The sequence below is a fragment of the Dama dama genome, chromosome 9 (genome assembly GCF_033118175.1).
Source record: "Dama dama isolate Ldn47 chromosome 9, ASM3311817v1, whole genome shotgun sequence".
In the NCBI taxonomy this organism is placed as follows: Eukaryota; Metazoa; Chordata; class Mammalia; order Artiodactyla; family Cervidae; genus Dama; species Dama dama.
In genome coordinates this window covers 29,510,863-29,655,041 of record NC_083689.1, presented here as the reverse complement: position 1 = coordinate 29,655,041, position 144,179 = coordinate 29,510,863, and the positions used below count along the sequence as shown (strand labels likewise).

General features: G+C 40.3%; 1 protein-coding gene across 2 annotated transcripts; it reads left to right on the top strand.

Annotated features, from left to right (window-relative positions):
- The first annotated feature begins 32,524 nt into the window (after positions 1-32,524).
- Positions 32,525-92,293, top strand: PRRC1 (proline rich coiled-coil 1). Of its 2 annotated transcripts, none has more exons than XM_061150861.1 (9): positions 32,525-32,674; positions 41,414-41,537; positions 42,626-43,015; positions 45,468-45,628; positions 48,451-48,553; positions 50,741-50,904; positions 58,630-58,733; positions 63,742-63,844; positions 92,146-92,293. In XM_061150861.1, exons 2-9 carry the CDS (start codon positions 41,432-41,434, stop codon positions 92,170-92,172), a joined length of 1,158 nt encoding a protein of 385 aa, XP_061006844.1. In that variant the 5' UTR covers positions 32,525-32,674; positions 41,414-41,431; the 3' UTR covers positions 92,173-92,293. The 2 variants fall into 2 exon arrangements, with proteins under 2 accessions (XP_061006844.1, XP_061006843.1); XM_061150860.1 differs by lacking the exon at positions 92,146-92,293 and adding an exon at positions 69,546-72,958.
- The last annotated feature ends 51,886 nt before the right edge of the window (positions 92,294-144,179 follow it).

The window sequence follows — 144,179 nt, the reverse complement described above, 5'->3', positions numbered from 1 at the left end:
CGACGCCATAGATGGCAGGCCACCAGGCTCCCCCGTCCCTGGGATTTTCCAGGCAAGAACACTGGAGTGGGTTGGATTTGTGGCCCTAGATGTGCTCTATCCTGGAGAATGTTCCATGTGCACTTGAGAAGAAAGTGTATTCTGCTGCTTTTGAATGGAATGTTCTATGAATATCAATTAAGTTCATTAGGTCCAATGTGTCATTTAAGGCCTGTGTTTCCTTAATGATTTTCTGTCTTGATGATCTGTCCGTTGATGTAACTGATGTTAAAGTAGTTGTGTTACTGTTGATTTCTCCTTTTATGGCTGTTAGCATTTGCCTTATAGGTTGAGGTGCTCCTATGCTGAATGCATATATATTTATAATTGTTATATATTTTTCTTGGATTGATCCTTTTGGTTATTATGTGGTGTCCTTCTTTGTCTCTTATAACAGTCTTTATTTTAAAGTATTTTATCTGATGTGAGTATTGATACCCTAGCTTTGATTTTCATTTGCTTGGAATACCTTTTTCCATCCCCTCACTTTCAATCTATATGCATCCCGAGATCTAAAATGTGTCTCTCATAGACAGCATTTATATGGGTCTTGTTTTTGTATCCATTGAGCCAATCGGTCTCTTTTAGTTTGAGCATTTAATCCACTTACATTTAAGGTAATTATTGATAAGTATATTCTTATTGCCATTGTGTTAGTTGTTTCAGATTTGTTTTTGATGGTCTTTTTCTTCCCTTCCTCTTTTTTTCTCTTTTGTGATTTGAAAACTAACTTTACTATTGTGTTTGGATTGCTTATTCCTTTTTGTGTGTATATCTGTTGTAGAATTTTGGTTTGTGGTTCCCATAAGTTTTTGATATAGCAGTCTGTATATGTACAAAATTGTTTTAAGTTGCTGGTCTCTTAATTTCAAATGCATTTCCAATATCCTGCATATGTATGCTCCTCTTCTCACAATTGCTGAGGGAGAGGTATTTATTTTTAAATGGAGGATAATTGCTTTATAATATTGTGTCCACAATATTATAATTTTATAATTATAATATCATAATTTGTGTCCACAAATACACACATGTCCCCTCCCTCTTGACCCTCCCCTGCCACTCTCCACCCTATCCTACCCCTCTAGGTTGTCACAGAGCAGTAGGTTGGGCTCCAGTATGAAGATTCCTTAAAAAAAACTAGGAATAAAACTACCATATGACCAAGCAATCCCACTACTGGGCATATACCCTGAGAGAACCATAATTGAAAAGACACATGTATCCCCAGTTTTAATAGCACTGTTTATAACAGCTAGGACATGTAAGCAATCTAGATGTCCTTTGGCAGATGAATAACTAAAGAAGTTGTGGTACAAATATACACTGGAATATTACTCAGCCATAAAAAGGATTGCTGGTTTTGACATCATATCTGTATGAGGATGATTTCATACCTTTACTTCATGTTTACCTTTGCTGGCGAGCTTTCCCATTCATAATTTTCTTGAGTCTAGCTGTGGCTGGATTTGAGTGTTTTCTTTCCCATGTTATGGAAGTTTTTATCTATAATATCTTCAAATATGTTCTCAGACCCTTTCTCTCTTCTCCTTCTGGGACCCCTGTAATGCAAATGTTGGTGTAAATATAACTAGTATTTCTGATCAGATTGTGAAGTAGAGTGCTCATGTGATCATGTTAGTTCACAAAATCTTTACTGGTAGCTGGAATCAGGACAGAAAAATAAGAACTGCATATACTCAAGGCAGATAACAGCATGTGTTAAAAAGAGATGGTGTGAAATATTTAAAGCATTGAAAGAAAAAACTACCAATTAGAATTCTGTACCCTGCAAAATTATTCTTCAGAAGTGAAAGAGAAATAAAAACTTTCTCGGCAAATAGAAATTGAAGGAATTTCCTATCAGTAGGCTGCCTAGCAAGAAACGTTAAAAGATGTTCTGTTTCCGAAAGAAAAAACAGTATATATTAGAAACACAGATCTACATAAAGAGAGGAAGAGCGTTAGACAAAGTAAACTGATATAATGTTATCTAAAAGTGGGCTTGGATTAGTTGTAAATGATTATTGCAAACTCTAGGGTTGTTCAGTCACTAAGTTGTGTCCAATTCTTTGCGACCTCATGCCAGGCTTCCTTGACCTTCACTATCTCCCTAAGTTTGCTCAAACTCACGTCCACTGAGTCAGTGATGTCATCCTCTGTCATCCCCTTCTCTTCTTGCCCTCAGTCTTTCCCAGCATCAGGGTCTTTTCCAGTGAGTTGGCTCTTCACATTAGGTGGCCGAAGTATTGGCGCTTCAGTTTCAGCATCAGCCTTTCCAATGAATATTCAGGGTTGATGTCCTTTAGAATTGACTGGTTTGATCTTCTTGCTGTCCAAGGGATTCTCAAAAGTCTTCTCCAGCACCACAGTTTGAAAGCACCAATTCTTCAGTGCTCAGTCTTTTTTATGGTCCAGCTCTCACATCTGTACATGACTACTGGTAAAAACCATAGCTTTGACAGCATAGGCCGTTGTCAGCAAAATGATGTTTCTGCTTTTTAATATGCAGTCTAGGTTTGTCATAGCTTTCCTTCCAAGAAGCTAGCATCTTTTAATTTCATGGCTGCAGTCACCGTCTGCAGTGATTTTGGAGCCCAAGAAAATGTAATCTGTCAGTTTCCACTTTATTCTCATCTATTTTCCATGAAGTGATGGGACCACATGCCATGATCTTCAATTTTGAATGTTGAATTTTAAGCCAGCTTTTTCACTCTCCTCTTTCACATTCATCAAGAGGCTCTTTAGTTCCTCTTCACTTTCTGCCATTAAATTGGTATCATCTGCATATCTGAGGTTGTTGATTTTCTCCTTGAAATCTTAATTCCAGCCTGTTCTTCATCCATTTCGGCATTTCGAATGATGTACTCTGCATATAAGTTAAGTAAGCAAGGTGACAATATATAGCCTTGATGTACTCTTTCCCCAATTTTGACCAGTCCATTGTTCAATGTTCAATCCTAACTGTTGCCTCTTGTCTTGCATACAGGTTTCTCAGGAGACAGGTAAGATGGTCTGGATTCCCATGTCTTTAAGAATTTTCCACAGTTTGTTGTGATCCACACAGTCAAAGGCTTTACCATAGTCAATGAAGCAGAAGTTGATGTTTTCTGGAATTCCCTTGCTTTTTCTATGATCCCGTGGATGTTGGCAATTTGATCTCTGGTTCCTCTGCCTTTGCTAAGTCCAGCTTATACATCTGGAAGTTCTCGGTTTATGTACGGCTGAAGTGGTTGGATTGAAGGATTTTGAGCATAATCTTGCTAGATTGTGAAATGAGTGCAATTGTATGGTAATTTGAACATTCTTTGGCACTGATTGCCTCTCTTTGGGATAGAATGAAAATTGACTTTTTCCAGTCCTGTGGCCACTGCTGAGTTTTCCAAATTTGCTGGCATATTGAGTGTAGCACTTTAATAGCATCAGCTTTTAGAATTTGAAATATTTCAGCTGGAATTCCATCACCTCCACTGGCTTTATTCATAATAATGCTTCCTAAGGCCCACTTGATTCACACTCCAGGATGTCTGGCTCTAGATGAGTGAACACACCATCATGGTTATCTGGGTCATTGAGGTTTATTTGTGCAATTCTTCTCTGTATTCTTGTCACCTCTTCTTAATCTCTTGTGCTTCTGTTAGGCCCTTGCCATTTTTGTCCTTTATTGTGCCCATCTTTGCATGAAATGTTCCCTTGGTATCTCTAATATTCTTGAAAATATCTCTAGTCTTTCCCATTCTATTGTTTCTCTCTATTCCTTTGCATTGTTCACTTGAGAAGGCTTTCTTACCTCTGCTTGTTATTCTCTGGATCTCTGCATTCAGTTGGGTACATCTTTCCCTTTCTCCTTTGCCTTTCACTTCTCTTTCTTCAGCTATTTGTAAGGCCTCCTCAGACAGCCACTTTGCTTTCTTACATTTCTTTTTCTTGGGATGGTTTTGGTCACTGCCTCCTGTACCATGTTATGAACATTTGTCCATTGTTTTTCAGGTACTCTGTTTAGACCAGGCACTCTAATCTAGTCCCTTGAATCTATTTGTCACCTCCACTGTATAAGACATTTGATTTATACCTGAATGGCCTAATGGTTTTAGATCTAATGACCGAATGCCCTTCTTTCTACACTTTGAGCCTGAATTTTACAATAAAGAACTGACGATCTGAGCCACAGTCATCTCCAGGTTTTTTTCTCTTTGCTCACTGAATAGAGCTTCTCCATCTTTGACTGTAAAGAATATAATCAGTTGATGTTGGTATTGACCATCTGGTGATGTCCATGTGTAGAGTCATTTCTTGTGTTGTTGGTAGCCATTACCAAATAATTAAGTCGTTGTTTATATATTGAGAAAAGAGAAAAAATAGAATCATATAAAATGGTTGATTGAAATCACAGAAGCCAGAAAAAAGGGTGGCAGACAAAAAAAATATAAAAAAAGCCAATTAATAGAAAATTATATCAGAGTGGGTAAAAAGCAAGACCCAACTATGTGTTGATTATGGACACTTTAAGTACAGGAGATTTTAATTCCAATATCTCAGTTCATAACATAGCAAATTAATAAATAATTTTCAATGGAATATATAGATAATATTAGCAATAGGTAGGTAAAAGTGTTTTCCTTGGAATTAAGTTCCATTACTTCATATTCTCTTTACATATTCATTAAAAATTGGAGCTAACTGGATATGTTTTAGGACACAGAATCTTAGTCAACTAAAAAAATTATGATATGAATTGATATGAATAAAAATGAAAAAAATGATATGAATAAGAAGTATAAATATTATTAGTAATTGATTAACAAAAGCAAATGAATTCATTAGCTATTGGATCCAAGTCAATTCAGTAAGACAACTGGTGAAAAAATTAAAATGATGAAATACATAGCCTTCCTATGTAAAAGCAATAATCCATTAGAAAATGCAATAGAAGAAAAGACCCTATTGACAATGGCAGGAAAAATATAAAATATTTAAGAAAAACTTATGAAGAAATATTTAAGTTCTAATTTTTTAAAAAAAATTAAATACTCTATCAGGGCACATAAAAAAGTGATTTTGACAAGAAGATAGCATTATAAAGATGTCAGTTGTCTTTAATGCAATCTACTTGATAGGATCTCAATTAAAATATCATCTGAGTTTTGTTGTAGTATAGAATAACTGATCATAAAGATCTAGTAATTTGATACTAGAAAGACAAAAAAAGATAAAAGATAAATTTCTGCATGGCTAAACACACATACACAAAGTCAAAACCCAAATTACAAAGAAGACAAAATATTTGCAATATGTATTATATATAAATGCCTAATTTCTTTACCATATGAAGTCTGCCTATCAACTAATTATAAAGTCAGTAATATAATGTAAACCAGAGATCACATCAAAAGAAATACAGAAATGCTTAATTCCACTCTTCATAAGATAAATGCAAAGGAATATTTTTTCCACCTGTAAATCAGCAAAGATTCAAATATTTGATAACAAACCTTAGTTGGAGAAGAAGTAGAGAAGCAGGCCTCATACCTTACTGATGAGGGTATAAATCAAAACATCCCCAATGAAAAGCAATTTGACAATATTTATCAAAATTCCAAAGACATATCCTTTGATTAAGGAACTGTACTTTCGGGAATTTATTCTACGGATATGCTTGTGATGTGTAAAATGGCATGTATCCAAGTAGAATCAATATAGCATTGCTGGTATTAGCAGAAGATTGAAATGAACTAAATGTTTAGGGAATTGGCACAAATTAAAGAAATTATTGGCAATCTAATCCATTCAATGGAAGTATCAATATATGTAGCTCTTTATCAATTAAGTAGCAGAAATGAATGATGTGGAAATAGCTCCACGGTGTATATGCATGTGTGTGTGTGTGTGCATGCATGCATGTGTTACTGACCAGGGTTCTTGGCCTTCTTAATTTATAGAAATTGATCAGAGGCCAGAGGAGACTTTCTGGCAAGGTTTTATTGGAGTACCTACAGCAGTTGGGAGGCAGGGGTTAAAAATAAGTAACAGGTTCCCTTGCTCTCTCACTCACTGAGGGGGTGGTAAGCTGGTTCCTTATATGGAATGAAGGTTGGAGTGTTTTCAGGTGTTGGGTCAGAGGGGTGCGTTAGGTGACTTGCCCACCCCTTTGTGGTGGTGTGTGCAGGGGCATGCCTAGTACCCTGCTTTGCTCCTGGCCTGACTTTTCTTCCTGGCTCTTCAGAAGTAGCAGTTAGCAAACACATGAAAAGATGCTCAACATCACTCATTATCAGAGAAATGCAAATCAAAACCACAACGAGGTACCATTACACGCCAGTCAGGATGGCTGCTATCCAAAAGTCTACAAGCAATAAATGCTGGAGAAGGTGTGGAGAAAAGGAACCCTGTTACACTCTTGGTGGGAATGCAAACTAGTACAGCCACTATGGAAAACAGTGTGGAGATTTCTTAAAAAACTGGAAATAGAACTGCCATATGACCCAGCAATCCCACTTCTGGGCATACACACCGAGGAAACCAGATCTGAAAGAGACACATGCACCCCAATGATCATCGCAGCACTGTTTATAATAGCCAGGACATGGAAACAACCTAGATGCCCATCAGCAGACGAATGGATAAGAAGCTATGGTACATATACACCATGGAATATTACTCAGCCATTAAAAAGAATTCATTTGAATCAGTTCTAATGAGATGGATGAAACTGGAGCCCATTATACAGAATGAAGTAAGCCAGAAAGATAAAGAACATTACAGCATACTAACACATATATATGGAATTTAGAAAGATGGTAATGATAACCCTATATGCAAAACAGAAAAAGAGGCACAGAAATACAGAACAGACTTTGGGACTCTGTGGGAGAAGGCGAGGGTGGGATGTTCTGAGAGAATAGCATTGAAACAGGTATACTATCTATGGTGAAACAGATCACCAGCCCAGGTTGGGATGCATGAGACAAGTGCTCAGGGCTGGTGCACTGGGAAGACCCAGAGGGATCAGATGTGGAGGGAGGCAGGAGGGGGGATCGGGAAGGGGAACTGATGTAAATCCATGGCTAATTCATGTCAATGTACAGCAAAAACCACTACAATATTGTAAAGTAATTAGCCTCCAACTAATAAAAATAAATGGAAAAAAAAAAAGAAGTAGCAGTTAGGTTTTTTGGTCTTTTTTTTAAATCTTGTCCATAATTTCCCCCGACTTTTCAGGCACACAGTTATTTTAGTCCCTTATAGTTTCTTTGTATTTTGTTGTTCATGGAGATGTTTGTCCAGGTGCAAGCATTGCAGCACTGCAGCAGAGGGCCCCAGGTTTCAGCCTGTCTCATTCCCCACTGAGAGATGCTACACCATTATTCTTAAAGGGTAAGGGGCTGAAGGTCTCTTCTTCTGAAACTTCTTTCTGTTGGACGGAGGCTGCAGATCCTAACCTACCCTAGAGGTATAGAAGTTCCCTGCTGATTGTTCCAAAGAACTGTAGGGACCTGGGCCACTTCTGAAATGGGTCGAATTCCTTGAGCCATCGTGAGTGAGCCTTACTTCAAACTGTTAGAGCCTAGAAGACACAAACCTAACCAGAAGTTGAAACAATCAAGGGAAGAACAATAGTACCCATTAAAGAGCCTAGAAAGGGAAGGAACCAGATTAACTTTGGGAAGGCTTCTTTAAGTCTTGGTCCACCAGTGGAGGCAATATCGCCTCTGCCAAAATTGTGAAGCCACTCTGTGCAGGCATTTATTTCCTTAATATTAACTCCTGCCTGTCCTGTCGCATTGATCCAGGGGCAGCAGGTAGTATTAGGTATCACACAAACTGCCTTTTGATGGGGCCTGTCTTTTGGATAGGTATCTCAGGTTTTCCACTGGCTCACAGATGTATTTTTTTCCTCTGTTGTGACCTGCGGGGTTTCTGGAGGTAAAAGCTTTAGTCTGGACAAATGTACCCAGCTAGATATCCTTGCAGTTTGACAGCAGTGAGTGTGGCCAAAGTTACTTTATAAGGGCTCTTCCATCCTGGCAGTAGTTGGTCTTCAGGGGAGCCTCTCTCCAGGTTTTAAGAAGAACTTGGTCCCCGGGGTTTATTTGTGAACTCTTCCTTCCTTTATATTTTTAATGGGAGCTGGCAGTGATTTGTGGGCATAGTCCTAGATTGCCTTCTGAACTTGTCCTAGATTAATAATAAACTTCAGGGTCTGGTTCACTTCCTTCTCTAGTACAATGTCAGTAGTAACAAAGGCCTCTCAGTGGTCATTTTAAATGCGCTGAGCCTCAGACCATTCCTTGGGGCTACATGCACCCTTAGGAGCGCAATAGAAAACAAGTTGGTCCCGGGATCAACAGTTTCTTGGCAGAGCTTTGCTAAGGTTTTTTTTTAAAGTATGGTGTATTTTTTCTACCTGTCATGGTGCAGGGAGGGGGAGGATGGCAAGAGGTATTTAGCTTGTAGTCTATCCCTAGGGTCACTGTGAGCCCCTGTGTGATTTTTGGCTATAAAAAAGGACCTGTTATCACTCTGGAGGGACTTTGGAAGTCCAAACTGAGCAGTTATTTTCTTTAAAAGGGACTTAACCGACTTCCATGGCCTTTTCAGATTGGATGTAGAAGGCTACAACCCATTCTGTGAAAGTATCAATAAACACCAGAAGGTATTTATACCCTGATCATGAGGGCATTTGGGTGAAATCTAACTGCCAGTTTTCCTCAAGATATGTCCCTCGGTACTGAATGGGCTTGTGAATTATTATGGGCTCATAAATCACAGGCAAGTGTCACTTATTTTATTGTTCTTTTAAGACCCTTCCCTGAAAAAAGCCTTTTGCACTGAGTCCCATAGTGCATCCCTCCCATAATGGGTGGTATCATGTAAGCTCTTAGTTTCCATTGTTGGGGCTCAGGAATTAGAAACTTCCCTTCCTTTTTATATCAGCCTGTGCATCCCTTCTCATAGCCCCATTTCTCAGCACGTTCTTGTTCCTGTGGGGAGTACTGGGGAGGCTGGGGGAACCAACCACTAGAACCATAACTTGTTCAGGTTCCTGCCGAGGAGCTGCCTGTTTTGTAATCTAATCCGTTTTGCTATTTCCTTGGCTCACAGAACCTCCATCCCTCTGATGGCCCCTCCAGTGGATAGCTGCTGCCTAGGAGCTGCTCTCCTTCTAAAAGAGCAAGAATCACATCTTTGTGTTTTATGGGGGAATTTCTTGCAGCCAACATGCCTCCTTCTTTGCAAATGGCAGTATGAGCATGTAGCATATGGAACACACACTTAGAGTCAGTAAAAATATTTAATTTCTTATCCCTCCCTACTTGCAAAGCTCTCATTAATGCAATTAGTTTGGTCTTTGATGTCTGGGGTGGCACGGCCCAGGCTTCTGTGACTTCATCTAGACTAACTAAGGCACACATACCCCGCCCTTTGGGTTACCATTTCTATAAAACTGGTCCCATAAATAAATCACTCAACCTCAGGACTGTCAAGAAGTTCATCTAGAAGATCAGATCAGCTGGAATAAGTTTGTTCTGTGGTGTCTATATACTGTTGTGCTGTGTCCACTCTCAACCGCTGGAAGCAGAGTTGAGTTGGTACAGCTTCAAGGTCATTTGGGGGTGTCCATTAAGAGGACCCGATATCTTGTGAACATTTCTTCAGCCAGCCAATGATGTCCTTTGACTTCAGCACAGATTGTACCACTGAAGAGTTAACCCATCTAAGTGTTGTCCCAGAGTGAGCTTGGAAGCCTCATTAACCAATGGGGCTATGGTTGCTCCTATACAAAGTTATGAACCTCCACCCATAGTTCATCAGGCACTCTGTCTATCAGATCTAATCCCTTGATTCTATTTGTCACTTTCACTGTATAATCATAAGGGATTTGATTTAGGTCATACCTAAATGGTCTAGTGGTTTTCCCTACTTTCTTCAATTTAAGTCTGAATTTGGCAATAAGGAGTTCATGATCTCAGCCATAGTCAGCTCCTGGTGTTGTTTTTGCTGACTGTATAGAGCTTCTCCATCTTTGGCTGCAAAGAATATCATCAATCTGATTTTGGTATTGACCATCTGGTGATGTCCATGTGTAGAGTCTTCTCTTGTGTTGTTGGAAGAGGGTGTTTGCTATGACCATTTTGTTCTCTTGGCAAAACTCTACTAGTCTTTGCCCTGCTTTATTTTGTATTCCAAGGCCAAATTTGCTTGTTACTCCAGGTATCTCTTGATTTCCTACTTTTGCATTCTAGTCCCGTATAATGAAAAGGACATCTTTTTTGGGTGTTACTTCTACAAGGTCTTGTAGGTCTTCATCAGTTCAGTTCAGTCGCTCAGTCATGACCGATTCTTTGCAACCCCATGGACTGCAGCACGCTAGGCCTCTCTGTCCATCACTAACTCCCGGAGTTTACTCAAACTCATATTCATTGAGTCAGTGATGCCATCCAACCATCTCATCCTCTGTCGTCCCCTTCTCCCACCTTCAATCTTTCCCAGCATGAGGGTCTTTTCCAGTGAGTCAGTTCTTCACATCAGGAGGCCAAAGTATTAGAGTTCCAGCTTCAGCGTCAGTCCTTCCAACAAATATTCAGGACTGACTTCCTTTAGGATGGAATGGTTGGATCTTGCAGTCCAAGGGACTCTCAAGAGTCTTCTCCAACACCACAGTTCAAAAGCATCAATTCTTCAGCACTCAGCTTTCTTTTTAGTCCAACTCTCACATCTATACATGACTACTAGAAAAACCATAGCTTTGACTTGATAGGCCTTTGTTGGCAAAGTAATGTCTCTGCTTTTTAATGTGCTGTCTAGGTTGGTCATAACTTTTCTTCTGAGGAGCAAGCGTCTTTTAATTTCATGGCTGCAGTCACCATCTGTAGTGATTTTGGAGCCCCCAAAAATAGTCTGTTACTATTTCCATTGTTTCCCCATCTATTTTCAATGAAGGGATGGGACCAAATGCGATCATCTTAGTTTTCTGAATGTTGAGTTTTAAGCCAAATTTTTCACTCTCTTTCACTTTCATCAAGAGGCTCTTTAGTTCTTTTTCACTTTCTCCCATAAGGGTGGTGTTATCTGCATTTCTGAAGTTATTGATATTTCTCCCGGCAATCTTGATTCCATCTTGTGCTTCATCTAGTACATCTCACGATGTACTCTGCATAATAAGTTAAATAAACAAGGTGACAATATACAGCCTTGACATACTCCTTTCCCAATTAGAAACCAGTCTGTTGTTCCATGTCCAGTTCTAACTGTTGCTTCCTGACCTGCATACAGATTTCTCAAGAAGCAGGTCAGGTGGTCGGGTAGGGCTTCATATAACCGTTCAATTTCAGCTTCTTTATCATTACTGGTTGGGGCATAGACTTGGATTATTGTGATATTGAATGGTTTGCCTTAGAAATGAACAGAGATCATTCTGTCGTTTTTGAGATTGCACCTAAGTGGTGGGGAAGTGTGTAATTTCCTTGGTTCTGTCTCGCCACAGCAAAAATTTGAAGCATCAGATGGACCAGGGTTCTAGCTCAGTTTTATTGGTAAGCAAAGGAAAATACAACCTTGAGGCATGAGGATGGGCTGACCCAAAAGGCACAAAGAGAAGAGACGTCCTCAGGCCCAATTTTGGCTCCTCTTTTTATATATCTTTTCTCCTCCACCTGAGCCTGTCCTAAATTGGGCTAGCCAGGAGGGCTGTTTGTTTTACCTGAGGTTCTCACTCCAGTCCTTGGACCTTCCTTTGTTCTATTTTCTTGGGCTTTTCCCTTTGTCTTTTAGCCACAGCCATTTTGGACTCCTTTTTCCTAATCTAACTACTTAACACAAGTACTGCATTTCGGACTCTTGTTGACTATGAAGGCTACTCCATTTCTTCTAAGGAATTCTTGCCCACAGTAGTAGATATAATGGTCATTTAAATTAAATTCACCCATTCCAATCCATTTTAGTTCACTGACTCCTAAAATGTCTATATTCACTCTTGCCATCTCCTGTTTGACCACTTCCAATTTACCTTGATTCATAGACCTAACATTCCAGGTTCCTATGCAATATTGTTCCTTACAGCATCAGACTTTACTTCTGAGAGGGTAACAGGCAGGAAGGACAGGGGTCTCCAAATGGAGGAAATAGACTGCAAATATCAGACATTTTTTCTCTGTCTCTTAAGCAGCAGGAGGAAAGAAACTACAAGTGTTAGATTTTTTTCCCTTCTCTATACAAATTTTAAAAGAGGTTTCTTTTAAAACTCTGTGTTGCCATGATGGCACCTAGTTCCTCCTGAACTTAACTTTTCTCAAACCTTGAGCTAACCAATGTATTTTTCTTATGGAAATGTTTGTCTTAAGTGTTAATGAACTATGTATTTACCTTAGGTCTGTCTTCAAGTGGGTTCCACCTAAGACTCAGAATCCACTTAACAAACCAGTATGTTTTACTTATGCAAATGTTCTCTTAAGCTATGTTAATGAGCCTGTATTTGCTTGGAAACCTGCCTTTCTTCAAGATTTATGTCAATCATTTTATGGCCAGGGACAACTCACCTTGTGCCAATGTTGTCTCAAAATGCATGTTGTGGGTGAGGAGCCTGATGCCAGTCTCTGAGTTTTGAGACATTTCCTTTTTCTAATTAGCAGACTGCTAGTAGCTATATAACATCTGGCTAAAGACTAGCAGGGAGGCACTCTTTCTGCCCCCTTCTGATGTCTATGTCAGAAGCTTTCTCTATCTCTCTTATACTTTAATAAAACTTTATTACACAAAAGCTCTGAGCAATCAAGCCTCGTCACTGGTCCCAGATTGAATTCCTCTCCTCCGGAGGACAAGAATCCCGGTGTCTTTCTCAGCTCAGCAACAGCCTTTTACTTCAATCACCAGTCACATCCACAATTGAGTGTTGTTTTTGCTTTGGCTCCTTCTCTTCATTCTTTCTGGAGTTATTTCACCACTGTTTTCCAGTAGCATACTGGGCACCTACCAACCTGGGGAGTTCATCTTTCAGTGTCCTATCTTTTTGTGTTTTCATACTGCTCATGGGGTTCTTAAGGCAAGAATACTGAAGTGGTTTGCCATTCCCTTCTCCAGTGGACCACATTTTGTCAGAAATCTCCACGAGGACCCGTTCATCTTGGGTGGCCCTACGTGGCATGGCTCATAGTTTCATTGAGTTAGACAAGGCTGTGATCCATGTGATCAGTTTGATTAGTTTTCTGTGATTGTGGTTTTCATTCTGTCTGCCCTCTGATGGGTAAGGATAAAATGCTTATAGAGGTTTCCTGATGGGAGAGACTGATTGTGGGGGAAACTGGGTCTTGTTCTGATGGGCGGGGCTATGCTCAGTAAATCTTTAACCCAGTTTTCTGTTGAGGGGCAGGGTTATGTTTCCGCCCTGTTGTTTAACCTGAGGCCAAACTATGGTGGAGGTAATGAAGATAATGGCGACCTCCTTCAAAAGGTCCATACACACACTGCCACACACAGTGCCCCCAATCCTGCAGCAGGCCACTGCCGACCCATGCCTTTGCCAGTCACGTCACCAGTCACATCCACAACTGGGTCTTGTTTTTCCTTTGGCTCCGTCTCTTCATTCTTTCTGGAGTTATGTCTCCACTGTTCTCCAGTAGCATATTGGGCAGCTACCAATCTGGGGTGCCTCCACTGGAAACTCCTCGACACAACTGAGGGACTAACCTGAACTGAACTGATGATTGCTCCTGCCTACAGGCAGCTTGGCCATCTCAGGGCCCCTAAATCCAGTTGTTTTGGAAAGCAAGTTACTGATCTCTAATTTATCCCATTTGGGGGGACTCCTAGTGTTATTCCTGACCTCTTGTGAACATATAGAGTGAAAGGCTGTCCAAATTTGAAAGCCCCAATGCCAGTGCTCTACTCAGCTCAGTATTTAGAGTCTCAAAGGCCTGCTGGTGTTCCATATTCCATTGAAGGGGTTCCCTTTCTTCTCACTTTAGAGCCTCATATAAGGGTTTGGGACTTCCCAGGTTGTTCAGTGGTAAAGAATCCATCTGCCAATGCAGGGGATACAGGAGACACAGGTTTGATTCCTGGGTTGGGAAGATCCCCTGTAGGAGGAAATGGCAACCTAATCCAGTAGTCTTGCCTGGACAGTCCCATGGATAGAGGAGCCTGGCAGGCTATAGTCCATAGGGTCACAAAGAGTCAAACGCAACTGAGCATAAATGCACAGGGGTTTTGCTTATAAGGCCATAATCTGGGATCCAGATATGAGAGAGCCCAGCCAACCCAAGAAAAACTCGGATTTGCCTCTTTATGGTTGGAGATGGTTGCACTAATTGCTATATTTCCATCTGTGGTCATGGCTCATGCCCCTGAGGTCAGAACAAATCCTAAATATTGAATCCATTGCTGTGAGATCTGAGCCTTGGTTGGAGAGAATTTATATCCCCTTTCTGCCAGAAAACTTAGGACCCTAACAGGACTTTTATTTGAATCTTGTTTGGCCTCACTACTTATCAGTAAATCATCAACATATTGTAGCAGAGTTCTCTTCTCAAGACTCCGTTCCCTCAGTTCCAAGTAGCTGGGGGCTGTCCCCAAAACCCAGTGGGAACACTGTCCAGGTATACTGGGTAGCCTTCTGGGTGTCGGAGCCCCTCCATTCAAAGGCAAAAAGATATATTGAAAGTCTGGATATAGGGGAATACAGAAAAAAAAACACATCTTTGAGGTTCAAAACAGAGAAATGCTGAAAATTCACCAGCACTTGGATGTGGGTTGGGTGAATAGTGATGCCTGCCTCATTCACTGTTCATAAACCAACATTCTCTTTTAGGCTTCTGAATGGGAAGGATCTGGGTGTTGCAAGGGTATTGGCAAGGCCTAATGAGTCCATGTTTTAGAATTCAGTGAGCAGTGGTTGGATTTCCCTCAGGAAATTTAAAGGATATTGTCTTTTCCAGGGCTATTTCCCTGAGGTTTTAACCTTATTTTTATTGGGGGAACACATTTTGCCCTTCCTGGCACTGAGGTATCCCAAACTGCAGGATCTACTCATTCCCCAGTTTCTTGGGGGATGTCTTGTGGAATATTTTGATGACCAGCAGGTGGGTATTTGGGGCTACTAATTGATGCATTCTCTGAATTCTCTATCTCCTTGGACTTCACCCTGTTCTAAGACTATGTAAAGTGAAAGTGTTAGTCATTCAGTCATGTCCAACTCTTTGCAACTCCATGTTCTGTAACCTGCCAGGCTCCTCTGTCTGTGTGATTCTCCAGGCAAGAATACTGGAGTGGGTTGTCATTTCGTTTTCCAGGGGATCTTCCAGACCCAGGGATCAAATTCGGGTCTCTTGCATTGCAGGCAGATTCTTTGCTGTCTGAGTCACCTGGCAATCCCTAGCTCCTCATTATTTAGCAAATCTCTTCCAAGGAGGGATACAGGGCATTCTGGCATATACAAAGAGGCGTGAGTAATAATAGTGGACTCGACACCACAGGCAGAGAAACATAAATCACCCTGCCTTTGACTGTCCACTGGCTCCTGTCACAGTACAATCATGGTTGGAGAAGGGGCCGGCTGGCCAAGTCAGAACAGAGCAGGCGGCTCCAGTGTCTACAAGAAACTCAGGTCTCTTGCTGCCATATGGAGTGTGACCTGAGGCTCTGCAGGACTAACGAGGATGAATCGAGTTGGATCTGGAACCAGGCAGGTGCTTGGGCCCCGTCAGTGAACGTGCGGGAATCTCTCATCCAAGAGACTTGCAAGGAACTGGGGCGGTCAGTGTTGCCCCTCAGGTATCTTACAGGAGGGTGCTCAGGACAGACCCCCTTCTGATGCTCTTCTTTCTGGCAAAAGGCACATTGGTTCAGGCCCAGGTGGCTTCTAGGGATCTGTCCCTCGAGGTGGTGGGTGGATTAAAGCAGCCAAAAGCTGTGTTTTCTTTCTTAGCCTTTTATCCTAATTGGCCTCCTCCATGAAGTCTCAGTTTTTATAGATCCTGAAGGCCTCCTCTACCAAGGTTGACAATGTGGCTTGTGGCCCAGCCTCAAACTTCTGCAATTTTCTTGGGATATTAGGAGTAGCTTGGGTAATAAAATGCATGAGCTGTAGAGTCCTCCCCTCTGTGGACTCAGGGTCTGTGTTGGTGTGCTTGCTGAAGGCCTCTGTCTGCTGGCTCAGCAAGACTGTGGGTTTTCATCTTTACGCTGTGTTATCTCTCGGACCTTGTCATAATTTACAGGATTCACCATACACCTTTTAGTCCATCTGACAGACGAGTATTATAACACCTCATCCTAGCCTGGCCTACATGACCTTCATAGTCCTCATGTGGGTCAGGTTCTGGGATTGCATCCCCATCTGCCTAACAGATTTGGTGTGGATTGGGGCCACTAGTCCATCTGCATGTCTCCTGACCTTTCTAGGTATTCACTCCTTTTCATCTGGGGTACAGCAGTGGGCCAGAACAACTGTGATGTCCTGCCACATGAGACGGAATGTCAACCCCAGCCTGATAAATCCATCCCTAAACTTGTCAGGGTTTTCTGAGAACCTGCCAAACCTCTCCTTACAGATTCCTAAGTCCTCCATTAAGAAGGGGACATGCACTCCAGTAATTGCTCTGTTCCCATCAGCTACTTCACCAAGGGCGTAAAGGCCTTGTGGGACAGAGGTGGGGTGAACTTTGAACCTGATCCTAGATGACAAGAAGTTCCTCTACATGCTACCCCAGAGGGACTAGTCTCTCCTTCCTGGTGTGATGGAGGAGATAAAGGAACATAAAGAAGCGAAGTTGGGATTGGTCAGAGGGACCCGGAGAAGAGGTGGCTCTAGGGATGCAGGTGGGGCTTGGTTTCATCCCTGAGAGCTGGGGAAGGTTGAAAGGGAATCATCTAAGATGTTGCAAGTGTTTTCTGATTTCCCAGGCTTTTGATTATAGGAGTCACATAGAGTGAGTGAGGTTTTGGTAAAGCACCATGAATGCTTGAATGTAGAGAACTTCAGTTCATTTTTCCCATCTTGTGACAGCAAAGATCCAACTGCAAAATGGTAAGTATCAGATACCTCGCATGTTTCAGGTGACGGGGTCATTTCTTATATACCAGGATTGCTCTTACCACAGATTTTCTCTTAGATAAGCTAGAGGGAAGGCAGCCTAATTAACAAAACATTGTCAAAGGACCACAGTACTGATTATATAATAAAATCAGATCAACATCACCAAATAGGGAATTATAAATTGTGAATCAAGTGGTTGTAAATGGGCACTTTCAAATTGTCTTTTGAGTGGGTTACATGTTTCTCAGATATTTTTGTTTTCAGTTTTACCTGGGGCATTCAAAATGAATGGGTTTCAATGAGGTTTGTCATATGGTTTAATGGTTTCTTTTAAGTCTCAATAGGAGGTCACATCAAGCAAATCATTTTTTTCGTATCTGCTAACAGGTTTTCTGTGGTCTTTGTCCTGGAAGTCTGATAGAAAGTAAGCAAGGCAGATAGTTATAAGGGCCTTGTAGAAATGATCCAGATAAAATTCAATAAAGGTTCAGAGAAAAGAATTTTTTTGAGGGTTCAAGGAGGACTTCATGGACTATAAATCTGATGGACCTAAAATCTCCACAGGCTGTAGACCTAATAATGGAAAGGATTTGTTATTGCCATTTTTATATTAAACAAGGTGAAGTGGTCATTTGTTTGAATGTTGGTGTTTTGGATCATAAAAAGTAGGTTTCTATCAATTCTCCTTCCTAATCAGAAAAAGGGCTTCCCTGATGGCTCAGTGGTACAGAATCCACCTGCCAACGCAGGAGATAAGGGCTCGATCTCTGGGTCTGGAAGATCCCTGGAGAAGGAAATGGCAGCCCACTCCAGTATTCTTGCCTGGAGAATCCCGTGGACAGAGGAGCCTGGGTGGACTATAGTCCATGGGCTCCCAAAGAGTCGGACACAAGTGAGGACTAAACAATAACATTATAGTTTACAGACTCATTTTCAGGCCATTTTTCTCCATTCCCTAACTTATGCAAGAGCCAGGCAATGCTATAGTAGTTTTTCTCTTCTCAGCCTATTTTCAAAATTTTCCAGTTTTTAAGGATACACTGCAGAGATGTTTCTTCTGGCTTAGAAAAGGATCCTCACATGTTGAGTAACCTGCAATCAATAAAGAGCCCTTCTAGAAGTGAAGTCTGGAAGCATTTACCCGGAGGCTTTTGTCCTATGATAAGTTTCCCTATGCTGAAGATGTTTCTTGAGATTTAGCGTCTATGAAGTCTAGGATGTTGGCTGTTTGGAAGTGGCCAGTCTAATATGAAATTTGTCACAATGTCTGGGCTGCCAAAGTCTGAAGCAAAGAGGGTCCTAGAGGTATAGAAAGGAACTCCTGGAAGAATTGGAGGTGGGCACAGTGGGAAAATGACACAGGGAATATTCCCACAGGGGATTTTTTTTTTTTTCACATAGTTTAAGCTGTGAGACTAGGAAGTAGAAGAACCCCAAACCCTCTCCCCTATCTGTTTGGCAGCCACGATAAAACTGGGGAAAGCCTGATGATTCCATCTGACACAGGCAACAGTGAGTTTGGACAATGTTTCCCATGTAATTTAGCATACCAAATGAACCCAGTTAGTTTAGGATCTCTCTTTGGGATGCTCCAGGGGCCCCATGTGGCAACCATGAAGTGTCTTTGACATTAGCATTCCCTGATTGGAATATCCCATAATCTCCAGAAACATGTGTCTTCCCAAAGCACAGTTGCTTTCCTTAATATTGTGCAAGATGTATCTAATAAACCCAAACATCTTTAGTTTGCCTCTTACGAGAAAACAAAAGTAGGTAAATGTAGACCTGTTTAGCAATTAATGTACCAGTACTTCATTTTACTTAAAATGACCTAAAAACTCAGTGAATGTCTATCATTTAACTTAATTTAGTTTTAAGTTACCAAAATCTGGAGGGACTTCTAAGTAACTATAATAGTACAAGAGCTTTTCAGTAAATTTTATAGAAGTACTGAAAAGCTCTTATCCTAGTTATATTTACTTAAAAGTGTAATCATATTGGGTCGTTTTCCTTCCTGACAAAGTTGATAACAGAAACAATATGTACTTTCAGTAACCTAAGGTAGAAGAAAAATATTATACTTAATGTTGATAACTCTAAAGACAGATCTGTATTAAATCCACAACCTTAAGCTAGACAAGTTAATTTTTTACAAAGCCAGATATCTCATGGTTTTCCCACTTGACTTTAAAAGGCCTCCTTTTTTCTCCCTCAGTCTGGGGGACTCCAGGTGGATGAGGTGGTTTCCCAGAGTCCAGGCAGAATAGTTGCATTGCAAAGGCAGAGGAGAAAAATGCAAGCTCCTCTCTTATTGTTTTGCTTTTTAAAATCCTACTAAGTAACCCAAGGCTGGAGTATCAGGCAATGTGGGTTGTGTTTGCATTTCAAGATGTAAATGCTCCACTATGCCCACACTGTAGACAGAGACTTGCAGGAGCAGCTGGACAGACAGAAGTACAGGAAACAAAGATCCTTTTAAAAGCATGTACCAGTAAGAGAAGGTGGACAGACACCCGTGGTGGCTCAGATGGTAAAGAACCCGCCTGCCAGTGCAGTAGATGTGGGTTCGATCCCTGCATCTGGAAGTTCCCCTAGAGTAGGAAATGGCAACCAACTCCGGTATTCTTGCCTGGAGAATCCCAGGGACAGAGGCGCCTGGCAAGCTACGGTCCATGGGGTCGCAGAGAGTCAGACACAACTTAGCTTCTAAACAACAACCACCGCCAATGACAGAAACTTAAAGACACAAAAAAGGAGTCTTCATGATGAAGCGGATGGGAGGGTAGAGGTGAGCAACAAGGAGAGAGAAAGGGAGGAAGGAAAGAAAAGATTGAAAAAGAGAAAGAGACAGAAAGAGAGAGCCTGCCTGCCATTTCAATCTGCACCCCTGTGGGTATCTACTCAGGCACCAACATGTGCACTTCTAGAAAGGGCAAGTGAAGGAGGGAGCACCCTGTCCACTGTCCACCAGGGTGATCAAGCTCAGGAACCAGCCAGTTGTACGTCATCTGTGGGACTCTCACCTATGCATACACCAGTCGATAGAAAACTGCTGCCTCCGCCCGTTCCCAAGGGGGCTTCTCTTGGCAGCAGGAAAGTACAGATGAGAGTACTGGGGTGATAGGACTTCCAGCCACTGCAGGACACGAGGTGTGAACTGCTATCCTCCTTGTAAATCTCCCATTTGGGAGAGACCCAGGTCTCCCGGGTGTGAGGGGAATCTCTCCCCCTCCACTTGTCACCCATCAGGGGGAGCCAGTCCCGGCCAGAGTGAGCAGGTCTCACAAGCCGAGAGGAGAGATTCTGCGGCTGTCTGACGTCCACTGTCTCGGGTGGGTAGGACACAAATAGGAGAGGACAGAGGGGGGAGAAGGAGAGACATTTCAGGAGAGGGGAGGGGGAAATGGTGAGGGAGAAAAGACAAAGAGAAGGGGGAAAACCTTGCCCAAATGAGGGTAAGGGGCCAGGAGGGCGGACTTACCAAATGTAGTAACACTGAGGCAAGAGTCAGATGATAGCTTGTCACCCGTGGGAAGCTGCTTTCAAGTAGGCCCGAAGGTGCCCGGATCTTCTGGGAAGGGGACAATTGTCCCCTCATGGTTACCACAAAGTATGTTACCGACCAGGGTTCTTGACCTCCTTAATCAATAGAAATCGATAAGAGGACAGACATGAAATTCAGGCAAGGCTTTATTGGGGCTCCTGCTGCAGCAAGGGGGAGCTAGAGCAAACAACAGTTTCCCTGGCTCACTTGCTCCCTGAGGGGGCGCAAGCTGGTTCCTTAAATAGGGTGAGGGTTAGGGTGTTCAGGGCTTGGGCCAGAGGACTGTCTTAGGTGGTCTGCCCACCCTTGTGTGGTGGTGTGTGCGGGGGGTGGGGGCGATGCATACGAAGTACCCTGCTTTTGTTCTTGGTTCTTCAGACATGGCAAATGGGCTGTTGGGTCTTATATCTTGTCCATAATCTTCCCCAGCTGTGTGTGTTCAAGGTTATTTTTAGCTCCTTATAGTTTCTTTGTATTTTGTGAGACACGGAGCAGTGGTTGTCTCTAAGGAGAGGAACGCTGAGGCCAGAGAGAAACTTGGCATTACACACCTTTCTATAACTTTGAATTTTGTGCTGTGTCTATACATGACTGATGAAAAAACATATCAACTCAAACTTTTAAAAACTGTTAACATAAAAATCTGAATTTATACTTGCTAAGCAAGACTTAGCTATGCTTGTAGGACCCAGTCTCTGAAAAGAGAACTGCTGACTTTTATAGGGACCATATTTGATCCAGTCATTAGAAATGCAATTTGACAGCTCTCTCTCCTCCACTAACCATATTCTTCAGGCCCCTCAAACCTGTTAAAGCCTTCTGTTTCTTTGTAGACCACAGTAAAGCTCTGTGGAAAAGCATCGTAGAGATCGGAGTGGAAGCAGGTGGGCCCTTAGGATACTAGCGAAGATTTCCAATGGAAGGGCGATGGAGTTGGCTAAGGTGACAGGCTTCTCAGGTGGCGCTACTGGTAAAGAACCTACCTGCTAATACAGGAGACAGAAGAGACTGGGGTTCGATCCCTGGGTTGGAAAGATCCCCTGGAGGAAGGCATGGCAACTGGCCCCACTATTCTTTCCTGGGAAATCCTGTGGACACAGGAGCCTGACAGGCTACTGTCCATGGGGGCACGAAGAATCGGACATGACCGGAGCGACCTAGCAAGGCGACATCAATGCAGCAGAGGGGGTGTGGTCAATCCTAAGAATTTGCTAAAGGGTTGAATATGGAGGATGAGAGAAAGGAGGCATAAAGGGTATCTCTAATGTGGTGGTGTTGTTTTTAAATAAACTTTACTTTTCAGAACAGTTTTAGAGTCCCAGAAAAATTAAGACAGTACGGAGTGTGTTCCCTTATACTCCACACCCAGTTTCCTCCATCTACTAGCATCTTACATTAGCACGGTGCCTTTGTTACAATTAATGAACCAGTATTGTTATATTATTAACTGAGGTCCAGGCTTTTATTTGGATTTCATTACTTTTTACCTAATATCCTTTTTCAGTTCCAAGATCTCATCCAGGATACTTCTGAATATAAAAATGGACAATGGCCAGACCACATATAAAAATAGAACTGTGACCCACAACCTGTAACAACCTGCCCAGTAAGCCAAATGGTAACCCCTGCAGCAATCAGCCCCAAATGGCCAGGACCTGATTAATAACTGACAGCTTCCAATTTAGGACCAACCACAGAAAGGCAAATATGCACTCCTAACCAGTCACAGGGAACACTGGGCTTCCAGTTAGCTCACCTACGGCTTCCTCATGCCACAACCTTTAATCAGGGTGTACTGGAAGCTTTCCCTTCCTTCCACTAAAAGCTTTCTCACTGCACTGCCTGCCTTTGAGTCTCTGCCAAAGTGGTGGTGGCTGACTACCCTGCAAGATCTGAATTAAGAGTCTTTTCTTGTTCTCATTTGGGTGGCCTTTGTTTCTATACCACATCATATTTAGCTGACATTGCCTCCATAGATTCCTCTTGGCTGTAATAGTTTCTCAGACTTTCCTTACTTTTTTTTCAAGTGATGAATGGATTTTATTTTTATTTTTTAAAAATTATTTTTAATCAGAAGATAATTGCTTCACAATATTGTTGGTTTCTGCCATACATCAACATGAATTAGCCATAAATATATATGTATGTCCCCTCCATCTTGAACCTCCCTCCCATCTCCCACCCCATCCTACCTCTCAAGGTTGTCACAGATCACCAGTTTTGAGCTCCCTGCATCATACAGCAAATGTCCACTGACTAAGTTTACACATGGTAAGGTGTATGTTTCAATGCTACTCTCTCAATTCATCCCACCATCTCCTTCCCTCACTGTGTCCACAAGTCCGTTCTCTGTCTGCATCTGCATTGCTGCCCTGCAAAAAGGTTCATCAGTACCATCTTTCTAAATTCCATATATATGCGTTGGTATACAATATTTTCCTTTCTGACTTATTTTACTCTCTAAAATAGGCTCTAGGTTCATCCACCTTACTAGAACTGAGTCAAATGTGCTCCTTTTTATGGACCTTGACAGTTTGAAGGCATATTGGTCGCATATGTTGTAGAATATATATTCTCATGGTTCCTCAGGATTATGGGTCTTTGGGAGGAAGACTACAGAAGAAAGTGTCATTTTCATCACATCATATAGAGGGCAGACTCTATCAACATGGCTTACCCCTGTTGATGCTGAGTTTGAGCTAAGGTGTTTTTTGTTTTTTTTTTTTTTTTTACCAAAGCAAATGGAGAAGCAGAATTGCCATTCATTGACCAGGAAGAGTATAAGTGGAGTGATTTTGGAAACATCAAGAATTTTAATTAGCCTTCTGATTAAACACCAAAAAACTAAAGCTACTGAATAGGTTAGAATTTAGGAGAGAAGGTAATGGTTGAAGATATAAATGGTGGAATCTCTGGAATATAGATGTTATTTAAAGCCATGGACTAGATCACTAAGAACTTGAAAAAGGGGGTGCAGGTTTGTTTTTTTCTATTAAATTTCAACAGGAAATTTTACTGCAAATAAGAACAGTTTTGATTTTTACTTTTCCTGTTAAAACTTTTAATCTCTTTCCATTATTTCTGACTTTAAGTGAAATCTTCTAACAGCTCTGCATTAAGTATGCTATCTTCTATGCTATTTTGCATATGCTCTTTATCAGGTGAAAGATGCCTTCTAATTCTAGTTAACCAAGAGTTCTTGTGAATAAGAGTTGAACTTTCTCAAATGTTTTTTTTCTGTATCTGTTGATATTATAGACTTCCTGGTGGCTCAAATGGTAAAGAATCCACCTGCAATGCGGCAGATCTGGGTTTGATCCCTGGGTTGGGAAGATTCCCTAGAGGAGGGAATGGCAACCCACTCCAGTATTCTTGTCTGGAGAATCCCCATGGACAGAGGGGCTATAGTCCATGGGGTAACAAAGAGTCGGACACGACTGAGCGACTAAGCATATGGCACATTGGTATTATTAGGTTGATTTTCTCACATTTAAAATTTATTAAATTATCAGTATATTCTTCTGAAATGGAACCGTTCTTGCATTCCCGGGGAGAAAACCTAGTTAATCACGATGTATATCATCGTCCTTGCCATCATCATTCTTGTATCCTCTGCAATTCCATTTTGTAACATTTTATCTAGCACTTTTCATCTATATTCATGAATACAATGCCTTATTTTCTCATCTTATGTTGTTAGGAAAGTAAAAGTGAAAGTGTTAGTCACTCAGTCATGTCTGACTCTTTGTGACTGCATAGACTATAGCCTTCCATGCTCCTCTGTCCATGGGATTCTCCAGGCAAGAATACTGGAGTGAATAGCCACTTCCTTCTCCAGGTGTCTCTGATGATAAAGAATCTGCCTATGATGCGGGAGACCCGCGTTCAATACCTGGGTTCAGAAGATCCCCTAGGGAAGGGAATAGCTACCAACTGCAATATTCTTGCCTGGAGAATCCTATGGAAAGAAGAGCCTGGCAGGCTACAGTCGATGGGATTGCAAAGAGTCTGACATGACTGTGTGACTAATGTTGTTCGGAAATCAACCATAATTAACATCTGTCTCAGAAATCACTTAGCAATCCTTCACTTGTCAGGGAAGGAAATTGAAGCTCAGAGAAGGTAACTTCAGAGTTGCATTGTTAATTAGTGGCAGTACTAGATTTCTGGTCTAATGTGCTTTCCACCTCACTCTAATGACCTGCTCAGCAACAGTTCTAAAAGAATGCCAGTGGGAAGACACCAAATGGCTATGTACATGCTGTTGGGTTGGTGTGTGATATGTGAACTAGGGGGCTTTCCCAGTGGTTCAGCAGTAAAGAATCTGCCTGCAATGCAGGAGACATGGGTTCAGTCCCTGGGTTGAGAAGATCCCCTGGAGGAGGGCTTAGCAACCTGCTCCCAGTATTCTTCCCTGGCAAATCCTATAGACAGAGAAGCCTGGCAGGCTATGATCCATTGGGTCGCAAAGAGTCAGACATGACTGTAACAACTGAGAATGCACGCATGTGACCTAGAGTCATTTATCTCCTAGGCTGTCTTTCCAAAATTTCATTTCTAAGCCTTTAAGAAAATGCTGAATTGCCAAAAGAATAAATACAAGTTTTGAGCTGTAATTATTGCTTGAAAATGAATATGTTTATTAAAAACAACTGTGTTGTTTTTCCTTTTTCTGTTTTCTAAACTATGATGTAAAACCTAGAGGGGAGAAGTGGAGTGCTCTTAAATTCAAAGCTTTGAGAAGCACTACTACAGATATAAATATTTAGGAGTTATTATGCATTGGAAACAACTAGTTAAAATTATGCAAACTTAACTTTGTAAAAATACAAAAGTCTAAAAAGATTTAGAGTCTTTTGTAGTATTATCACATATTATCAGTGCGGTTTTTGTTTTACCAGAAAACTCATTTTAGTTGCTTGGTTTCTTGTTTAAAGTAACATTTCAGATTTTCCAAAGGAAGCATATTTGTTCTGCCTCCTACATGATTATTTTCAGCAAAATCTCATGTAGGGGAGAAAAGGAGATGATTATAAGTGTTTTAGGCAGTGTATGTTCTATGCATAGATCTTCATAGAAAATTCAAATCCATTCAAAAGAAAGTTTATAGAGTACTCACTCTGTGTAAGCATTTGAATATACTGGGACTCTAAAGACAAAGTTATTGCCATCAAGGAACTCATAAATGAACAGTGAATATAGACACAACCAACAAAAATGCAATGCACAAAGATTTATAATGGAAGAAAACTTTGAGCTGGTTCTTGAAAAATGAGGGGTGGCTCAGACAGTAAAAAAGAGTCCACCTGCAATGTGGGAGACCTAGTTTCAATCCCTGGGTCAGGAGGATCCCCTGGAGGGAGGGCATGGCAACCCACTCCAGTATTCCTGCCTGCAGAATCCCATGGATAGCGGAGCCTGGCAGTCCTCTGGGGTGGCAAAGAGTTGGACACAACTGAGTGACTAAGCATATCACAATACAGAAAGGGAAAAAGGCATGTCAGGAAGAGGGAGTGAACAGAGCAAAGGCTTATGAGGTAGCAGATCCTTGAGGCTGGTGCCTGGGGATGGAGGAAGATGCAGGAAGAGAAGAGTCTAGAAAATAAAGATGAGTTTCCCTGTTGATGTTTCAATGCTACTTAATTCATCCCACCATCCCCTTCCCCCACTGTGTCCACAAGTCTGTTCTCTATGTCTGCATCTCCCTTGCCGCCCTGCAAAAAAGGTTCATCAGTACCATCTTTCTAGATTCCATTTATACATTAATATATGATATTTGTTTTTCTCTTTCTGATTTCACTCTGTATAATAGGTTCTAGGTTCATCCTCCTCATTAGAACTGACTCAAATATTACGGCTGAGTAATACTCCATTGTACATATGTACCACAGCTTCTTTATCCATTTGAAAGGTTGCTGCTGCGAGCTGTGTTTTACATCGGGATTTGTGACCTTCGGAGGAGAGGATTTCGATCCGGGGTCAGAAACGAGGCTTGACTATTTGCAGCTTTTTGTGTAGCAAAGTTTTATTAAAGTGTAATAGAGATAAGGAAGGCTTCTGACATAGACTTCAGAAGGGGAAAGAAAGAGTGCCCCCTTGCTAGTTTTTAGTAAGGCATTTTATGTCTGTTGGAGAGCTTCTGATCAGATAAAAGAAACACCTCAAGGTTGAGGGGGTTTCACCAGGCCCCTCTCCCCCAACGTGCATTTTTGAGATAGGATGGCACGATGTGTGTCATCCCCAGCCATAAAGCAACTGACATGAAAACTGGTGTGTTGAGCCATTATCAGTCCAAGGTTTGAGAAAAGAAAAAAAGAGGTTAGTCTTAGGCAGAAACAGTTTCATCAACAGAGAAGGGAAAAAAATATGCATGCCACTTGCAGTTTATTTCCTCCTGCTGCTTTGGGATCTCTGGCCTTTTTACCTGTTAGCCTCTCACATTCATATTGTGATGGACATCTAGGTTACTTCCATGTCCTAGCGATTGTAAATAGTGCTGCAGTGAACATTAGGGTACATGTGTCTCCTTCAATTTTGGTTTCCTCCGGATATATGCCTAGTAATGGGATTGCTGAGTCATATGGTAGTTTTATTGCTAGTTTTTTTTTTTTTTTTTTTTAAGGAATCTCCATACTGTCTTCAGTAATGGCAGTATCAATTTACATTTCCACCAACAGAGCAAGAAGTTTCCCTTTTTCCACACCCTCTCCAGCGTGTATTGTTTGTGGATTTTTTGATGATGGCCATGCTGACTGGTTTGAGGTGCTATCTCATTGTGGTTTTGATTTGCATTTCTCTAATAATGAGTAATGTTGAGCATCTTTTCATGTGTTTATTAGCCATTGTATGTCTTCTTTGGAGAAATGTCTGTTTAGGTCTTTTAGCAGGTGGATTCTTAACCACTGGACCATCAGGAAAGGCCCGAGAAGTTGACTTTTTAATACTTTACCATGCAAGCAATAAGGAGCTAGAGTGTTTTTATAAATGCATATTTTTTAAAAGATTCGTTTATTTTCTTTTTTGGCTGTGGTAGATCTTCGTAGCCACACGTAAGCCTTCTCTAGTTGTGGCGAGTATGGATTACTTTTTGATGCAGCAGGCAGGTTATAATTGCAGTGGCTTCTCTTGTGATGGAGCACAGGCTCAGCAGTTGTGACTTGCACACTCCAGATCACTGATTCAGTAATTGTGGCTCATGGCCTTAGTTGCTCTGCGGCATGTGGGATCTTCCCAGACCAGGGATTGAATCAGTGTCCCTTGCATTGCAAGGTGGATTCTTAACCACTGGACCACCGGGGAAGTTCCTATAAATGCTTATTTTAGGAAGATAAGTTAGTTCGTTGAAGCAAACCACAGTGGAGTCTGGTGATGATTATGTTTGTGCAGGCAAGGGGCAGTTACTGACATTTCCACCCTGTAACTCACATGTGCAGAGAGGAACTCCTTAATAGCTCTGTAACTAGCACAAACACAAAATTTATTGTACAAAGCAGAACACTTTTGAGAATAGAAAGTGGTTGCTTTTACTAGTTACCCTGGCAATATAGTAAATTGGAGTGTCCTTGGCAAATTGAGAGGTTGAGTTACTTTGTAACTAGATGAAGTTTTCTTCCGTTGAAAACAAACAAGCACACCAAACTTTTATTTGGAAATTACAACTCAGACTCACCCAAATAAAAATCTTTTTGGTTTAAAATAATCATTGTCGGGTGAATATTTAGACAATTTAAAAGTCAAAGAGTAACTCTTAACACAGAGATTATTGTGAGTCTGGCACTGTTCTAAGCACTTGCCACATATTTAGTTATTCAGTCCACTAGTAAAAGACTGAGGAAAGTATTAATATAAGTTCTCAGTTTATAGGTGAAAAAAATCCAGACACAGTGATTTTAAGTGAATGTGCTCAAAGCCAGCTGTTGACCTAGCAGGTATTGGAGGCAGGATTCAAGCCCAGGGCATCTGGTACCAACATCTGTGTCCCAATCTTCCTCACGCTGCCTCTCAGACTCTTGGTCATGGCTTGCTTGCCTCCAAAATTTGAATTCTGGATAAACAAAGAATACTTTTTTGGTATAGGGTATGGCGCCCCTGGTGGCTGAGATGGTAAAGAATTCTGCCTGCAACGTAGGAGACCCAAGTTCAATTCCTGGGTTGGGAAATTCCCCTGGAGAAGGGAATGGCAACTCACTCCAGTATTCTTGCCTGGAGAGTTCCATGGACAGAGGACCCCAGTGGGCTACAGTCCATGGGGTCACAAAGAGTCGGACATGACTGAGTGACTAACACATATGTTCCACGCAGTGTTTAGGACAACCCTCCTCATTCCTAGTTGCCAAAAGAGCTTCATATCCTCTTTTGTAGGAATTGGGTGTGGGCATGAGACCTTGAGCTCCATGCCTGGGCCAGTACCCTCAACACATCCACTGACATGTCCTTCATGGCTATACAACTCACAGACTGTTCTCTCAGTAGAGCCCATGGTCTCTCAAACAGATTCAACTCTGTCTCCAGTCCTGATTGTGCTGTAGATGCTCAAAACCTCAGCCTGGTCTCCTCTCCACCTGGAGAAATACACATCAATATTCACATGAACAGTACAAAATTTATGGACTGTTTTAAGACTATATATAGATCTGTTAGCTCTGAACTGACCTAGGAAAAAGCCTCAACTCAAATGGGAAATAGTTTGGTTTGCCTTTGTTTTCGAGCCATAAAAACAAAATTCTGCTATAGCACTGTATATCTCATGGTAGCTCAGAAATGAACTCTATTATGTATTAGAGACTTCCTCTAAGAAGAAATTTGATGAGATATGCTAGTAACCCAGGTGGTGCTTTTGGTAAAGAATCCACCTCCCCATGCAGAAGACGCAAGAGACATGCGTTGGATCCCTGGGTCGGGAAGAGCCCCTGGAGGAGGAAATGGCAACCAATCCAGTATTCTTGCCTGGAAAATTCCAGAAACAGAGGAGCCTGGCAGACTACAGTCCATGGGGCCACAATGAGTTGGACGTGACTGAGCACAAGACAAGACTACTAGATAAAGCCAAAAGACCTAAGTAGTTTGTTTGTTGTCATTAAGCTATATTTTCCCCTTGACTCCCCTCACTGCCCTTTATCTAAGAACATACCTTCTAACGCATCACCTCAAAATTAGGCAAGAATTTGGGGGTAGAGACAAAGAATTCTGGGTTCTAATTCCAGGTCTACACACAATTCTCAGAGCCTTAGTTTTCTTATTTCTAATATTGGAATAGTAATAATAATACCTGACATACAAGTTCTTTTGAAATTCAAGTGAAAAGTGATGAGTAAAACATATTATAAATGCAATTCAAGGTTAATGTCAAAATTCATTTTATAATCCTGTTTATTTGGTTGACCCCTATCTCTCATGATCCATATAGTGGGTAGAACAGTACCCTTCACAAAAAAGATATGTCCACTGGGAACTTGTAAATAGGAGGTTATTTAGAAATAGGGTCTAGACCCTCAAGGACCTTTAGATGAGATTATTGTGGATTTAGGGTAGGTCCTACATGCTCAGCTAGCAAAGAATCCACCTGCAATGCAGGAGACTTGGGTTTGATCCCTGGATTGGGAAGATCCCCTGGAGAAGGAAACAGCTATCCACTCCAGTATTCAGGGCTGGAGAACTGCATGGACTGTATAGTCCACGGGGTCATAGAGAGTCAGACATGACTGAGCGCCTTTCACTTTCACTACATGCAATAACTGGCATGCTTATAAGAGAAAGGCAAGACAGACACAGGAGAGAAGGCCATGTGGACACAAAGGGAGAGACTGGAGTCAGGCTGGCATGATCCAAAGAACAGCTGGTGCCCCTCAAGCTGGATGAGACAGGGAAGAGTCCTCAGAGAGGCCCTGCTGACCCTTGAGTTTGGACTTCTGGTCTCTAGAACCGTGAGAGAATACATTTCTGTTGCTTTTAGCCAACCAGTCATGGTAATTTGTTTTGGAGGTCTTAGAAAACTAATACAGTCACACCCAATCCATCAGGAAATCATGACAGCTTAACCTTCAAAAGATGTCCACACCAAGTACTCTCTCCCCTGCCTGCCTCATTAGTTACACTAATGCATGTGTGTGTGCTCAGTCATGTCTGACTCTTTGAGACCCCAAAGACTGCAGGCTGCCAGGCTACTCTGTACTCTAAGGCAGCATCACCTCATTGTGATCATTCCACTTTTGTCTTTGCACCACCACCCCCTTCACAGTTCTCAAACAGCAAACAGAATATGACTTAAAATGGAAGGCAAATCTTATCTGTCCTCTGCTCAAAACCTTCCACCTGCTTCTCATTTCTCTCCAAATATAACCCAAAGGCCTTAAGATGGCCTACAAGGCTGGCTACCATCTGGCCCTGCTATCTCTCTGACCTCATTTCTAACCACCGTCTTGGTCCCAATTTCCTTCTTGTTCTGCAGACATGCCAGGTACCCTCCCTCAGAGCCTTTGGGTGTTTTTCCCTCTGTTCAAAGAATCACAGGGCTGCTTCCCTGTGCTCTCAAGTAAAATCCTACCTACTCAGAGATAACTTATGCTTCTGGCCCATCCAAGGTGGCCTCCCCCAGTTGTTGTGAAGATCACATCACCCCATTGACTTTTCCTCAAAGTGCCCATCACAAACAGTACTCACTTTATTTTTCTGCTCATAGCCTGCCTCTCCCTTGAGAAGATCTGCCTCTCCCTCAGTGTAAGGATCTTGTCTGTCTTGTTCATTGCTACATTTCCAGTACTGATGCTCAGAACATTGCAGACACTAATATATATTTGTTGATTGAATGGAGAAACCAACAGTTCTTACAGTTATTAAGGGTGTTGACCAAAAGGGATGGGCAATGGTAACTCTTTTCAGCACCACCCCAAACAGCATTCTATGTAGCCACCTACACACATCTCAGGGGACATGATAAGAGTCACCACCTCGGGGACCAATCCATTGAAGCTGCAAATCATTTTGTCTGAAGTTAGGGCACAGTTAAACAGTATTAACTCTTTAGTGAGGTATTTTAAAATGCTTTTAGCTGTCAAGTCTGAGAAATATATTAATGCTAATTCTACAGATGAGTTCCTGAATGAATTGGAAAATAAGGTAAACAACAGTTATTCGTGTATTTAACACTCAGCACTTTAAAAAGAGCTTTTGTGTGTCTTATTTTGATTCTCTTACCTGCTTGATTAGAGATGGCAAGTATTCTTATCTTACAGATAGAAACATGGAGCCTCAAGGAGAATAAGCGATCTGTATAAGCTAACATGACTGCATAAGCAACATTAGGGCATTCAGGACTCAAACCAGGGCTTCTGATCGCAAATTCTTTATATTCCTCCATTGTACTGTATTGATTGATTTATTTAGGGTACATTATTGAGCACCGACTTTCAGGACCCGTTTTAAGTGCAGCACATAAGGTTAAGAAAGTGGATAATTTTCGGTTTCCCATTAAAAATATGTGTAATACATGAACTTGGGGAAAATCAGTATAGTATCTGCCACCCTGCTCTCTCTCTTTCCTGAGGCAACCGCTCTTATCTGGAAATCTTTGAAAATACATAGGATAAGTCTGTTTTGGGAGCGAAGTTACGCCTGGAGGAGGCATGCCCTTGGGTTGGCGGGAGGTAATCGCCTTCCCTGGGGGCGGCCATGGCGCCGAGTAAGTGAGCGACACCCAATAACAAGGGTTCCATTCTCGCATGCTGAGGTTGCGTAGTGGAAAGGACGGCAGTCGTGTTTCTGGAGCGGGCAGCGCCCGGCCTGGCGGCACGAAGATCTTTGGACCCAGGTGCCCGGCAGGTTTCGCTGGCGGCCTCTGGGCGGGGCTCTGGGGGCGTGGGGCGGGGCTCAGCGCGGGGCGGGGCGGCGCGCCGGGGACGTGGCAGCCTCAGGAACCGGCGCCTCCGGCGGCCATCTTGGAGGCGGGCGTGCGCGCTGCAGGGTCCTACCTGCGTGTTGCTCGTGTTCTCGCAGCCGTAGTCTTACACCTAGCCTGTCTAGCCTCCACTTTTCACTGCCACGCAGACACTATCTCGAGCCTGCAGGTAAGCGTTAGTCTGGCAGCAGTGCGGGTGCATGTGGGCGGCGGGATGGGGCTCAGGCGCCCAAACCAGCAGCCAGGGGCGCCTTGGCTGCGAGGGGGCCGGGTCGGCCGAGCCGGGAGGCTAGGGTCGCTCGAGAGCTCCTTAGTGGTACAGTCCGGGCTCCCGCTGTTGGAGCGTCCAGGGTTCAGCCCAGGCACCGGTAGGCTTCATGAGGCAAGCATTCCTGCTGTGGATTTTGCGGAGAGTGCGGCCCGGGGGTCTTGGCCGGTTCTAGGGTCCAGTCCCCGGACCCACCCCGGCGCCCCGGTCTGTTTGGCTCCACCTTCCACCGCGCTGGCCAGAGGGGAGAGACCGGAGGTAGGCGACCTTGGCCCGGCCCAGCCCGCCTGGAGACGTGGCAGAGCCGGGGGGAGGCCGCTCCCGGGTCAACAAATGGGGATGGGCACTAAGCAGGAGCTTCTTTAACAGTGGGTTCCCCCTTAGATGCCTAGCGCCGCTCTGGAGGGCTTTTGCACTCTGCTGTCTCTTTGTTCATTTTTAGGACCTGCTTCGAGCAAATTTGCGTGATAGCCTGTGTCCTAGATTGGCAGAATTTGTCCAGTTTAAGAGAGTGTCGTTGGAAGTAGTTCCTGAGAGACAGCGTGTATGTTTCCGCGAACATGACACATTTTGACATTCCAGTCTTTTTCCTTTACAGCCGCTATTTGGTCAATGAACATTTATAGAAGTTATTTTTGGGATCAGAACTGGGAATGCAGAGACAAAACTCATTAGACTTTCCTGCAGCAGTGCTCGCTAAAGTGTAGTAGAGAGCATCTTTTGAACCGGTAATATATTAACAGTAGTAATGATTTTTAATAAGATTTTATGTTTATCAGAGGTTCATTATTCCACCTCTTGCATCTTTATAAGTAGCCACCTACTTTTAAGAGAAAATCCAAGGCACAAGCAGATTGGAAGAGCAGAGTGCATCCAGGAACGGACCCAGTTTTCCAACCCATTTCCATCACTTTTTCTTTAATGCTGATACATTAATATAATTTCTGTGTTGAGACTAAGCTTTAGAACCTCTACAACTCTGACATTTCCCTGTTACTTTTATCACAAACTTTTCTTTAGCAGATGGTATTATATTCCCTGGTGGCTCAGCGGTTAAGAATCCTCATACAGTGCAGAAGACTTGGGTTCGGTCCCTGGGTGGGCAAGATCCCCTGGAGGAGGAAATGGCTACCCCCTCCAGTATTCTGGCCTGCAGAATTCCATGGACAGAGGAGCCTGGTAGGCTACAGTCCAAGGGTCACAAAGAGTCAGACATGATTGAGCACGTTGTTTATGAATCTTTACCCAGTATTGTCGTTAAGCTAGTTCTCAAACAGTCTGGCTTTTAAAGACAGAAAGAAATTGACCAATATTCCATTTTATGGGTTCTATTCATTGTACAAAGTCTTTTGCAAGTGTAAACATTGCACTTCATTCAGTTATGTTTATCTTTAAATTTGACTCCCACTAATCACTTTGAGGATTGGTAGCATTTGTAGTAGGAAGATGAATAACCAGTGAAAAAATGAGATGAAAAGAGAGAGCTTTGTCAGGGAGTGATAAAGTCCCCAGAAGGTGGTTCTGTCCCATATTATCTACCTTTGATCTGTTGTTTAGTCACTGAGTCGTGTCTAATTCTTTTCAACCTCATGGACTGCAGCATGCCAGGCTTCCCTGTCCTTCACTGTCTCCCGGAGCTTGCTTAAACTCATGTCCGTTGAATCAGTAATGCCATCCAACCATCTCATCCTCTGTGCTCACCCCTTTCTCCTCCTGCCTTCAATCTTTCCCAGCCTCAGGGTCTCTTCCAATGAGCCATCTGTTTGCATCAGATGGCCAAAGTATTGTAGCCTTAGCTTCAGCATCAGTCCTTCCAATGGATATTCAGGGTTGACTTCCTTTAGGATTGACTGTTTGGATCTCCTTGCTGTCCAAGGGACTCTGAAGAGTCTTCTCTGGTACCATGATTCAAAAGCATCAATTCCTCAGCATTCAGCCTTCTTTATGGTCCATCTCTCACATCCGTACATGACTACTGGAAAAATCGTGGCTTTGACTATCGGACTTTTGTTGGCAAAGTGATGTCTCTGCTTTTTAATACACTGTCTGTGTTTGTCATAGCTTTTCTTCCAAGGAGCAAATGTCTTAATTTCATGGCTGCAGTCACTATTCCACAGTGATTTTGGAGTTGAAGAAAATAAAATTTGCCACTGTTTTCACCTTTCCCCCATCTATTTGCCGTGAAGTGATGGGACCAGTTGCCTTGATGTTAGTTTTTTGAATGTTGAGTTTTAAGCAAGCGTTTTCACTCTCCTCTTTCACCGTCATCAAGAGTCTTTTTAGTTCCTTTCCACTTTCTGCCTTTAGGGTGGTCTCATGTATACATCTGAGGTTGTTGATATTTCTCTCAGCAGTCTCAGTTCCAAATTCTGCTTCATCCAGCTCGGCCTTTCACATTATGTACTGTGCTTATAAGTTTAATAAGCAGGGTGACGATATACAGCCTTGACGTACTCCTTTCCCAATTTTGAACCAGTCCATTGTTCTATATCCTCTTCTAACTGTTGCTTCTTGACCTACATACAGATTTTTAAGGAGGCAGGTAAGGTGATCTGGTATTTCTATCTCTTTAAGAATTTTCCACAGTTTATTGTGATCCACACAGTCAAAGGCTTTAACATAGTCAACAAAGCAGAAGTAGATGTTGTTGAATGAAAGGATTTTGCCTGTCTGGATATCTGCTTTCTATTTCCTGCCCATAGATCTTTCATCTACACTCATAGTAAAACTTTTAAAAGTGTTGTACATAATTGCTTTACCTCCTACCTCAGTCCAGTTGAAACTGGCTTCTATCCTCACTCCCTTTTGGAAACAGCTCTCACTAAGTTTTAACTCCAGTTTGGCAAATCTGTTGACTTTTTCATATATCATCCTATTTGGTTTCTCTGCAGCATCTGATACCATTGCCTTGAAACACTCGTCTCTGGTTTTTGGACACCGCTGCCTGCTGTTTTTTTTCCTGTTTTTGTGGTCTCTCATTCTTCTCTGCAGGTGTTTTTTTCCCCTCGTTGGGCCATCTTCTTTTTTCACTTAGTCTTCTCAGATTATCTCTTTTCAGCACATGACTTTAGAGACTATCAGTGAACTGACGAAGCCCACATTTATGTGGTTTCTGAGCTGCAAATCAAGTCAGCTGTACTTGGTTGCTTCAAGGAGTTTGCACTTAGCATGTCCAATATGAAATACTGTGTAATCCCTTCTTTCCCAAAACATCAGACACACACTTTGACCTCCTCCAGTGTTCCTTATCTTATTGAATGGCACCACCATCTGTCCAGGTGTGCAGGTCATGCTTCTCCCCTTCCTGGACCCCATATCCAGCCTATTGCTGGGTCTTACCACTTAAACATCTCCTGAGTCTATCCACTCTTCTCCATCTCCACTGTCATCACTTTAGGCTAAACCAAAGTTTTTCAACCTTGCCATTATTGGTGTTCGGGGCCAGATAATTCTTGTGACTGTCCTGTGCATTGTAGAATTTTTAGCTGTATCTCCAGCTTTTACCTACTAGATGCCCCTAATACTTTGTAGTTGTTGGTTTTTTTTTTTAATATTTATTTCTTTGTCTACCTGGGTCTTAGCTGTGGCATGCGAGATCCATCTTCTCAGTGCATGGGTTTCTCTAGTTGTCATGTGTGGGCTCAGCAGTTGGAGCGTGCACGCTTAGTTGTCCTGCAGCATGTGGGGATCTTAGTTCTTCAACCAGGGTTTGAACCCATGACCCCTGCACTGGAAGGCAAATTCTTAACCACTGGACCACAAAAATGTCTTCAGACACTGCCAAATGACCCCTGAGGGGCAGGTCACCCTTCTTCACTCCCTGTTTGAGAATCACTAGTCTAGAATGTTATTTGAAATACTTCTGTATCCTTCTTAAGGGTCTCCCTGCTGTTCTATGTAGATACCCTATGGCACGGTCTGCATTCTTTGGTCAGAGGAATGTTTTCAAAACACAAATATGAATTGCCTAAAGCAGCCTAAATATCCTTCAGCAAATAAATGGATAATCAAACATCTGTAAAATGGGATAGTATTCAGCAGTGATAAAGAACCAACCAACGATCCATCCAACAGCTTGAATGGATCTTGAGAGCACCCTTTTGCATGAAAAAAGCCAATTTCAGAAGGCTATATGCAGTATGGTTTTATTTTTGTAACATTCAAGAAATGAGAAAACAGAGAACAGTTGTTTGTCAGGGTGTATGGCAGATGAGAGGGTGTACCAAGGAACAGCACGCGGGAGTTTGGGGAGAGGGAACAATTCTGTGTCCTGATGGTGGTGGCCGCTCCGAGAGTCAGTGCATATGATGAAATGTCACAGAACTGCATACAGACACATGTGAATAAAAACAGGTGAAATCCAAAGGAGGTTTATACTTCAGTTACTCATATTGTGCCAGAATTAATTTCCTAGATTTTATGGTTGAACCCTAGTTATGTAGGATGCTGTCATTGGAAGGAGCTGGGTTTAGGGTACTGATGAACTCTGCCCTGTGTTGGCATCTTCTTGTAAGTCTAAAATTCCTTCAAAGAAATTAAAAGACAAGTAACATCATCCCTAGTTTGAATGCCCCCACGGTGACTTTCTGTTCTTAGAAGATTCTACTCTTTAACTTGGCTTGTAAATCTCAGTACAGTCTGGGCGCCCATCCAGGTCTCCAATCCTCATTCCTGTTCCTTTCTGAATTTCTGTATATTCACTTTTTTTGGCATGTACCCTCCTTGTCTTCTTTCCCTTTCCTAATTAAATCCTGATCGTCCCTTTCTGACCCCAAGTCAAAATCATTTTCTAGCAAACAGAATTGTTCTTATCTTCAGAGCACATCATTCAGGCTATAGTTCACTGTATGTTGGTGTTATTGGTTGTCTCCTGGGCTGTACTGTAAGTATCCTGTTTGTTTTTGCTTATAGTCTTATTTCCAGAGGCACCAGTGTAGTGCTTGGCAAGTGATTGACCTTCCCTGAATATTTGTGAAATGAGTAAAAACTTCAAAAATGTATTTGATGTATTTAGAAGTTCTCATTTTATCCTTGAAGCAGGCTTGAAAGTTTGTAATTTTTAAGGAAAATTTTCTAACATTTTTGTAATCCATTTTTGTCTGTTAGGAAAAATGCTTGTGGCATTTTTGCTAAAAACTGACTTTTCTAAAAGCTGAGACCTAATCATTTAGCCATTATGTTGTTGTTTAGTTGCTAAGTCACATCTGACTCTTGCAGTCCCGTGGACTAGCCTCCCAGGCTCTCCTGTCCATGGGATTTTGTAGGCAAGAGTATTGGAGTGGGTTGCCATTTCCTTCTCTAGGAGATCTTCCTGATCCAGAGATCAAACCCGTTTCTCTTGCCTTGGCAGGTGGGTTAACCATTATGGGGGGTACCTTTTAGAATGTAAACAAAGAAAAACTGGGAATAAGGAAGAATACTGGAGTGGGTTGCCTTTTCCTTCTCTAGGGGATCTTCCCAACCCAGGGATCGAACCCACATCTTCTGCTTCGGCACGTAAATTCTTTTCTCTGAGCCACCTGGGAAGTGGAGTGGCCTGTTAACAGGAGTAGCCCATGTACACTGCTTAGTGAGGAGGGAGGAAGTGTTTCAAAAATACTTTACGTACTTTATTTTTGAAGTAATAGTGACTGGAATCTAGATATAAATCTAACATGCATTCCTGTGCCAGAAATTAAATTAGTAATTTACTATTTGAAATATATTGGGTAATTACATAGCTAACATAAAATTATTGCTCAATTATGAAGTAGGTGTATGAAAATGTCTCAGATTGTTTGCTCATTAAATAGTCTCGCTACTTAAAATTTTGGCAAATCCTTCACCTGGAGATAAGTGGCATTGTATACAGTAAAAACAGACATCTGTCTGTTGGTTGTGTATTTACATTTGAGCTATGTAATTTTTATTTTGTTTTATTGGCGTGTAGTCGCTTTACAGTGTTATGTGTGTTTCTGCTGTACAGTGAAGTGGATCAGCTACATGAAGACACATACCACGCCCCTAAGCCGCCTTCCCACCCCGCCAGCCCCAGTCCCTCCCCTGCAGGTCCTCAGGGAGCCCTGCGCTGAGCTCCCTGTTACAGCGTTACACAACTTCCCACTCCTATCTGCCCTACATTTGGTGGTGTGTGTATGTCAGGCCTGCTCTCCCCACCGCCCACCATGTCACATGCCTGTTCTCTGTCTGCATCTCTCTTCCTGCCCCGCAAACAGACTCGTCTGTGCCATCTTTCTAGATTTCATACATATGTGTTAATACATAATATTTTCTCTTTCTAACTTACTTTACTCTGTATGACAGACTTGGGTCTGTCCCTGACCCAGTTTTGTTCCTTTTTATGACTGAGTAATATTCCATTGTGTGTATGTACCCCTACATCTTCTTTATCCATTCATCTGTTGATGGACATCTAGGTTGCCTCCGTGTCCTGGCTGTTGTAAATGGTGCTGCAGTGAGCATTGGGGTGCGTGTGTATTTTGAATTACGGTGTTCTCAGAGTATGTGCCCAAATGGTGGGATTGCTGGATCGTATGTTAGTTCTGTTTTTAGTTTTCTACAGCACCTCTGTACTGTTCTCCTTAGTAGCTGTGTCAATTTATAGTCTCACAGTGTAGGAAGGTTCCCTTTTCTCCACACCCTCTCCAGCATTTATTGTTTGTAGATTTTTTGATGATGGCCGTTCTAACCAGTGTGAGGTAATATCTCATTGTAGTTTTGATTTGCATTTCTCTAGTAATAAATGATATTGAGCACTTTTTCGTGTTTTTATTAGCCATTTGTATGTCTTTGAAGAAGTGACTATTTAGGTCTTCCATCCATTTTTTGATTGGGCTGTTTATTTTTTTGATACTGATCTACATGAGTTGCTTGTATATTTTGGAGATTAATCCCTTGTCAGTTGTTTCATTTGCAAACACTTTCTCCCATTCTAAGGAATGTCTTCTCATCTTGTTTATGGTTTCCTTTGCTTTGTAAAAGCTTTTTAAGTTTTATTAGGATCCATTTGTTTATTTTTGTTTTTATTTTTGTTACTTTAGGAGGTGGGTCAGAAAGGATCTAGCTGCATTTTATGTCAGAGTGTTTTATGTTTTTCACTTAAGAGTTTTATAGTGTCTAGACTTGCATTTAGATTTTTAATCTTTTGTGAGTTTATTTTTGTGATGGTGTTAGGAAATGTTCTAATTTCATTCTTTTACATGTAGCTGTCCAGTTTTCCCAGCACCTCTCGTTGAAGAGGCTGTTTTTCTCCATTGTATCGTCTTGCCTCCTTTGTCAAAGATTAGGTGCTCATTGGTGCCTCAGGTTATCTCTAGACATTGAACTGTGTTTCTGTTTTTGTGCCAATACTGTATTGTCTTGATTAGTGCAGCTTTGTAGTATAGTCTGAAGTCAGGGAGCCTGATTACTCTAGCTCTTTCTTCCTCAAGATTGCTTTGGCTGTTCGGGGTCTTTTGTGTTTTCATACAAATTGTAAAAATGTTTTGTTCTAGTTCTGTGAAAAATGGCATTGGTAATTTAAGAGGGGTTGCAGTGAATCTGTAGATTGCTCTGGATAATGTAGTCATTTTCACAATATTGATTATTCAGAGGAAGAACATTGTATAGTTCTGTCTATTTGTGTTGTCTTTGATTTCTTTCATCAGTGTCATTTTAATAAGTTTTCTGCATACAGGTCTTCTGTCTCTTCAGGTAGTTTTATTCCTAGGTATTTTATTCTTTTTGTTACAATGGTAAATAGAATTGTTTTCTTAATTTCTCTTTCTGATCTTTCATTGTTAGTGAATGGATATGCAGGAGATTTCCATGTATTGATTTTGTATCCTGCAGCTTTACTAACTAAGTTCATTGGTTTGCTCTAGTAGTTTCCTGGTGGCATCTTTAGGATTTTCTATGTATACCACCATGTCATCCACAGTGAGTTTTATTTCTTCTTTTCCAATTTGTATTTCTTTTATTTCTTTTTCTTCTCTGATTTCTGTGGCTAGGACATCTAGAACTATGTTGAATAATATTGGCCAGAGTGGGCACCCTTGTCTTGTTCCTGATTTTAGAGGAAATGCTTTCAGTTTTTCACTATTGAGAATAATGTTTGCTGTGGATTTGTCATATATGGCATTTACTGTGTTAAGGTAGGTTTGCTCTGTGCCTGTTTTCTGAAGCGTTTTTGTAATAAATGGGTATTGAAATTTGTTGGAAGCTTTTTCTGCATCTATTGCCATTTTCCTATGATTTACCCCTTCCATTTGTTAATACTGTGTATCACATTGAGTGATTTGCATATATTGAAGAATTCTTCCATCCCTGGGATAAACCCCATTTGATCGTGGTGTGTGATCCTTTTAATGTGTTGTTGGATTCTGTTTGCTAGTATTCTGTTGAGATTTTTGTGTCCATGTTCATCAGTGATGTTGGCCCGTAATTTTCTTTTTTTTGTGTGATGTCTTTGGTTTTGGTATTGGTCATGGTGGCCTCATTGAATGAGTTTGGGAGTGTTCCTCCCTCTACAATTTATTTTGAAGAGTTTGAGAAGGATAGGTGTTAGCTCTTTTCTAAGTGCTTTATTTTCTAACTATTCAAGGTTTAAAAGTATACTTTTTATTACTGTGTAATCTTTATTACATTTTAATATTTTTACAGTTGTACTGAAATTGAAAAATGATGGAAGAGAGTGGAATAGAGACAACACCACCTGGGACCCCCCCACCGAATTCTGGGGGCCTGGCTTCTGCTGCTGCACTGTCTTCCGCCCCGGCTCCTTTAGGTACGTGCAGTTGTCTAGCATCAGGGTTTTGAGTAGAGTCAGGATACTGTCATCTTTTCTCAGAGCCATTTAACAAAAGCCGAGAGACATAGCTCAGAGATGCTGTGAGTTCAGTTTCAGACCACTGCAATAAAGCAAGTCACATGAGTTTTTTTATTTCCTAGTGCATATAGAAATTATGATTACACTATACTGTAGTCTCTTAAATGTGCAATAGATTATGTCTGTGTCTAAAAAAGAAAACAGTGTACCTACTTCAATTAAATACTTTGCTAAAGCATTGCTTTAAAATGCTGGCTGTCATCTGGGCTTCAGTGAGTTGTAATCTTTTTGCAGTGCCAAAGGTCAGTGATCATGCATCACCATAACAAATACAATAATAATGTAAAGTTTGAAATATTTTGAGAGGTACCAGAATGTCACACAGAGGCACGAAGAACAAATGCTGCCGGGTAGAATGGCACTGATAGATTTGCTTGACGTAAGGGTTGCCACAAACCTTCAGTTTGTAAAATGAAGCTAAATAAATTGAGGCATGCCTCTATATTAAAACTTTTGTAATCTTTGCCAGGATGAAGGTAAGTAGCCTTTTTTATTTAAGCCCAAAGGCAGAAAACATCTTCGTATTGCTTTAATTTTTATTTTTTGTTTTCATATTAACTAGAAATCATCTTTGTTATGACAGAAATATCCTAAAAAGCACGTGTTAGCTTTGTCTAACGTTCTGTGACTTTGTGGAGATTAACCTTCTGACCAAAGTTTTTCAGCCCTAAATTGTGAGGTTTTATGCTTGTATTAGCGGAGATGAAAAGCAGGTCTGTTTTATTAAAAGCACAGCAAAACAAACAGAAACAGCAAAGATCTGCAATACCATAACTTAATTTTATAGACCTGCTGCTTTAACTGATGGGAATTGAAAATCATTTGCACTCAGTCATACTCATGTATTTTAAATTATGTACTTAAAGATAACTCTTGGGAATAGGGTCTGTTAAATTTAAAAATTTTCCAAGATGGTAATGAGATACTTTGAAAACTAAATGAAAAGCATGTCACTGAAGTGTGACTTTCCCTCCCCTCTTTCCTAGCCGCAGCCAGCACCTTCCCTTCTCCCAGCGGGCCCTCGGTGCAGACCTTGCCGCCTCAGGCGTACTCCACCCCCCAGCCGCCCCTGCCTCCTGTGCAGCCTGCGGCGCCCTTGCCCTTTCTGCCGTCTGCACCCGTTCCTTCTGTCCCTCCACTCGTCACCTCTCTGCCACCTCCTGCTTCTCCGCCGACTGCTGCTGCCTTCAGTAATCCTCCTCTATCCCACTTCCCGCCTTCCACCTCTGCCCCAAACACTGTCTTACCTGCACCCCCGTCGGGTCCTCCCACTTCGGGATTCTCCGTTGGCTCAGCGTACGACATTACGAGGGGACATGCAGGAAGAGCTCCACAGACACCCCTGATGCCATCGTTTTCTGCACCTCCGGTGACAGGTATTCTCTCATTGACACTTTGAAACAGGTGGCTATAGGGAATGTTTTCTGTTTGTTTTTTTTGGTAACAGCTTTATCGAGGTGTAATTCCCATACAATACCCTTTCATGTGTACAGTTTAATAGTTGTTACTATATTTACCAAGTTGTGCAGCCATCACCACAGTCGACTTTAGAACCTTTTAATCACCCCCAAAGAAACTGCATACCTGTTAGCAGTCACTCCATACTTCTCCCAATCCTCATGGTTCTCAGAACCACTAATGTACCTTCTTTCTCTGTAGACTTGCTTGTTTGGGACATTTCCTATAAATGGACTTGTATTAGTATGCAGTCTTTCGTGACAGGCCACTTTCACTTAGTGTGATGTTTTCAAGATTCATCCATGTTGTAACAGGTGTCAGAGCGTTCTTCCTTTTTAGGATTGAACGATATTCCGTTGTATGGCTATCCCATGTTTTGTTTATTCATTTCATCAGTTGATAAACTGTTGGTTGTTTCCACTTTTTGGCTATGGTGAATACTGATTTTATGAACCTTGGTGTGCAAGTTTTATATAGAAATGTTTTCATTTCTCTTGAGTATGTACCTAGGTTCAGACTTGCTGAGTTTTTTTTTTTTTCCCCTGAAGGGCTTCATTTTTTTTAAAATAAATTGAAGTAAAGTTGCTTTATAACATTGTGTTAGTTTCAGGTGTATAGCATAGTTACTCAGTTACACATATATCTATTCTTTTTCAGATTCTTTTCCATTATAGGTTATTACAAGATATTGAGTAGAGTTCCCTGTGCTATACAGTAGGTCCTTGTTATTTATCTGTTATATATATATAGTAATGTTTTTCTGTTAATCCCAAACTCCTAATTTATCCCCACTCTTCGCCTTTGATAACCGTCTTTTTTTTTTTTGGTATGTCTGTGAGTTTGTGATGTGAATAAGTTCGTTTGCATCATGTTTTAAAATTCCACATATAAGTAGTAACGTGGTACTTGTCTAATTTACTTCACTTAGGACGATCATTTCTAGGTCCATCCATGTTGCTGCAAATGGCATCATTTCATTCTTTATGGCTGAGTAGTATCCCATTGTGTATACATATACCACATCTATTGATTCATCTGTTGATGGACATTTAGGTTGCTTCCATGTCTTGGCTCTTGTAAATAGTGCTGCTCTTGGGGTGCATGTCAGAATTGCTGACTTTAGTGCAACCATCAGACTATTGTCTAAAGCAGCTGCACCATTCATTTTACTTTCTTAGCAGCATTAAGGAGGGTTCTTGTTACTCTGCATGAATATTTTATTCACTTTTCCTTGATTTCCAGAGCTTCCTATTTTCCTTTAAAGTATTAAAACTGATGTTACTTAATATATGATTTTTATATGATATAAAACTTAGAACATGGTTAGTATGTGAAAGCCAAAGTCACTCAGTTGTGTCTGACTCTTTGTGACCCCATGAACTGTACAGTCCATGGAATTCTCCAGGCCAGAATACTGGAGTGGGTGGTAGCCTTTCCCTTCTCCAGGAGAATCTTCCCAATGCAGGGATCCAACCCAGGTCTCCTGTATTGCAGGCAGATTCTTAACCAGCTGAGCCACAAAGGAAGGGAAATGTCGGACAAAATTCCAAAATTTTGTCCTAACATTTTGTGTGGTTATAGAGAAACAACCAAGGTGAAGTCTGAGTTTAGCTTTACTTAAAAATTATCAGGACCGAATGATCCAGGGAGTAGTTTATTTAGCCATGTAAAAGTTCAAAATCAAATAAGTGTATGTACTGTAAGTTGGTGGTATTGGACTATTTTATTTTCTAGGTCAAGAACACCTACTTTTTTTGGCTTCCCTGGAATGGTTATTGGAAATCAGTATTAAAACTTCATCCTGTCATATTCTTCCTATTGTTTCTCTAATTTTAGGAAAAGAAACAACTTTGTTGTGATTTTTTTTTTTTTAATCCAGTTTGGATTATCTAGTTTAACAAAAATTTTTGCAGAGTGCAGGTATGACACCCATGTGTATGTATATGTGGATTTTCTTTTTGAGTTAAAATATCGTATATGGATATGTTTACTAATTTTTATATGAATTTTGTATGATGAGCTTGAGTGCTCATAACAGTTATTTTTATGGTTTAAGGAGAATTAGGCTGTAGCTGTTTGCGTCCATGTGCTACATTGGGCAAACATGAAGTACTTTTGGGTGTATTTTTTTGTCCATTTTCAGGGGACTAGTAGTAAGCCTAAGAAGAGGGAAAGAAATTTCTTTTTTGGAGTTTGTATAATTTATTTAGGTGATTCTTTGAATTCATATCTCAGTGTTGAAATGCCTGAGTATATAGTAACATGATTAAAGCTGTTTTGAACTACTCATTTCTTATGTTGTATCATCTTTTTTATAGGAGATATTTTATGGAATAAATTACATATGTTAACATTTTTGCCATTAACTAGGTATTTTGCCAACTCCTATTACTCAGCAAGCTGGTTTGACATCTGTGGCACAGGGAACTGGAACCACATCAGCCATCACTTTCCCAGAGGAGCAGGAAGACCCTAGAATTGGTAGAGGTCAGGATGAAGCTTCAGCTGGTGGACTCTGGGGTTTTATTAAGGTAAGGGGTATTTACTTTAAAAACTGTGTGTAATTTTTGAATTATAAAACTTAAGAGAATTTTGAAAGTAAAAAATAGTATAAGGAAAAATCATTGTAAAATATCTTTTTAGTCTTATTACACTTTTTCTGGGCTTCCCTGATATGTCAGCTGGTAAAGAATCCGCCTGCCATGCAGGAGACCCCAGTTTGATTCCTTGGTCGGGAAGATCCGCTAGAGAAGGGATAGGCTACCCACTCCAATATTGGGCTTCCCTTGTGGCTCAGCTAGTAAAGATTCCACCTGCCATGTGGGAGACCCGGGTTCGATCCCTGGGTTGGGAAGATCCCCTGGAGAAGAGAAAGGCTACCCACTCCAGTATTCTGGCCTGGAGAATTCGTGGACTGTATAGTCCATGGGGTTGCAAAGAGTTGAACACAACTGAGCGCCTTTCACTTTGACTATACTTTTTCTATAGTTCCTCTTAGTCTTCTGGATGTGCATATCTAGGTAGATATATCTCTTCAATTAAAAGCAAGGTGAAGTAGTGACATGTGGACACAATTTTGTGTCTTTTGTTTAGCTTTACCTAGTGATCATGAACAACTTTCCAGCCATAAAATATTCAGTTTACTTTGCTCAACATGTCATTCATTGCATTTATTTCCTGTGTTTTATTTCACTAACCTGTTGTTGGCGTTTTCTGGTTGTAATTCTTATTAATAAAATTATGATGAGCCTGTTGTATGCAAATCTTTGTGTACTTCTGCTTTATCAGAGTTAATTCCTAATTAATGTCTGTGAACATTTTAAAAACTACAGGTATGTATTGCTCTCCAGGTAAATTATACCAGAACACCCTGTTGTAAGATCTTTGACTTGCCAGAAATGATTATTATTTTGTAATTTGATAGGCAAAGAAAATAATACCTTGTTTAAATTTACATTACTTTGTTATTGAATTTGAGCTTTTTTTTAAACTGTGATTTTTGACCATTTGTATTTTTCTTTTGTGAAGTCTGTATTCATATGCTTTGCCCAGTTTTGAATTGGGATTACTTTCTTCTTTAGTGACTTCATAAGAACTCTTAAGATATTTTATTTTATGCTGTCATATGTTGCCATATTCTCCATTTTTATCTTACATTTCAACTTTATTATGCTTTATTGACACAAAATCTTCTAAGTTTTCGGGAGTCATTTCGACGATGAGTTTTTTTAAATGATAAAAATGACCTTTACCTACTACATTGTGATCATTGTTTTTTTTATGATTTAATTTTCTAATGGCAGTATTTTTTACCATACCGTTTGATATAGCTGATACTTTAATATATTGTGGAGGTAGAAATCAAACTTATTTTTTTTCCAGCCACTTAATTGAGTATTCGAAAATCATATCCCAGTGATTTGATATGTCACCTTCATCTTAGTTACCAAATTGTGTCTGATAATGTTAGTTAGTGGGCTGTGTATTTTATTCCCTGCTCTGCCTGTCCTTGCAGTACCACACTATTTTAATTATTGTAACTGTTTGTTACACTAATATTTATTGAAAGCCTACTCTGTGCTGAGGTGGGGATCGGAATATCTGTCGAATCAGATGGAAAGGTAAGTTCGCAGTCTTTGCATTCTTAAAGACAGATCAGCATTTGGTTGTATAAGTTTTCAGTTTTTTCTTCAAAATTTTTCTCTACTGGTCTTTTCCATTTATTTTTCTTAACCACTTTCTTAAATGATTCCAAAGTCACTTTGTCAAGTTCCCTTCAATATTCTGAGGGTTTGGTTGTAATTTGATTATATGATAAACATATTGTTTAATTGTTAGGGAGTTAAACTGATTTACAGCATTTTAGCTTTATGTATTAGAAAGATGGCATTTTTTTCTAAGCTTGCTTCTTCTTATCACTTTGTGCTTTTTAAAGGTTTTCTTTATGTAGGAACTATCACTTCTTTTCCTTGTTAAGAGCCTAGGTTAGCATGTCAATTACCAGTTGTAATAGTTCAGCTATACAGATTTTGTAAAGAACTCTTTTAATATTCAGCATAAGATGAGTTGACAGTCTTAAATATCAATGTTATGAAGTCATTTTTTGTTTTGAATCACCTTAGTTTAATGGTAGGTTGAGACAGGTGGAATCATGGCCTGTCAGCCAGATGCCATCTCAGGAGGCATTGCTCCCTCTAAGTCTCTTCCACTGTGGGAGAAGCATAGATGGAAGGAACTCCTCAGATCTGGTTCTTTCTATCTAATAGTGTGGTTTTAAGAATTCAGAGGAATAGGTCTTTTTTAAAAGTGAGAGTTTGGAACAAAACAAATAGGGAGTAGGAAAAAAGAAAACTTTCACAGAATATAGAGTATTAATATTAAAGTAATAAGTAATTTTCTGGGAAGTAAAGATAAATTGTTTTTACTATTAGGGAACAAAATATGAGTGTTTGGAGAAACATTTGATTACAGTCTTTATTTGAGACCCTAATGGACAAGTTTTGCCTAGTCTTTTATATAGATAACTAAATAAATAATAAGTAAAAATATATGTATACATAGAAATGAAACTAACATATATGCATACACATATGCGTATATACAATAAACAGGTCAGTGTTGCTTGAAGTAGGGTCTGTAGGTTACTGTCAATCCACAATGAGATGAAGAGAAGTTGAGAGGAAGCATTTTGAAATTTCATAGTAATTTGACATTGCCATAGCCTTATTTTTCTTACACTTTACAAAAGTATAGGTCTGCAGTGCATTGGAAACTTAAATTTTTTTTCACCATCCAATAATCACAGTGATCTTTGCTTAGAATGAGTATTTACATGTGAATTTGTTCTGTGCAGGGTGTGGCTGGGAACCCTATGGTGAAATCCGTGCTCGATAAAACAAAACATTCGGTAGAAAGCATGATTACAACGCTGGACCCTGGCATGGCTCCATATATCAGTATGTAAAACTAGAGCATTTGCCATGTAAAGTATGTGTTCATGTCAGCCACTGAGTGTAATCCTACAGGTCTTGTAATCAGTGGCAATCCTCCTGTGTTCTTACGTTGATTGTTAGTCTTGGTGCTTTTAATTCATGTTTTTCTTAGTCATCATTAAAATTTTTGAAAACTTCACAGCACGAACCTTGCAGGAGTAAAAATTATTTGAATTATTAGTATACTTGCTGATTTTACTTATAAATATGATTAGTGTTGCTTTATATGAATTCTGCTATCACTATTGACACTTGAAGTGTTGCTTTGTTCATATATAGCTTTTGGCATTTCTCCAGTTATCTATTTTAAGTAAATGTGGTTATGTGTAACTCAGGAATAAAATTTTCAGAGGCTGTTAATCTGCTTACTAATAATATCTCATTACTAGGTTTGCTAGGAAAACTATTTTAATTTTAACGACCTTGGAACCCTCATTATCAAGAATTCTCCAGATGGTTAATGTACATATTCAGTAAGTGAAATAACATGATCACTCAGCAGGATTTATGACCAATTATTAGTAAATCTATTGAAGATAATTTAGTGGCCAAAGCTGTGCACCAGGTACTTGAACAGAGATTTTCAGTAGCAATAAAAAGTTAATAACTTTCTCAAGTCTTAAGTCTCTTGATAATTGACTATCTAGTAAATGTCAAAAGACAAGACCTACTGATGGTAAGTACCATTTATTAAATATTCGATCTGCCAGATACTAATTCTCATAAGAGATCTGCGAGCTAGGTGTTATTTTCCCCAAGTTTTAGATGAGGAACTTGTGTTCAGGGAAATTTATTATTATTCTCCATCATACAGCTTGGTGGAGCTAACAGCCACTTTGCTTCCCTTTAAGTAGAAAATTGAATTGAAGAATTAATTCAACTGAATTGGTCTCTGTGTTTCTAATTGTCACAATTGGACCCTACCATATATATTGATTTTATACATTCATAGTAATCAAGTTTGATATAATATGTAGTATATATATTCTTTTCACAGGATCTTATTTTTAATGAGGAAAAGAAGAGAATTTGTATCTTTGGAGCTCTTGTTGTTTTAATGGGTATTGTGTTAGACCCATTACCTATTTGAAGCATTTACCTTATTAATCCTTAGAGCAAGCTCTGTGAGGTGGCAGGAATTTTTTTATAAGGAAACAAGCTCCGTGACTTCCCCAAGATAACGAAGCTAGTAAATGATAAAATCGGGACTCAAACCCAAGACTTTCCTCAGCCTAGTACTCTGCATGACTTCTAGAAAAAGGGAAAAAACAAGAGAGAAAGATACAAAATGAAATTTCTATTAGCAGATAAAAAGCAGTAAGACTTGAGTGTGAAAACGCTATTGACAGGCAGCAAAACTAGACCACTTGGATCTAACAAACTTCTAGTGGAGCTTAAACCGTATTTTTATACAAATATTTTAGGAATCACTATAACAATTTCAAATGTGTCAGGAAAGCACAGGAACTATTAGAAATGGATTTTAACACAGTTTAAGTTTCTACTTTTTTTTTATTAGCTGTTTTTATAATCATTAAAAGTGACATGAGTCATCACAATCTGAAGAGTTTTTTGAGCTGAAGCCTAATGGAACAGTACTTTGCTTGGGTCAAGAGCTATGTCCCACATGGAGGGGAAAAAGAGACATATTCTTTTTCTTTCCTATGTAACCCACTGCTTTTTGGTTTTGATGACTTAAGAAATTCCAATAAAGATGGGATCTGTGGATCGTTACTTCAATCAGGAAAGAGTCCATGATAAAAAGCTCAAATATTTGGAAATACTTTCAGCTGCTCCGAAAGACAATTGCTGAGGAACAGCATAGTGTTGTTTCGAGAGCAAATTGTTTCACAGCTTTCTTGAGAAATCTCAGAACAAGATGTTGTTAGGTGGCAGGGTGAAGTGTGTGTGCTTACCTCACACGCTAGAGTCAAAATGGACAGGCCTAGGGCTGAGTCCTGACATCATTGCTAAGTAGCTGTGTTAACCTTGGGCAAGACCTTGTCGGCCTCAGTTTCCTCAGCCAATAAAAAGGTTAATCTGTATCTTGTGTCGTTTTACCAGGTTGGTACTAAAGATGTCATAAGATGTTAGGGCATGTAGTAATTACGAGAATTTCATTAATTTGAAATTTTCTTCTGGTCTTTTTAGAATCTGGAGGTGAACTGGATATTGTAGTGACCTCGAATAAAGAAGTAAAAGTTGCTGCCATCCGAGATGCCTTCCAGGAAGTCTTCGGCCTAGCTGTGGTTATAGGGGAAGCCGGACAGTCCAACATTGCCCCACAACCAGTGGGCTATGCAGCGGGATTAAAAGTGAGTAATAGAACATCTTCTTAGGATATAGAAACTGCTGGTTTATGTTTTCATAATTCTGATGATAATTCTATGGTCTCTGTGGAGCTGTTGGGTTTTTACATACTGAAATACTGATTTGGTTTTTAATTGGACAACTCTCTAGTGTTATGACGATACAGTAGAATTTTGATTATTGGGAGCAGGGATGAACCACATGCCAGGAGCACAAAAAGAGAGATGTTGGTCCTGAAAGAGATCTTCTTAACCCGGTATTAATATTTAAATCCGTTGCTGCAGTTATCCCTTGCATCTCATAAGCTTTTTATTACTATCACTATTAGTAATAATTTACTTTATTTCTTATGGTTTATGGGATTCTTATGTATTTAGAAATTTCCAGAATAGTAAACAGGTTTTAAATTTACCTGACGAGTCCCCCTTTTCTCTGTACTTGGTGAGGGAACTCAGCCACTCACCGAAAAAGCTTTCTTAGCTTGCTCACTTTGAGTCTTCCCTTTCCTTGTCCATTTAACTAACTTACCTTAGAGACCCAACTACCTGGCAAGTTATAGACACAATGCCTGTGTATAACCAGAGTTTGTCAGGGTCTTACCAGCATGTAGAAACCTATTAAATTTTATAGTGCACTTACCGAAAGGAAGACACTGCTGTAGTTTGTGATAGTGAAGGAAGATGACCTTGTGATTGCATCTGTAGGTCTCTGTCATCCTTACATAGTAGTGGCAGATGATAAAATGGCTTATTTTGAAGACAGATTTCATACACTTGCATACTCACACCTCCACTTGAATCTCATCTAGTCTTCTGGCCTATAATCATTAAAAACAAACAAACAAAAAAACACTGTCAATTATCCAAACCAGTCCTATTACTGTACTAGACATATTTCCCTCTAGCCTTCTAGGTGCTAAAGTTCCAAGAGTTGTGCCCTCCCTCTCATAGACATTTTATCATCACCATATATACAGACATGCAAGAACAAATGAACAGTTCATCAGCATACAAACACTGCTTCCACCTTAAAAGGAAAAAATCAACCAAAGAAAACCTTAGTTTTTTTACCGCTCTTTCCCCATCACCTCCTACCTTAGCTTTTCACTTCATTTTGCAGCAAAACCTGCGGAGTTGCCACCACTTTTATCTCTAGTTCTTTCCTTCATATTCTCTTAACACTCACCTCAGTCAGGATGTCACCCCCCACTACTCCACTGAGGGTGTGCTCTCACGGTCACCAGTGTAGTTCCGTCTCCTTTGTGCTCGCGTGGGCTTTAAGACTCCTCTGTAATGTCTTTGATGCTCACGGATGCCACACTTGGTCTCGTCCCTGCCTCTGATTCCTTTCTGCTTTCTTTATTGGCTCTTCCTTTTCTCCCCAGCCTCGTGATGATGTCATCCAGTCCCATGGCTTTGAATAGCTGCTGTGTGCTGACAGATTTGAGTTTGTCTCCAGCATAGACCTCTCATGTAAACTCGGTTTATATAAAAGTTGCCTTTTTGACACCTTCACTTGAATGTCTCAATACGTCTTGTCCTCAACTACTTTTCTTCTGATCTGTTTCCCCAAGGTTTCTTCATCTCAATTGATGACATCTGTGTTCTTCCATTTTCTCAGGTGAGAAACCTGGAGTCATCCTTGATTTCTCTCATTACCCATGTCCATTTCATCAGGAAATCTTGTTCACTATACCTTCAAAATACATCCAGCATCTGACTGCTCGTCACTGTCTTCATTGCCTCCACCCTGGGTGAAGCCATCACAAGGTCTTGCTGAAATCTTGCATTCACCTTCTAACAGGTCATCAGTTTCTACCCTTGTAGCCCTTCAACAGGGGAGCCAGGATAATTCTTTCAGCACACTAGGTCAACCCATGTCACTGTTCTTTTCAGAACTTTATGTTTCCCTTAGTGTAAAAATCCAAATTCCTCACCATGGTTTACACAGCACCATATGACCTGGCTGAACTGGCCTATTTTTTTTTTTTTTTTGATTGAAGTATAGTTGATTGTCAGTGTTCAGGTGTATAGCAAAATAATTCAGTTATACCATATATATATGTGTGTGTATGTGTGCGTGTATTCTTTTTTTAGATTCTTTTCCATTATAGGTTACTAGAAGATACTGAGTATAGTTCCCTGTGCTATATACAGTAGGTTGTTATTGTTTATTTATTTTGTAGATATCGTAGTGTGTATCTGCTAACCCCAAAATGAAAGTGAAGTCGCTCAGTTGTGTTGACTCTTTGGGACCCCGTGGACAGTAGCCTACCAGGCTCCTCAGTCCATGGGATTTTCCAGGCAAGAGTACTGGAGTGGGCTGCCATTTCCTTCTCCAGGGGATCTTCCCAACTCAGGGATTGAACCTGGGTCTCCTGCATTGCAGACAGACACTTAGCCATCTGAGCCACTACAGAAGCCTAATCCCAAACTCCTAACTTATTCCACATCCCCTTTCTTCTTTGGTAACTGTAAATTTGTTTTTTATGTCTGTGAATCTGTTTTGTTCTGTAAATAAGTTCATTTGTACTTTTTTTTAAATTTCACATAAGCAATATCATGTTTGTCTTTCTCTGATGTACTTCACTTAGTATGATAATCTTTTAGGTTCATCATTTTGCTGCAAATGGCAGTGCCGCATCTTATTTATCCATTCATCTATTGATGAACATTGGGGTGTATGTGTCTTTTCGAGATAGAGTTTTTGTCTTTTCCAGATACATGCCCAGGAGTGGGGTTGCTGAATCATATGGTAATTCTGTTTGTGGTTCTTTAGGAAACCTCCATACTGTTCTCCACAGTGGCAACACCTCCGTTTTTCCTCCGGCTTCGTCTTCTGCAGTCTTGCCCCTTGCTCAGTCCGTGCCAGCCGTATTGACCTCCTTGCAGGGCTTCGTCCTTATCTAACAGGCTGCTCTCTCACAGCCCTTTCACTAGCTCTCGGGGAGACACTTGCCTCACATACCTACTGGTTGACTCCCTAACCTTCAAGTCCTCAAGTCTTCCCCGTGCCACGAGGCCTTACCTGACTGCCTGCTTCAGCGCTGCAGGCTGCACGCCCGATCCCTCGAACCCTTTTTCTCCCTCCTATAGCATTCAGTGTTTTCTGATCTGCTATATAATTTATATTATTTTTATTTTTAATGCTTTTTTTCCCCCACTAGAATTTAAGTTCTACAGGAGCATAGATCTTTATTTTGTTTACAGATGTGAACTCTTAGAATAGTGCCTTGTTTTTTTTTTAAATGATTATCTAGCAGCCTTACTGAGGTAATTTGGTATCAAACCACAAACAGTACAATTCAAAGTGCTAGGGTAAACCTTTAAAAGTAATTTTCTCAACTAAACAGTCTAATGCAAAAGACATTTTCACTCTGGGAGCTGTTTGGAAGTTTGGGTAAACAAACTTGACCGGAACAGGTATTTTCCTTACGAGAACTCTGGCTGCTCTGTCATACTGTGATACTGTCATATCTCTGATAGTACCTTTACCATCAGACACTGCGCTGTCTTCACACTTGTCTCTGTGCACTTCTGGTGATACACAAAGACTGTGCAAGGCTGGGGTAGACCCAGATAGTTTTTAGCAACTCTGCTTCTCCTTCCTCAGTTTCCACATGCATTCTTTCCTAAAATGTTCTGACTGAATACATACTTGTAATGGAGTCTCCTTTCTCATCTCCTCTTTATAAGCTCTGCCCTCTTCCAGTAGGAAATAAAGACACACCTCATGTCCCCAGATTGATTGCCTCAGAACATGAAATCCTCCTGAGTGTCATCCAGAGGGACAACTCCAAATAACATTTTGGATGTTATGGACTCAAATGACACAGTGACTCAGTAAAATCTTCTGGCAAGTCATCTGGTTTCTGATTGTTCTGGAAAAACAAACAAACAAAAAAACAAAAAGGACCAGATAAAGTTGTCAGCTGATAGGTCGTTAATACTGTCTAATGATAGATCACGACATGATTTTTGGAATATAACTCAGAATTTCATGGTTTTTAAGGCTTGAGTCTTCAATATTTTATTATGCTAAATATCATTACATCAGAGATACTTCAGGTACTGAACTTGAAAGGCTGATGGAGATTTTTTTTCTGTAAAAACCTTGTTTTATGTTCATGTTGTGATTTTATTACTTGACAGATTTGTTTTAGATTGGTTTTTGCCCTTCAAATTTACACATGGTTTCCTTTTCCACAGTCTTTAATACAAGCTTAAAATTCATTGAAACTGATATAAATATCAAACTGATTTTTAATTTTACCAGTTTATTTTGGGTACACTAGAGGGAGCTAATGAGGAAAAAAATAAAGCAGAGTATTAAAATTTCAAACCAGATTTTTTTCTCTCCATCTGCTTTATTTGAAGTGAATGGCTTTTTTGAACTGAACCTAAGTTTTCCTTTACACATATGAATTTGTTTCAGTTCAATTCAGTTGCTCAGTCATGTCTGACCCTTTGTGACCCATGGACTGCAGCATGCCAGGCATGCCTGTCCATCACCACCTCCCAGAGCCTGTTCAAACTTATGTCCATTGAGTCAGTGATGCCATCCAACCATCTCATCCTCTGTCATCCCGTTCTCCTCCCACCTTCAATCTTTGCCAGCATCAGGGTCTTTTGAAAATGAGTCAGTTCTTTGCATCAGGTGGCCAAAGTATTGGAGTTTCAGCTTCAGCATCAGTCCTTCCAATGAATATTCAGGACTGATTTCCTTTAGGATGGTCTGGTTGGATCTCCTTGCTGTCCAAGGGACTCTCAAGAGTCTTCTCCAATACCATAGTTCAAAAACATCAATTCTTCGGTGCTCAGCTTTTTATAGTCCAACTCTCACATCCATACATGATAACTGGATAAACCATAGCTTTTTTTTTTTTTTTTAAACCATAGCTTTGACTAGATGAACCTTTGTCGGCAAAGTAATATCTCTGCTTTTTAATACTCTGTTTAGGTTGATCATAACTTTTCTTCCAAGGAGCAAGCGTGTTTTAATTTCATGGCTGGAGTCACCATCTGCATTGATTTTGGAGCCCCCCAAAATAAAAGTCTGTCACTATTTCCATTGTTTCCCTATCTATTTACCATGAAATGATGGGGCCAGGTGCCATGATCTTAGTTTTCTGAATGCTGAGTTTTAAGCCAACTTTTTCACTCTCCTCTTTCACTTTGATTAAGAGACTCTTTAGATCTTCTTTGCTTTCTGCCATAAGTGTGGTGTCATCTGCGTATCTGAGGTTATTGATATTTCTCCCGGCAATCTTGATTCTAGCTTGTGCTTCATCCAGTCCAGCATTTCTCATGATATACTCTGCATATAAGCTAGATAAACAGGGTGACAATATACAGCCTTGACGTATTCCTTTCCCGATTTGGAACCAGTCTCTTGTTCCATGTCCAGTACTAACTGTTGCTTCTTGACCTGCATACAGATTTCTTAGGAGGTAGATCAGGTGGTCTGGTATTCCCATCTCTTGAAGAATTTTCCACAGTTTGTGGTGGTCCACACAGTCCAAGGCTGTGGCATAATCAATAAAGCAGAAGTAGATGTTTTTCTGGAACTCTCTTGCTTTTTTGATGTAGGAAATCAGCCATAATTAAAGTTAGGAAGCTCCCAAGACTTCTCTAATGCTAAATATTAATTTTACTGAAAAACTAGGTGGTATACTTATGACCACTGTCTTATAGGTTATATTCAACAGACATGTAGTTACCATCCATTAGAAATTATGAAGAAGTGTGTAATTTTGGTTATTTGGACCAAGTTGCTTATTTTAAGCTCTCAGAGCACAGTGTAAGCTCTAGAGGCCTTTCTGCATCTTATTTCAGTTCTGAGATAATTACTTCAAATTATCCAGGCCTTTAAACTGCCTAGTTTTTGATTCCCTCTTCACTGCTGAAAAATAAAGTTAAAATTCCCTTCTCAAAACATGGGACTAATATTAAAGTGTCTCTACTTGTGACTCTAAAAGATGTGCATTTAAGTTAATGTTCTGCTCAGAGGAGGAGAGAGGCTGATTTACCCACTCTACATTTTCTGGATTCCATGAATAAAAACAAGAAGTAAACTTGTCTTCCCAACTCACCATCCTATCTTTCATAGGTGCTAATTAATTTCAGGTAAATATTTGGTGAACCTTAGGCAGAATAAAACCCTGTGCTATAGGGTAGTAAAAAATGAACCAACTTAGTTTCTGTTTCCTGGGAGCATGAAATCTAGGACTATTTTTTTATGGTACATAGTTGAGATACCATCTTTAAAAAGTTGTGGATGAATCTCTAAACAGCCCACTAATCCCCTAATAGTTTTTACTGAATTAACATTTATTTAAACATTTTTATAATAAAAATTAGCCATAATTACCTTTTGGGAGGAGTAAATTAGGCAGATTTACTTTATCCCATACAAAGAATTAAGTTCATCTTAGCTGCTATATTTTCTTCCAAATTCAGTAGTGATCTCCTCATTCAATTTGATGATGCCATATTTGCATATTTAGATTCCTAACGTTAGCTCTGTAGGCCTTTAGAAGCCCTTGATGTTCTTCTTGTTCACTTTTTCATGTTGTAAGTTCTTACTGAGTACCTGTTACATTAGATGCTATTCTAGGTAGCCGAGATACAAGAGTAAGCAGAAATAGAGCTTGATTTCGTTGTAGTTTAAATCACATCTTCTTTCCTCTTCATGTTTAGCAACTAATGACAAGTTGGTTTACATGTTCTCACACAGTTGTCCCTTCTTTTTTTTTTCACTTGTCTCTGAAATAAATTCTATTGTTTCTAAAAGTGCCCTGGCTTTCTTAATTTTTGTTTTTGAAGAAGAATTGACCTCATAATCTCATTCACTGCTTAGTGCTGCTGTTCATGATAAAAATAGGTGTATTATCCATGACGAGTTTTACTTAGAAATGTTTTATTTAGCTTCTTGTACTCATTCTGATAACATCATTCATGAGTACTTTTATGAAGTGATTAAAATGAAAGTACTAAATGGCAGCCTTGTCCTTGTTAATCCAGGTTTTAGTTTCCTACTATAGATACATATTTAATTCTTTAATTCATGATTTTTGAGTTATCTGCATAGTATTCTCAGCCCCTCAGTTTTATTTCATAAAGGCAATTATTTTCTTGAATAAGCTTTGGTGTAATGAATACACTGCTGTTAAAAAAACTGTCATTTTGGTGCATATTTTAAAAGTGAAGTCGCTCAGTCATGTCCGACTCTTTGCAACCCCATGGACTGTATAGCCCGCCATGCTGCTCCATCCATGGCCATATATGTAAAAGGACTCAGAAGAGAAACAACATATTTACTATTGATAAGATTGCTTGCCTAGAAAAATTTGAGAGAAGCAAGCGAAGAACTACTAGGATTGAAACATTTAAGATGACCTCTTGCCAGGTAAACGTTAAAAAGCACGTAGTTTTCTTATATTAGTAATGACCAGTTAGAACATGGAATATAAAGTTAGCCATTTCACAGTAGCAACCAAAATAATAGTGCGCATAGGGATACCTTGGAGGGCATGTTGCAGACTGTCAGTTTCAGGGGCGTGTGAGCGTGCTTCTTCAGTGTTTACTCACTGTTCTGTGTTTTCATGTTTATAATGAGTGTATGTGTGTTTGGGTATAAATGTATACACATGTTACTTATATAATCATCAATTAGCATATTTAACACTGACTAACTTGAAATAGTTTCTAACATACACTGTTTCTATTCAGGGTGCCCAGGAACGGATAGATAGCTTGCGTCGAACTGGAGTGATTCATGAGAAACAGACTGCTGTGTCAGTAGAAAACTTCATTGCAGAATTGCTTCCTGACAAGTAAGAGGCTTTTTTTTAAAAAAAAAATTGTTTTTTTCTTATAAAGAGAACTTTCATGACAAGATCTTTTCATCTTTTCTCTTAGCAACTTTCAAATGTGCAAAATTCATTATTAATCCCATGCTGTACATTACATCCTCATGACTTATTTTATAACTGGAGGTTTGTACCTTTTAATCCCCTTTATCCATTTTACCCTGTGTCCCACTCCTGCCTCTCCATCCACCAGTCTGTCCTTTGTTTCTGTGAGTTCACTTCCCCCACCCCCACAGGTAAGGGAGCGCATAGGGTATTTTTCTTTCTCTGACTTACTTTAATTACCTTAATTCCATCCATATTATTGCAAATAGCAAGGTTTTCCTTACTTTTTAATGGAATAACTGTTTTATAAGCACATGCATATAAATATATATACCACACTACATGTATATATATATGTGTTTGAATGTGTATATATAAATCACATTTTGTTTATCATGGACAAACACTTAGGTTGCTTGCATGCCTTGGTTGTTGGAAATAATGCTGCCATGTTTCGGTCTTAGTAGGTTGTGTTTTTAGGAATTTATGCATTTCTTCTAGGATGTCTAGTTTGTTGGTGTATAATGGGTTCAGTGAGTGGCTTATTACATTTCTCTTAGGAGCAAAAATAGAATTGCTCACACTGAATGTCTAGTAAAAAATGTATCTTATTTTAGAACCAGACAGAAAATATGTTATGGTCTAGCTATATCATTTCATTAGTTACGTGACCTGTGTAGCTCTTAGCTCACATTTCTACTCTTGTTTTCTCCTTTTTTATTATAAAATTTACATTGTGTTGCCTGCATTCTAAGACTGTGTTAATAATTATCAATTAAATAAGATGTAGTGGTGTAGCTTTGACTTGGATGCTGACTTCTATAACAAACACAAACATCTTGCATAGCTGTGCAGAGTAATGGGAGGTCTGGCAAGATGACCTGGAGGCAGTCACCAGGTTTGAGTTCTGTTGAGCACTACCTCTCATCTATGTAGGCTGGGAAAAAACCTCTAACATGATTTGTCATTGTTTTTGAAGGCATTAAACTTTCAATAGATGGATTTTTTGATTGGAGAATTTTTTTAATTTGCAGAATTGCCTTATTTCGAAATAACTTTGCAACTGTTGAGACCTATCTTCTTCCTATTTACTGTGTGATTTTGTTGCTTTTGTGCTTCCCCTGTGGCTTAGCTGGTAAAGAATCCGCCTGGAATGTGGGAGACCTGGGTTCGATCCCTGGGTTGGGAAGATCCCCTGGAGAAGGGAAAGACTACCCACTCCTATATTCTGGCCTGGAGAATTCATGGACTGTACAGTCCATGGGGGTCGCAAAGAGTCAGGCATGACTGAGTGACTTTGACTTTCACTTTGTTGCATTTAATTTTTGTTTTAGTATTGAGTAACAGTGTGCCTAGTACTTTGTAGCTATAGTATACAAAAAATGTACTCCAACTTTGAGGATTTATTATTATAGACCAAGTGGGAGAGAAAATATATACAAGATAAATAGTTTTAAATGACTCTCTAAGTGTGTAAGTTTTTACTTACAGGAAATGTTACATACATTTTCACTGGAAATTTGATGTGGAATAGTGTCAGATAAGAGTCATGAATGATTGGTTCTTGAGCTGAAGTTTGAAGACTAGTTAAAATTTGGATAAGTGAAAAAGAATAGGTAGGACATTCTATGTGGAGGAAGAGTGTGAAGATGATTAAGATATATTTAGGTGTCAGAGATTATATCAGCTTGGCTGAACATTGTTGGATAGAAAGTCAGGAGTAGTTTGGGGACAGACTGAAGAGCTTTGAATACTCGGTTGGGAAGTTTGAACTTTCTGTATAAGCACCAAGCAACAATCCACTGGTCATTATTATTTCATTTTTTTCCCCTCTATTAACCTTTCAATATTGATGTAAGAGTTACCTTAGAGATTCCATCATGCCTTTTCCATGTATTACATTACAGTACAAATTATGACTCTTGCTAATATGATTTACCCCCTACATCTTGTGCAGTATTGTAAGTTATCTTAATTGTGCTTATATTTTAAACTCAAGATAATGTTAGTATTCTGTGCATTCTGTTCACTTACATTTATTCTTTGAAGACCTTCCTTCATCTTTGGTTTTAGGTCTGGGATCATTCTCACTCTGCCTAAAACATTCTTTGTACTCCATTAGACTTTTGCCATGAGTTCTCTTAGCTTTTGTCCGAAAACGCCTTTACATACCTTTATTTGCGTAGGGTGTTTTCTCTGGACAAGGTTGGCAGATCTCTTCTTATATAATACTTTAAAGATGCCATTGTACTGTTTTCTGGCTTCCATCATTTCTGTTACGTCAGCTATCCAGCTTGTTGTTTCTGTGAAGAAAATGTGTTGTTTTGCTGCATTTAGGATCTTTTTTGTCATTATGTTTTTGCAGTTTTACCATGATATGTATAGGTGTGCATGTGTTTGCTTATGTATTAAGCTTCTGTGGATTCACCAAGCTTGATTCTTTCCATCTTTCACTAGATTTATGTCTTTTGTGTGTTTTGGAAAGTTCTTAGCCATTTTACCTTCAGAATTGGCTTCTGGCCCATTTTCTCTTGCTAGGACTCCAATGACACATTGTTCACCTTCTGACTGTACCCTCCATTTCTCATGTGGTCAGCCCCCACTTCCCTCTACTTGCTCACTCTAGTCTTCCTCTCTATTCTTTAGTTTGAGTATCTCCTATTTACCTGTCTGCTGCTGTGGAGCCCATACACTGTTGTTTTTTTTTTTAACAGATTCAATTTACCTATTGGATATCTATATCTTTTCTCCTATTGTGACTACGTTTACCTCTGCTTTCTTTAGTATGACTCATTAAAGATCCTTGTCTGCTGAATCCAGTGTATGGGCCTCATTTAGCCTCCTTTTGGTGTAATGATAAGGTGCTGTCTTTGTCGATGTCTCAGCTCACAGTCTTTTAAAGCCAGGTATTGTTTATAAGAAACTGGAGAGTCTTCAGGTAATCCTGAGACGGTTCACTGTTTGCTGCAGTAAACAGTAGTGAGGTGTGTGAAAGGCGTGGTTTGGTGCGCTGCAGTCACGACTGACCTGAGTCCAGACTGGGTGGTGCTCAGCATCAGCTGAAGGTCTTAAAGGGCACCTTTATAAAGGAAGAACATGAGAGCAAACAGCAAACCCACAACCCAGAACACTTCATAGTTTGCTTTGGCTACTAATCTCTGTGATGTACCCATAGGAGAAAAAGGCACAGAAGATAGAGAAATGCATGCTTATAACTAAGGCAAGAAAAGACCAATGTTGTTTGGCCTCTAACAGAGCAGAGCCAGTAAAGACCTAGCCATCTGTGATGACCTTTTCATCAGTTCACGCTCCATGAGGAAAATTAGCATTGTGTGTACCAAAATGGAAAAATACCTATGTAAGCATGAACTGTCCTTATTCTGAAATTAACCTATCAAGTTTAAAAATATTGGGTTATGTGTGAGATGGATTGAAATGTCCTTTTGGAAAGTAACCAGTGATAGTGGATAGTCCTTTGGTAAAATACAAACTGGCATACCTATATCAGCTCCTCAGGTTCTATTTCGATTTTTTTCTGCTACATAAAATCCAAAGTCTTGGAACTACCATTCTTCTCAAGTCCAGGTGACTTCCTTATAAGATTTGGCCAAGTCTGCCGTATTTCACCAGCCACAAGGAGAGGGTGAGGAGGAGGAGAGTGTTCCTTGGTGACTGTCCTTGAGCATGAACAGTGGAGGCCACCACTCTTCCTCCTGCTGGGTGGAGAGCGGAGGTGGGGAGAAGACAAAGTTACTCGGCCAGCAGCACCAGCGAGAGGTGCTGAGGAGGTCTCAGTGATCATGACAGTGATGGCACTTTAGATTTGAGTTGGAGGAGAATGGGATACTCAGGCTGACACATGAGAGTAGTGTGGAGAGCATGAGAGCAGTGTGGAGACGGGGAGTTCTAGTGTGTGCTCGCAGGCGTTGTGGGAGGTACCTTCAGGGGCGCTGCTTTTCACGAAGTCCGTGCCGTGCCTGGGAGCTGAGTCACTGCAGTTCTCTGCTGTCTGCACAATACACAATTGTGTAAAATAAAATATTCATTCATATCCCAAGAAAAATAATGATTCATATAAGGTAAATCATTTAAGGCTCTCAATTTGAAGCAAAGTTTTAGGATATGAATACTGTAGACATAATAAACTGCCATTTTTATCAGTCAAGCAAAGTTGTTATTCTGTTTACTGTTTTGTTGTTTCTTTGAATATGTGTAAAAAAAAAGTTTCCTAATCTGTATTGTATTTCATAGCACTTTAATCTGCATATTTTAAAATCTTCTTGCTCTGTATCTTCTCATTTAAAACCATGATTTCCTGCTTCTGGTTAATTAAAATGCTGATGACGTACTGATAACCTCACCTAAGTCAGTTTTAAAATTTATCACTTTTTAATGTGTATCTTAAAATGGGAGAAAGTTTTCTTGATTTCATGAAGCTGTCCTCAAAGTCTGATTCATTGTGAACAATTCAGAAATTGTGATTAGAAAGATTTATCAGGAATGAGGAGAGAATTTATTTCCTGAATGAGCTTATTTTTTTAAGTCCGCCAACTTTGTAACTTGGCTATATGCTAATCATAGAGTTGGTAGTATAAAATTTCCCATATGTTAGCAAATGATGTTTTTAATTATGATAAGCTATTTGCATTTTCAGATGAATAAATTTATCTATTGCATATTTGAGCACTTCTATTTGCCATTCTTCTCCCCAAATCTTAGCAAGAAAAGGAATTGCATGATTTTTGGTTATTTTTGTTCTTCCCCATTTTCCCCTCTCCTCTTGGAATTAAGCCAACAGGGCAATTTTATATGTTGGTTTTATGGTTTATCTTTTAGTCTGCTAGTGTTTTAACTGAAGAACAGTACTTTATCAATTCGTAGAACTTCCTTAGCACATCCACAACTTGAAACTCCTGTTCTGTTGCAGATGGTTTGACATCGGCTGTCTCATAGTTGAAGACCCTGTGCACGGCATTCGTCTGGAAGCGTTTACACAAGCCACACCAGTGCCCTCAGAGTTTGTGCAACAGGTTGGTTTTATGCTTTTTCATTACGCTCCAGAAAAGCTTGAAATACTGTTCTCAAAACTTCTATTGAAAATATGGTATATTCTTGATTTTACTTCACTCTTTTTCCTTTTAATCTTTTTTCTTTTTCAATTTTCTGTTCCTTCCACGTTGTTTCAGTACCTCCCTACTTTTATTTTCCAGCGGTCTTTGAAAAGGTAAATCTATTATATGGTTAATGCTCTTTTCTTCATTGTTTTGCTTGTTTATGTTTATGATTGTGTTCATTACCTTTGGGTTAGAAAAAATTTACCTATTCTGATTTTATGTTAACCTTTATTATACTGTCTCATTTATCTCACATTTTCATTTTTCCTGGTTACTCTAGTTCCTTTATCTTTGTCCTCATCGTCCTCTTTAATTTGTTCATCGTTAAAAACATGTGGAAACATATTTAGAATCAAGTTTACAAACCTTGGATGAAAGGCAAATGTCTTTTCAGTTTCCTGAAAAATGTTTACTTATCCACATAGTTTCCAGAAGAATGTAAGCATTAATCTATAATGAGTTTCATTCCTTCTACATTTTTGTTACTTTCAGTCCTTTCTTGAACAAAATGGAATGTAAGAGTTTATTTACGTTGGACTCTTTATACTCATAAATGTCATTTCAAAACTCTCAGAAGTTATTTGGGACCTTAGGTTTTTTGTGAATTCTCTTGGGATTCTCCCCCAAGAGAAAGTATGTATGATGTATGCACTCACATATAAACTTGGCTTATGTGTTTATGGAGCCCCTTAAAGCCACCTGTGACCTTCTTAGGGGTTTACATTTTAGATGGGGAATAAGAATTGATGCTTAAAGTTTTGTTACCATAATAACATACCACTGATATCATAATTTTTACCACAGTTTCTTTTCAGAAGTTGAAGAAAGCATTTTTATATATACATGGTAATGTTAAATTCACTCCAATATGAGGGTGGTTAAGAGATTGTAAACAAATGCTATGCCTACTGCTATACCAACAATTTAGAAAAATTACATACTATTGCTGATTTTCTAGGAAAATATTCTTGAATTAACAATGGCAGTTTATAACCATTAGGTTGAACCATACAAAATTGCTCTTTGAAGTTAGAAAAAACAGCCACATTTTGGCAGTTTGATGTGATTTAACTTAATTATCTTAGTGAAGCCTTTTAATGCAAGAATTTCACCTAGCTCCCCAAAAATTGAGTTCGAAGATTAGCCTAGCAGGCTACGGTTTATGGCATCGCACAGAGTCGGACACGACTGAAGCAGCTTGGCACACACGCACGCACAGTGGTGTTACAAGTGAGGTATAAAAAATATTCAAAGAGTAGATGACTGATGCATCTAATGCAGAGAGGTACAAGTTTTCCATTTTATTCTGTGAGTCTGGCTTGTAACCTAACCAAAAACAATAATACAGTATCACTTAACTAATTGGTAAAATTAATAAAATTTAGAAATAGAACAGTAAAAAGGTTTCTGACACCATTTCCTCTGTGTGTGTGAGGGGGTGAGGTAGTTCTTCCCACACCACTAAGCTGTTATCCAATACCTGCTGGATATCCTATAATTCAACCCAATTCTGACACTTTCTACCTATGAAGAGTGTTGGATCCCACAGATTAAGGGGTCAGTCCTACAAGACTGCCTGCCTCCCTCCTTTTCAGACACCTCATAAGTCCATATTGCTACATGAACTTCTGACTGGCTGTTTATCAAAGGAAATCAGAGTCTCATAAGTGATATCATATGATCTGACTTATATGTTAAAAAAAGAAAAAGATACAAGTGAACTTATTTAGAAAACGGAAGCAGACTCTCAGACATGAAAAATAAACTTATGGCTGCCAAAGGGGAAGGAGTTGGGGGGAGGGATAAATTAGGAGTGTGGGGTTAATAACTGTATACTACTCTGTATAAAATAGATAGCAATATATACTGTATAGTACAGGAAACTATTCAGTATCTTGTAGTAACCTACGGTGAAAAAGAACCTGAAAAATAACAGATACACTCATTTATATGTATAATTGGACTACTTCGATGAATGCCTGAAACTAATACAACATTGTAAATCAACAATGCCTCAATTAAAAAACAGTGGTCAAGGGATCAGTCCAAGAAAAAGATAGAACAGTTGTAAACATATATACACATAGCATAGGAGCACCTCAATATAATGTAAATGTTAACAGCCATAGAAGGAGAAATTGAAAAAATAACAATAGTGGGATTTTTAACAACCCCCTTACACTACTGGTCAGATCATCCAGACAGAAAATTAATAAACATGTGCCTTAATTGACCCGTTAGACCAGATAAACTTAATTGATATTTATAAGACATTGCATCTGAAAGGAGCAGGAATATAATTTCCTCTCAAAGTGCAAACGGGACATTTCTCCAGGATAGATCACATCTTGGGTCACAAATCAGGCATCTGTAAATTTAAGGAAATTGAAACCATAGCAAGCATCTTTTCCAATCACAATGCTATGAGGTTGGACATCAGTTACAGGGAAAAAAAACTATAAAAACACACAAATACATGGAAGCTTAACAGTGATACTAAATAACCAGTGTATCACTGAGGAAATCAAAAAGTACTAGAGAAATGACAGCAAAACCATAACAATCCAAAGCCCATGGGATGCAGCAAAAGCAGTTCTCAGAGAGAAGTTTATAGCAATAGTCTTAGCTCAAGACATAAGAAAAACCTCAAATAAACAACCTGACCTTACACCTAAAGGGACTAGATAAAGAAGGAGAAACAAAACACAAAGTTAGCAGACAAAAGAAATCATAAAGATCAGAGCAGAAGTAAGTGAAATAGAGACAAAGAAAGCAATAGGAAAGATCAATGAAACTAAAAGCCAGTGCTTTGAAAAGATAAAGTTGACAAACCTTTAGCCGTCAAGAAAAAGAGAGGACTCAAATCCATAAAATTATAAATGAAAAAGGGGATTTTACAACTGACACAGCAGAAATAAGATCATAAGAGACTACCATAAGCCACTGTATGCCAGTAAAATGGAAAACCTAGAAGAAATAGACAAATTCTTAGAAAGGTACAACCCTTATAGACTGAACCAGGAAGAAGTAGAAGATACAAACAGCTCAGTCACAAGTACTAAAATTGAAACTATGATTTAAAATCTTCCAATAATAATAATAATTAAAAAAAAAAAAACAACAACTCCAGAACCAGACAGCTTCACAGGCAAATTCTATCAAACATTTAGAGAAGAGTTACCACTCATCTTTCTTAAAATCTTCCCAAAAATCCCAGAGGAAGGAAAACTCAGGCACATTCTGCAAGGCCACCATTACCCTGATAGCAAAACCAGACAAAGATATCACAAAAAAAGAAAATTACAAACCAATGTCACTGATGAACATACACACAAAACTCTTCGACAAAACACTAGCAAACTGAATCCAGCAATACCTTGAAAGGCTCACACACCATGATCAAATGGGATTTATCTCAGGGATGCAAGAATTCTTCAATATCTGCAAATTAACCAGTGTGATACACCATATTAACACATTGAAGAATAGAAACCATACGATCATCTCAATAGATGCAGAAAAAGCTTTTGACAAAGTTCAACACCGATACGATAAAAACTCTCCAGAAAGTGAGCACAGAAAGAACCTACCTCAACATATATGATAAACCCACAGCAGTCATCATTGTCAGTGGTGAATAACGGAAAGCGTTTCCTCTAAAGTCAGGAACTAGACAAGGATGTCCACTCTCAGCACTTTTAGTCAACAAAATTTTGGAATTCCTAGCCACTGAAACCAGAGAAGATAAAAAAAGAAAAGAAATCCAAGTTGGAAAAGAGTAAAAGTGTCACAGTTTGCAGATGACATGATACTACATATAGAATACCCTAAAGATGCTATCAGAAAACTACTAGAGCTTATCAGTGAGTTCAGTCAAAGTACAGGATACAAAATTGATACATAGAAATCTGTTGTATTCCTATACATTAGCGATGAAATATCAGAGAAATCAAGGAAACAATCTCAGTTACCATTGAATCAAAAAGAATACTTAGGAATAAACCTGCCTAAGCAGAAAGAAGACTTATACTCTCTTCTTCAATCAACATCTTAAAGTTCTCAGAGACAACACAAACAGATGCAGAGATATACCATGTTCTTGGATCAGAAGAATCAATATTGTGAAAATGGCTATAGTACCCAAAACAGTCTACAGATTCAGTGCAATACATATCAGATTATCAATGGCATTTTTCACAGAATTAGAACAAAGAATTTTACAATCTGTATGGAAACACAAAAGACCACAAATAGCCAAAGCAATCTTGAGAAAATAAAATGAACTGGAGGAATTGGGCTGCCTGACTTCATAATAATCAAAACAGTATGGTATTGGCACAAAAACAGACACATAGGTCAGTGAAACAGGATAGACAGTCCAGAGATAAACACACATACCTATGGTTACCTCAGCTGTGACAAAAGAGGCAAGAATAACAATGGAGAAAATACAGTCTCTTCAGTAAGTGGTGGTGGGAAAACTGGACAACAACATGTGAAAGAATGAAATTAGAATACTTCCTAACACCATACACAAAGCTCAACTCAAAATGGATTAAAGACCTAAATGTGAGACTGGACACTATAAAACACTTGGAGGAAAACATAGGCAGAAGAGTCTTTGACATAAATCGCAGCAGTATCTTTTTGGATCCACCTCGTAGAGTAATGAAAATAAACGGGACCTAATGAAACTTAACGGAGAAGGCAATGGCACCCCACTCCAGTACTCTTGCTGGAAAATCCCAAGGATGGAGGAGCCTGGTAGGTTGCAGTCCATGGTGTCTCGAAGAGTCGGACATGACTGAGTGACTTCACTTTCACTTTTCACTTTTATGCATTGGAGAAGGAAATGGGAACCCAGTCCAGTGTTCTTGCCTGGAGAATCCCAGGGATGGGGTCGCACAGGGTCGGACACGACTGAAGTGACTTAGCAGTAGCAGCAATGAAACTTAAAAGCTTTTGCACTGCAAAGGAAATCATAAATAGGATGAAAAAACAATCCTGAGAATAGGAGAAAATATTTACAAATGACAAAGTGACTGACAGGGGATATATCTCCAAAATAAACAAACAGCTCTTGAAGCTCAGTATCAAAACCACCACCCAATCAAAAAGGGACAGAAGACCTAAATAGACATTTCTCCAAAGAAGACATACAAATGGCCAACAGGCACCACAACTATCGAGCCTGTGCTCTAGAGCCCGGGAACTGCAAATGTGCTGCAGCTACTGAAGCCTGCGCACCCTAGAGCCCATGCTCCACAAGAGAAGTCACTGCAATGAGAAGCCTGCACATGAAACTGCAGGAAAGCCTCCGCACCAATGAAGACCCAGCACAGCCCGAAATAAATATCTTTAAAAAATTTAAGACAGATTGTGTTTTAACAACGAGTTTAGTGTGTTAGTGTGGACATTTTAAATCAAGTACACACGTGCAATTTTTTTTTTTGCCGCCTTATAATTTCATAATTCGGCAGCATAGCTGTGTTTCTCATGGTTTGTCATAATCTCCATTAAAAGTAACTTGAGGGACTTTTACTGGAACTAGCTATAAGTGACATTTCATTTTTTTTTTTTTTAATGTATTAAAAATCTCAATTTCTTTTTTCCTGAGGCTCAAAGTCTGACTCCCCAGGACTACAATCTGAGGTGGTCTGGCCTTTTGGTGACAGTGGGTGAAGTCCTGGAGAAGAGTTTACTCAACGTCAGCCGGACTGATTGGCATATGGCTTTCACGGGCATGTCCCGTCGGCAGATGATCTACAGTGCGGCCAAAGCAATAGCGGGCATGTATAAACAGCGCCTGCCCCCCAGGACCGTGTGAGAAGCCTGGCCCCGGGCTGCTGACACTTGCTCACTTGGAGCTACTGGTAGAGAAGAGACAGACCCTTAAACTGGGCAACTTTAGTCAGTCCAGCTGTTCTGATCATTTCTCATAGGCTACAGTTTTTATCTTCTAGAAAGGTGTGGTATCATTCCAGTAGGTGAAACGAAACAGGTCCTTTTTATGATTATATAATTTCACATACCATAGTTCTCAAAAAATGTATAAATATTTTTATAGGACAGTTTGATATACCAGATTTATAAGGTGCAAATTCATGTGCTAAGGTATTTAACTTGATGATGTGTACTTGATTACTATTTTGTTTTTTAAGAAATAGTTGACTAAAGAACATGTTTACTGAATATTGTTTAAAGGCATTGTTTCTTTTAATTCATGATTAATATCTTCCCTGCCAGTCTTTGAAGCTTTTCATGTATGCATGTGATCAGGTCTGATGCTAAGCTGTGGGCTCACCAACAGACTGTAAGACACCTACTTGTAGGGAGATGGTGCACTTTTCTATGCATATTTTTAACATGGGCCAGAATAGCAGAATTGATCATTTTCTTTTTGGTTATCACATTATACACATATGGTCTGAAAAATTCCTTTTTAAGTAAGTTTCAGCATTTCACATTCATACTATATGATAAACATTGGGATGATACATTTTATTTTTTCATTGCTCTGTGACAGCTAAGTGGCAAATGATTCCAGTCTATTTAAAATAGAAGCATTGGGTATTTTTTGCATACTATTCAGTGCTTCCAAGTAAACTAAACTCTTGACAGCAGCCATTATTCCTGTTTTATTTCTCTAGCTGTAATAGAGAAGTTTTTGAGAGGAAATTATTGTTTATGAGATTATATGACTTACCTTAAGGACACGTCTTATTTAGTTTGCCTTAAACACTGCTTTTCTAACTTTGTGCCATTCTGCCTTTACTTTTTATGCAGGTTTTCAAAGACAGTATTTTATAGTGAACCTGGTTTATTTAGTGCATTATGTTTGTATTTAACGAAAGCTTCTTTTTCCCCGAAATAATATATTTTACCAATTTTGGATTTATACAAATCAGAAATAAATACTTTGTCATATACTTTTGAACTCTATATATGAAAGTTTAAATAACTTTTGAAGATCGTTTCTTATATAAATGTAATTTAATTTTTATTTACTCTTCTATATAATTCCTTAGAGGTAAAAAAATTAGCACAATCTTATAAAATCTCTTAAGGTGTTGAAGCTGTTATCTTGTGCTGTCATTATGTGTCATGTTTGCTTTGTTTTAATATCATTTCAAGTACTGATTTGACTTCTTTTTTTTTTTTTTAACCTGAGGGTGATAAAATTACATATTAATTTTCCACCTATGTGTTAATTTCCATGTCCTGTATAATGATTGTTGAGTGCAATTCAGATATCTGTCATTAAAAATAATGAGAGAGAGAAGACAGATGTAGCCAGTTGCTATAGCATAATAGGAACAGAATACTTATTTTCCCTTTTTACTGGTATTTATGGAACACTTCATCTGTGTTTTCTCCATCTTCCATGATTAAGGGAAGCCTTTCTCTAACATTTGTTTGTTTTATTTTAAAAAGCTGCCCTTTATCATGGTGTCAGACTACTGACACATCACTGTTAGGCATGAAGGAGCATATGCCCATACTTCATGTTTCTGCTGTTCTCCCTTCTATTATAGGGAAATTTTACAGATCCTAAAATAATCCGAGTTTTCTTTTTATTTTACCAAATCTCAAATATCTTAATTGATGTTTTGGGGGATGGTTTTCATAAAATAACTGACATTGACATCCCATTAGAGGACAGTCTGCAGGTCATCAGATAGCAATGAGAGTTATCCTATGGTTTGGGTGGTTTGGGTGCAGCTGATTTTCTGGCAGCTGGTAATTTGCACCTTCTGCTCTTTGTGAGTAGGTAAGGACTAGGGGGAAGGGCAGATGGAAAAGATAAATACATGATCTCATTCTGGCCTCTCATTCCTTTTTTGGCCCAGAGTTACCTTTGAAAGGCAGATGCTCATGACTGATTGCACACAGTCAGCTTTCCCAGCTTGTTTACTTTTTCATGCTTGGATTTCCTTGTTGTACAAGGTACAAGAAAAGTCATCTCTTGCACACCACAGCATCCTGGGCCAGGCAGCCTTTTACTGTTGGTATTGTGGTATGAGATGTGCTGCTCATCAGCCTAAGACCACAGCTCCCTTCACCAGGCATCCAGCTGTCCTGTTCTATTCCTGCTTGCTTCCTTATAACTCCCCCACTAGCATTTTTTAGGGTGAGTTGAGCTGAGACTATTTCTTTTTTTCACCCTCAAGCATCTTGGGACTACTTATCTTTAACACAGTTCTTTGCCACTACTGTTTTGGTCATGTTTGTGTGTTTTGTTTTGTTTTTTTCTTTTGAAGTGCTCCCAGAACTATTTACTGAATTTGAGAAGTTTGTATACTTTTTAGTTAAGAAGTGTGAAAGAGAATAGGAAAAAAATGCAGGAAGAGTAATTTTACATCAACCTCAGTTGACAGAACATACTCAGATTACTCATATTAATAGTGTCTTATTACTAAGTTTATCGGGTAACCTAGAGCTGGGCCCCAGATTCTGGGTAGAAAAGATTGAGCCAATACCAGTAGTTTTCTCCTCTGAGTCTCTTATTATTACTTCCCCTTTCTTTGTGCTTTCTCTCAAAGATTAATGAGGTAGAAAATTGAAATGAATGGATATAGACAAAATGGTAGTATGATAGTAAACATAGGTAGATAGCAGATGAAAGTGTATTGTATACATTAATTCAACATCATGCAAATTACTAATACACTCAGGGCCAGCTAAGTTAGTTTAGGATGCTGTTGAAATTTACTTTGTTCCTTGGCTAGAAAAATTTCTAAACAGGAATTTTGGGTTCTGTGAAGCCAAACTGGTAACATTTTATGTTCTAAAAGATGTTGGGTTATACATAAGTTAAAAAACTTGGACATTTACAGCCAGAATACGGAGAATAAGCTCTGGGAGTTGGTAATGGACAGGGAAGCCTGGCATGCTGCAGTCCATGGGGTCGCAAAGAGTCGGACACGCCTGAGCGACTGACTTGAACTGAACTGATGCAGGATGATGTATTGGATAAAGCCAATTTTGTACGTATGTAAATATGTCATAAATAAATAATACCTCAATTTATATCCCAAGTGATTTTTCAAATGTTAATCATATTCATATTATATCAGAAGGACCCATTTTCCTTTTTGCCTCAACTTGCTACTGGCTGCCAAGAATTATGGAATAGCAACTTTGCCCATCTTTCAAGTGGAAAGGTAACATTCAAATACAGTTGACCCTTGAACAATGAAGGCTTTGGGGAGCTGACCCCTAAATAGACAAGTCCACATCAAGTCCACATACAACTTTATAGTTAGCTCTCCATAGCCATAATTCCACATCAGAGATGAACCAAGCACTGATTGTGTAGTCCTGTTCTGCCTGTTTATTGACAAAACTGTGTATAAGTGGACCTGCACAGTGCAAACCCATGTTGTTCAAGGGACAACTGTGTGCCAGAGTTTCTAACTTCAAGGTTAAAGAAGTTAGGATATTTGTGGGAAAAGGATACACTGGAGGTAGAAGGCAAGAAGTTAAGGCTGTTTTCATGAGGAACCCTCTCTGGTCATGAGTTTAATTTACCCCTGACCTCCAGGAGTATCCTCTTTAAAAAAAAAAAAAAAGTTTATTTTTTACTGTTTGCTATTCTGAGCCTGTGATCCCAAGATAAGAGATTTTTCTTTTGTTTTGGTGGGGAGGGGGTACATGCCAAAAGATGATAGGATATTGATTTGAGGGCTCTGTTTATTTGACAAAAGGCAAACTCCGGGGCTTCCCTGGTGGCTCAGCTGGTAAAGAATCCGCCTGCAGTGCAGGAGACCCCAGTTCCATTCCTGGGTTGGGAAGATCCCCTGGAGAAGGAAATGGCCACACACTCCAGTATTCTGGCCTGGAGAATTCCATGGACTATGGGGTTGCAAAGAGTCAGACACAACTGAGTGACTTTCACTTTCAAACTCCGGTGCAGCCTGGTGTGCTGCAGTCCATGGGGTGGCAGAGTTCCAACACACTTAGGGACTGAATAACAACAAAGTATTGTTTTCAATAGACAAGAAAAAAGCAGTTTGGAGCCCAGGAAAAGCCCTGTTAAATTCATACTTTGTTTCAGAATGAACTGGAAGAGGGGAAAAAAATGTTTGGCAACAGAAACAAAATTGGTAAAGTCATTATTAAGGAAATTTAATAATTTAAGGATGAAGGAAATCTTTGGAACAATCCATAAAGTGAACTCGTTTTAAGGATTTAAAGCAGAAAGGAAAGAGGAGCTAACATTTATGAGATAAGTACCTACGGTTAGACAATGGAGTAGACACTTAACTTTTATAGATGACATTATGGAATCATATTAAGCTGCTTTTCCAATATCACAACAAACAAGTTACAGAGATAGAAGTCAAATGGAATGTGTGACTTACTAAACCATTTTCTTCCAAGACATCCTGAATATTTGCTTCAGGAAATTAACAGGTAAATCACTTACAATTATTTGTTGGATCTAACTGAATTCAAATAGTGGCATGAGGACTTTGCTTTAGTGTACTTTTAATTTTACAATATTATGTTTAAGGAAAACTATGCCTTTAGTTTGAGAGGACTATTTTGGGCTTTGCTGCTGGTATGAAAATATATTTCTGATAGCTGATTATTCTAACTCCCCAAATTAGGAAACCTTAAACTAGGTTTACCTTTGAGTATCATTTTTAGGATAAATGCCAGAAATGTCATTATTGTTAAACTAGTTTTCAAGCAAGATAATGACCATATATAAAACATTACAAAAAGACTTATGGCTGCTTTAGAAATACCTTTTTGAGAATCACTGCTGTAGTACAAATCCTGACTCATTCTGCATATACTAAGATATTTCAGAGAGCCATGTCACCAAGATGGCAACACAGGTGGCAGGTGGTTCTTGACTTTGTCTCCTCTCACAAGAAGACCAGCTAAAATTATTCATGGACAAGCTGCCATTAAGAGAATCCCAATCATAAATGAGTGTTGAATTTTGTCAAAGGCTTTCTCTGCATCTATTGAGATAATCATATGGTTTTTATCTTTCAATTTGTTAATGTGGTGTATTACATTGATTGATTTGCGGATATTAAAGAATCCTGGAGATTTCTTAAAAAACTGGACATAGAACTGCCATATGACCCAGCAATCCCACTTCTGGGCATACACACTGAGGAAACCAGATCTGAAAGAGACACGTGCACCCCAATGTTCATCGCAGCACTGTTTATAATAGCCAGGACATGGAAGCAACCTAGATGCCCATCAGCAGATGAATGGATAAGGAAGCTGTGGTACATATACACCATGGAATATTACTCAGCCATTAAAAAGAATTCATTTGAACCAGTCCTAATGAGATGGATGAAGCTGGAGCCCATTATACAGAGTGAAGTAAGCCAGAAAGATAAAGAACATTACAGCATACTGACACATGTGTATGGAAAATTTAAAAAAAAAAAAAAGAATCCCAAGTCGTGGAGATGAGGCTTGAGCATTTCCCAGTGCCACCGAGGCCGAAACAGACCACGTTAGATGGTGAAGAGGAAGGGCCACACACCAGCTGCACTGCTCCTCTCCTGGGCTGGAACAGCACCATGCTGTGAGCTGATGGTGGGAGAAAAGCCTAGGAGTGACAGCCAGTATGGTGGGTTGCTTTGCGGAAGCTGCTACTCTGGTCTCTAGTGGAGGGTGTAGGAGAATCTTAAGGGCATGACCACTGGGAATCTGATTGTGATGGAGAAGGGAGAAGCAATAACCAGATGTCAGATCTTGGGAGACCGAGTTCATACCTATAGTACTCAAGTGCCAGGAGCAGCTTTGCTTATCTACAGAACCAAGTCAGTGGAGCAGTCTGACCAGGGAGCTTGGCAGGTGCAGGTCTATCTGATGGAGGTCCTCACATGAAGAGCCTAAATGGTCGTGGAACCTGCTCTGCCCCAGTCCAGGCAAGGGGGCTTAGACACAGGCCAGCAGACACGAGTTGGGTGTAGCTCTTGGCCCTGCCTGACCAGAAAGGCTGGCATGAATGCCTAAAAGCTGCACAGCCCAGCAATGCTTGAGCAGAGAATTGGCAGGCAGAGCTTAAGAGTGTACTGCAAGCCCAGTGGTTCTGTTCAGCCAGAGAACTTGGGGCACAGGATGATCCGAGTCATGACCACAAACTAAGAGCCTTACTGGCCTTGAGGTTTTGTCTCCCACTGTGTCCTGACGGAACAAATTCAAAGCACCACCAGTTCCTAGATACACGCATCAGCCAACTCAAAGGGAACCAAACTAGAACACGCAGGAAGCTGTGTAGTCCATCCAACAGCCATGCTTACAGTGGAACTTGACACAGAGAACACAGCCCATGGTTTTCCCCATCTGCAAGCAAAGCCACTGGCCCCAGCTGACCAGGGAATTCATTTAGTTTTGCTTGATTTGGGTCTCCAGAAAACAAGCTGTACAGGCCCTGGGATCTGTCCTGTTGTCCTGCCATAGCAGGGAAGCTAACTCATTGCTCCACCTTTGCTGAGTATATTTCCAACCCTGACTGCCTAGTAAGCCTGACCAAAGAATCCAGATAGCTGCAGAGCCCATCCTATAGCCTCACTTAGGCAGAGAATCAAGCCGGCAGTTTTATCCAACTGTTTTCAGCCAGTGGCACCCTCATTCTGAACCTCAGAGCTTGGCAGTGACCTCACCCCAAAATATACCTTGATAGCAAGCACCACCTGTCCAAGGATGTTACCAGCAGACATGTCCAGACACTCAAACTGAGCTGACCAGTGATTAACTTTCTCTGCCAATATGGACCTGTAAATTCTGGAAAAGATGACTTACTCAAATGCACAGATTCCAATGTAAGGAATCAAGGGTCACATAAATGGAGGTAAACATGACACCACAAATGGGAACATACATATCTAAAAGTTAACCGTAAAGAAATGGAGATTGTGAACAGTCAGACAAATAATTACAAATAACCCTCAAAGAAGTTCAGTGAACTGTAGAAACACAATGACAAGTGAACCAAGTTAGGAAAACAAAGCATGAACAAATAAGTTCAAAAAATGGAAATCACTAAAATAAAGAATCCAGAAATCTTAGAACAGAAAAGCACAATAACTAAACAAGATTTAAATCCAGAAGCTCAAACGCAGACTTGGCTGTGCAGAATAATCAATGATCTAGAAGACAGGACACAAATTATTGAGTCAGAGGGAGGAAACGGAATGAAAAAACCATCAGGAATTATGGAATTATGGGATGCCATCAAAAGAAACAATATCTGCATTATGACAATTTCAGAAGGAAAAGAAAAAGGACAGGAATGACATTTAAAGTTGCAATGGTTGAAAACTTCCCAAACCTGGGGAGAGAAATGGACATCCAAATCCGTGAGCCACAAGGGACCGCAAAGAGGTTGAACCTGAATAGGGCTCGACTGTGACACATTATCATTCAATTGTTAGAAGCTGAAGGAAATTTTGAGAACAGTAAGAGAGAGACGTTACATATCAGGGAATCCCCATAAGGTTACAGGCAGATTTCTCAACAGAAAAATTTCAGGTCAAGACAGAATGGGATGGTATGTTCAAAATACTGAAATAAAAAACTCATTCAACCTAGAATTCTTTATCTGATAAAACTGTTCTTCAGAAATGAAGACGATAAAAGACTTTCCCAAATAAACCTAAGTGGAGGGAGTTCATCACCACTAGACCTGCTTACAAGAAATGCTAAAGGGAGTTCTCTGAATGGAAGTATAGACGCCAATTAACATGTTTAAAAAAATATAAGGAGGTAGTGTAAAACTAACTGGTAATGGTAAGTATATTGTCAAAGTTATATTTTGTAATATGGAAAAGGTGGTGCTTAATGCACTTAAACTCTAGTATAAAAGTTTTAAAAATAGTGAAAATAACCATAATTCAAATAATGATTACTATAATTATTTATACAAAATATTAATGTTATTAATAACAAAATATTTTATTCATAATAACATAACACTAATAATGGTGTTATTGGTAACATCAGTAATCTAAAGTGTGGAGGGAAGGAGAAGGTGTCAAGTTTAGGAATGCTACTGAAGTTATCAGTTTCAAATAAGGTGTTATAATTTTAAAATATTTTATGTTAAGTCTCATTGTAACCAAAAGGGAGAAACCTACAGTAAATACACAAAACAACATGATAAAGAGATCAAGCACTTGGATACCAAAAGAAACCAAAACAAAGTAAGCAGGATAAGAAAACAGGAATGATTCTACACAACAGCCATAAAAAATAAAGGAAATGACAATAGTAAGTCCTTACCCATCAACAATGACTTTAAACATATATGGATTAAATTCTCTGATCAAAAGGCATTAAAGTGAGTGCATTAAAAAATAAGATCCAATGATTTGCTGCCTATAAGAGATTTATTTTCTTTTTAAGACACAGACACTGCTAACAGAATTAAAAGAAGAAATAAATAGCCATATAATAATAATGGAAATACATCGTATTCTCATGGATTGGAAAAATTAGTGTTCATACAAAATGGCCCTAGTCCCCAAAGCAATGTACAGATTTAATGTGATTTCAATTAAATTGCCCATGGCACTTATTCATAGAACAAACAGCTCCCCCCCGACCACCACAATTTATATAGGACCATGAAAGACGCAGAAATGCCAAAGCAATACAAAAGGAAAAAGTCAAAGCAGAAGGCAAAAGACTCCTAGATTTCAGACAATACTGCAAAGTCAAACTAGCATGGTGTTGGCACAAAAACAGGCATATGGATGAATGGAACAGAATAGAGAGCTGTGAAATAAACACCTAGAATCTATCTTTGACCAATGAAGCAAGAATAGACAACGTGAAAAAGACAAATCTCTTCAACAAATGGTGCTGGAAAAGCTGGAGAGCCTCATGAAAATCAATGAAGACAGAACACACTCTAAGACCATACACAAAGATTAAATCAAAGTCGTTTAGATTCAAATATAAGATGAAACCATAAATCTCTAGGAAAAAAAAATAGGTAAAACACTCTGATGTAGATTGTAACAATTTATGTCAATTGTAACAACTGACATTGTAACAACTGTAACAATTCTTAGGTCAGTCTCCCAATGGAGTAGAAAAAAAAACAAAAATTAAAAAATGGGACCTAGTCAAACTTACAAGTTTCTGTACTGCAAAGGAAACCATAAACAAAACAGGCAATAGACCTAAGTAGACATTTTCCCAAATAAGACATACACATGGCCACTAGACAGCAGTATGGAGTTTCCTCCCAAAATTAAAAATAGAATTACTTTGTGATCTACCAGTTCCACTCTGGGTATTTATCCAAATGAAAAAAGAAAGAAAGAAAGAAAGAAAACACTAACTCAAAAAGTTACCTGTACCCTCATATTCCTTGCAACATTATTTGTAATAGCCAAAACATGTAACTACCTAAGTATCCCTGATGGATGAATGAATATAGAAGATGTGATGCATATATGAAATAGAATATTCCATTTAAAAAGAAGGAAAATCTTGCCATTTACAACAACATGGATGGACCTTGAGGGCATCAGGCTAAATAATACAGGTCACAGAAAGACAAATACTAAACGATGTCACCTGTATGTGGAACCACAAAAAACCACCACCACAATAATAGCAACCACAAACTCCTAGAGATCAGATTTGTGGTTACCAAAGACAGGGGGTTGGGGGAAGGGACATGATCAAAAGGGACAAACTTCTAGTTATAAATATGTACTAGAGATATTGTATAAGAGAGTGACTACTTAATACTGCAGTATGATATATATAAAAGTTGTAAAGAAAGTACATCCTAAAGAGCTATCACTTTAAAAGTTTTTTTTTTTTTTTTTCTTTTTGGCTTCCTCTTTTTAATGTTTCCTTGGTGAGATGAGGGATGATTAGTAAAGTTACTGCTGTGTTCATTTCACAATAAGTCAAACCATTGTAATGGTTTATATCTTAAATGAATACAGTGGTGTATGCCAATTATACCTCAGTAAAACTGGAAAAAAAATTAACAAGTGTTGGCAAGGATGTGGAGAGAAGGGAACAGTTGTGCACTGTTGATGGGAATGCAAATTGCTATTAAACAAAGGTTCCCCCCCAAAGTTAAAAATAGGACTATTGCATGGATCCCTCAGTTCTACTTCTGGGCATTTATCCAAAGTAAATAACAACAATAACTTGAAAAGCTATCCGCACCCTCATGTTCACTGCAGCGTGGCTCAGAATACCCAAGACATAGAAACAACCTGCATGTCCGTTTGATTTGACAGATGAACGGACAAAGAAGTTGTAGTACTGGGTTTCCCTGGTGGCTCAGTGGTAAAGAATCCATCTGCCAGTGCAGGAGACACAGGTTCAATCCCTGATCTGGGAAAATTCCACATGCCTTGGAACGGCTATAACTACTGAACCTGTGCTCTAGAGCCTGGGAATTGCAACTACTGAGCCCACATATGACAACTGCTGAAGTCCATGTGCCCTAGAGCTCTGGCTCCACAACAAGACTAGCCACCAAAACCAGAAGCCTGCACACCTCAACTAAAGAGAAACTGCTGCCCACCACAGCTAGAGAAAAGCTCCACAGCAGTCAAGGCCCAGCACAGCCCCACCCCCAAAAAATTTTTTTTAAAGAAACTGTGGTACATATATACAATGGGATACTATGCAGCAATATAAAAGAATGAAATAATACCATTTGCAGCAACAAGGATGGACTTAGTGATGATCATACTAAGTGAAGTAAGTCAAAGAGAGAAAGACAAATACCATATGACATCACTTATATGTGGATTCTAAATGATGCCACAGATGAGCCTATCTACAAAACAGAAACAAACTCACAGACATAGAAAACAGACTTGCGATGAACCAAGTAGGGGGAGGAAAGATGGAATGGAAATTTGAGGTTAGCAGATGCAAACTATTGTACATAGAATGGATAAACAACAAGGTCCTACTGTATGGAACAGGGAACTACATACAATATCCTGTGATAAACAGTAATGGAAAAATATATAAAAAGAATGCATACATATGCATCACTGAATCACTTTTCTGTACAGCAGAAACTAACACACATTATAAACTAACTATATGCCAATTAAAAATAATCATAAATGGAACATTAATACTCCATTCTCAACAACATTTAGGTAATCCAGACAGAGAATCCATAAGAGAGGATTTGAACAACACTAGAGAACAAAGAAATCTAAGAGACATGTATAGAACATTCTATCTGACAGCATCAGTTTACATATTTTTCTCAAGTGCTCATGAACCACTTTTTAGGCTAGATCAGGTGTTAGGCCACAAAACAAGCCTTAGCAAACTCAAGAAGGGTGAAGTATCCTCTCTGACCACCACGGCATGAAACTAGAGATCAATAACTGGAGAAAAATGGGAAAATTCATAAATGCATGGATATGAAGACTCTTCTAGCAACCAATGGATCAAAGAAAAAATTAAAGGAGATATAAAGAAATTTCTAGAGGCAAATGGAAATAGAAACACAACATACCAAAACTGAGATAAAGCAAAAGCAGTTCTAATTGAGAAGTCCATAGCAATATATGCCTACTTTAAGCACAAAAGCTATAAAAAACACACACACACACAAAAAAAACTAACCTAACTTAATGCATTAAGGAACTATAAAAAGTAGTACAAACTGAATCCAAAATTGGTATAAGGTAGGAAATAAGATTAGGGCAGAAATAAGTGAAATAGAGAATAAGAGAACAAGAAAACAATAGAAAAGATAAATCTAAGAGTTGGACCATTGAAAAGATAAATAAAATTAATAAGCCATTAGCTAGACTAAACAAGGAAAAAAAGAGAGAGGATCTAAATCAATTGAATTATAAGTGAGAAATGAGACATCATAACTGATACCACAAAAATAGAAAGGATTGTAACAGCGACTATATGCCAATAAGCTGGCAGTCTTAAAGAGGAGAAGTTCATAGAAACATACAACATACCACGATGGAATCAGAAAGGACAGAACATTGGTAAAGACATGTAAGGAGCCTGAATTAAGCACCTGAAAGAAAGAAAGAAGTCGCTCAGTCGTGTCCGACTCTTTGTGACCCCATGGACTGTAGTCCACCAGGCTCCTCTATGGGATTTTCCAGGCAAGAATACTGGAGTGGGTTGCCATTTCCTTCTCCAGGAGATCTTCCCCACCCAGGGATTGAACCCGGGTCTCCCACATTGTAGGAAGATGCTTTACCGTCTTGAGCCACCCGGGAAGCACCTGAAAACCTCCCAATGAAGAAAAGCCCAGGACAGGACCAGATGTCTTCATGGGTGAATGTTACCTAACATTTAAAGAAGACTCAATCCCAATTCTCAAATTCTTTCAAATTCTTAGAAGGAACACTACCAAACTCATGTTGTGAGACGGTATTACCCTGACACTAAAGCAAGAAAATGATGCTACCAGAAATGTACAGGCTAATATTCCTGATGAATATAGATGCAAAGATGCTTACTTAAATACTAGCAAACTGAATTTGGCAGCACATTAAAAGGATCATTCATCTTTGATTCATTGTGATTTATCCCTGGGATGCAAAGATGGTTTAGCATACACAAAAATCAACGTGATATATGACATTGATAGAATGGAAGGGGTGGAGGAGCATATGAACATCTAAAAAACTAATGAAATTCAACATCCGTTCAAGGTAAAGATTCTGAACAAATTAAATATAGAAGGAACAGACCTCAACATAAAGGTCATAACAAGTCCACATGTAACATGATAATCAGTGGTGAAAGACTGAAAACTTTCATTTAAAATCAGGAACAAGAAAAGGATGCTCCCTTAGCATTTGTATTTAACATAGTATTGGAAGTCCTACCAAATAATACAAGCTACAGGAAGAAATAAAAGTTCTCAGAATTTAAAAAGAAGAAGGACAACTGTCTCTATTTGTAGATGACATTATTTTATATATGGAAAATCCAAAAAAATCTTGATCTAATCATCCACATGAGTAAGGTTGCGGGACAGAAAATTAACATACAAAAATCAGTGATGCATCCACACATTAATGATGACTATCTGAAAAAGAAATGAAGAAAACGATTCCATTTATAGCAGCACTAGCATGTTCATAGCAGTATTATTTATAATAGCCAAAACATGGAAGTATCTAAGCATCCACTGCTGGATGAATGGATAAAGAAGATGTGATGCATATATGCAATGGAATATTATTCCAGTTAAAAAGAAGGAAAATCTTGCCGTTTACAACAACATGGATGGACCTTGAAGGTATTAAGCTAAATAATAAAAGTCAGAAAAAAAAAATACTATATGATGTCACATATATGGAACCACAAAACCACCACCACAACAATAGTAACCAGCAAACACCTCATAGAAATAGAGATCAGATTTGTGGTTACCAAAGACAGGGCGTTGGGGAAAGGAGGAATTCAATCAAGTGTCAAAAGGGACAAACTTCTACTTATATGTACTAGGGATAAAATGTACAAGAGGGTGACTATAACTAACACTGATGTATGATACACATAAAAGTTAAGAAAGGATATCCTAAAGAGTTGTAGTAAAAAAAAAGGAGCTTTTTTTTTTTTCTTTCTGGCTTCCTCTTTTTATTGTTTTCTTAGTGATATGAGGGGTGCTAACTAAAGGTAGTGTTCATTTCACAATACAGATAAGTCAAACCATTGTAATGGTTTATACCTTAAATGTGTACAGTGTTGTATGTTAATTATACCTCAATACAACTGGAAAATGATTAACAAGGGTTGGCAAGGACATGGAGAGAAGGAAACACTTGTCTCCTGTTGATAGGAATGCAAATTCTGTAGCCATTGTGGCAAACAGTATGGAGGTTCCCCCCAAAATTTAAAGTTGAACTATTTCATGGATCCCTCAGTTCTACTTCTGGGCATTTATCCAAAGGAAAAAAAAAAACACTAACTTAAAAAGTTATCTGCACCCTCATATTCTTTGTCTAATTATTTACAATTGCCAAGACATGGAAGTAACCTAAGGGTCCACTGATTAAGAAGTGGTATATATACATAATGGGGTATTATTCAGTCATAATAATGAAATTCTTTCACTTACAACATGAATGGACCTTGAGGGTATTATGCTAAGTGGAAGACAAATACAGAGAAAGACAAATATATTGTGATCTTCATTTACATGTGGAATCTGATTTTTAAAAAGTGCTAAGAAAATCAAACTTGTAGAGAACCTATTAGTGGTGTCCAGTGTTGGGATGTGGTAAGCAGATGATAATGGGTAATGTTCAAAAATGGAAACTTACAGTTACTAAATATGCAAGTAATGGGCACCTTTATTACGTAGGTAATATGTAGCATGATGACTATGCTGTTAGTCATATGCCTTAGTTGTTAACACTATATTGTATATGTTAAAATCACTCAGAGAACAGATTTTTTTGTTTTCTAGGAAAAAATTTAACTGTGTGGTGATGGATATTAACTAGACTTATTGTGGTAATCATTTCACAGTATATGCAAGTTCTGCGTCATTATGTTGTACACTTGAAACAATATAATGTATAGTGTCAATTATATATTATATATATGTCAATTTTATCCTAATTTTAAAAATGGTGGAGATAGCTTTATGGACAGGGAGAGGACTAATGAAGAGTTGAGGAGGCTGAGTTCCAAATAAAGAACAAAACTCAGAATGGTCATGGAGAATGACACAGTCTCTTCCAAGGCAGAGCAGGGGGCTCATTCAAGCCAAAGAGAAAAACATTTGCTGAACTGGAAACCAGTGTAGTACACTCCAGAGATTCCTTTTCTCATCTGTATTTGTGATTTTGCGTTTGGTTGCTATAGGTAAGTTGGACAAACCAATACGACTTCTAGTTTACACAGACAATATCTACCCAGTTACCATTTTGTTTAAGCTAATTGCTACTGAAATGTGGATTGTAGCAGGAGACTAAACTTGCTATTTGCTTTGTTATCTTTAGAAATTTTATGGGCTGAATTAATTGTGCCCTTCCAAACTTCTTACGTTGAATTCCTAAACCCAGTATTTTAGAAGTGGAGGAACTTGGAAATAAGATCTTTAAAGGTAACTAAGGTAAAACTGGCTGGAAGAAGCACAAGCTGGAATCAAGATTGCTGGGAGAAGTATCAATAGCCTCAGATATGCAGATAACACCACCCTTATGGCAGAAAGTGAAGAGGAACTAAAAAGCCTCTTGATGAAAGTGAAAGAGGAGAGTGAAAAAGTTGTGTTGTGTTCAAGCACAACATTCAGAAAACGAAGATCATGGCATCTGGTCCCATCACTTCATGGGAAATAGATGGGGAAACAGTGGAAACAGTGTCAGACTTTATTTTTGGGGCTCCAAAATCACTGCAGATGGTGATTGCAGCCATGAAATGAAAAGACGCTTACTCCTTGGAAGGAAAGTTATGACCTACCTAGATAGCATATTGAAAAGCAGAGACATTACTTTGCCAACAAAGGTCTATCTAGTCAAGGCTATGGTTTTTCCAGTGGTCATGTATGGATGTGAGAATTGGACTGTGAGGAAAGCTGAGCGCCGAAAAACTGAGCGCTGAGTTCCTTTTGAACTGTGGTGTTGGAGAAGACTCTTGAGAGTCCCTTGGACTGCAAGGAGATCCAACCAGTCCATCCTAAAGGAGATCAGTCCTGGGTGTTCATTGGAAGGACTGATGTTGCAGCTGAAACTCCAATACTTTGGCCACCTCATGCGAAGAGCTGACTCATTTGAAAGGACTCTGATGCTGGGAAAGATTGAGAGCAGGAGGAGAAGGGGACGACAGAGGATGAGATGGTTAGATGGCATCACCGACTCAATGGACATGGGTTTGGGTGGATTCCGGGAGTTGGTGATGGACAGGGAAGCCTGGTGTGCTGCAGTTCATGGGGTCGCAAAGAGTCGGACACGACTGAGCGACTGAACTGAACTGAACTGAAGGTAAAACTGGACCTATAGGGTGGATCCTAAGCCAGTATGACTGGTGACCTTAGAAGGGACTGGGATACAGGTCAGTGGAGGCAAGGCCATGTGATGACTCAGCGTGAAGAAAGCCATTTCCAAGCTGAGGAGAGAGGCTTCAGAAGACAGCATACCCTGCTGGCCCCTTGAACTTCTAGCTGAAAGAACTGTGAGAAATGAATCCCCACTATATTGAAAAGCACTTAAAAAACCATCTCAGGCAAAGTCAAATGCCAGTAGGGTTCAGGGAGGCAACGGAGGTGGGAAACACGTAGGGGCTGCCCTGGTATACACATAACCCATGCCTCAGGGGCAGATTTCTCAGCTTCAGATAACTGTTGCCCAGGGGGACTATGGGCCCTGGTGTGGCAAGATTTGATTCCCTCCCCCACCCCTGCCAAAGTATCCAGATGTCAGGATTTTAAACAAATTTGCCCAGTTTTTAAAACCCTGACCAAAGGATTGAGATCCAGTCTCTGGGCTCCCATTGTGACTTGTTGGAATCTAACTGACTGTACAAATCTACATGTCAATTCCCCTGAGAAGCTTTTAATGGGGAGAGTTCTGTGACTGGTGTGTGGTGGGGCCCCAAAGTGTGGGTTTGTACCAACTGAACTCAAGAGCTGGTTTTTGCTAGAGCAGCACGGGATGCTACATGTATATTATAGATATTGAGATCAGAGTTACATTCAATTATCTCTTACTTAGATCACCTGTCCTCTTTTATTGGGCTGTTTCATCCATGCTTTCCTCCAAATAGTGTCAAGATGAGATTCTTTCTTTCCCGCCTTTGCGGAGTTGCCGTATCCAGGATAAATCCCAATACTTTGTGAAAAATTAGGACCTAATGCATTAGCCTACAAGTCTTCCTCCAACTTTTTATTTTCACTTCTTTAACATGGAAACAACAGGGAGAAAAAAAATCAAGTGTGTCTAACAAACATACCTAATTAGATTCTGAAATCTCTTCTATAACATAAAAAAACTGAAATACTTTTGAAGCTAAAGCACCAATTAGCAGGGCTTGTCATGGAAAGAACACTTATAAAGCAAAACTCAATACCACACTTTGAGGTTTGCGGAATGGCTTTTTGGCAGGCCATGTGTTTTTCCCCTGTTTCTTTGCCTCTAATGCTTTAAAAGGGTGTCGTCAAGTATTCTTGTCAGCAGGGACCTGGCATTAGTACCTGGTATTAATGTCTCCCTTCCTGCACGCCCCCATGCCTTGCTTCAGCCTCCTGACAGTGAAACAGCCAGCCACCCAGGCAAGCTTTTAGGAATCTCATGCTATGAAAAAGAGGGCAGTAAATTAGGGAGCTGGAGTCTGTCTGTCTCTTTCAGAACACCCCACTTCGAGTATATGAAATGTGTGTTGCCAGCAGGAGTTTCTGAGACAAGATGATGAAGTAGAGGTTTGCTTATATGATTTTGTTTTTTCAGCTGACTTGGCCCTGCTGGATATATAGGAGGTGAGAGAGAGAAAAAATGATTAAACTGCCTGGTAGTAAAAACATACCTTTCCCTGCTTCTCAGTGTGAAACTAAGGAATGGTAGATAAATATTTCCATGAAGTAATAACTGCCCCTTGAATAAGCTTCCATTAGTATAAAAAAAAAAAAAAAAAAAAAAAAACAGTCTATGCCAAATTCAAGTTCAAGTAAAAATGTGCATGTACTCACGGTGGAAAGAGTAGAAATGTTCAGTATGAAGTCAGAGAGACAATTAAGTAGATTTTCTGAGTTTCGGCTGTTGTTGCAGGAAGAACAAATCCACTTAATCATATACACATGTATATTATGTAACAGACAGGTAGATTAAGTTTCGCTCAATGAGTGCCTATTTCCAGGTCTTCTATGCTTACGTGCATTACCTAATTTAGCTTTCACTTTGCATGGAAGGCACTATTATCTCCATCCTGTAAGTGAGGTTCATTACTCGCCTAAGGCCACATAGCTAGAAAGAGGTGGCAGGAAGACTTGAACCCTGTCCTGTCAGGGCTGAATTTCATGTTCTTTCCATTGTAACTGATGAGATATAGATAAAATGAAGCTGATTTTCAAAGTTGTATAAAGTTGGATCTGTCTCATGTGTATGGCTGCTGTATGCTAGGCAACTATGGGGGCATATGAAATAAATATTCCTGATTATGCTAAGTGATAAGTCAGAGAAAGACAAATACCATATAATTTCACCTATATGTGGAATCTTAAAAAAAAAAAAAAGAATTCATAGATACAGAAAACAGATTGGTAGGTGGGGAAGTGGATGAAATGGGTCAAGGTTATTAAAATGTACAAACTTCCTGCTATAAAATAAGCCTTGAGAATATAATGTACAGTGGATTGCTGTAGCTCTTAATTGTACACTTATGTATTTGTAACATACTGGGTTGGCAAAAAAAATTCATTTGGGTTTTTCTGTAAGGTGTTAAGGAAAAACCTGAACAAAACTCTTGGCCAACCCAATACATATATTACATAACCGTGTGCTTATTATATATGTGAAAATTGTTTACAGAGATGTAGTTAGACTTATTTTGATTACTTTGCAATATATACAAATACCCAGTCACTATGTTATATATTGGAAACTAGTGCTATATGTCAATTACATCCCAATAAAAATATAAACATGCATTTAGGTTATCACCCTAGTTTTAGCAAATTTTTGTGTAGAGCACTGTATAGTATAAAAGAAAATAAAATATTTTAAAAAATGAAATAAAAGAGTAAGCCTCGAGTTTTGTTCCGGGGGAGGTCAAAGTAGAGACAAGGCATAAACAAGTGATACCAAGACAGCAGGAGCAGCACTTCCGTCAAAGCAGATGTGGGGGAGGCTTCCTAGGGGAGACGACACCTACAGGTCAGGATGGATGGCCGTGGGGTAGAATCTTCTACACAGAGGGCAAAGCAAGAACATGAGCATGTGGTGTGTAGAGTGAAGGACCGCATGTTCTGTGGCTGGGGAAATGGGAGAAGGGGCTGGAGAAGTGGGTTGTGGTCATTTCATGTTATTGTATTTTCCCATAAGATTACCAGATAATAAATATATATGTGTATAATACATGCATATATATATACACATATGTATATTTTTGTAGAGACAGCTAGTAGCAGTGTAAAATATGTATTAATTAGCAAGGGAGAGAGAAGCCAACTTGGAAGATATAAAAACAGTTTCAATGGGAACAGATCAAGACCTGGATTAAGGCAGTGGTGTCCAGGACAGATGAAAGCAAGATGTCTCACAGCTGGGTGATAATGCCAGCTCAGAAAAAGTGTCATCTGCCTCCAGATTATGTCAGTATCATCCCTGAAGATGGTTTTCCAGGCCAAGAATCTGTTGCGACAGCAAGAAGGGCTTCTGACAGTGGATACATATGTAAGATGCATCTATGGTCCTCACTGGCTCTAAAGGATTTCAGCTCACAAGAGGTCCATGTTCGTTCTGGCTACGGACTGTGGAATATTTGTGTCCTGCCCTCATTATTCTGCAGTTTCAGAGCCAAGAGGAATTGTGTAATTTTTGGAGTGTACCAGAATTATCTGAGGCAGTCTGGAAAAACTCAGGTCCCATATTAGGGAAGTTCTGAGAGATACCTGACTAAAGAACGTCCTCACCTGTGGAAGAAATGTGTTATCTCCAGGCATGTAACACCCTTATTTTGTGAACCACAGATGGCTGCTGGGACTTGCCTCCCAAGCACCTTGCTTCCCAGCTTCTCCTTTCTCTCTTCCCTGTAAATCTGGCTAAGGATACCTTACCAAGAGTGGAATTCTTTGACTTTCAAATGAGACAACACACAGCCAGAGGCTGCTCCCCTGTCACTAGAGGGCACCAGTTGAACGTAAAATGTCTAGACATGACCACCCATAAACTTCAAATATAGCAAAATCTCACCTTTATGGATTGCAATAAGGTAACTTCCCCACTACTTCATCCTTATTAACTCCATTTCCGCTACTGAGTAAAACAAACATGCTAACTTTGATTCTGTAATGTTTTCAGAATTCTCTTTTAATTCATTGATCTAGTGAGTTGGAGACACGAAGAACATGTTTTTCACAAAATTACATGACTGCATCATCTTTGCTGCCACTTTTCTGGCTCTCATCACGTGTTGGTTTGTGTGTAAAACCTTATATGAACTTTGCACATCGTTGAATTTTCGATTCTGCAAAGTGAAAATGGTTGGTATGGGCTGAATGTCCACCCCAGACAGCATAACTGCAAGATAAAATTATACCCTGAAGCATATAGTTTTTCCATAAGACCTACTTGTTATGTTCTGTTGAAAATTAAGACAAACTGCTCAGATGCTATAACCCTGCATGGGATTGCACAGAAAAAGAACCACAAAGAAGGTGCCAACTGTCCAGTTTCCACTGCTTTGCTCAGGAGCCCGACCCCCTGTGCCAAGACCTCGCTGATGTTTATACAAGCAAAACTGGGCTGATCCTCCCTTATCTGCTATGTGTTTCCTAATCCATAATCTTGTGCTTCAAACAAAAAAAAAAAAGGGAAAGTGAGTATTCACCACGGAGCTATTTGATTCTGTGGAGTGCTGACAGGTACTCTGTACTGAGTAGAATTACAGGGACTCTGCCTATCCCAGGCAGACCCAGTATCAGGTCAGCTATAATTGGCCCCTGGTGAGAGGTCACGAAACTCAGGCTGTGGGAGCAAGTGCATTAGGGGCCCTGTAGACAGCAGCTGCCACGCATTTTCTGAGTGCTGTCAGCCAGGATCTTCAGTCACAGCGCACTGTGTGCTGGGCGCTCTAAAAATGGAAATGAAACCACCAGATCCTCACCAGACTGTGAGGCTTGATGGATGAGCTTAATGAACCCAGGATAAAGGAATTGGACCAAGCAGAATGTAGAAAAAAGATTAAGAACTGAGAGGCTTCCATGCCCTTGGGGAATCTACATATTCTCCAGGACTGAGGCAAGTGGGTTGTGGGGGGTCACCCTGTGGGAAGGCAGGGCTGGCTGGAGGTCAAGTTCGGTCATATACTGAGCAGCCACTGAATGCCTGGTTCCGGGCAAGGCTTTATACCAGTTCAGCCTTAATGACATTTGTTTCAGCCTTGTATAAGAAGAAATGGGGCTTACACTTATTTTAAAAACTTACCCAAGATGACAGTGCTCAGTATAAGATGTCACAGGAGAATAAATAACAACCACCATTGACCACATACATACCCGGTACCAATGGCATTCTCTGCTCTGACACTTAAGACACTTCAGCAAAATTATCACGACCATTTTGTAGATGAGACACCCAAAGCTGCAAGAGCTTAAATCACTTACCTGTGTGCATCTCCACCTTCACCTCCTCCCAATTCTCTCAGCCCTGTCATCACCTTCCAGGTATCCTCAGCTACAACATGTGTGCAGATGTACTGCTTTGTTCTAGAATTAAAAAAAAAAAAAATCCCGATCAGCCAATCTATATGCATGCCCTGGAAATATAATTAAAATCAGGTCACCAAGACCAGCATCTCCCAGGCATCCAGCCCTGTGCTTCTGGCAATTCCAAGGGTCCCATGGCCAACATTCTTAGGACACTGAACATGCTTTACCTTCTTTCTCAGAGGCTCCTAAACTTACCTACCCCATGAGATCTGGGAAAACAGAAGAAATGTTCTTAATTGAGGACAAGAAAGTTCTTTTCGTTTGCACAAAGCCCCTGTGCTTCAACCACGTGACCTTAAACCTCAGCCTCCTCCCTGTGAAATGAACTAATACATAGAAGAGCCCATAAAGCAAGTTCTGTATAAGCAGGGTGATTGCTGCTACCGTCATCTCCACCGGGAAACAAGGATCCTGGGGCACATGGCAGATGCATTGGTGGTCTCATCAAAGGTGTGGGCCCATCCTCCAGAGCCCCCTTGACACAAGCAAAAAAGTGCTTAGGGAAAGGTTGGGATTTGCAATCAGACAGTCAGGGCTGGCACTCTGCTCATCCTCTCCCTGTCTGTGTCATAAGATGAGGAATAAATAGTCTCTTCCTGCTACTTTTTGTGGAGATGAAGGAAGCAAAGAGCTTAACAGGTGTGGGTTGTTATCATTAGAAGGTCAAGGGACCACACCTGTCAAACTCGAGGCTCTGATGCAACCCAGGAGAAACTGAACTGGTGCAGCTTAGACGCCACTGTGGGAAATGGAAAAAGTTCTTCATTTTAACATTTATTTGGTCCAAAGCAAATTTGAAGGTTAATCTCATTCCTTCTAGGGAGAAAGTCTGATGAAGTGGCAGTAAAGGAAAGAATTCACTGAATGGAAAAACGTCTGGAGAAGAGTGAAGGAAACCCCTAGAAAAGGCTGCAGACCACTCTCTCCGCTTTGCTGGAGAGAGTCTGAGAAGCGGTCTCAGACCTCATCTGCTGGGAGGCCGCCCAGGAAGGTGCGCATGGCGCGGCTGAGTGCCGGCAGGGAGGCAAGGTGAAGGTGGATGCCTACTGGGGACACTGTCTCTTCATCTCTCCTGATTCCACATAATCCTTTAAATAAACACAACCTGTTTCCATGTGAGTAACTGTCTCATCCCATAGATGTCTAATCTGAAGGAATAATAGGAGTTTCTCTGGAAAATTACTGAGGATCAGAGATCCTTCCTCCCACGCTTGGCTCCGCCCCGTGTGAGATGGAGCACGTGGGTCTGTAGGCGCCGAGCCAGGGGAAGCTGACAGTGGGTGAGGCAAGGTACGGGCAGAGGAAGGGAAGGCTGGGGAAAGGCAGAGAATGTTATTTGGAAGGACAGACAGGCTGCTTTTGTCAAGGCTGCTTACACCACATGTTCTTCCCAGAGGCTGATTAAGTTCTACCGGGGAGAGAGAATCCACAGCCAAGAAAGCTTAGCATACACATTACAGAATAAAGTGAAGGGACACGTGTTTGTGCGTATCTGTGCCTCTTTATTTGTGTGTGTGTGTGTCTTTACATCAAAAACAGAAAAGGTACACTCTGCAAATCACAGGGGAGATTAGCAATTTTGAAGATTAGACATAAGCCACTGATGAGACTTTGACATCTTAAAATGGTGCACTTAATAAATTGCTTTTACTAAAAAAAAAAAAAAGTCCACTGAAATGAACCTGGAAGCAAGACAGGTTTTTTCAGTCTAAGCCAAGGGATTGCATCCTTATGTTTGTTGAATATACATGGAAACACTTGTATCAAAGAAGTGTTCAATAAATATTACTATCTTTCTCCTTCCCATTTTTTTTTTAATCAAAAAGGGAAGATAAAAATGAAAGTAGGTAGGCAGGAGGAAAAAAATAGGGTAAGAGAGGAAAGAAAGAAGGAAGGAAGTTCAAGAAAGAAAGGAAGAAAAACTTCCTTGAAGATTCTATCTGCTAAGACATGAAAGAAATTTGTGTGTTTAAATAGTGATGATATTTGTGGACATTTCAAGCAGTTTCCTACAGTGCATCCTGTGAGTAAATACCATAGTATAGGGTGCTCTTTAAAAATTAGACTTTACCGCCAGCTCACTATATAACACCAACGGCGCTTCTTAAAGAGACATGACCATCAGCCATCAGACGGTTCCTCCTATGCTTCTGTCTTATCTCTGAGTGTTTCTCTTACAGAAGGAAAAAAATGTGTTTTTTTTTTTCTTAGCAGCAGTTGTGAACTGTACCTTTAAAATCTAACCTTTGAAATCTGGCTATGATCATTTTGTTGACCTTAGCTGGACTGTATTATTCTCTTGAAGTCAAAAGGCGTGAATAGATCTCTTTGTGTGCTTAGCCCTCCTCCAAGCCAGGCCAGCCTAGGTTTTCTTTTGGCATATTCACGAGTACGACAGACAAGTAGGTTTTGATTTACAGATATACATAAGTAGATGTGATTTCCTTTCCAGGAAAAGGGCACGACGGCTAATACGCTTTAATTTATACACACGAGGCTCTTTTAAAAGGCTGACCTGCAGTTGGGGCTTGGTTAAAGTGGGTCCTTCAGCAAGAAGCATTTCTTCCAAATGCTCCCTGATAGACTGTCAGTCTGGAAAGACATGGAGGCAAGGAGGTGAGAGGGGAAGACTGACAGAGGAAGAATTTGGTGGGCAGGAACCTGAACAGCTCACTGTAAAGGTTTCCTAAATTTCACAAGCATCCAAATTTTCTTTCTCTGAATCTGGTTTCCTTTTAGTTATTTCCTGTTTGCCAGGCATGGGTGGTCCTTTCACCAGGAAATACCGACAGCTATATTTTTTCTGACGTGTAGTTTTTTGTTGGTGAAGATTTCTATTAAAATGAGGTTGACTTGGTCCTGTCAATTTTCTAGTTGTATACATGGTTCTTTCAAGTGTCATACGTGAAAGCTCTGACTTAACCATCCCCAAAGCTCAGCGACATTTCCAGGGGCCCCAGAACAATGAGTTTTTTGGATAAGTGAAGCCGGGAGGAAATAGGTAGGGTCCTTCTGAGCATCAGGACTCTGTGCTAGGTGGCCACTCGGCCGGTTTGACCACAGTGCTGGGAAGGCCCAGGGAGGCTGTCTCCAAATTGGCTAGACAAGCTGCACAGACAACAGTTTTTGCTTCAACCCACAGGTTGAACCCCTAAGCCTGGGGAAATGTCTGCCTTGTTTAGTGGGGACCTAAAAGAAAAGCATCTCAGCATTTCTAGCCCCATTCTGCACATCTGTCCTTTCTTTGTTCCCTGACAACCCGGACAGACAAAGGCTCCTGTGTCCTTTGGGTGGTTGGCCCGCCCTCTGCGGAGCTCTCTGCTCCCTCTGCTATTCAGACTCCGTTAGGACTCTTCCTGTGACGGGAAGGTGATAAAAGAAACATACTTCAGATGGTAAAAACAAGTGTCCAGGAAGGATCTTGTCATTAGGTTGAGACAATGAATAAGCCAGGCCTCTGGTTTCTCCACCTGGACCTGGAGCAGCTGAGGAGGAGATGTCGCTGAGCTCCAAGCAGCCGTCAGCAGGGTGGGTGCAGGGGCGGCCCCTCCGCATGCACATGATGGGGCTGGGGCACCTCCCAGCGGCGGCTCTGTCCACAATTTGGACAGTCCTTCCTTCCTTTCATCTCATGTCAGTTTTTTCCCCTCCCTTTTTTATACTCTCACCAACCCCCTTTCCTTTCTTTACCTGTCAGTGTTCACCTTCTGTTCAAATCTCTTGACTCCAGTCATCTTCCATCCACTTAGCAGATCCCTCCTATGGCGTGACCCCTTCTCTATGGCATATAATACTAGTGTGTGTGTGTGTGTGTGTGTGTGTGTGTGTGTGAGAGAGAGAGAGAGAGAGAGAGAGAGAGAGTTGCTCAGTCGTGCCCTTCTCTTTGCAACCCCATGAACTGTAGCCCGCCAGGCTCCTCTGTCCGTGGAATTCACCAGGCCAGAATACAGGAGTAGGTAGCCGTTTCCTTCTCCAGGGCATCTTCCTGACCCAGGGATTGAACCTGGGTCTCCTGCACTGCAGGCAGATTCTTTAGTATCTGAGCCACCGTAATACTGGTAATGGCTATCAGTTATTGAGGGTTTATCATGTGCTTTTTATCTTGCTATAGGTGTTCCAGCTGCCTCTGAGGTGCTGTGTTCATCAGGATAGCCTGGTGGTTGCAGTAAGCAGTCCCAGCACTGTGGTGAGACTGTTTTTGCTTTCATGCAGAGTCTGGAGCATGTGTTCTCACTGGCAGCATCTCCCAAGGCTCACCTTTAAGCACTGGCTTCTACACCCTTTTCATGATGTACCTCACCCATCCTGGAGTTTTAGAGTAGAAGGCACAGAGGATGTGGAGGGTCACAAGAATGTTTTAGGGAGGCCACTGAGTGATATCTGATTACTTCCGCCACCTCTTATCATCCACAAGTCTGATATATAGTCCCTCCTAACTTCAGGGCAACCAAGAAATGCAGGATGAAGATGAAACTGCATGATGGATGCATCACAGTCTCTTCCACAATTGGGTGCTGTCAACCCCTCCACATAAGGAAGATGGGGCCTAAAGATTCAGAGACAACAGCTAATAACAGGGAACCCCAATTCCAACCTTGCAAATCTGACTCCAGAACTACAATCTCCATCTTATGTACTGCTTTCTGTGATTCTCTTCTGATAAAAAGCGAGTCCCTCTTTCATGCTAACACTTTACCTTTTACAAATCTTTACTTTCCTACTTATCACAGGGCTGCACCTACTGTACCAGACTGTGAGTGCCCCAAGGAAAAGGAAAGCTCTTTCTCATCACAATATCATCAGCAGATGATGCACTGTGCCTGGGGAACAGTGGGGCTCAATAAAAGCTTCATAAATGAAGAATAGCTGTGGTTTGTGTGTGGAGTCTTAGAAGGGCCCCTAGGGGACTAGATTACTTCACTCTTCAACTTTTCTAGATGACTGTCAAGGAGTCTGGATCAATGCAACAACTGCCCCCATGTAGCTATTTTGAACACAGCCATAAGACGGATTCTTTAAAAACATAAGTCATAGGTATCTTCCTTCTCCTAAAATGTCTCCATGACAAAACTGTATCCAGATTTTTGTTTCTTAATACCATACTCTAACAAAAGAAACTAGGACTACCCAGAGAAATGGCTGATTTCAAGGTTGAGACAGGAAAAATACAAGATGAGCCTGGAGCTTCTTAGAGTAAGTGTCAGGAGATGAGGATGTGCTAAACACAAAACGAAGTAAAAAACAGGGCATGTCAAATGGACACAGAAGCTGATGTGAAAGAAGTCCCAATGTCCAAAGCCAGAACTATGGGAGGAACAAAATAAATAATGTTAGTAACGGATTATAATCCAAAGAATAAAATGATTGTCCATGAGTCTATACTCAGAAATAAATGAATAACCAAATAATGGAAAAGGCACAAAAGAATTCTTTATAGAAGAATTCCAAATATTAAACACAGAAGGAATTAAGGAAATAGGAAATCATCATTAAAACATAACCTGTTACAGTCAAGATTTACTGATGGATGCTATTATTAGTAGGCAAAACTTTGAGAGAAGCAGGCTATTTTCATTCTTTGAAGAACCTCCTCCAAAATATTAATTGCAGGCATACCAGGAAGTTGTCTGCGTTTGGTCCCAGACTGCTGGAAAATAAAGCAAATATTACAAAAAATCAAGGCACACAACTTTTTTGGTTAACCCATACATACAAAATTTAGTTTAGGACTTCCCTGGTGGTGCAGTGGATAAGAATCCACCGGCCAATGGGTCATGGGTTGAACCCCTTGTCTTAGAAGACCCCATGTGCCATGGACAACTAAGCCTATGCATCACAACTACTGAGCCCACACTCTAGAGGCTGAGACCTGCAGCTACCAAGCCTGTGTGTTTCAACTACTGAAGCCTGGGCACCTAGAGCCCCTGCTCTGCAACAAGAGAAGCCACCGCAATGAGAAGCCTGGTGCACTGCAACGAAGAGTAGCCCCTGCTTGCTGCAACCAGACAAAGCCTGTGCAAAAGCAATTAAGACCCGGCACAGTCAAAAAATAAAATAAATAACCATACAAGAAATAAAAATTAGTTTACATTATGCTGTAGTCTATTAAGTGTGTATTAACATTATGTATAAAAATGTATATACCTTAATTTTAAATGCTTTATTGCTAAAAAAAAAAAATGGTAACCATCATCTGAGCCTTCAGCTCATCATAATCTTTTGTGCTGGTGGAGGGTCTTGCCTCAGTTTTGATGGCTGCTGACTGATCAGGGCGGTGGTTGCTGAAGGCTGGGGAGGGGTTACCTGCAGCAGTTTCTTAAAACAGGACAATTTCTTGCTATATTGATGGTCTCTTCCTTTCACTTGAACATTTAGAGGCTATAGTATGGTTATTAACTGGCCTAATTTCAATATTTTTGTGTCTCAGGGAATAGGAAGGACTATGGAGAGGTAGAGAGATGGAGTATGGCTAGTTAAGGGAGCAGTCAGAAGACACACAGTTACTATCAATTAACTTTGCTGTTTTCTATGGGTGTGGTTTCTGGGGCCCCTAAACAATTACAGTAGTAACATCAAAGGTCACTAATCATAGATCACCATAATGTAGTAATAATAAACATGACTGATATATTGTCAGAGCTACCAAAATGCGACAGAGATACAAGTGAGCAGATGTTGTTGGAAAAATGGCCCCCACAGATTTTGCCCAATTCAGGATTGCACAAATCTTTGATTTGTAAAAAACACAGTATCTGTGAAGCACAACAAAATGAGGGTGCCTGTAATTACTGTGGTAGTTTTAACATACTTCCCACAGATTCTTTGTTACTGTTCATTCCAGGATGTGGAATTGTGGACTGGACTTTCGACTCATTTCTAATGAACGTATGGAAAGGGGAAAATAGTAACTTTGCAGCACAGAAATGTGGCAGGTATCACCTTCATCAAGTGATCAAAATTAACAATACCATGGTAAACCATGGTAACATCATGTTCCTCACGATATGTGATGAGAAAGACACTTCATTTCTGTTGGCTTCTTCCTTCAAACCCATAACCCTAGTCATTAGAAAACATCAGACAAACCAAAATTAAGGGACACTTTACAAATATCTGACCAGTACTCTTCAAAGGGGTCAAACTCATGAAAAACAAGGAGGAGAAGCTGTCACAGTTTGGAGGAGAGCTCAGCATGGTATCCTGGACTGGATCCTGAGACAGGAAAGGGACATCAATAGAAAAAGAGGTTAAGTCTGAAATGTAGTTCATAGTTTTAGACTAATGTTGATTACTTAGTTTTGGTAAATATGCCATGGTTATAGAAGGTGTTTACATGAAGGGAGACTGAGTGAAAAGTATTTGAGAACTTTCTGGATTTATCATGGAAATTCTTCTATAAACTGAAAAAAATGATAGGAACCACTGAAGATAAAAAGCCTCTCCGTTCACACTGAGTCAAATCTGAAGTCCTTTCAGGAGCCTACAAAGTCAGACATGATGCTCATGATCCCCTCTCTGTCTTGCCTCCTCTCATTGCCTCCCCACCTCAGGCAGCTTCAGCTACAGGGGGACTTTCCCTCTTATTCTTCAGACACCTCCAGCCTGCTCCCACCTTGGGGCCTTGACACTTACTGTTCACGTTGGTGGGAAAGCTTCCCCCCAGATATTTTCATGCCTAGCTCCCTTATCTCTTGGAGATCTTTATTCAGATGTCTCCTAATCAAGAGACTTTCTCTGACCCACCTGTGTAAGGACACACACGTCTGGCATAACCCACCCCCTCCCTTGCTTTACTTTTCTTTGTTGCTCTCAGCATCATCTCTCATTCAATAGACTTCGTCTGTTTTTCCTCATTCTTCCTTGTGGCAGGCAGAACAATGCCCCCCAAAGATGTTCATGTTCTAATCCCTGGAACCTATGGCTATATTGTGCTTAGTCACTCAGTTGTGTCCAACTCTTTGCAACCCCATGGACTGTAGCCCACCAGGCTCCTCTGTCCATGAGATTTCGCAGGTAAGAATACTGGAGTGGGTAGCTGCCCCCTTCTCCAGGGAATCTTCCCAACCCAGGGACTGAACTTGGGTCTCCTCCTTTGCAGACAGATTCTTTATGGGTTGAGCCACCAGTGTTGTGATATGTCAAAGGGGAAAATTAAGACTGCAGATGGAACTAAGGTTGTTAATCATCTGACTTTGAAATGGGAAGGTTCTCTTGGATTATCTAGATGGCCCAATATAATCACAAGGGTTTTTAAATGTGGAAGAGGGAGACAAAATAAATTGGAGGGATTCACCATGCTGCTGCTGTTGCTGCTAAATCACTTCAGTCGTGTCCGACTCTGTGCAACCCCATAGACAGCAGCCCACTAGGCTCCCCCATCCCTGGAATGCTCCAGGCAAGAACACTGGAGTGTGTTACCATTTCCTTCTCCAATGCATGCAACTGAAAAGTGAAAGTGAAGTTGCCTAGTTGTGTCTGACTCTTAGCGACTCCATGGACTGTAGCCTACCAGGCTCCTCCATCCATTGGATTTTCCGGGCAAGAATGACTCAGTTCTCCACTGGTGGTTTTAGACAATTAAGGCACCTGTGAGCCAAGCTGTGGGCAGGCTCTTGCTGCTGAAAAAGATGGACAACTTTTTCCTAGAGCCTTTAGAAAACTGTAGCCCTGCTGACATTTTGTTTTTAGTCCATTTTGACCCTTGTCAGACTTCAGCTTTAAAGAACTATAAGAGGAGTCCTATGAAACTCCTAGAGGAAAATATAGCTAAGACACTCTTTGCCATAAATAACAACAATATCTTTTTGGATCTGTCTCCTACAGTAATGAAAATAAAAACAAAAATAAACACATGGGACCTAATTAAACTTAAAAGCTTTTGCACAGGAAAGGAAACCATGAACAAAATTCAAAGACAGCCTATGGAATGAGAGAAAAGTGGAGAGCTACATAAAGACAAACAAAAAATTAGAACATCCTATAACATCATACAAAAAAATAAACTCAAAATGGATTAAAGACCTAAATGGAAGGCCAGATACTATAAAACTCAGAGGAAAACATATGCAGAACACTGACATAAATTGTAGCAATTTTTTTTTGGATTCATCTCTTAGAATAATGAAAATTAAAAAAAATAAAATGATGAAACCTAATTAAAAATTTTGCATAGCAAAGGAAACCATATACAAAGCCAAAAGACAACCCACATAATGGGAGAAAATGTTTTCAAATGAAGATACTGACAAGGACTTAATTTCCAAATATATAAACAGCTCATGAAGCTCAATATCAGAAAAACAAACAACCCAATCAAAAAAGGCAGAAGATGTAAAGAGATGTTTCTCCACAGAAGACACCAGATGGCCAAGAGGCATATGGAAAGATGCTCAAAATCACTAATTATCAGAGAAATGCAAATCAAACCTACCACGAGTTATCACCTCACAACAGTCAGAATGGTCATCATCAAAAAGTCTACAAATAATAGATGTTGAAGAGAGCATTGAGGAAAGGGAACTGTGCTACACTGTTGGTAGAAATGCCAGCTGATAGAGCCACTATAGAGAACAGCATGGTGGTCCCTTAAAAAACTAGAAATGGAGCCAGCATTTGATCCTGTAATCCCACTCCTGGGCATACATCCAGAGGAAATCATAATTCGAAAAAATCTATGCACCCCAATACTCACTGCAGCACTATTTTGTAATAGCTAAAACCACTAGACCGTTAAGGTATGACCTAAATCAAATCCTTTATGATTATACAGTGGACGTGACAAATAGATTCAAGGGATTATCTCTCATAGACAGAGTACTTGAAGAACTACGGACAGAGGTTCGTGATATTGTACAGGAGGCAGCGTTCAAGACCATTCCCAAGAAAAAGAAATGCAAAAAGGCAAAATGATTGTCTGAGGAGGGCTTACAAATAGCTATGAAGAGAAGCAAAAGCCAAAGGAGAAAAGGAAAGATATACCCATTCGAATGCAGAGTTCCAAAGAATAGCAAGGAGAGAAGCAGAAGATATTAAGAAGTGGCAAGAATACACGGAAGAATTATACAAAAAGATCTTCATGACCCAGGTAACCACAATGGTGTGATCATTCACCTAGAGCCAGACATCATGCAATGCAAAGTCAAGTGGGCCTTAGGAAGTATCACTATGAACAAAGTTAGTGGAGATGATGAAATTCCAGTTGAGCTATTTTAAATCCTAAAAGATGATGCTTTGAAAGTGCTGCACGCAATACACCAGCAAATTTGGAAAACTCAGCAGTGGCAACAGGACTGGAAAAGGTCAGTTTTCATTCCAATCCCAAAGAAAGGCAATGCCAAAGAGTGCTCAAATTACTGCACAATTGTACTCATTTCACATGCTAGCAAAGTAATGCTCAAAATTCTCCAAGCCAGGCTTCCACAGTAGGTGAACCATGAACTTCCAGATATTCAAGCTGGATTTAGAAAAGACAGACGAACCAGAGGTCAAATTGCCAACATCCACTGGATCATTGCAAGAGCAAAAGAGTTCCAGAAAAACATCTACTTCTGCTTTATTGACTATGCCAAAGCCTTCGACTGTGTGGATCACAACAAATTGTGGAAAATTCTTAAAGAGATGGGAATATCAGACCACCCGACCTGCCTCTTGAGAAATCTGTATGCAGGTCAAGAAGCAACAGTTAGAACTGGACACGGAACAACAGATTGGTTCCAAATCGGGAAAGCAGTACGTCAAGGCTATATATTGTCACCCTGCTTATTTAACTTATATGCAGAGTACATCAAGCGAAATGCCAAGCTGGATGAAGCACAAGATAGAATCAAGATTTCTTGGAGAAATATCAATAACCTCAGATATGCAGATGACACCACCCTTATGGCAGAAAGTGAAGAGGAACTAAAGAGCCTCTTGATGAAAGTGAAAGAAGAGAGTGAAAAAGTTGGCTTAAAACTCAACATTCAGAAAATGAAGATCATGGCATCTGGTCCCATCACTTCATGGCAAATAGATGGGGAGACAGTGGAAACAGTGAGAGACTTCATTTTGGTGGGCTCCAAAATCACTGCAGATGGTGACTGCAGCCATGAAATTAAAAGACGCTTGCTCCTTGGAAGAAAAGTTGTGACCAACCTAGACAGCATATTAAAAAGCAGAGACATTACTTTGCCAACAAAGGTCTGTCTAGTCAAGGCTATGGTTTTTCCAGTAGTCATGTATGGATGTGAGAGTTGGACCATAAAGAAAGTTGAACACTGAAAAATTGATGCTTTTGAACTATGGTGTTGGAGAAGACTCTTGAGAGTCCCTTGGACAGCAAGGAGATCCAACCAGTCCATCCTAAAGAAAATCAGTCCTGAATATTCATTGGAAGGACTGATGCTGAAGCTGAAACTCCAATACTTTGGCCACATGAGGCAAAGAACTGACTTATTTGAGAAGATCCTGATGCTGGGAAAGATTGAAGGCAGGAAGAGAATGACAGAGGATGAGATGGTTGGTAGCATCACTGACTCAATAGATGAAACTCCGGGAGTTGGTGATGGACAGGTAGGCCTGGTGTGCTGCAGTCCATGGGGTCGCAAAGAGTCAGACATGACTGAGCAACTGAACTGACTGAAACCATGGAAGTAAATTAAATGTCCATTGACAGTGGAATGGATAAAGATGTGGTACATATATACAGTGGAATATTACTCATTCTTTAAAAAAGAATGTAATAATGCTACTTGCAGCAATTATGGATGAAACATTAGAGATTATTATACTAAACAAAGTAAGCCAGAGAAAGACATATAAAATGATACTGCTTATATGTGAATTTTTTTTTAAAATGACACAAATTGACTTATTTCCAACACAAAAAGAGACTCATGGACATAGAAAACAAACTTATGGTTACTAAAATGGAAACAAGGGTGGCGAGAAGGACAAACTATGATGTTGCGATTAACATATACACACTATTATGTATCTTCCCAGGTGGCACTAGTGGTAAAGAACCTGCCTACCAATGCAGAAGATATGAGAGACATGGGTTTGATCCCTGGGTCAGGAAGATATGCTGGAGGAGGTCACAGCAACCCACTGCAGTATTCTTGCCTGGAGAACCCCATGAACAGAGGAGCCTGGTGGGCTACAGTTCATAAAGTCACAAAGAATCGGACATGACTGGAGTGACTTAGCATGGTGGGGCACTGTTATGCATTAAATAGATAACCAGTAAGGGCCTACTCTATAGCACAGGGGACTGTACTCAATATTTTGAAATAGCTTATAAGGGAAAAGAATCTGAAAAACAATATATGTATATATTCATTGTGCTATATACCTGAAACTTAAATGATATTGTAAATCAACTATATTTCAGTAAAAAAATTAAATATAATCAAGGAACTGTAGGGTTAAAAAACATGTTGTTTCAGGCTAATAAGTTTATGGTAACTTGTTACAGCAGTATAGAAGACTGACTCATATGCACCATATCAGTGACCCATTCCTAATGTCCATACAGAATCCTGGGTCTGACGAGTGCTGTCATTTGTCCAGAGTGGGAACTGCTGTCCAAGGTAAGGACACAGTCTTGCCTCTGACTGTTTTATCACAAAATCTCCAGAGGTGATCAGAAAAGACTGTCAAGTCCCGGGAGCACAGGCTGTGTCTGAGGTACGTGTCGGTGTGTGTGAATGAGGAGGGACAGTGCTGTTGTCCTGAGATCCTGTCATTCACTCAGTGACGTCACAGGCATGGTCCCTAGCTTTGGGGTAAATGTTGTAAGGTCTTTACCATTTCTTGTGTTCAAGATCTCAGGTCTCTAGGTGGACTTGGACAACATTCCTAGGCACTTTGCCTGAGTGCCTGGCACCACCCTGTCTGCTATAGACAAGAGAGAAAACTGTCATTACAGCATCCTACAGCGTTAGGTTTAGGGCTGACTCTGAGGCATTACAGAAATCTTATGAGAAGCTGATTTATGAAGGCAGTACAAGCATGTCTCTTGTTTATACTTAGAGTCCTTTTCAACTAGAGTCGGAATTTTGAGGGGTTATAGATTGATGGGTGAATTTGCTCGTTTTTATTATGTAGAATAACAGAAGAGCCAGAAGCAATATAACCAAAATACAAGAGAGCTTTATAAATAAAATAGGAATAATAGATACTTAAAAGATAATGTCCCCGAGCACTTTAGAAATGATGAAAGTGCCCTAGAAATGTTTAGATGAATGGCTGTATATTCCTTTTGGAATGGGTTTTGGTTGTTAAATTTCCTTTACTGAGTAGCTCAGCAAAAGTTTTTACCAGATATAAGACACAAATTGAACACCAGGCACATCCACCATAAAGTGTTCATTGATTTATTTAATATAGCTGTAATCATAGTGGAGCGCTGGAAAACTTTGGTTGGCATGTGACAAGAAAACCTAATTCAACTTGGCTTAAAGAGTAATGGGGATTTACTGGCTTATGTAACCACAAAGTCTCACAGTAAGGCAGGCTTCAGCAAAGTTGATCCAGACATTTACAGTGTCACCAGACTCTGCTGTTTTTCCCTGCAGTTCTTTCAGTGCTACTTTCCAAAGTATGTTGGCTTTCTCTTGGACTGGCTTCTCTCACCTCTATTGGTTCCCAGAGGGATCAGCTTTCCTACTCATATTTGGTGGACAGAGCCTTCCTGGAAACATCCCACCCCTGGGAAATTCAGGGTTGATAACAGCAGAGCAGAGGCCCCCAGAGAAGGCCTGCAGGCAAAATCTAGCCAGCTTCCTGACGTTACACATCAGGTCTTATTAGACCACAGTCATGCCCTTTGGCTTACACATCACCCATGGCTGCTCTCACACTGCAAGGGCAGGGTTGAGTGATTAGCACAGAGAACTATCACACACAGCCTGAAATATTTACAATCAGGCCCTGGACAGAAGTTTGCTGACCTCTGAAACACAGTCATAAGGAATAACTCTGAGATAACTCTCAGCCCAGAGGCTGTTTTCTTCTCACCAACAGCAGTTAATTCATTCTATTTCTCTTCTGTCTTTTTCCCACCAAAGAACAGATGGAAGACTTTTCTCAGGCAAATACAGCTAGTGGTTTTGAAGTCATGAGTCAGATTCTGAACGTCTTCAGATTTACATGGATTCTCACAATAGCAATAGCTATAGTTAGAGAAATGGATTCCTTGAGGACCACACTGTAAATTAATATTAATAACAACAGCACTACTAGAGGCCAGACTTTGTATAGCACTCTCCCTAAAGTAACCTCTCACAAAATCTTGTGAAGTGTGTCCCACAATCATGCCTACTTTAAGGATGAAGCCCTGAGAGCTTAAGAAATGTCCCTGGTTTACGCAGCTGGTAAGTGGTCCAGAGTTCATGGTGCTGACCAGTCCTCGTGGCTGCCTCTCTGAACTGGAATTCCAACTGAGCAAATGCAGACAGGGACTAAGAATTATCTGTGATTTATGATGTGGCTCAACACCACAGAAAAGAACAGGGCACTCCACATGACCAGACAAGGAAACAAAACACAAAGGAAGTCAGGGACAGCAGATAAACCTTCCCTTTAGCCATCCTCACTAAACATTCAAGCAAGGACCAGGTGAGGAGGGCTTTGGAAGGGAACAACAAAGTTCCCTTAGTCCAAAAGGGCTAATTTCTAAATTACCAAAGTTAAAACCTGAACCACATCAGTCTCAGACAGAATGAGTTTCTTGGAATATGCTCCTTAGAAATTGCTTCATTGAAAAATGGTCCTGGGGTCGACTCATGTGTGGAATACAGCATCCACTAACCCACTCAAGGAGATTCCCAGTGCAAACATTAGGAGACTTTCAGAAATGCTAAATAGAGTAGGGAAACCTGTTTGCTTAACCCAGTATTTACTCAATTTATCTGACCACCAAACATTCTTTGGGGTATGTATAAGGTCTAAAGATATCCCAAAGAATAAACCATTTTTTTATTGAAGTATATTTGATTTACAATATTGTGATGATTTCAAGTATACAGCACAGGAATTCAGTTGCACACATACATGTATATATCTATATTTTTCTGTTCCTTTCCATTTATAGTTTGTTACAAGATATATATTTATAGTTTGTTACAGTATGAAAAGGCAAAAAGACATGATACTGAAAGATGAACCACCCAGGTTGGTAGATGTCCAATATACTACTGGGGAAGAGCAGAGAAATAGATATATAAAGAATGAAGAGTCTGAGCCAAAGCAGAAATGATGCCCAGTTGTGATTGTTTCTGGTGGTGAAAATAAAGTCCAGTGCTATAAAGAACAATATTGCATAGGAACCTGGAAAGTTAAGTCCATGAATCAAGGTAAATTGCATGTGGTCAAAGAGGATGTGGCAAGAGTGAACATCGACATTTTGGGAATCAGTGAACTAAAATGGAAGGGAACGGGCAAATTTAATTCAGATGACCATTATATCTACTACTGTGGGCAAGAATCCCTTACAAGAAATGGAGTCGGCCTTATAGTCAACAAAACAGTCTGAAATGCAGTACTTGGGTGCAATCTCAAAAATGACAATGATCTCAGTTCATTTCCAAGGCAAACCATTCAGCATCACAGTAATCCAAGTCTATGACCCAACTACTAATGCTGAAGAAGCTGAAGTTGAACAGTTCTATGAAGACCTACAAGACCTCCTAGAACACCAAAAAAAGATGTCCTTTTCATTAATAGGGTACTGGAAGGCAAAAGTAGGAAGTCAAGAGATACTTGGATTAATAGGTAAATTTGGACTTGGAGTAACAAAATGAAGCAAGGCAAAGGCTAACAGAGTTTTGCCAAGAGATGCACTGGTCATAGCAAACATTCTCTTCCAACAACACAAGAGATGACTCTATATATGGACATCACCAGATGGTCAGTACCAAAATCAGATTGGTTACATTCTTTACAATAGAAGATAGAGAGGTTCTATACAGTCAGAAAAAATAAGACCTGGAGCTAACTGTGGTTTAGATCATCACTCTTTATTGCAAAATTCAGTCTCAAATGAAAAAGTAGGGAAAACCACTAGCCCATTCAGCTATGACCTAAATCAAATCACTTATGATTATACAGTGGAGGTGATAAATAGATTCAAGGGACTAGATCTGGTAGACAGAGTGCCTGAAGAACTATGGATAGAGATTCGTAACATTGTACAGGAGGCAGTGACCAAAATTTTCCCCAAGAAAAAGAAATGCAAGAAGGCAAAGTGGTTGTCTGAGAGGGCCTTATGAATGGCTGAGAAAAGAAGAGAAGTGAAACGCAAAGCAGAAAGGGAAAGATATACCCAACTGAATGCAGAGTTCCAGAGAATAGCAAGGAGAGATAAGACAGACTTCTTAAGTGAACAATGCAAACACACAGAAGAAAACAATAAAATGGTAAAGAGTAGCAATCTCTTCAAGAAAATTGGAGCTACAAAGGGAACATTTCATGCAAAGATGAGGACAATAAAGGACAGAAACAGCAAGGACCTAACAGAAGAAATTAAGAAAAGGTGGCAAGAATACATAGAAGAACTGTACATAAAAGCTCCTAATGACCTAGATAACCACGATAGTGTGATCACTCACCTAGAGCCAGACATCCTGGAATGTGAAGTCAAGTGGGCCTTAGGAAGCATCACTACAAAGAAAACTAGTGGAGGGGATAGAATTCCAGTTAAGCTATTTCAAATCCTAAAAGATGATGCTAAAGTGCACTTTATGCCAGTAAATTTGGAAATCTCAGCAGTGGCCACAGGAGTGGAAAAGGTCAGTTTTCACTCCAATCCCAAGGGAAGGCATTGCTGGAAGAAATATCAACAGCCTCAGATATGCAGATGATACCACTTTTATGACAGAAAGTGAAGAAGAACAAGTGCCTCTTGATGAAGGTGAAAGAGGAGAGTGAAAAAGTAGGTTTAAAACTTAACATTCAAAAAATGAAGATCATGGCATCCAGTCCAAAAACTTCATGGCAAATAGATGGGGGAAATGTGGAAATGGTGTTAGATTTCATTTTCTTAAGCTCCAAAATTAACTTGGACAGGTACTGCAGCCACGAAATTAAAAGACGCTTGCTCCTTGGCAGAATAGCTATGACAAACCTAGACAGGATATTAAAAAGCAGAGAGATCACTTTGACTACTAGGTCTGTATAATCAAAGCGATGGTTTTCCCAGTAGTCTTGTATGGTTGTGAGAGTTGGACAACAAAGAATGCTGAGCACTGAAGAATTGGTATTTTCGAAGGGTAGTGCTGGAGAAGACTCGAGAGTCCCTTGGATAGAAAGGAGATCAAACCAGTCAATGCTAAAGGAAATCAACCCTGAATATTCATTGGAAGGACTAGTCCTGAAGCTGAAGCTCCAATACTTTGGCCACCTGATGTGAAGAGTTGACTACTTAGAAAAGACCCCGAGGCTGGGAAAGATTGAGGGCAAGAAAAGAAGGGGTAACAGAGGATGAGATGGTTGGATGGCATCACAGAGTCAAAGGACATGAGTTTGAGCAAGCTCAGGGAGATAGTCAAGGACAGAGAAGCCTGGCATGCTGCAGTCATGGGGTCACAAAGAGCCAAGTGTGACTTAGCGACGAGACAGCAAGATATTGAATATAGGATAAACAGACTCATGGACATAGAAAACAATCTTATGGCTACCAAAGTGGGAGAGAGGACAGGGATAAATTGGGGATATAGGATTAATAGGCACACACCACCAAAGAAAACTTTTGATCCATTTTGTTGTATAATTTTAAAGCATCATTTCAATGCTTAATCATATGAGTTATTCCATATCCCATAATGTGAAACCACTGCTTCTCAAGTTAAGTTTTTTGGTTGTCTTTTTTATAAGCTTAGTAAAAGAGCCCTTCCATGGCAGTTAAAACAGGAATCTGAAGCAGATGAGTTTCTGGGGGCCAGATGGACTGACCCAGCCAACCGGGTGAGCTTCCTTGCCAAAATGTGCTGTGTGAGACCCACTCATGGGAGGATCTGTAATATTAGGTTCACCCATGACAGTGGTGGCATCATAAATAGTACTGCTATAAAGTACTTAGGGCTTCCCTGGTGGCTCAGATGGTAAAGAATCTGCCTGCAATGCAGGAGACCTGGGTTCGATCTCTGGGTGGGGAAGATCCCCTGGAGATGGCAATGGCAACTCATTCCAGTATTCTTGCCTGGAGAATTCCATGGATCAAGGAGCCTGGTGGGCTACAGTCCACGGGCCCACAAAGAGTCAGACATGACTGAGTGACTGACACTTTCACAATGTACTTATATGTGAAAGAGCTAAATTGTGCAGGGTAACTAAGTAGGAAATCAGAACACGGGAAGAAAAAAACCCCTGCAAACACTACAAGTGATAAATGCAAAGGAATATAAAAATTGAAGCTATTGGCAATGGCAGGGGCTATTGCCAGCAGTGAAGGGTACATGAAGGACGGGAACATCTGAGCCGGAGCTTAAAGGGTCTAGTGAGCATGGGTGGGGTAGGGAGGGAGAGTCGGGGTGGGGCTCAGACCTCAGGAGCAGAGGTAGCCTGGATGGACACAGGACCGGAGGCTTGAAGTGGGTAGAGGTGATGGATGTCGTTGGTGAGATATGAGAGGTGAAGTGGCCTGTGCACAGAAGAGCCTAAAATCCTCAGAGGATTGTGGCTTTAATTCAGCTGATGACATTGTAGGTTTCCGAACACAATCAAAGTGTGTGTTTAACATAGGTCTTGTCGGCTGCAGCATAAAAATGAACTGGGAGGGAGGAAACTGAAAGAGGAAGTATCGTTCCCTTATGACAGAAGAGAACGAGACCAGTGAAGGACTGTTTAATGTTGTGCTTCCAAAAAGGACGAATTTCTAAATTACCAAAGTTAAAGTCATTGATTTTATTTTTCATACATTTGTCCAGTGGCATTAATTCTACAAGCAATTGTAATGGACACAATCCATTGTTTAATCACTGTCATAATTCAGAAATGATTTTCTTGCTTTCTTTGAAAATAACCTGTGTATATCAAGGGCCTAGAACCATATATATTGTTTATCACAACATCAGAAACAACTGTACGTTTTGGGAGTATTTCCTCCTGGAAGCAGTCTGGTGGGGGCTGTGTGAGGTGGTGGTGGTGTTCAGTGGTCACTTCAGGGAGCCCTGAGGGGGTGAGCTGGGGAGGGGCGCAAGGGGAGGTCATGTGCGCTCCTCCTAAGCCTCTGTGGGTTAGGTTAACTGCTCTTGACAGACTTGAGCCATTTCAGTGACTTTTCATTCTCAAGGGGAGAGTCTCAAATGCCACCATCTCATTTTATGACCCTTTCTCAAGGCACCCAAATTGTGGCCATCAAGTCCTGCTCTAAGATCCAAGTCAGTAACATATATTAAAGAAATTTCTGCTTTCCACAGATATGAAATATAACATGAGTCCTCAGTGAAGTCATTTGTGGGGGGGATTGCATCATATAACATGTAAATGAACTGCCTTAAAACCTCTTTGCCTGTTCAGCTGCATGAAGCCCCACGGTGCCGAGCAGCAGCTCCTCCAACTCTCTTCCAACCCTGACTCTAAGTCTTCAGGACCCTCTGGCCTTTTTACATTGCTTTTGCTTCTTAGACTGTTTCCTTCTCTCCCTATTGCTTCTGAAAGTTTTCCTTTGCAGAGAACTCAAGCTTTTAATTTTTTATTTCTTTTGTCTAAATGTACTAAATCAATGTAACGCCTCTAGGTATTTTTCTTAACTTTACTCACTATTCCATCCGTGAAACAAAGGCCAGGATGCTGAGCACCTCAGCTAAAGAATCTTTCTTAGAAAGCTGAGGAGAAGATGGCGAAAACTGTGTTTGCCTAATAGTGTACCTGCCTCACAGATGGGGGGTGACCCATATTACTAAGAGGCTGGAACTCTTTAATCCAGATTATCTGCAGATTAACTCAAGCAAAGATGATCTCTGGAAAGTAGAAAGCTGATTACAGCTAGCAAATCAATGGGCTCTAAACCCTAGTGGGTACTTAAAAAAACTCTGACTTCAAATGAACTGGCTCCTTCCCTGAAGTTTTCTGCCACTTGGAAGCAAGTGTTTGGACGTCCTGATTTACAGGATGAAAAGACTCATGTGCCAGGCCAGAGCCCTGAATGCTGAGCAAGGCTGCCTTGCTTCCCATGGTTGTAGTTTAACGTAAACCATTTCAGAAATTTCTGCATGTTATTTGAGGACTGAACTGTGACTTGCTCTCAGCCTCATGCTTTCTAGTGTCTGTCATCAAACCTAAAACATTACTATATCCAGCATCCAGGTCAGGTCCCCATGTCATGACAATGAGAGGTGGCTGGGTGAGCTCTCACATCTGAAAACAACTAGGGCTTTCCTCAGTGTTTCCAGGCGTCCATAAGGAAATCTTTCTCTCCTACTCTTTGGGTCTGTGGGTCTGTTTTCTTTCACACTGCCCTTGTCTCTCTATCTGTCTCACAGTTATACATACTCCTGGCTACATGTCTGGGTGTCTTCTCTATCATAGAGCTTTGTCCCTACTTGTCTTTGGGGTTTCTTCAGGAATTCCTTGAGCACAGAATATAACTCTTCCCTTTAGCCATAAGAGATGGATAGTAAGGTTGGCAATGGACATTTACAAAAAGGATTCCAGCAGTTCATGCTAACATGTTTAAGGAACAAGACACTACTAAGAGAAGGGATTAACTGTATATTAAAATTATTCCCAGATGCCAGAGAGATTAGATGGAGGACACATATTTTAACTGAAAGTCAGTAATGATGACCAGTAAGGATATGTCTCATTTTTTACCAATAATTTGAATTTCTGAAAAGGGAAAATTATATAAGGATTTCAGTAGTTTGAAGAATAGTGTGCTTTAATAGCCAGAAGGAACTTTAAAAATTACCTTAAGCAGCTCCCCAACCCCCAGGATAAAGACCCAAGCCCACAGCAATGGAGTAACTTGCTCAAGGTTCTTCTGACCAGTGGTCAGAGCTTCTATGTCAGAGATCTAACATGTGCCAGATGTTATTCTAGGTCCCAGATATGTCACAAATGAGGTCAAGGTTGCTGTCTTCTTGGGGTTTAAACATCAGAGGAGGAGGCAGATAATAACAAATGAACAAGAACGTTTTAAACAGTGAAGACTCCTTTGATGTTATCAAAGGAAGGTCATGATAGAGAGATGGAAAGAGGTTCTGAAGACAGGACCTTGGTGCTGGGGGGTAGTGAGATGTGCTAGTCTGGTAGAGTGGTGAAAGTCTGAGTGTGTGGGGCACCAGAGCACTCTCACGCCTCCAGATAAAGCACCCTTTTCAGTGCAACCGTGGATGGAAGGTTGTCATCTCCTTAGGATGCCCCCAGAAAGATAAGTAAAACCCATATTAAGGATATTCTATAAATAAGCATCATACAAATAAGCACCTACCATAAATAGCAAGAGTATTAGAGCATTAAAAACTTTTATTTACATAGCATCCATTCCCTGCCTTTGAGCATCTTAAAGCCTAGCGAACTGCTTCTCATTGCAAAAAACAACAACAACAACAACTTACTGGACTTTGACAGTTACTCTGAAATCTATCCAGGACGAAGGAATGGAGGCAGCTAACGTGACTTAAGCAGGTTCTGATCAAGATCCTCTCCTCTTCTAAAGAAGAGCTATTAGTCATTGTACCCAGGGCTTTGGCTTCATGTTTTATCTACCACACATATTGAGGTTTAATTATATTATTACACTTACACAGTACAACAAAGTCAATATACACACACACACAGCACATAATATTGACTCTAAGACTGATATTAATCATTGGAAATAAATGAGAAGAATCAACAAATTTCAGTGAGCAACTGCCAACATTGCGAAGCATTTTTTTCTTTTTAAAAATAAAAATTTGGCTAAATATATTGGGATTGAACATGAAGAATTCAAGCTTCAATGCAATCATTATTCTTTAGCCTGTGATTATCTAAGGAGCCACTAAGATATGGATTAATATATATTTAGCACTGATAATGGAGACGGCAATGGCAACCCACTCCATTACTCTTGCCTGGAAAATCCCATGGACGGAGGAGCCTGGTAGGCTGCAGTCCATGGGGTCGCACAGAGTCGGACGCAACTGAGACTTCACTTTCACTTTCATGCATTGGAGAAGGAAATGGCAACCCACTCCAGTGTCCTTGCCTGGAGAATCCCAGGGACGGGGGAGCCTGGTGGGCTGCCGTCTATGGGGTTGTACAGAGTCGGACACAACTGAGAGACTTCACTTTCACTTTTCACTTTCTTGCACTGGAAAAGGAAATGGCAACCCACTCCAATGTTCTTGCCTGGAGAATCCCAGGGACAGGGGAGCCTGGTGGGCTGCCGTCTATGGGGTCGCACAGAGTCAGACACAGCTGAAGCGACTTAGTAGCAGCAGTGCTGATAATAAAAAATACATTTTGTTGAAAGTATTATCTCCATGCCTATTTTCAGAGAAAATTACTCCCAGATTATGTGGGCTTCACATGACAATTGAAGAGGGAAAAACAGAAGCCTTCGATACTCATTTTTAAATTTTGGAGACAGGGGAAAGGATGGGAGAAGGGATAGGTAGGGAGTTTGTGAACATGTACACACTTTTATATTGAAAATGGATAACCAACAAGAATCTAATTTATAGCACATGCAACTCTGCTCAAGGTTATGTGGCAGCCTGGATGGGAGGGGAGCTTGGGGGAGGATGGATATGTGTGTATGTATGGCTCAGTCCCGTCACTGCTCACTTGAAACTATCACAACATTGTTTGTTAATCCACTATATTCCAAAATGAAATAAAAAGTTTTAGAAAAGTTTGAAGAAAAGGGCTAGTCTAAGGGTACTTTTTTTTCCTTGTTTTTAAAAACAGGTTTAACAGAGATGTTGGGATTGTCTAAGACATTTCCAAAGGATCTTTACAATGGTTATAAAATTGTTTTCCGTCTCACTGCAATAACATTCCATAAATTGTTGAGGGGGATGGGGTGACCGTAAAGAATATAGAAGAGTTCCATAGCCTTGAAAATGTGAAAAATCCACGTGGCCTAATCTTTCTCCAGGAAGTGGGGGTTTATATCCAGTCACGATGTGTGAGCCAGAGTTGGGTGAGCTGCCTGCTACTCCAGAACTTGGCAATACAAGGCGATCTGATTGTCACAAAGCGTAGAATTTCTCAGTAAGTGTGAGTGGTGGAAGGGTGAGAGTGTGAATGTACCCTTCCTGGAGTAAAACAGGACCTCCAAGCCTTCTCTGCGGTTTCCACTGAGCTTACTATCCAAGAATAAAACACGAGGTGCCAAGGATGTGATTTCCCACGTGCGGGCGTGTTAAGGAGATGGCAGAAGCTCTGTGAAACTGATCAAGGGTTCACAGATGTTTTCTTTGGATGCAGTTTGCAGCGCTATGGGAGTCTCTACTGTATTCCCTCTCTCACCCCAAGTCGGGCTATGGAGAGGGGAAGAATGTCACCCTTAGGCCAAAGGAGAGGAGCTTCAGAGGGCCATTCAGACAGCTGACTTTGTGTCGGGCACACTTCATCCCCAGGTTTGACCCCGTGTCCTGGAGTTGGCAGAGAAAAGATGGGTGCACCTCCTCGGGAGTGAATGAGACTGCGGAGTGATAGTGACTGCTCTCCATGGATCGGGTGTGGGTCTCATAGGGAGAGCCAGCTTGGCCATGAGGACAGTCTGGAGGGGCACAAGGACAATTCCGAGGCACACACTTCTGAAGCCCGAAGGCAGAGGGGTGTAAGCAGACAGCTAGGACAGAGGCATTGTCCGTTCAAAGGCACTGGGGTCCAAGGCACAGCTGGGTTTTCTGAGGAAGTTGCCCAAGTGTCCCACGCAAATAAAAGCCAACCTCAGATATCACCCAAGCCCAAAGGGCACTGACACCAATTTACATCTGTACTTTTTCTCTCCAAACCCTACCCCTGGGCCTAGTCACAGGGCAGGTCAGAAATAGGAACTGGTGGTGGGAGGAGAGATGACATGGTAGAACTCTGGTTCTGGGATCAGGGGGAGCAGACCTGGATGGAGTGATGGGGAGACAACAAGTTTTAACTTTAAATGAGTTAGGAGTTTAGTTACTCTGTCAGAACAGACTGAACTCTATGTCAACCAGAGCAGACTCGATAATGTTTGAAGGTGACCAGAGAACTTTTCTCATCTAAGCATCATTAGAAACTAGAGACATCCCTAAGGTTTCATATCAGGTTCAGGAGAGCATGGCTGAGGGAGTTTACCAGGCAGAGAAAAATAAAAGGAATTCGGCTTTTGGATCAATTAGTAAGCTGGTTTCCCGACTGGAATACACACTGAGATTACGGGTGAGATTATGGCTTTTGGGTTCCAAGGAGAAGGTCAAATGCTGATGACTAGTGATGGTATTTGCTCTACTTGCATCCTCTCTGAGACAGTGTCTGCAAAGTGCTTAGCACAGCACAAACCCTCCATAAACAATAGCATTACCAGGCTAGTTATCTTTATTATTGCAGGGATCTGATTTAAGACATTTCCAACTAGACTCTCGGCACTTCCCAACCAGCAGGTTAACAAGCAGGGATAGTTCCAGACCTCAGTAGAGGGAGCTCTGAACCCATTCCTTCACAGGCCAAGGGCTGGTGGTCCCTGTTCCAGCTGCAGCTCCCCCGGAAAAACAATTTAAGTGATGTATTTTGGGGAAGTACCATGGCCGAGAGATCAGGTCATCCTGACATGGAATCTTGGCTCCACATTCAGTAGTGGGACAAATGATTAACTTCTCTGTACTTCAACTTTCTCATGTTTAAAAATCCGAAAATAACATGTACCTACTGTGGGGGGATTAATATCTACTTAATTGGACTCACGTGCATAGTGGAAAGTCCACTTGTTTTCTTTCTTCTTCCAGTTCACCTAGCCATGGTCCTCTTTGTAAATTCTTTAAACTCCTCTGTAAAAGCCCCATTTTCTTAAACTTTACTGCTCTGTGCCCTGTTTCCTCCACTTGGGAAAGTGGCTTAATAAATAGATCTCCACTAAGGCAGAAATGAATGATCATTGCTTAGACTGGAGATGACCTTTTAAAAGAGGAATTTGGAAGACAGAGAGGAGAGAAGAAATCTGAGATCCTGAAAGTTCACGCTGATGGGGAAGTTCAACCTGATGGGGAAGATTGACGGATGGAAGGAGCACATGAAGCACCCCCAGCAGGCTGGGGGTCCCCTCATGACAGAACTATTTTTTTTCCCAGGTGAGTATCCAACTCTTACAGCCAGGGACTGGCTACCTGCTCTGTATGCCTCTGTGCCCAGCTCTAAACTCGGACTGAGCTTTGCAACAGAATCACACTGGGTCTTCGTAAATCAGAGAGGAAGGTATGTTAGTCGAGAGAGAGGTGGCTTCTCAAACCCCAAACCAGACAGATTTCAAAGCAGTCGTTCACCAAACATACCCCCAGTGAGAAGACGGCACTGAAATAGAAGCGCGGATGAAAAAAAAGAAGATGAAAACTTTGCAAAGAGGAGCAGAAGACATAGAGATGAGAAGTCCCCCAATTTAAATGCTCACGGTTGTCCTTGAACTCTTTATCTGCCTTCCTCGTGAGTTAATACTTATTTCTGTTGGATCAGCACGCAAGCTAAAATCTGCCAGGTCCCCAGCCAGTGACAGGAGGTCACAGCCTAATGCCTACCCACGCCATTTAATCTGGAGCTGGCATTTGGCAGTGTTTGTGGGGACTTAACTTTAATTAATTGACTCCTTAGGAATTGAGCTGACACAGTTTCCCTTTCATGGATTTTATAAAGTTGAAAATTTTTTCCTCAGAGAAGCTCACAGTGTTCTAAACCCCTGGGTCTGCAGAGGAAGCCATCACAAGTGGGTCTCAGAGGGTCACCTTCTTCACACAACAAACACCAGGTTAATTCATCCTCATGAGAAACTGAAGGTTTTAAAGGATAATCAGAGGGATAATTTAGTGAGGAGACTGAGGAGAAATAAAAATACTATAAGTGAGCTGTGGCCCCTGAACATTCTCCTCCTCTCCTTTAGGAAACTTTCTCGTGACTTCCAACCGCATCACATTGAACTTTGTTGCATGATTTAGTTCTGCTGAAGAAACCTCAGCACCCTCCCACTCCCTGCCCCATCTCAACCTCCCCCCAGAGGTTCTGAGCCCACAGTCGGCAGTCATCCCTAGTCTGGAAAGTACATGTGGCCTCACGCTGGCGGTAGGAGTTGCAGCAGCAGGCTGAGCTGCGCTCTCCCTGGGGTCCAAGCGTGTGCGAACATGTCTGCAGAACAGAGGACGGGCTGCCAGGCTCTGCTTTCCTGTCTAACCAGGGCAGCAGGGTGAGAAGGTGCCTTGGAAGCGGAGTGAGTCATGCTTCAGGCATCGCACAGAGCTCTGGGGAAGCACAGGAATCTGTGATTGCCCCCGAGGGTGTTGACGTCTGTCTCAGGGAGGGGGCTGAAGTGAGATGAGGTGAAAGCTAAAGACCTGGAGACGAGGTGCTGGGAGCACAGTCAACAATGATGGAAGACAGCTCCCTTAGTGGGCACAGCGCCTTCCTTGATGGGCTTTGCTGGCAAACACCTTGCTGTATGTTAGTGCCCTGGCCAGGTGGGAGCTGCAGTGGCAGCCCTCTGGCCCATGTCTGCAGTGCCATGCCTCTCATGGGCATGGTCAACAGTGATGGACATCGGGGCTGCAGTGGAAAGCCACAATAATACCTGTCAATACTGTGAGAAGTGAAAACTATGAAACCTGAAAGGACTGCCTCAGGGAGCAGGTGCAAGACTCCTCTGAGAATTCTCAGAAGTATCCAGTTGTATTCCGAGATTTCCCCAGGCCTCACAGAGCTGAATCTGAGAAATTCTACATAATGGCATTGTTTTAAGACTCTTGCTATCCCAGGCTGCTGTGTTATAGATCAAGCCTTTGTGTATTAGGTTAGTGGAGCTACATTTTGATTGTTGATGGTGGGCCATGGGGATGAGACAGCTGGAATGCTGAGTGAGAAGTCTGCTAGGTAAGGAAGTGGCTGGGCCCTGGAACTGGAGGGTAGAGAGGCCCAGTGTGGTTCTTGACTTTCCCTTCTCTTTGAGGGGGTGGCTAGGCTGTGTGAGCAGCACCACTCGCTCTGTGGAGCCTGGCCTATCCCGATGCTTCTAGTAAAACAGCACTGGGGACTCATTTTCTGGAGTAGGCTAATTGAGATTAGAGAACAGACTAATTGAGCCATGGTAGGAAGTGGCGTTTGCATAGGGGGATGCAATTCTGGACAGAGCATGTGTTAGATTATTGTATGCCTCTAGCCCAGCTACTTTAGCCTCATGGCATGGTGGCCTTGGGATGGTGACTAGGTTTTTGTATAGGGCAGGGACCTGTGTCTCCAGAGAGCTATAGGGCTGAGAGCAATCTTAGCTGAACAAGAAGACACTGATGCTTCTCTCCCCTGAATGAGGAGAATTTCTGATCAGGTCAGCTTTGGCAGATGTGCTGTGGTCTCTTTAGTAGGCAAAGACTACACTGGCACAGTGTAAATAACAGCCTCTGCAGCTGAATTCCCAACTATTTGACTGACTGCTATAGACTGGATGTTTGTATCCCCTCAAATTCATATGTTGAAACTCTAAAACTCAAGGCAATGGCATTTGGAGGTGGGGTCTCTGGGAGATGATTAGATGATGAGAACGGAGCCCTCATGAATGGGATTAGTGCTCTTACAAAAAAGGCTCCAGAGAGCTCCTTCAACCCTCCCACCATATAAAAACAAGAGAAAAGGCCCTCTATGAGCAAGAAAGCTATGACAAATCTATACTGCATACTAAAAAGCAGAGCCATTACTTTGCCAACAAAGGTCCATCTAGTCAAAGCTATGGTTTGTCCAATAGTCATGTATGGATGTGAGAGCTGGACCACAAAGAAAGCTGAGTGCTGAAGAATTGATGATTTTTGAACTGTGGTGTTGGAGAAGATTCTTGAGAGTCCCTTGAATTGCAAGGAGATCAAACCAGTCAATCCTAAAGGAAATCAGTCCTGAATATTCATTGGAAGGACTGATGCTGAAGCTGAAACTCCAATACTTTGGCCATGTGATGCAAAGAGCTGACTCATTGGAAAAGACCCTGATGCCGGGAAAGATTGAAGGCAGGAAGAGAAGGAGATGAAAGAGGATGAGATGGTTGGATGGTATCCCCAACTTGATGGACATGAGTTTGAGCAAGCTTTTGGAGTCGGTGATGGACCGGGAAGCCTGTTGCAGTCCATGGGGTTGCAAGTAGTCGGATACGTCTGAGCAATTGAACTGACTGACTGATGAACAAGGAGGCAGGGCTTCACCAGACTCCAAATACGCCAGAACCTTGATATTGGACTTCCCAGCCTCCTGAACCATGAGAAACAAATGTTTGTCATTTAAGCCACGCAGTCTTTGGTATTTTTGTTACAGTAGCCTGAAAGAACTAAGATTCTGACCAAGGAGAGTATTCCATTTGCTCATCTGAAAGGTTGCTCATTTAAATGGACTGAATTTAACTGAATTTAATGGACTGAATTTAATTCACTGGACTGAATAAATACTTCTGAGTCTTGGAACTTCTTTCATGAAAAAAGATCTCCAAGATGGAACTTTCTTCCATGGGTAGATTGAGGGATAAGAGTAACTGAATTATAATATTAAAAAGAATCATACCTTACTAGATTACACTGGTCAGAATGACCATCAATAAAAAGTCTACAAATAACAAATGCCGGAGAGGGTGTGAAGGAAAGGGAACCCTCCTACACTGTTGGTGGGAATGTCAATTGATACAGCCACTGTGGAAAACAGTATGGAGGTTCCTCAGAAAACTAAAAATAGAATTACCATATGATCCAGCAATCCCACTCCTCGGCATATATTCAGACAAATTATAACTAAAAAAGATACACGCAGCCGTATGTTCATAATAATACTATTCACAATAGCCAAGACATGGAAACAGTCTAAATGTCCATCAACAGATAAATGGGTAAAGAAGATGTGTTTCATATATACCATGGAATACTACTCAGCCACAAAAAAGAATGAAATAATGCCATTTGCAACAGCATGGATAAAACTAGAGATTATCACAGTAAGAGAAGTAAGTCAGAAAGAGAAAGATAAATACCATATGATATTGCTTATATGTGGAATCTAAAATATGGCACAAATAAACCTATCTACAAAACAGAAAGAGGCTCATGGAGATCAGACTTGTGGTTGTCAAGGTGGGGTGCTGGGAGAGGGATGGAGTGGGAGTTTGGGATCAGTAGATATAAACTATCACATTTAGAATGGCTAAACCACAAGGTCCTACTGTATATCACAAGGAACTATTATCCAATCTCCTGGGATAAACCATAATGGAAAAGAATATTTAAAAAAATAGTGTCTCTATGTGAACAACCGAGTCATTTGCTGGACTGCAGAGCCTGGCACACTATTGTAAATCAACTATACTTCAATTAGAAAGAAAGAATGGTACCTTATTTTGTTTCCCAAGCTGGTAAACAGTACAGGACGATCCCACACGTCACTGCAGATTATTGGGAAGCTAATAAATGTATGTGTCCACTCAACTGCCGATTGCCTTCCATGCGGATGCAATGGCCTCAGGAGAACTTTGAAGAATTTGAGAAATCAGTTATTCCTGCTGGGAGCTATGCTCATGTAAAGATACAGAAGAGCCTGCAAACACAAGATAGACAAGTGAGAAAACAAGTTTGAAGCTCATCTTCATGAATTAATTATAAAATGCCTGAAGTAGAAGATCAGATCTGGTTTGAAAAATAAAAATGTCCTGCAGTTTAAATCGCTGAGCTGTCCCCATCAGCTTCTAGAAATGATCTCGGAACTCAGTCTTTCTTTTCACAGTCCTTGTGAAATAATGAATCACTTCTCAAAGATGACGGGTGGATAAAATAAGAGATGAAACAACAAATAGGAAGATAAAAACACTTTCTTCCAGGAAAAATGAAACTAGGCACCTTCAAATCTCATAGACTTCACTGTAAAAAGTTTTCCTTCTTAAATTGTTACAGCACATATTTGCTTAAGTTTTGCTACATGACCAGGATCAAGATTTAAGAATGAGTTGTGGTCTTTACCAGCTGAGCCACAAGGGAAGACCTGAGTTGTGGTCTTATTTCAAGCTTTTCTCATCTAATGCAATGATCCATAACACAACGGCTTTATTTTTTCACATCCTCTCTTCTGAAACATCAGGTAGTCAAAACTTTCAGAGGTCAAATTGATTTTGGTCAGGCAAATTAGATTATGTCCAGCTAGTGTCAGAGTGAGTAAAGGATGCCTTGAGGACCGTCAGGGGAAACCACCTCAGTCTACAGGTAATAGTCAATTGATTAGAAACTTTGTTCATGTCATTGTGAGGGTCATTGTATCTCTAATTATTATTGCTGTCTCCTGGGAAAACCAGGAAATTTTATATCTCAGGGCCTGACTTCACCTTCTTTTCCAATGCTAATTAGCCTTTGAGGCCTGTTCAGGTTATCTGAAAACTGTCCTTGAAATGGAGATTTGTGTGCAGTAGGTTATTGTTGTAGACACTCGAGAATAATATCTGTAAAGGAGCAAGGGAAGAAAGACTGATCAGAGGAAAAAGTTGTGCTGCTACTGTTGCAATCAAGGCCTTAGCCTATCCTACAGGACCTCTGGAGCTGTGATCATTCTTCTGTGTTGCCTAAATTTAGGCAAGAAGGCAAGGTATCAGTATTTTGCATCAATCACTGTTAGATATGGGCCATCCTCAGGGAGAGGTGTACCTCAGGAGAGGCAGTTTCCTTTCCTAAGGGCCAGGCCTGGAAAGGGAGCCAGCTATGAGCCCGCAGGGGCCAACATTCCTCTCATGGAATGGGGAGCGATGGAGGGATAATCTGGGTGAGACATTCAGATCCACTACAAGGTCCCTTATTGAAGAGGTCCTTTAATTAGAGAAGTTTTTTCCTGTGGTCTAATACTTTGTATGGAACACATTACCCTCAAACTTCCTGGCTTAAAACAACAAACATAATTTATTATTGCTCCTGGTATCTGTGGGTCAGAAATTCCCAAGCGGCTGGGCTGGGGTGTGTGTTCTGCCCGAGGTGTCTTGTGTGGATGTAGTCAGATGGTGGCTGAAACAGCTGAGAGCTGGCCAGGCACCTTTCTCTCTTCCTGCAGTCTTGGGGCCTCTCCAAGTGGTCTCTTTGTCTGGCCTAGTTTGGCCTTCCCCACAGCATGGCCTCATTGACTTGGAGCTTAGGGCTCCACAAGTGAAGTCGCAAGAGAATCTGGAAAACACTGCATGGTATCTTCTAACTTAGCTCAGAAACCACATGGTTTGTCAGGAGCCCACCCAGTCTCAAGCAGGAGAGACAGGGATCCCACCACTTGATAAGGAATGACAAGGTCTATAAGAACACAAGGGATGGGACAGTTTTTGAGAATACAAAAGGTGATGAAGCCATTACTTTCTGATGGTACTAAACCCAATGAAAAAAGCTTTAAAATAATGGGATAGGGACTTCTCTGTTAGTCCAGAGTTTAAGAGTCTGCCTGCCAATGCAAGGGATGCAGGTTCGATTCCTGGTCCAGGAACTAAGATCCCACATGCTGCAGAGCAACGAAGCTCATGCACCGCCACTACTGAAGCCTGTGTGGCCTAGAGCCCATGCTCCACAACAAGAGTACCCTCCACAACAAGAAGTCTGCACACTGCAACTGGAGAGTAGCCCCTGCCCATTGCAACTAGAGAAAGCCTACGTGCAGCAACAAAGACCCAGTGCAGTCAATAAATAAATAAATAGAAATAATGGTAGAATTCAGATCCCTTGATTTTTCAGAATTATTTATATATGTATATAAATTCAATTATTCAAGTATTATGGATCTGCATTAGCAATAAAACACTTGAAGTGTGTAAGTTTGGCCCCAAATAGTCCATTAATTGTAAGGAACCAGATGTACAGAGATGTCAAATCCAGCACTACTGTTTTCTGTTAAGTGCTATGTGTGAGAATACAGCAGACACTAGCTGGGCTTCCGGAGAAGGCAATGGCACCCCACTCCAGTACTCTTGCCTGGAAAATCCCATGGATGGGGAGCCTGGTGGGTTGCAGTCCATGGGGTCGCGAAGAGTCGGACATGACTGAGCGTCTTCACTTTCACTTTTCACTTTCATGCATTGGAGAAGGAAATGGCAACCCACTCCAGTGTTCTTGCCTGGAGAATCCCAGGGATGGGGAGCCTGGTGGGTTGCAGTCCATGGGGTCGCGAAGAGTCGGACATGACTGAGCGTCTTCACTTTCACTTTTCACTTTCATGCATTGGAGAAGGAAATGGCGACCCACTCCAGTGTTCTTGCCTGGAGAATCCCAGGGATGGGGGAGCCTGGTGGGCTGCCGTCTATGGGGTCGCACAGAGTCGGACACGACCGAAGTGACTTAGCAGCAGCAGCAGCAGCTGGGTTTCCCTGGAAGCTCAATGGTAAAGAGTTCACTTGCCATTGCAGGAGACGTGGGTTCGATCCCTGGTCCGGGAAGATCCCACGTGCTGTGGAACAACTAAGACTGTGTGCCACAGCGATTGAGCCTGTGCTCTAGAGCCCAGGAACGACAGCTACTGAGCCCATATGATGCAGCTACTGAAGCCCAAGCACCCTAGAGCCTGTGCTCTTTATGAGAGAAGCCACCGCGGTAAGAAACCTGAGCACAGTCACTAGAGAGCAGCCCCTGATTGCTGCCACTAGGGCAAAGCCTTCACAGCAACAAAGACTCAGCAACAAATAAACAAGTAAATACAACAATAAAAAAGAAGACACTAGCTAAAAAACTTATTCCTGTGTCACAAAAGTCAAGTAAATGAATAACTTCTACATTAGTTTTCATTATCAACCTAAATTTTTCATTTTGTAATGCATGGACCTAAATAGTCATTTCCCTTTTTTTGTGGCGGTGTAGGTGGCTCAGATGGTAAAGAATCCGCCTGCAATGTGGGACACCTGGGTTCGATCCCTGGGTTGGGAAGATCCCTTGGAGAAGGGAAAGGCTACCCACTCTAGTATCCTTGCCTGGAGAAAGAATTCCAAGGACAGAGGAGTATGGCAAGCTATAGTCCAGGGGGTCGCAAAGAGTTGGACATAAGCGTGTGACTTCACTTAGGATGTTATAAGAGTAGCACTCATGTTTTCAACACCCTGAACCTCAATTTTAGACCACAGGCATACTATTGGCTTCCCTATTCTTACTTGCCCAAAGAAATGCGGTCTCTGCAAGGGAAATTTGGACCTCAAATTCAGTTCCAAAACCGACATAAACTTTGATATCAGGAAAATTCTGTTAGTTCTAACTAGGATGGACTTTTGGATTAGTTTCGTTCAGTGTTAATATGTTTGCTGCTCTGACATTTATTTGATGTTTTCCCAGGAGGAAAACACAAACACTTCCCCATGATGTAATGTGAGAACCTATCATCATGTCTCAGAGTTTTGCTCTTTGGTGATGGGATTCAGACACTTCTCACATCTCCGTCATTTCATCTGACCTCTCTCAGTGCCATTCTAAGTAACTGGCAGCCACTCAATCATCATTTGTTGCGGGGGAACAAAAAATGTGCTTTAGGTTCAGAATCCACCAAATCATGCTTTTCACAAAAACGTCTCAGTTGTTTTATTATAATATCCACTGGTCTGGATAGGAAAGGCTGTTTAGTTTACAACATGTTGCTATTAAGTGCACAATGTACAATTTAGATGATAATAAATGAGGTTTCAAATCCTTTTATGATGCAGAGCACTTTGTAGCAAAGCTTGGCAGTATAATCAATGTTGTTTTCACGACTTATAGAAAAAAGCATCTGATGAAAAACTGCTGTTGCAAAATGCCATTGTATTTTAGTGCTTCTACCAAAAATGAACATATCTAAAAATAACTTTTAAAAGAAATTATTAAAACCCCAAAGATATAAGTTTATCTTAAGGTAGTTAAATAATAGCTAACTGTACATTTCAAATTATATCCTAAAGTTGGAAATATTAAAAGCAAAGAATTTTTATTGTTTGACAAATATTACATATTTTCCTCTCTAGAGAAGCTTTTCAACTTTTTCTCTCTTTGAGGCTAGAGGAGCTGGTTGGGAGATAGGTTTGCATATTTGTTTGAAACCCTTCAGAACTATCCTCAGTTCAGTCTCCATTTGTCCTGAGTCAGGAGCTCTGATTAGAGCTGGGTCTGGGTCTCGGTCTCAACTAGAGTTGCACTGGGTCTCAAAATGCAAAAACACAATGAAGGGTAAGGCTAGGGAACATTTAAAATTGCTGAATAATATCAGAGGTGCAAAGAAATGCTTTGGATGCTCCTCCTACCACATTTAAAACCAGCTGAGGGGAGAGGGTAAAAAAAAAATGGAAAGGGACAAAACAAAAGGATGGGAAAGAAAGGAGAGAAAGTGTTGCCTGCTGGTGATGTGGCATGGGGCACCAACTGGGAAATGGCTTAACTTTGAGTGAGTGTGTGTATGTTTTATGAGTGTGTGTATTTAAGCTTGGTCATTATTATTTAGGAGAGCATTATAAGGTAGGTTGGTATAATACTTCTATGCATTTTTATTTTTAATGTGTGCTGAGTCGCTTCAGTAGTGTCTGACTCTTTGTGACCCTATGAACTGTAGCCCGCCAGGCTCCTGTGTCCATGGGATTCTCCAGGCAATAATTCTGGAGTGGGTTGCTGTGCCCTTCTCCGGGGGATCTTCCCGACCCAGGGATTGAACCCAAGTCTTACATCTCCTGAATTAGCAGGCAGGTTCTTTACCACTAGCGCCACCTGGGAAGCCCATTTTATTTTCAATATTGAAGGAAAAAAGCTGTCAAGGAGCTTGGGTCGTAAGCAGGGGCCATGGCTGCCAGTTCCGAGAACCCAGATCACTGTCTTCTTAGGTACCTCTTCTGGTTAGCAATGATGAGGGGCAGGAGTTTCATTTTTATTCCTTTAAGGGAGAAACACTAAGGGATTCTGGGGAAATGACCTTGAATGTTCTCTTGAAGAAAGAACGCAGGCAGTTCTACTCTATGTTTTTCAACCTCTGTCCTTTGTTCTCCTCAGACTCTCTGAAATTTGTCACTTTTGTCATTTTCCTTTTCAGAAAGTGACAGTTCCCTGGAGATTTTTCACTCCACATCATCTCTTGACCTTTCTCTAAGAGGTTGTTTCTCATTTCAGTGCCAGCTTGCTGCATGGCCCTTTTTTATTTGCAAGTTTTTTTGGGTGAATTCTTTCTTGTGTGAACTTTCTGTACTTCAGACTGTATTTTACATTGGGGCCAACTCTCACTTGTTAAAGAAAAACTTATAGCCAGGATAAATTAAAATAATAACCTCCTCGGTTTCCCTGCAAGCTCTTGAATTCTTCCAGTTCAGACTTCCATATTTCAAATCTTATGCAAATTTGACTTCTGAGGATTTCTTCTTAAGTTTTGTAGGCAATTTCACTGAATCTGAAGAAAAATATTTGCTCCACGGAGATTATTGCACAAATATCAAATCTTGGAGGATTTGATATTCCCCTTTCTCCTTAATATGTTTTTTGTGATGTGAAAGTTCAATATTCATAGATGATCAAAACCAGTAGCATTTATATTTTACTCATCCTAGTGTGAAGCACCACTGATACAAGTGGATAAGATATTTTATTTAATGATACCTTCTAAAATAAGAAGGAAGAAGTAATTTGGAGAAAAAATGTTGTCTTTGACAGCATGGAATTATTCCTGAAGTTTGAATGATGGAGAAAATATTTTTACCAAGCGTTGATTTAAAATAGCTAAACTACTTCATTTGTTGAAATTTGGACTTCAGCTGAATCACCTGATTCCATCCAAAGTAAACAGTAAAATAAACATCCAATATGGAAAAAAACCTGGTAATATTATAGAGATACAAGAAAGAGAAGGGAAATGAATCTATCCCTCTTTTTCTTGTTTTAGAAACTTCTGTACAAACCAGCGTAAGCAAAGATGAGTCAGAGAAATCCTAGAAGTTAATACAGCATTCATGGAAGACAGATTTATTTATAAAACTGCAGTAGTTTAAATATGTCCTAGTAAGTGTTATATCTTTACTTATCCAGTCTGTTATATATTCTTACCTCTCAAAAACTGTTCTGTTTCTGAGAAGTTACATCAAAAAAATTTTCCATCATGGAATTTTTCAGATTATTTGGGTGAGTAAGCAAATTTGTCATCCTCCAACTCCTAGTATTGAGTGAGTAGCAACTGATGAAAAAGCGCTTAGGCCTCTTTGGGCTGGGATGTCGGGGAGGACTCTATATCTGTTTTAAGAAGAAACACACTTGCTCCAAAGTAAAAGTGACACAAGTGGTTCCCCCCTTTTTTTCTTCTTCTGAGTTTACTAAATGTACTAGTTTCCTGCTGCTGCTGTAAGAAATACCACAAACCTAGTGACAGAAACAACACAGATTTATTCTCTTACTCTTAGTAGGTCAGAAGTCAAGAGTCAGTCCCACTGGGCCAAGCTCCAGGCATTGTCCCTTGTAGAGAGTTTAAGGGGAGAAGTCGTTTTCTCGCCTTTCTCCGCTTTTAACAGCTGCCTCCATTCTTTGGCTCACAGCCCCTTCCTCTATCTGCAGAGCCAGCAGTGTAAGATTTGTCTTCTCTGACTCCTGCTTGGGTCCTTACACTTCCTGCCTCTGATGTGAACACCTCCTGCATCTCTCTTGTAAGGACCCTTGTGATTATCTGGGTGATTGGGCTCCCCTGGTAGCTCAGTAGTAAAAAATCTGCCTGCAGTGCAGGAGATGTGGGTGTGATCCGTGGATCAGAAAGATCTCTTGGAGAAGGGAACGGCTACCCACTCCACTATTCTTGCTGGGAAGTCCCATGCACAGAGGGACCTGGCCGGTTACAGTCTGCGGGGTCACAAAAGAGTTGGACATGATTCAGTGATTAAACACCATCGCCACCACCACCCAGATAATCAGTATAATCTCCCCATTTCAAGGTCTTTAGCTTAATCACCTGAAAAGGCCAGTGTGCTATGTTCCATATTCACAGGTTCCGGAGATTAGGACGTGAAGAACATCTTTGGGGACCCATTAGTCCACACACCCTAGTAAACAAATGCTCTACAGCCCTCAGCATTTTCTAGCTGAGCCATCTGTTAAATGTTAGAACACCGGGATGCCGTAGAGTCAGCAGGCCCTATTCTCATATCTGAGGAAGAAGTTAGGAAAGGGTAGTGCAAAAGTTTAAATGGAAACCCTGTTACAATTCTAATATTTACACCATCTTGTCTCACAGAGATCTCTCTGGTAAGGATTTATTTACAGACTTTGGGCTTAGGAACTTACCTTTTAAACTTACACCCCTGTTTGCAAGAGAGAATGAAAATAGGAATATGTAGATTCTGTGAAATAAATTTTAGGAGTGCTTTGCTTTTTTGGACTTCTTCCCAGCAAAAACAACATTTTCCTTTTTCCATTTACAGTTGGTGCCATTTTGAAAATGATTTGTCATTTTCAAATGAGGCTGGTCAATGAGTTTCAAATATTCTTATCGATGGACTAGGTTAATTTTTACACTAAGATTTTACCCAAAAGCATTAAATCAATATGCAGATATTTCTGTCAACTATTCTGTTCTTACTTAGGTACCACATTTTAGGCTGATTCTCTATTCCAAAACAGGGGGCATTCAATAAAAAGCTACCTTGGAGTGAGATAGGGACAAATGAGCTCTAGAAATACTGGCAGATGGGAATAACAGACTGGCTGGCAGAGGGCAAAATGGGCTGAATGGTCGCAGTCAGAGTACTGTATCCCATACCCACCCCTAGTACACATGGTGGTTTCAGAAGGCTGAGGGGCATTTCAGTAGATCTCAAGAAATACCCTCAGCTATCTCTGTCCCAGAATATCCCATGGGAAAATCTTTATGTACAACGTCCTAGGTTTTTTTTTTTTTTTTCATTTCTTCACTGGGTTATTATTGATTTTTTAAATTTATTTTTAATTGGAGGATAATTGCTTCACAATATTGTGTTGGTTTGTGCCATACATCAACATGAATCAGCCATGGATATACATATATCCCCTCTCTCTTGACCCTCCCAACTCCCACCTCCCACCCCATCCCACCCTTCTAGGTTGTCACAGAGTACAACTTCCTAGGTTTTTCATTCATTCCTGGAGCAGCCCCCAAGTGGAATCTTATCCTACTGCTGTGGACCTCCACAGTCTGACTTTCTGTGCAATGACCACACAGGCAGTCACTGAAAAGTACCAGAGCCAGGGGAGAGACCGGAGCAGCATCCATCACGTGCCCATCTTTGACATGACCCATTAAAATGTCAAAGATATTCCTCTCGTCACACTGAGGGTTCATCAGTTTTTGTCATAATGAAATAAGTCGTGTAATAAGGCTTCTTTTAAGATTTTCTAGATCCCAATAAATCTGTCTGCATTTCACTTTAATAAAAAATTTTTAAATTAGTCACAAAAATGCCAACAACACCCAGTTATCATAAATCCTAGTTTAAACGTTATTTAAGGTGACTAAGAATTTCTTTTCCCCCCACTCTTTAGCTTATAATTCAGTTAGGGATTTGATTTTCAAGAAGTCAGAAACCTATTTTTCTGTACTAAAATATCTGTTTTTCTTGAGAAACATTAATATTTTTCCTTGTCTATGTATAAATTAGTTCACATAGGCAGTGGTGTTTCTTTTTCAGTTAATCTATGAATTGGATTTTATGTTACCATCGGTGTCTATTCATTGCTTATGACAGTACAAGTATTAAATCTATGGCTTTCACTTTTTTTTTTTTTTTTTACTGTGATTCACAATAAGAAATGCATTTTATGGTGTAGCCTAACATAGATACCAGAGAAGGCAATGGCACCCCACTCCAGTACTCTTGCCTGGAAAATCCCATGGATGGAGGAGCCTGGTAGGCTGCAGTCCTTGGGATTGCTAAGAGTCAGACATGACTGAGTGACTTCACTTTCACTTTTTGCTTTCATGCATTGGAGAAGGAAATGGCAACCCACTCCAGTGTTCTTGCCTGGAGAATCCCAGGGACGGGATTCCCGTCCAGGTGGGCGTCCATCTATCGGGTCGCACAGAGTTGGACACGACTGAAGTGACTTAGCAGCAGCAGCAACATAGATACACATTTACTTTTTTTTTTTTTGGTTGTGCTGTGTGGCATGTGGGATCTTAGTTCCCCAACCAGGGATCTACCAATATTCCCTGCAATGGAGTGTGTGTGAAGTCTTAACCACTGGACTGCCAGGGCAGTTCAACATTTACTTACTTTCCAAACAAAAGTTTTATGAGAAATAATTTCCCTTCTTTTAGAAGCAAGCTGCTATTTTCTGTTTTATTCTGTTTCATTAAAAAAACTACTTGTTATGACCCACTAAATTGGTTTCATAACCAGCAACATGAGAAACATTGTCTTACTAAATTTTAATTTGAGTTAACAAGAGAAAATAAGATCATGGGCAATCCAAATTAATTGTCTGACATTTTCCATTATAAAAAGATTAAAACATTAAATCCTTGAATCATGAAGGTTTGTGAGGATTATGGTTCATTTTTGTTAGATATATAATGACTTCTGGAACACTGATATTGAGTAGCCCAGACTATCAAGAAAAATAAGATTTTAAAAAAGCTGTGGAAATGGTTCAGCCCTACATGGTCAATACAATCCACTTGTACACCCGTGGTCACATTTTAGCACATAGAGAATCTTGTCAAGGGTGTTCACGCAAGCTAAATGCATATATCTAAGGGAGTCAAATGTTAGCCCGTTTCTTGATCATTTGTAACCCCCTTCCTCACAAAAAAAGGAGTTAGAAGGGTTGAGTGTTTTAATTTTGGAGTAATATCAAGATTATCTCTATCTGGCAGAAGCTTCAAGATGCTCTAAAGGTGCTCTATTGGATCAGAGGAGAAGGTATTACTGGGAATGGTAAGGTTTTGCCCAATGGAGGATGAAGTTTCCTTTTTCAGATGAGCTGAGCTGTCCTCTAGAAAAGGGCCACGCTGAGAAGTTGAAGCCCAGAAAAGATCAAGATGCATCTCTACACCAGAATTCAAAGGTGAAACAAGGTTAAGCTGTAAAGTAGGAATGATAAACCAAACTCTTGTTTTTCCATTGGTCATCACTTCAATGTTGGGAACATATATAACTGTTTCCAGTTTCTCCTCAGGCCCTGTGGTGCCTCTGTTTTGGAAGAGCTCTAGGCACATCGTCGTTATCCTGCCTGTTGCCTGGCCCAGCTGCTTCTGGGCAGAGGGAGGCCAGAACACTACTTGGTGGCCGCTGGTCCACTGGTATTTCTTAACCATGTATGAAGCACTCCTGCTGGAGAGACATGTTTTTCTTACCTTACTCCTCTAACACATTTTTTTTTTACTGAATATAAATAACTTCAATTCATCTTCACTTTTATATTGCCTAAGTTTCTGATTCCACATGCATTTTGCATCAACTTAAGAGTTTGTTGAGTGGGTGACCTTCACATCCTTTTACAAGGAGAAAATACAAAATGAGAGCTGGGATTACCGTTTTAAATGGAAGAGCTCTAGTTGGAAGAAAAATATCTCCTCAAGGTCCTTGAAACAGAGTTGATTAGTCACAAAGAGGTAGAGGCAAAATACCTCTCCTCTCTTTGCACTGTTTTTGCAGCATTTTTTGACTAGTTTTTAGGTTCTAGGTTTTAAAAGGAAACCCCTATGTGCCAAGAAAGATGAATAATGGGAAATAACATTCTCTCAGTGTCATGGCTTTGCATCTGTACTCACTTCAGCTGACCCAATAATACCATTTTTTTCCTTCATCAAATTGTCATGGAGCACTTCCTATGTGCCATGTTCTTACACACACACACACAAAATATATATTTTATATAGGCATATATGTATCTTCCAAAGAGTGCTAGAGAAAACAATAATATATCAAAGCAAGAGATAAAAGGAGTGTGGAAGGCAGGCAAGAGCTCTCAATTATAATGACCTCTGACCAGAATCCTAAAGTCAGGGAGAGAAAAGAGCCCTACATGCATGTGCAAAGCCCTGAAGTGGGAACTTCTTGACAAGTCTAAGGGACAGCAGGAGGTATTTGCTGCTTGTCTAAAATGCAAAATTAACTGACTGTCCTGTATATTCTTCTTGATCTATCTGGTAACTTTTTTTCTTCTCCCCTCCCTCCTTCTCTCTTCCTTTCCTTTTGCACAGGATTGATGCTGAAGCTGAAACTCTAACACTTTGGCCACCTCTCGCGAAGAGTTGGCTCATTGGAAAAGTCCCTGATGCTGGGAGAGATTGGGGGCAGGAGGAGACAGGGGACGACAGAGGATGAGATGGCTGGATGGCATCACTGACTCAATGGACATGAGTTTGAGTAAACTCCGGGAGTTGGTGATGGACAGGGAGGCCTGGTGTGCTGTGGTTCTTGGGGTCACAAAGAGTCAGACACGACTGAGCGACTGAACTGAACTGAGTTGAGTATTCATGTGCCATTCAGTTAGATTCATTTGTTTCATTGTGCAATCAGTTTCAATTTTACTTTTCCATCCTTATTGATTTAATTTTATCTTCAAATACGTAGAATACTAACACTTTCAAAAATCAGAACTGTACAAAATGATGTCCTCAGAAAAGCATCACTACCTCCTCTGTCCCTTCCACCACTGATACCTTGTTGGCCACCAACTTTGTCACCCCCAAGGTTTATCATTCCTATATGTTTTGCAGTGATAAGAAAACAGATACATATTTCCTAGTTTTCATGCAAAATCTGGCATTCTAAATATGCTTTCATACTTGGCTTTTTTCCTCTTAATAATATCTTCAGGAAATCCCTCTATCAGTTTCATAGAAATCTTTTTTTATTCTTTCTGAAGAGTTGTATAGTATTTTACTGTGTGTAGTACAATAGTTTATCCAACTAATCCTCTGTCCTTGAACATTTAGGAAGTTTCCAATGTTTTACATTTACAAGCAATGCTGCAAATGAACAACCTTATGCATATGTATTTTTGTATTGATGCATGTGTATCTTCAGGATAAATTGCTACAAGTGGGACTGCTGGATTAACAGTAAATCCGCATGTAATTTTGTTAGTTAATGCCAAGTTGCCCCCATAGGGATGATACCATTTTACATTCTGACCAGCAGTACGTGAGATTGCCTGTTTCTCCACAGCCTCACTAAGAGGTTGTACTGTCATGCTATGGAATTTTTGCCCATGTGATGAGCTGGTTTTCAGTTGTGTCTGACTCTTTGTGTCCACATGAACTGCAACACTAAGAAATGGTATCTCATTGTACTTTTAATATGCAGTCTACTTATTATGAAGTAGAATGTCTTTTTATATGTTCAAGATACATTTTTAGATTCTTTTTGTAAATCATCTGTTCACATCTCTTGCCTATTTTTCTATAGGGTTTTTTCCTCTCAAAAATAACTCAATGTCTCTTAGGTATATTAACTCCTTAGCGATAATATGCTGCAAATATTGTCTCACAGTTTATCGTGTATCTTTTGATTTTGTTCATAATCTTTTAAAGCTGACCAATTTCTGTATTTAATATTTAATTCCATTGATCTGTCTCTCAATTCATGGACTGGGATACGCTTTGAAAGTAGAGCTGACAAAACACGATTAATTTGATGTGGGACATCAGAAAAGGAGGAATCAGACATTAGCTCCGAGATTTTGACCTGAGCCGCTAGAATGTTAGGGTTTCCACTTACTGAGGGGCATTCAGTTTTTGTGGGGAATACCAAGAGTTCTGTTTTGCATATATTAAGTCTGGGGTACCCACTAGATCTCCTAGTAGAGATTTGAGGAATAGATGGTTATGAATGTGGATTTGGAGAAAATGCAGGAGATAGACATTTAGAGTCAGCCAAGTAGAGACAGAATGTAAAACCATAAAGCTGATGTTTTAGTACAAATGTTATGTCTGTTCTGAGAATATTTTCAGGGTTTAAGTCACTTGTCCAGAGCTGGGCCATGAATCTAGGTTTTGTCCTCTGGATTTGTTTTCTAGACCTGTCATAACAAACACCACAGACTGGGTGGCTTAAACAACAGAAGTTTACTCTCTCCTAATTCTAGAGGCTGGAAGTTCAAGATCAGGATGTTGGCAGGGTTGATACTTTCTGAGGCTCCTCTCCTTGACTTGCAGACAACTGTCTTCTCCTCTCTATGTCTTCTCATTGTCTTTCCTCTGTAATGTGTGTGTCCTAACCTTTAAAAGGACTCTAGTCATATGGATTAGGGTCCACCCTAATGACCTCATTTTCATATAATTACCTCTTGAAAGACTTTATTTCCAAATGTAGTCATATTCTAAGGTACTAGAGGTCAGGCCTTTCACATAAGAATTTTGAGGGAATGTAATTCATCCCACAATGCTTCTCTTTCTATGATACAGCTAAAGAGTTGGACATGACTTGGTGTCCGAACAACAACAAAAGTATCTGAGAAGAAACATGGATTTAGAGTCTGAAAATATATTGTTTCACAAAGGAATTAAAATGATGATTACTTTAATGCTTGGGAGTTAGTATTTTTCCTCTGTTTGAAGGATATTTATGTGGAGGATATAAATATGAGTGATATTTAATATGAGCCCACTGTCCTCAGATCTGCTCCCAGGGAAAAGACCTTGTTTTCTCTGGGAAACATGGAATATGGAAAAGTCCCTGACACAGAAGTTCCAGCAGTAAATTTGGGTCTTGTCTGTGCTGGAGGGAAGTTGAGTGAACACATTTTAGAATTTCTGTCTATATTTATCTTAGAGAAATCATTCTTTGACCACTAATAAATGTGCGTTAATATAAACCAGAAACATCTCTCAGGTTAAAAAAAACAAACAAACAAAAACCCAAGTTCTATCAATATACTTTTAGCTACAGTTAACTTCAAGGAAATTTCTCCTTTTAGATAGAATCTTAAGTTATTCAGGAAAATTAAGAGTCAAGGCATAAATTACTATAATTAAATTACTAAATATTTATATATTTGTAAACACATTACAAAGAGAAGACTAAAACTCTCTGGGCTTCTGGAAATTATTCTGTAAGTTCTCCTAGTCACCTTTGCTTGCAAAGGTTCTTAAAGTTCTTTCCTACACTATTTTGTAATCTGTTTTTTAAAGCTTTTGCTACTTGGTTATTATTCACTAGACTACAATGTCTTGGTACAGGAAAACATCTTTAATAACAATTACTAGCTGAAACTCATTGAGATTCTGTGGGAGACCAATTACTTTGAGTTTGCCTTCCAAGAATGTATACTCATTTCCTAGAACTTTGTCACTGACATCTGTGTTAATTTTTTTGGAGTTAGAATAGGTTATCTAACATTTCTACTTCTCAGAATAAATTATATGAACTGAATAGAATTTGCTTCAAGACATTAAACTGCAATAAAGTTTGAACAATTTAAACTTTGGCTATGATAGTCTAACAGGAGTTTTTTTTTTTTTTTTTTAATATAAGATTGAAAGCTGTGTCAGAAAGAACATTCCCATTACCTATCTTGCTTAAGGAGGTGACATGGGTAGCCTAAAAGGTGATGTCAGTTGTGGATAATAGATGGAAGAAAGCATAAATACTGTGAGATGAAATAAACAGAATTCACACAAAAATGTGAATGTTGATTTCACCAGTACACCAGTTAATTAAGGTTAACTCATCACTCACCAAGGCTTCCCTGGTGGCTCAGATGGTAAAGAATCTGCCTGCAGTACAGGAGACCCTGGTTCGATTCCTTGGTTGGGAATATCACCCGTAGAAGGAAATGGCTACCCACTCCCGTACTCTTGCCTGGGAAATCCCATGGACAGAAGAGCCTGGTGGGCTACAGTCCATGGGGTCGCAAAGTCAGACACGACTGAGCGACTTTCACTTCACATCCTTAAAACCTGGAAAATCTACCCTAGTAAGAATAAAATGTGGAAAAGAAATAACTTCTAAATACAATCTCATATCCTACACCATCTTCGTAGGATGGACCCTCATCTTCAAAAGCCTATGACTTTCTGCTGCACCTTGGGCTCAGGCCTTGCACACAAACATTACCTCCAAACTGGGTATTCAGGCAGTCACAGAGGTACACAAGAGGTACACAGGGAAGACTGAACACTTAAAATACTAACACAATACTTCATCTCTGTTTTGGCATTTCTCCTTTTTTCAATAAACAAAAATAGCCTGGGTCATTCTAGAGCTGTGAGAACCCTAGCAGATATGAATGACTTAAAAACACTGCCAACAAAACAGCCTCACTGGTTGTGGACCCATTGTGCTGTCATGAGCTGCATTCCCTAAAAGATGTGGTTTGGAGCATAAATAAGGATTCCCCAGGCCTGAGTCCCTCTCTCCTGTGGGCCTGACTCTGCTTCCTGTCCTCTGCAACTGTATTTTGAGGGGAAGTCACACAGGACTTTGGTCTCTGGATGGTTTTAGTTCCGTTATGACTGCTCCCACCCAGTGAGGGTTATAATCTGGCATACTTCAAAAACATACCAAACTCATCCCAACCCCGCCAAATAAAAAGTCTAAACAGGTTAAATACAGCTTTCCCTGACCTTGTCATGATTAGCTCTTCCTAAGGTATTTGTTTTTAAGAGCAACGCTATCTGCTCGTTACTTGCTTTAGAGAGTATAAAATGACAGCAGAAGTGAGTGTGCTGAGCCATTTAAATGCTATCCAGTGGGCTTATTATACACCTGGATCACCACAGAGAGAAACAATGAGATCTCTCCTTGTGGCCTAATTCACAGTTTGGGTTAACTTTACTTTTATTATCTTCCTGATAAAATCCACTGGAGTGACCAAAACCACAACCAAAGTGCAATCAGGAATGTGCCTTTTTAATGCTTTCTCTATAAACTCACATACATAGGAAATGGGTGAATAGAGTTTCCATTGTGGAAATAAATGAAGACCACCCAAATGAGATCAAACAAAGTCTATTGCTTCAGGGCTTACTATAGCAAGGGAGTTAGCCGCCATCACTTGCGTTTGGCAGATACTCAGAATCAAGCAAAGGCAAGGGAAAACTTTACAGTGGAAAAAGGGAAGGCTGCAGGTATGCCCTGACTGGAGGCTTTTGGCATGAGGAGGCTGTAGGCAGACTAACTAGTAGCAGGGTATCCAATATGATTGGTTAGGGGTGAATATCTGGCTTTCTCCAGTTGGTCTGAAGATGGAACTGGGGGTAAATTAGGGAAGATGTCAATTAATAATCAAGTCTTGGTTATTTTGGGCCAGTTGCCACAAGGGTAACTGAATTTGGGGGCTGACTGCCACAGGTTGTGAGTTAGAGTTCTATTTTTATTGATACTTACAGCCTGGTTGTTTAGTCTGTACAGAGTCTCTCACCATAGGTGATTATATATTCATAGGGACTTTTTCCACATCCTGAAATGGATCCTATTTTCTATTGTATACCACAAACAATAGTTTCCCTCAGAACGTTGATTTTCATGCCGGAGTTTTATCTTTATATATAATCAATTTTTTTTCTTTACGACTTTGGGAATTTGTAGCTTTATTAAGAAGGTCATTTCCTTATAAAATCACAACGTATGCCTCCTAAATTTCCTCTTAATATTATTATGGTTTAAAAATAACTTTGACATCTAGATAAACTTTATTTTTACACTGAGTATAAAGAGGAATTATAATCCAGGGAAAATTATGAGCCAAAAATATACATGCACCCCGGCATTCATTGCAGCACTATTTATAATAGCCAAGACATGGAAGAAACATCAATGTCCATGGACAGATGAATGGATAAAGAAGATGTGGTACCTATATACAAAAGAATATTACTCAATCATAGAAAGAATGAAATAATGCCATTTGTAGCAACATGGATGGAATTGGAGATCATACCAAGTGAAGTAAGTCAGACAAAGACAAATATCATACAACATCATTTATATGTGGAATGTAAAAAAAAAGATACAAATGAACTTATTTATAAAATAAAAATAGACTCACAGACATAGAAAACAAACTTATGGTTATCAAAGGGTAAATGGGGGAAGGGTTAAATTAGGAGTTTGGGATTAAAATAGACACACTACTATACATAAAAGAGATAACCTACAAGGACCTACTATGTATCGAAGGGAACTATAATCAATATCTTATAAAGATCTATAATGGAAAAGAATCTAAAAAAAGAATATATGTATATGTATATATACATGTAAACTGAATCACCTTGTTGCATACCTGAAACCAAAACAACACTCTAAGTCAACTATATTTCCACAAAAAATTTTTAAAAAATTATCACAAGAGAAAAAGGATCTACAGCTTTGTTTCATGTTCCAAATGGCTAGCCATTTGGAATTACATTCCCATTGTATAATTCTTCTCTCATTGATTCAACAACCCATCTTTAACAATTACTAAATTTTGATATCTATCTGCATTTGTTTCTGGACTTCATTTGCTTTTTGGATCTACCTGTCTGCTTTAATTACTAGAACGTCAGTTTATTTTGAGGGAATTATTCTCTTCACTTGGTTTTAATTTCTTTCTTTAAACTTGGGTCACTGAAAAAATTACTTTCTAAATTTCAATTTTCATGGGCTTTTTTCCCCCTGTGACTATTTAACACAGTTGTTGCATCATAACACAAGAATGTGATCTGTGTGATTTCTGTTTTTTTATTATTGAGGCTTATTTTGGTCTAAACCATATCAATTGGTATAAAGTTCTTATTGATTATTAAAAAATAATGTACATTATTTATTTCTTGGATAAAACATACATACATACATATATACGTGTTCAACCTATGATAAACCTTGATTCATGGACCTAACATTCCAGGAGCAATACTGCTCTTTACAGCATTAGACTTTACTTCCATCACCAGTCATATCCACAACTGGGTGTTGTTTTTGCTTTGACTCCATCTCTTCATTCTTTCTGGAGTTATGTCTCCACTCTTCTCCAGTAGCATACTGGGCACCTACCAACCTAGGGAGTTCATCTTTCAGTGTCCCATCTTTTTGCTTTTTCATACTGTTTATGGGGTTCTCAAGGTAAGAATACTGAAGTGGTTTGCCATTCCCTTCTCCAGTGGACCATGTTTTGTCAGAACTCTACACCATGACCCATCCATCTTGGGTGGCCTTACATGGCGTAGCTTATAGTTTCACTGAGTTAGACAGGGCTATGATCGATGTGATCAGTTTGGTCAGTTTTCTGTGATTGCGGTTTTCAGTCTGTCTGCCCTCTGATGGATGAGGCTTGTGGAAGCTTCCTGATGAGAGAGAGTGACTATGGGGGAATCTGGGTCCTGTTCTGATGGACGGGTCCATGCTCAGTACATCTTTAATTTAATTTTCTATTGATGGGTGAGGCTGTGTTCCCTCCCTGTTGTTTGGCCTGAGGCCAAACTATGTTGGGGGTAATGGTAGTAATGCTAGCCTCCTTCAAAAGGACTTTTGACTGTACTATTGTATTCAGTTCCCCAACCCTGCAGCAGACTACTGCTGGCCCATGCCTCTGTGGGAGACTCCTGAACTCCCATAGGCAAATCTAGTTCAGTCTCTTGTGGGGACATTGCTCCTTTCTCCTGGGTCCTGGTGTGCACAGGTTTTGTTTGTGTTCTCTGAGAGTCTGTTTCCCTAGTCCTGGGGAAGTTCTTTAATCAAATCCCACTGGGCTGCAAAGTCAAATTCCCTGGGGGTTCTCAGTCCCTTTGTTGGATCCACAAGTTGGGAAATCTGTTGTGAGTCCTAGAACTTTCTTAACAGTGTGAGAATTTCTTTGGTATTATTGTTCTGCAGCTTGTGGGTCCTCTGCTCCATGGCTCTATGGTGTGGCTAAAGGCAACCTCTTCCCAAGAGGGCTTATGCCACATGCTGCATGTCCCAGGTCTGCTACAGCCAGAGCCCCTGTCCCTGTGGCAGGCCAGGAGATGGCAAGAATGAACACTGACATTTTAGCAATCAGTGAACTAAAATGGACTGGAATGGGCATATTTAATTCAGATGACCATCTATATCTATTACCATGGACAAGAATGCCTTAGAAGAAATGGAATAGCCCTCATAGTCAACAAAAGAGTCCAAAATGCAGGACTTGGATGCAATCTGAAAAATGACAGAATGATCTCTGTTTGTTTGCAAGGCAAGCCATTCAATATCACAGTAATCCAAGTCTATGCCCCAACCGTTAATGCTGAAGAAGCTGAAGTTGAACAGTTCTATGAAGACTTACAAGAACTTATAGAACTAACACCAAAAAAAAAAAAAAAAAATGTCCTTTTCATCATAGGGGACTGGAATGCAAAAGTGGGAAGTCAAGAGATATCTGGAGTAACAGGCAAATTTGGCCTTGGAGTACAGAATGAAGCAGGGCAAATGCTAACAGAGTTTTGCCAAGAGAACGCACTGGCTATAGCAAACACTCTCTTCCAACAACACAAGAGATGACTCAATACATGGACATCACCAGATGGTCCACACTGAAATCAGATTGATTATATTCCTTGCAGCCAAAGACAGATAAGCTCTATACAGTCAGCAAAAACAAGACTAGGAGTTGACTGCGGCTGAGATCATGAACTCCTTATTGCCAAATTTAGACTTAAATTGAAGAAAGGAGGGAAAACCACTAGACCATTCAGGTATGACCTAAGTCAAATCCCTTATGATTATACAGTGGAAGTGACAAATAGATTTAAGGGATTAGATCTGATAGACAGAGTGCCTGATGAACTATGGATGGAAGTTTGTGACATTGTACAGGAGGCAAAGACCAAGACCATCCCCAAGAAAAAGAAATGCAAGAAGGCAAAATGGTTGTCTGAGAAGGCCTTACAAATAGCTGAGAAAAGAGAAGTGAAAGGCAAAGAAAAAAATGAAAGATATACCCATGTGAATGTAGAGTTCCAAAGAATAGCAAGCAGAGATAAGAAAGCCTTCCTCAGTGAGCAATGCAAAGAAATAGAGGAAAACAATAGAATGGGAAAGACTAGAGATCTCTTCAAGAATATCAGAGATACCAAGGGAGCTTTTCATGCAAAGATGGGCACAATAAAGGACAGAAACGGTATGGACCTAACAGAAGCAGAAGATATTAAGAAGAGGTAGCAATAATACACAGAAGAACTAACCAAAAAAGATCTTAATAATCCAGATAACCATGATGGTGTGATAACTCACCTAGAGCCAGACATCCTGGAATGTGAAGTCAAGCAGACCTTAGGAAGCATCGCTATGGACTAAGCTAGTAGAGGTGATGGAATTCCAGCTGAGCTATTTTAAATCCTAAAAGATGATGCTGTTAAAGTGCTTCACTCAATATGCCAGAGAATTTGGAAAACTCAGTAGTGGCCACAGGCCTGGAAAAGGTCAATTTTCATTCCAATCCCAAAGAAAGGCAATGCCAAAGAATGTTCGAACTACCACACAATTGCACTCATCTCACACACTAGGAAAGTAATGCTCAAAATTCTCCAAGCGAGCTTTCAATAGTACGTGAACAAAAAATTTCTAAATGTTCAAGCTGGATTTAGAAAAGGCAGAGGAACCAGTGATCAAATTGCCAACATATGCTGGATCATAGCAAAACCAAGAGAGTTCCATAAAAACATCTACTTCTGCTTTATTGACTATGCCAAAGATTTTGACTGTGTGGATCACAATAAACTGTGGAAAATTCTTTAAGAGATGGGAATACCAGACCACCTGACCTGCCTCCTGAGAAACCTGTATGCAGGTCAAGAAGCAACAATTAAAACCGGACATGGAACAATGGACTGGTTCCAAACTGGGAATGGAGTACATCTAAGCTATATATTGTCACTCTGCTTATTTAACTGATATGCAGAGTGTATCATGTGAATAGCTGGGCTGGATGAAGCACAAGCTGGAATCAAGATTGCTGGGAGAAATATCAATAACCTTAGATATGCAGATGACACCACCCTTATGGCAGGAAGTGAAGAGGAACTAAAGAGCCTCTTGATGAAAGTGAAAGAGGAGAGTGAAAAAGTTGGCTTAAAATTCAATATACAAATGACAAAGATCATGGCATCCGGTCCCATCACTTCATGGCATAGATGGGGAAACAAGGGAAACAGTAAGAGACTTTATTTTCTTGGGCTCCAAAATCACTGCAGATGGTGACTGCAGCCATGAAATTAAAAGATGCTTGCTCCTTGGAAGAAAAACTGTGACAAACCTAGACAGCATATTAAAAAGCAGAGACATTAGTTTGCCAACAAAGTTCTGTCTAGTCAAAGCTATGGTTTTTCCAGTAGTCATGTATGAATGTGAGATTTGGACTATTAAAAGCTGAGCACTGAAGAATTGATGCTTTTGAACTGTGGTCTTGGAGAAGACTCTTGAGAGTCCCTTGGACTGCAAGGAGATCCAACTGGTCAATCAAAAAGGAAATCAGTCCTGCATATTCATTGGAAGGGCTGATGCTGAAGCTAAGCTCCAGTTCTTTGGCCACCTGATGTGAAGAACTGACTCACTGGAAAAGACCCTGATGCTGCGAAAGACTGAAGGCAGGAGAAAAAGGGGATGAGAGAGGATGAGATGGTTGGATGGCATCACTGACTCAACGGACATGAGTTTGAGTAAGGTCTGGGAGTTGGTGAAGGACAGGGAAACCTGGCCTTCTGCAGTCCACTGGGTCTAAAGAGTCAGACGCAACTGAGTATTTTAACAAAACTGATGATAAACCTCAAAACCTTTATACCCTTGTGGTCTTAAATATAAATAAGAAAGTTATGTTAAATCTCTCCATCTGATATTAGATTGTCAGTTTTCTCTTTGAATATCTAACAGCTTTTGGTTCGCATTAAAGCAATGTGATTGTGTAAATTGTCATGACTACTGTAACGTCTTGGTGGATGTCACACTGTCTTAAACGCCTCTTTCCCACTGTTGTTGATGTTTTTTAGTCGCTAAGTTGTGCCCAACTCCATGGTTCCTCTGTCCATAGTGTTTCTCAGGCAGAAATAATGGAGTCCGTTGACATTTCCTTCTCCAGGGGATCTTTCAGACCCAAGGATCCAACCCGGGTCTCCTGCTTTGTGGGCAGATTCTTTACCACTGAGCCAGGTGGGAAGTCCCTCTTTCCCAATACTGGACGAGAGGGAATAGGAAATTAAACAAGAAGGTGACTAGACTTTAAACAAAAACTTGGACAGAACTTGGACTGCTAGTCTCCTCAAAAGAAAACATCTCAGTGATAAAGTCCTTCTGTTTCTGAGAAGCAAAAAGCCTCTTCATAAGACTGTTCTCGATCGATACAGCCACAATGCTGCCCGAGAGTCTTCCCTCACTCGGCGTTTTTGCTTCCACATAGTCTGTTGCCCATTTATTTACTTATTTTTAGATACTCAGGATCCATCATTAGGAAGCCATTAAGATTGCTAGGCTTTTGTGTCTTGGCAACATTCTTCCTTTTATGTTCTTACATTACAGTAAGAGCACACAATCATTATGTTTTGATTGTATAGGTCAGGCTTTCAGTTCTAAGTACTTCATTCTATGTTCTTCGTACTATCGTTAGATGAAAATATTGAGGAAAGAAAAAAAAGTGGCTGCCAAATTGCAGTTAGATTACTGAGTTGAGATTTCATACATTCAGTGAAACGGTTTCTGATTTCCACTGGCCTACAAATCTATTTTGTACCTATCAAGTCTGGAAACCCCTCTTAATTCCAAAATGATGTGATTTCTAGGTAAAAGCAAGAAGTATGACAATACCAGGGGCTGGGAGTACCATAACCACTTGTGCAATCTTATAG

What these genes read in the sequence shown, in the direction of transcription:
- PRRC1 (XM_061150860.1), top strand. Translation starts at nt 41,432, where the DNA reads ATGATGGAAGAGAGTGGAATAGAGACAACACCACCTGGGACCCCCCCA. An exon ending in TGGCATGGCTCCATATATCA is followed by an intron (nt 48,554 to 50,740) that starts GTATGTAAAACT and finishes TGGTCTTTTTAG; the next exon opens with AATCTGGAGGTGAACTGGAT. An exon ending in GCTATGCAGCGGGATTAAAA is followed by an intron (nt 50,905 to 58,629) that starts GTGAGTAATAGA and finishes GTTTCTATTCAG; the next exon opens with GGTGCCCAGGAACGGATAGA.